General features: G+C 46.9%; 2 protein-coding genes across 7 annotated transcripts; both read right to left on the bottom strand.

The window, feature by feature from the left end:
* Window positions 1-2959: 2959 nt before the first annotated feature.
* Window positions 2960-43340, bottom strand: ACVR2B (activin A receptor type 2B). Its single transcript, XM_044252666.1, has 11 exons — window positions 43068-43340; window positions 19870-20077; window positions 19015-19124; window positions 18703-18854; window positions 18480-18623; window positions 17809-17952; window positions 17324-17472; window positions 15464-15578; window positions 14626-14764; window positions 14404-14534; window positions 2960-12969 (listed from the first exon to the last, which is right to left on the bottom strand). Exons 1-11 carry the CDS (start codon window positions 43117-43119, stop codon window positions 12775-12777), a joined length of 1539 nt encoding a protein of 512 aa, XP_044108601.1. The 5' UTR covers window positions 43120-43340; the 3' UTR covers window positions 2960-12774.
* Window positions 43341-47169: 3829 nt separating this feature from the next.
* On the bottom strand, window positions 47170-113095 carry XYLB (xylulokinase). 6 transcript variants are annotated; one of them, XR_006385078.1, is made up of 20 exons: window positions 112973-113073; window positions 111596-111678; window positions 102392-102461; window positions 100242-100322; window positions 97936-98022; window positions 97208-97336; window positions 96391-96456; window positions 94993-95065; window positions 92673-92791; window positions 89119-89200; window positions 85813-85853; window positions 85107-85222; window positions 84239-84354; window positions 83521-83594; window positions 82070-82166; window positions 74126-74184; window positions 73512-73599; window positions 70812-70906; window positions 65465-65606; window positions 47291-47377 (listed from the first exon to the last, which is right to left on the bottom strand). XR_006385078.1 is itself a non-coding variant. In XM_044252667.1 (19 exons), the coding sequence occupies exons 1-19, from the start codon at window positions 113027-113029 to the stop codon at window positions 47303-47305; spliced, it is 1608 nt and encodes a 535-aa protein (XP_044108602.1). In that variant the 5' UTR covers window positions 113030-113073; the 3' UTR covers window positions 47170-47302. The 6 variants fall into 6 exon arrangements, 4 of the variants coding, with proteins under 4 accessions (XP_044108602.1, XP_044108606.1, XP_044108603.1 ...); XR_006385079.1 differs by lacking the exon at window positions 47291-47377 and adding an exon at window positions 59332-59372; XM_044252667.1 differs by lacking the exon at window positions 65465-65606 and having other exon boundaries at window positions 47170-47377.
* Between the last annotated feature and the right edge of the window lie 18503 nt (window positions 113096-131598).

Consider the following 131598-nt stretch of genomic DNA (forward strand, 5'->3'; position numbering starts at 1 on the left):
ATAACGTCTTGAGGGCGCAGTGGTGTGTACCTTTAGTGCCTCTTGATAGGTGAATAAGCCATTTGACATGGTTAGAATAAGACCTCAGAGCCGCCATTCCAACTCAGGTCCGAGCCCAAAACGTATGCCATATTAGACGTCTTCATGACACTTGGCTTTGAAGTCGCAGTCTAGGAGTCCTAACTTCTAATTGCTTTGTACCTCCTTAGGAGTGTCTTGACAAGACAGTACTCCATGGTGGCTTAGGACCCTCAATCAGAGTGCAGAGGTTTAGATGGCCGCTCACCCACTTTCCTCTTTGGGTGTGTTACTTCACTTTTCAGGGCTTCTTTCTCCTTTTTTTTTAGATGAGAATAATGGTAACGGTATCATATATGAAAAGTATACAATAAATATTATTTATACATTTACATAAATAATGTTACTATGATGAAGATGATTAGACCATAGGTTTCTTGTGAGGATTAAAGGTTACAACGTAAAGCAATTAGAGAAGAATCTGGCGCCATGTCATTAAGTGCTCTGTAGTGTTAGCGATTTTTCCTTCCTCGTATTTTATCTTGATGGAATATAAACTTCGGACTGCTGAATGCCTGCAGACAGAGTAAAGGTATGTTTTAGGCACTCCCACCCAATGGATTTTGTTCGTTTTGCAGCACCCAGGTGGGCTTTAACAGGAGGGTTTTCTAACAGCCGAAGTGTCAGTGTTGTTTTGATTGCTTCATGGGTCCACACCCCTACCCAGGAATACCTATTATAAAGTCATTCTGTATAATCCCCTGCACCTCTGACCCTAACTGGTGGAACTAGGTCAACTGGAATCTTTCCAGGGACTGTGGATCTGGAAGTCTCTCTAGGTGGCAAAGCTGTGACATAGAAAACTCGGCACTATCTGTAGCTTTGTTTCCTGCTAAGTGGACAAAGGACCTGATGCATCTTGCACCGTGGAGGAAGCTGAGACATAAGTGAAGGGCTAGTGCTGCAATGTTGTGATCCCAGCTGCCAAGGCTCCTGAAGCCCCTCCACAGCTTGCCTTTACTCAAAGCTTGGTTGCCCCAGGATCTTTCCAGTAAAACCCCCTTTTTGTTTAAAGGTTTCTGTCATTTGCAACCAAGAGTCCCTATAAATACAACCAGACAACACTGGCACATCTGTAAGTTTCAATTTACAGAATTTACTAATACATTCATCACTTAAGATTTATTTCTCAAGGCCCTCCTAAATGCCGTGTGCTGTGTTAAACACCAGAATGAGGTAAGTGGTAGGTGGCTTTTCCTCATCCAGACCCATACTTGGACACAACATGAACCCCACACTTGGCCCCAAGATGTCAAGAACTGCAAGGGCTGCCTGACTTAGGACAGGGTACCTCCCTCCCGAGTGAAGGAATTGGACCAGTAGTTTCTAAACTGTAATTGGCGGGGGTGGGCATCCATAGTGTTCCACAGGGGCACGTGAGATTTAAGGGCAGGGATGGGAGGGCAGACTTAATGGCCCCTGAACCCTTTTCTACTTGCTCACTTGAGCAAGCCTGTTTTTCTAAAATCAGCTTCTTTCTTTGATGAACCAATTCCTTTGCTGAGGGGAAAGTGTGACCATAATGACCTCTCTGGTCCAACCTTCCAGCATTTCTAGTTCTGAGATCCTCTTTCAATGTTAGCCTTCCTTTCCTTCTCTGCACTTATCATTAGGGGCACTCACTAACAAAAGGTGAAGTCTAAATCTGAGAGAGCAAAATGGGTCATAAGCTGGGACCACTGGTTCCTAAATAAAGGGTCCCTCAGTCAAAAATCATTCTCTAAGAGTTCCAAACAGGTTTGTTTAATTTTCATATTAAAGCATGAAGAAAAAGGCATTAACCGTACCAGAAGGATCCAAAGCTGGTATTTCTCCACTTGGCAGATAAAAGTCACAGGCCAAAAAAATCTGTTACTGCAGGAAGCAGTGACTTCTGGGGCTTTCTGGTTTTGTTAGGCAGTAGAGACTCATTATTTCATTAACAGGGAACCATGTTTTCACCTAGTGAGGTTAAGTCAGGAATTCCTAAACATGAGACTGGGCTTTGTTGATTCAGATCTAGGGTGGTGCCCCATAAACTATTATTTTTTTAAAAAAGATTTTATTTATTTATTTGACAGAGAGAGATCACAAGTAGGCAGAGAGGCAGGCAGAGAGAGAGAGGAGGAAGCAGGCTTCCCGCTGAGCAGAGCCCGATGCAGGACTCGATCCCAGGACCCTGAGATCATGACCTGAGCCGAAGGCAGCAGCTTAACCCACTGAGCCACCCAGGCGCCCCAACTATTATTTTTTTATGGATGACCCTGATACTCAGCCGTGCTTAGAAATGACAGAGCCTGTATTCTGCAGTAGTCCTGAATAAAACTTATTTTCCAGGCTTCTCTACTCCACTTACAAAAATACTACTCAGGGGGCGCCTGGGTGGCTCAAGGGGTTAAGCCTCTGCCTTCGGCTCAGGTCATGATCTCAGGGTCCTGGGGTCATGCTCTGCGTTTCCCCCACCCCCACTGCCTGCCTGTCTGCCTACTTGTGATCTCTGTCTCTGTGTCAAATAAATAAATAAAATCTTTAAAAAAAAAATATTACTCAGGGTTGTCTGCAAAGTATAGGACTGGGGTCGGGGAGGGAGGTGCAAAAATCTTGGAGATTTGGAAAATATACCCCTACCCTGCAGGAACTTACCCCAAGTTCCAGAACAGTCCACTTAGGAGAAACCCCATATTTCCAACTAGGTCCTGAGCTTCTGAAGGGAAGAAATAAAGGCCTGTGCTGAGCTCCAGTCCACAGAACCATGGTGGACTAGGCACTCAACCATTAACAACTCCATGTGTACAAAGCAGGAACTCACAGCCCTGTAAGTGAGAGAGCACCACTGTATTGATTTCTAATTCCCATGAAAAGAAACCTCAATCCCCCACCATGTGATTAAGAGAGACACAGGTTAGTTTTATTATTATTATTTTATTTTCATATACAAAAAGATAAAACTTGAAATAGCTCTAGATTTTTCCTCCTATTCTGTTGGGGTGTGGCTGCTTCTTCACACAGGGGGGAAAAAAACTACATTCACATCGGTTTATTTGAGGACCCAGTGCAGAGTTCAGGCAGCAAAACCCCAACTTAGCAGATCTAATTTCAAACTTGACACTCATTTCTAAAATTACCACAGTAAAAAGGAACAAAGATCCACTGCAAATGAATGAACTATGATACAATGTTCTTTCCAAAATGTCTTCATTTTGCAACTGTAATTACATGGATGTCTGCTTTAGGCCATTTTAGATGTGTGCATGTATATAATATATATAAGTATGTGTGTGTGTGTGGGTGTGCGCGCGCGCGCGTGCGCGAGATCAATCAGTACACTTCAAATCCAGACAGGGTAACAGCAACACGCTTAACTGTGTGTGTGTGTGTGTGTATATATATTTCTTTAACATGATACTTTAGTATAACTTTTGTTAATTCAGTAGTACAAGCTATTTCTGTTCTACAAAATTTTTATTTTATAGCTACAAGGGTGAAAAGCGACCTATTACATTTACATCTCACATATCCTGGTATACAAACAGTACTTACTGAATTTGAGCCAAAAACCAGAAGTCTTTATTTTTAGCACTTGAAGAGCTTCCTCACTTCTACAGCCTTAAGTCATATACTAGTCACATTTCCAGAGTTTGTAATTACTCATTGCTTTAAACCGCAAGAAACAGGTGAATCCAGACTTTTAATTACAATTGTTATATACAAGTTAGATAACACAGCTCAGTAAGACTTCGCTATCCATCCTAAACCCGACACACACATTCTCCACTAAGTTAGACAAGCCTTAGGGGTTTCCTTCTTTTCCTTACACGTAATGTACAAATTTAGAAGTAGCTGGTAAAACTGATACATAAAGATGGCAAATGAGAGGTGACATTTTCTGTTGGTTCCAAAATTGGTCCTGCAAATTTTGTATTCTGCTGTGTTCTTTAACTGTGTGTCTGTTACATGGAGAAGCTCTTCACAAGAATTGACATCAAACTCAATGTATAAGTTAAATTTACAGTACTGTAAAGTTACTCAGATTTAAGGACAAATGTGGAAAAATATTAACAGGTGAAAAATTCGGCCTTTTGACGCTACCACTAAGATCATGTCAAATTCATAAGCAGATTCTTTTGTACAGTTGAAAAATGGCATTGTGTGGATTTGTGGCATGGAACTGAAATCTACAGGTATGCTTCTATTCTGCGGTAACCCTCACCCTCAGTTCTTAAGTACCACTCAATTTTCTTTGCATTTTTACAGAATTCTAGAAAAAAGTGGGGGGAGGGAGCTGCTGGCATTTTAACAATCCCTCCAACTCACAGGAGGTCTTAATACTTCCAGATGAGGTTTCCTAAGAATCTCTATATGATCACTGGCTCTCAGACAGCCTTTGACAGTGACTTGGACACTTTCCAAATCAAAACCCCAGTGTTGCCTAATATTTCCTACTCTCATCTCTGTCGTTGCTGGTAACATTTGAATGAGCGCATTTTTCCCTTAATGGAGAAATTATTTGGCTAAACATACACTTAGCTTGTGGCAGTGCTCTGAGAAAACCCCACTTGGGCTAAAGCACTTGCAGGGACTGCAGTCAACAGTCCACTGATCAGGGCAGAGATCAAACACTTCGAGGGCTGACCAGAACCCACTGGGAACACACTGACCTTAGCATCCCATGGTCAGCAGGACAGCCCAGGCAGGCAGCCTATGCTCATACGGCTGAGTTACCACTTTCAATCTTGGTCTGCCATCTATGCCCCAGAGACAAAAATTCAGATGTGGTGACTGCTGGTTAATTAAACTTTTCGAATTGGTAAAAAAGGCTCTTTAAAAATATATATATATATTTATTTAAAATACATCAAAATGACAAACAGCCATATCCCACAAGGCCTAATTTCACAGCAACATATGCTACAGACATCTTCCCAAAATGCACAGTGGTGAATGGTGGGGTTTTTTTAATCCTGCCATTTAAAGGAATGTTCTACATTTGAGTTTTAATGACTGGAAATGTATTACAAAGAGGTCGTCTTTGGAACTAATTTGTGTGCAAGACCAGCCAATTGAATCACTTTACCTATTCAGACACGTGAATACTGAAAATGGCAGAATTCAAAGAGGAACCCAGGAAGCACCATTCAGATGACACTCTAGACCCATCCCACCACAGTGCAATGAAGAGCTTGCCAGAAGCCCCTTTTTCAGTCCTTGGGAAGAGTTTAACTTTAAAACAAGTGCGTGCCCATACTCAGCAGGGTTCCTACATGTGTATGTTACAAGCCTGCAGTATCAAGAGGACCCAGATGGTGACATGGTTCAACATGAGGTCTGAGGTAACTGGTTCTTCAAATACCTGGAGCACAGAACTGCATCCAGAAATTACAGCTGGGAGTAAGGAAAAAGGTGGGGTTTCGGGCTAGAAAAGACCAGTAGAAAAAAAAGCTTACAGCAGTTGCTTTTGAGGGGAGGCAGGTGACAAAAACAAAGGCACAACAGAATTACATTCCAAGACACGTGGCTGGAGAGCAGAGAAACGTTCTTACACAGGGAGCAGGGAAAGGAACGACGGGTTAGTTCCTGGACTGCTACTAGACCTGCTGAAACTAAATGTACTCCAATTATAAAAGGGGTAAAGTGTAAAACTTCACTATGAACCAGACTGAATAAAAAGCACATCTGGCTTAAAACGACACATCAGGGATTCTCCTGACAAAACCATCCCAACCAGTGTACTTCTGGGCGCAGCAGCCTGGGTTAGGGGACACGTCTTCAGCTGGGCCTCAGGACTGACAATGACGATACAGAGAATGAGCTTCATTATTCACCTTCCCTGTATCCCCACCCAAAAGGCTCACCCAAATAACCATCCACTCTCTACCCCAAAATAAAAAGGCTAACATGAAGACCGCCTCCCATCCCCTGGCGGCCATGCTGACTTTTGCAGGAAGAGCAGGAAGGGCTATGTGATGGCTGGAAGATGCTCTCTGGTATGGGGCTCTGAGCTTCCTCAGAGGGCTCCCAGTTGTGACTTGCTACCTGAAAGCAGGGAGCTGCCCCCAAGCACTCTCATATCCAAGAGGCCCTGACCAGAGCAGACACAAAGTGCCTGACAGCTCGCCATTTCACCTGATCACTGTGTCCACACACACCCTCCTTTTCTGAATAATACGTCAACCAGAAATTCTGTCCTGAAAACTGGAAAATTTGGTCCTAGATAATTCAGTTTTGTGGATTCCTCAAATCACCAATCTCCCAGTTCAAATGTTTATATAGCCTGAATCTTACTCATCCCAACCCGCCCCAATCCACACTCCCGCTTAGTTTCTGTTTCTCAAAACACCCTCAGACAACTACATCCTATGGCAGGAACTCACAAACTCATTTCTAACCTCAGAATCCTTTGTTCAGAAGAAATCTCAGGAGGAAGCACAAATGTAAAACACACCGCAGGCTCTTCCTGCTGCTCCGCAGCCCCTTGCCTCCCAATCTGCAGGGAGCGGAGCTGGAGCATCACTGTCCCACCCAGCCGCAAGTGGAGTTCTGGCCAAACGGGACCCATAAGGGCCTGCAGTCTGCCAGTGTATCACGGGAATCCATATGAGCACTAGGTAAAAGCTCCACACCACTCACACTCCAGTGTACATTGATCCTGAAAGGTAAAGCTCCTTACTCTGATTACAAAATCATTCTCATTAAAACTCACTAGACTTTATAAAAATAATCTGTGGTATAAAACAATCTCCACACTGTGCAGAAGAATCTGTCAGGTGATAAAACTAAATATATATGTAGAGCTATAGATTTTTTTAAAGTAAAATTTCAAGTGTCATATCTCTATTATAGAACCTATTCTTTTATTTACAATGCTACCTAACAACATTCCAATGCAAACGTGATTGGGAGAAACAGACAATGATCCCATGCCCAACCAACAGCAGAAATTCCCAGGACTTAAGACAGAACATATCCATTTGTTAAAACAAAACAAAAAAATAAAAATAAAAATAAAACCCATCCTCATCTGCCTAAAAAGCATTAGCTAATAATGGGTCATACTTTTCATAACTGTGAGCTCAAAAATGTAAACTTTGCAAATAAATGTAACACTTTCCCACAGATGCCCAGAGAGCCCATGTTTGAATAATCCATTGCATACACACGTATGCCCGAGGGTATACTTCTCTGGAGTCCTGTGGTGGGTGTGCAGTGGCTCTCAGAATTGCATAGGCCCCGGACAGTCCAAAGATCCTCCCGGATAGGAACGGCAGCACAGGGCCCATCACCACACACTGGCATTTAGAGACTACGCATTTTAATTCATGAGGAAAAACCACTTGTATGATCTCTACAAGCTGCCATAGGAGCAAATAAAGGATCACTGGTTTTGGCACTACAGGGATACGTGGAGTACCACAATCAAAAAGTCCGGCTTCTTTCACACCCGGAAGATAAAGTCACAAAAATTTAAAAGCTTGGTAAAACTTAAACAGTGATAAATCATTTAAATTCAAAATCTTGTCCAAACCAAAGTTTACAATGGACCCCAAATGAATATAAAATAGAAATATTAAAAATATCCCTCTAGATAATTTGGACTTTTATTTGATGAGTTTATGGATCTCTTGTACCCACTGTTCTTAAAATGTAGCTGAGTCAACTGAATTAATTTCCAAGGGAGGGGCATTTTAAACTTCAATTTCTTTTTGCTACAAAACTAAATCATTACTTTAAAAAACTTGTCCAAGCCTTCTAAAGGTTTGGGATACATTCATAGGTGGACTGCTGGTTACAAATCAACTACCAGGAATCTTATTTAAATAACTATGCATATAACCCTGAATTCATGAAATCTAGACTGAGAAGATAAACAGTTCATCAACTGAATTACTGGGCCTGTTTCTTTACCTAAAACATTACTGTGAACACCTAGAAGCTACTGACTAATCTATTAGTTCAGCTTTTATAAACACCCATTAACTAAAGAATTCATGGCACCCAAATGAGGAGAAAAAACTACCTTGTCCTCTTTCCCTTGTGGCTGCTCACCCTAGATGGGAGGTGGAGAGAGCAGATGAGCCAACTCACTGCACTTCTTAGAAAGCTGTGGTCTAGTGAGCCCCTGAAATGTGAACCGGGCCTGGCCATATCGCCAAAGATAGACCATTAAGAACCCAACAAGCTACTGAAATAGCTGGGACTGACTGACAATCTGAGTTAGCTATAAGAAAATGCTCTCTAATTCAGATACCTATCTAGTGAGCCAAGTTCTGAGGAATGACACTTGGCTGTTCGACTTCTAGTACCAATTCCAAACAATGACACACATTTGCTTACCATATTGCTAAAAACCACCAAACCCTTGTATTACCGGTATGTGCTGGGAACTTTACATGGCACCCTAATAAAGGGCAAAATTCCACTTGCAAGAGGGCCACCCAGTCCTCCCACTCCAGATGGAATAGCCACCTCCCTACCCTCATGGCTCAGAGCATCGGTGCCATATGACAGGCTTTCTGAGCCACACACACATAGGTGTTGGGGTTGCCACCAAAGCAACACCACACACACAGTTCAAGCACTCAGTGCAGAGTGTCAGGGTAGCAGGAAGCAAGAAGGTGGCAACCGGAGAGAAAGGTGACAGACCAGAAAGGTGCTGGGTCACCTGCTTTGCTTTCTAAAGCATGACATGACAAGCCATGACAGGAAGACTGGCCTGGCCCCTAGGGTCAATGAAGAACTAGCTCGGTGGCCTGGAGGAGAAATTTTGAACTGGGCTGAGAACAAGTGAGTGGGGGGCTCAAGCCACTTGAAGATGATCAAAGCTAAACACGATCTCTCTTGTTCTGCACATATGCCCAAGTCCAGACAGGAGGAATTCTGAGTCAGGAGCAGCTGGCATACATGGGGAACCCCACCCCAGGCAGCCCTGATCCCCCTGGGCACCTACACCTATAGAGCCATGTTGAACAATGAAGGACAAGCTGGCCATGTTCAACAGTGAAGGCCAATGATGAGCCAATGATACTCACCACTTCCCTTCACAGCCAGGTCTCCCTTCCTCCTAAGAACACTCCACCTACAGCCCTCACCCTGAGTAACTCACTCAAAGGACTCCTGGGAGGGACCAACAATCCCAGGAGAAAACGTGGCTGATGCAAGCCCCTAAGGACCATGTCCAGGGCCTCCGCTGGCCCATCAAGAGTTCCTTACAGGGCAGTGTGACACAGTGGCCTCTGTACCACTCATTTCCTCCTCTTGTTGCTCATTTCTGTCTTTCTCTGGCTTGGGATGTCTTCCCAGTGATCATGGACATTTTCAAACAGAACACATTCTTTCCCAAAGCCCAGCCCACAGCCAGGAGCCTGTGTGGATGGAAGAACACCAGAAAGGAAGGAGCAAGGATCCTTGGCCACTTCCCTTTCCTGACTTGGCCACCCTCTCACCCTAGGTGGGGCAGCCTCCCCCACAGGCAGGCAAAATGATGTGTCAGATTCCTACAAGTCTTCCACAAGAGCTTGTGGGGGTGGGGGTGGGGGTGGGGAGTAGTTCTCTGAGCTCTCCAGAAGCAGACAATACATGAAATTTTTGTGGAAAAGAGCACAGACAGAGGCCCTATAACCCAAAAAAGCCTACCAGTGCTCTAAATGGTTCACTCCCCAAAGAATACATGACAGCACAAAGACACTTTATCTGAGGGAAAAGACCCACCCAGGCTCCCAAGGGCATGCCCTAGAAAAAGATTACCCACCTTTTTCTGCCATCAACAGCATTCAAGGATACTGCCTGATGGGTGCACTTTACACCACAGCATAAGGGAAAGGCAGCCTGAAGCCCAAAGAACTAGTGCTCCCAGACTCCCCTTTCCTCAGCCACACCACACAGGAACCACCTCCAGACATTCTGGTGCCAAGGCCCCAAGGCCACCACGGCAGCTGAGCACAGGGTTGGCAAAGAGGGAATTCACCCAGATAAAAGGCATGTAGGCCAACGGGAAGGCCTGCCCTGTTGGTACTGATAGCTGACCAGCAAGGCCCACACCAAGGCCACAGCTCAACCCTCCACAGCCAGGCCAAACACGTCAAGCCAAAATTGTTACAACAATCAAGCCAAAAGAAAAATCACCCAGAGGAAATCTAAAACCAGATGGAGAGGCAGGGGTTTAGTGTTCCACACTGGGTAGGATGAGGGATCTGGTCATTCCTATGGTGAATCAGCTACATCTGTTAGTGGTTTATTTGTCGCTGAGGGTGAAAAGCAGAGGCCAGAGAAGTAGAGATGCACTGCCTGAGGTGAAAGCTAAAGAAATTAGATATGGCACTTTTCAATAAATATTTTAAAGCTTCTTAAAGAAACAAGTGGAAAAGAAAAGCAACTGCTGTAAGGCCTGTTTTGCTGTTAAAAATTATTCCGAGGGAAGAAAAATACCACAGCACAAAATAGTTAAAAAAAAAAAAAAAAGACAACACAACTTACAAAACAAACACCACACACACACACACACCTGTCCCTGTAACCACCTTGACCAGCTCAGAGCTTGACCCATGAAGCAAAAACAGAGCTCTGAGAGGGACACACACTCACCTCCCACAGCACCCTGTGCCCAAACACAGAGAAAAAGGGACACAGCCAAGTGGCAGGTCCGATGCACATGGCATGCCAAGTAGGGAGTGTGCGCGCTCAGACTGTGACTCCAGGGCACTCGCCACTCTGGACACACCACTCTATCATAGACTGTCCCAAGTCACGGTGTGGACTCACAGAGACTCTACTGGCCTCCTCCACGACTGCTGCTGCTCAAGGAAAATCACCTCAAGCACACCTAAGGGCCACAGTCTAACCAAGTTAAAGTGGGGTTACCTGTCATTCTGAACACCGACCAACCACGCTGAGGGAAATATCTGAACCTCCATTCAAGTCAAGAGGAGGCACCCCTCTCCCCTTCTCACCCAGGTCAACCTCTCCCCATTGCTCACCAACTCACCTACCCTCAAAATGAAAGAGATCCAGTTTTTAAATAAAAGTCTCAAGAAACCAGAGGGAAATACCTTCACAAACAAGAGTGATGAATGCCCAGACGGCCCAGACAGCCAATCTACAGTTGATGACAATTATTTACAAGGGGACGTTATCAAACAAAAATGGTAGCACTCTCTAGAAGACTCACACTTTTTTTCTTTTTCTCTATTTCTTTTAAACTTTGTCATAAAAGCCAACTTACATTAAAATATACTTACTACAAGACAACACAACTAATAAAATATATAATAAAACTTACACAAGTAGAAAATTCTGAGGTATTTCTGGTTTGAGGTGGTCTGTGGTCGTGAAGTTTTAATTCTTTTACTTTTCAAAATTTAAACCTCGGAAGCCACATCGCAAAGCATGTGTGTATATGTGGATGTGTGTTTCGTTTTTAAAAAAATTTGCATGTTTCATAAATTAAAAAAATTCAAATGTTGAAACAGCAGCATAAGAACATTCACTGACTAGAGCAAGGTTATGGCATAATAGAGAAACAGTTTTTAGAATATGCACCTCTTTGAGGGGTCTGGAGAAAGCCGTGTGCATGAGACACGTGAAGGGACAGCAGTGTCACCACACAAGGCAGAGCCAGCGCCGCAGGATGCTCTGGTCTCCCAGGCAGGCTGCAGCGGCCCCGCCCAGGGAGCCCTCTTGCTCTGGCTGTGCCAGGCGCCCGGTGGGCATTTCCCTGACCTGTGCCAGGAGGAAGCAACGTGTTTGAACTCTTTCCTCCGTTACAGATATTTACAGCATTGTCTTATGAAAAACACAGTCACTAAAACATGATGACTTCTACCCTTGCCTAACCTTAAAATGAGGGCAGAGAAAACATTCTGTCCAATGCCCAAGCCCAAGTCAGTGGGAAGAAACTGGTCAGGGCCAAAAGATGAGTCAGAGCCACACCTGCCTTCAGACTTTCTCCAAACCCCTTCTCGCGTTAATGCTCGGCCTCCACACGGTCCTTCCCCTCGATTCTTGGTTACCTGAGAAGTAGCCTCCTAGCAAAGGATGTTGCTCCGAATGTGCCCGAGTCCAGTGTAGCTCTGTTCCAAACCCCATCCCCAGTTCTGTCCTCCCCTTCCAACTCTGGTCCAAACCATCCTCGTTGTCATCCCCATTTTTCCTCGGTCAGGACAACACCCGTTAATCCGTGAAAGACACATCTGCTGTTTCTTAAACTCACTGTCTAAAAAGGGAGAAAAACAATAAGGGCGAGGATGGGGGGGAGAGGGCAGGGGGAAATTCCTCCTCTGAGGAAGGTATGTTCTTAATGTAACAGTCTTCAAAGGTTTCTCTAGGTAGAGTTTGCAGCATTGAGTTTTCTAAGACAGGAGATGGGTTTCTTTGTGTCACAGATTCTTAGACAACAAACAAAGAGAAAGCGGGAAAAATGAACCCCAAGGGACAGGAGGTGGCTGAGGCTCTTCAGCATGGCGCTGGTTCCGCATTCACAGCTCAGCACCTCAACGCCTGCTGACGCGTCCGCTGTTTGCGATACAGTAGAGCAGTGTGCTGGTAAAAACTGATCCAATCCAAAAAATAATATTAATAATAATAATTATAATAATTATAATAATAATAAAAAGTCAAGGTAAAATAGCAGCTGCATTTCATGTGTTTGTTGGTGTTACGGGATTTCCAAAACAAAACACAACTTTTTTTCCTTTCCTCTTCAGATCCACTCGTGTCCTGGGCTTATTAGATGCTCGACTCCTTAGGGGGCAGGTCCACATTGGTGACGGAGGTCACCAGGGAGACAAGACAGTCCGAGGTAGTGCCATTGACCGACCTCCGAATCAGGGACACCCGCTCCTCCACGCAGCCCGCAGACAGGCGAGCCTCTGCATCGTGGTCCCAGCACTCCTCGATGGTCACGCAGAGCTGGGCCAGGCCCTGCACATTGGTGCAGAGAGGGAAACGGGAAAAGACAGCATGGTCAGTGGCCCTCAGCAGACAAGCATGGGGGACAGGTGAACTTGAGGATGTACCTGAGGATCAGGCAGAGCCCACTGGTCCCAACCCCAGCAGCCCGTCAGCTAGCAGAGGCCTAGGGGACCTTGCAGGAATCAGGACGCCTTCCCTCCCAGCAGTTACCATCCTGAGCCTGCTGGCCTCCCTCCACAGCCTCAGCACAGGAAGGGGACAGGGCAGGTAATGCAGGCCGCTCCAGGGGCAGACCCAGCTGCTTGCCTTGGGGCAGTGACATTCAAACATCTTACGTGAATCTCAAATCATGCAGGGGCCCACTGTGCACAGCTTCAGTTACAGTGGCAACCACAGAGTGCTTCACCCCACCCATCCCACTCCCCACAACCCCCAGGGCCCCTCCCAAGAATCTGGGGCACATGGCCTGACAACCTCCACTGGCACACACACAGTGGAGCCAGGAAAGGCCAATGCCCATATCCAAGGCATCTCTGGCCTGCTCAGCACCAGATCACACCGAGATCTCTCTGCACCTTGCGCTCTCATCAGGGAACTGGCCTGGCCGCCAGTTCTGCCTTGTAAGACTGAGAAGTCTGAGGCATAAGGGACAGACTCTGGCCCAGCCTGTATGTCCCCGTGTCTCAGTTTTCTCCATCAGCAGCCCCAGATTCCAGAGAGCAGCACTGCAACTGAACTTGGCCCCTGATGGCATGTATGGGAGACTGCCAGCCTCCAGTGGCCCCAAGGCTGTCCGGTGTCTGAAAGAACCGGGAGGTGTACGACAGGGAGAGCCTCAATGGAGCTGAAGGCAACTGGTAAACAGTTTACGTGCAGAGGTCTTTTGTATAATATCCCCACACTGGAGAGGACAAGATGCTACATGGCTTGGTCCTTTGCCCAGAAAGAAAAGGAAGGCAGAGAACAGATAATATTTCATAAGAGGTAACCCATACTAAGCATTTATGTGATAGCTGTCCTGCCAAGTAATTTATAATTACCAGTTAAATGTATTACTACCCTGAGGAGACAAAGGCTCAGAGAAATAAAGCAATCTGCCAGAAGCCACACAGCTATCGATGGGAAGATCCAGGATTCAAACCCAGACGGGTCAGGCCCAGGGCCAGTGGGCTCTCATCCACAAATGGTCTACAGAGAGGCCACATGGGCCTTGAATGAACAGACCGACAGGCCCCATCACTCCAGGCCCAACTGCAGAGCCACCTCCCTTCCAAGCCAGAACCTCTCCAGACACACTCCTGATGGAAGGGAGACAATGCACTAAGTGGCCTCTGACCCACAGGAGAGGAGGAAACGGTCCTGCTGCCTGAGGCATCCTCGTCCTCCTAGATGGGCCTCCCTCTCACCTGCCCTACACGGTCCCCTGCCACCCAGGCCGCTCACCGGGTGCTTCAACCAGTGATCCTTAATGGCAGGCCGCATCTTCTTGTGCACGACAACCTCTTGCAGCTCCTCCAGGGACGGGTGCTGGCCGATCTCTTCCTCGAAGGGCAGCATGTACTCATCCACAGGGCCTGGGGGAACAGAGAGCCCAGCAGGGTCACCCCGAGGGCTCGTGGCCCCTGAGCCCACAGCCCGGAAACTCGGGGCTGCCACCTCACTCACCATCCGCAGCCTTGCAGCGGGACACGAGCTCCCACAGCACCAGCCCCATGGCGTACATGTCAATACGCAGGAAGGCGTCTCTCTGGAAGTTGATGGCTCCCTCCAGCACCTCAGGGGCCATGTACCGCCGCGTGCCCACCTACACAAGAACAGGGCAGGGGGCCCATCATAACCACGGCACATGAGAGCCCCGCCCGAGCCCACTAGACGGGGCTAGGACGACAGCACTCAGAGGACACCGCTGGGGACGACAGCCCTTGCCTCAGCACACTCATGGGGAGCTCACGAGAGGTCACAGTGTACATACAACACGCCAAGGAGAACTGAAAAATACCATACACTCAACATGACAGGACTCTCACATGGAACTGCTACCTACTTCCTCGAAACACAAGCACTGTGAGGGGCTACCCACTTGGTGTGCATTTTCCTGAGACTAAGATCAAAAACAGAGGGGCTGAAAAATACTTAAAAATATTGACAATTGTTCTAAGAGGACTTCTTCAGGCTTAACTTTTAGGTACGTTTTCTAGGTTTTTGGTTTGGATTCTTAGTCGAGTTCCTTCTATATTATATTGCTTTACAATTCTGCTGAAAGGGAAAAGAGAGACTGAGTACCGACCCCACTGGGAAAGCTGGTTCTGACTGACTGACCTTCAGGGCTGTGCTACCCTCCAGGGCTGGCCTGCCCCACAGGGAAAACAAGTTTTGCTCTCGGAGTTCCCGGACAGCTCTGAGCTCACAGCAACCCTTGCCCCTGTGTCTTGCCAGTTGGGCCCCAGAAGGGCAGTGTCCACCCCTGTGCCAGCCCGCCTCCTGCACCCCTGCAGCTCATTACCTGCCCATGAGTGTCCCCTGGAGGTTTTCCTGGCTCAAACCGAACAGCCAGACCAAAGTCAGCCAGCACGGCTGTGAGGTCACTCTTGAGCAATACATTCTTGCTTTTGAAGTCCCTGAGGAGACAAGTGGACTGAGATGAAGAGGAATACTATGCTTCCTGCTCCTGGCTTCCCACCTTGACCCTGAGATACTGGAGCCTGTGCCTTCTAGCCCCCAGAGACTCAGACCAGGCCATTGTACCCTATCTGGGAGCAGGGCCTACACCAGGGTGGGGTTCTATGAGGCTGCACAGGTGGGCTGCTTTGGGACACCCTTCCACCCCTCACCCCCCTCAATGTCAGAATCGCTCAATACATTTCTGCCACAGCTGTCAAAGCAACACCGATCACAATGGCTGGGCAGACCCCATTCTAGTCCCCATAGTATCAAAGGCTAGCATCTGCGTTCTCGGAGGGGCTAAGGTCAGGCCTATTGGCCTGGATGAAGGCTTCTGGGGAAAAATGTCCACAAGCTGGGATGGGAGTGACACAAAGAATGAACCTGCCCGGGTTTCTGCACAAGCCTGAGGGGCTCGTGTCAGGGTAGAGCCGGGGGCTGGCAGTGCGCGTTCAGCTCCACCTTGTGCTAACAGGGGTGCGTGCGCTCCTCGGTCTCCCCAGTGCCTATGTCAGTCTTGTTGTGAGGAATGAAGCTCACATGCTCAGGACCACCCAGCTCACTTACTGAGCACTACCATTAGGTCAAACCATATGGAAGAGTCAACATTCAACTATTTTTGACCTACAAAAATCAAAATTTCACACTGTCAGCGTTAAACGTCATTGATGTTATTACCATGAGGGGCCCCTGAGCTTTGAGTCCTGGAACCCAAGACTCTTTTCCCTCCCTCGTAGGCACAGAGCTACCCTATACCAAGTCTGACGGACAACCTCTCAGTTTCTCTGCACTACTGTCCCTGCTCTGTACGATGGAGCTGAGAAACACCCTCATCTCACAGACAACAAGTGTCTGTGAGATACTAAGACAAACCTGGCCTTGTGTTTCTGAGCGTTCAGAGCAGTGCCAGCACTGAGTGAGGACTGTGATGACCAGTCACTACGGCGGTCCTCAAGGGGTAGCCCCAGAACCCCAAAGAGTCCCTGACACTGTTTCAGGGGAACTGCAAGACCAGAATTCTTTTCATTCATAATCCATTCTTTGTCTTTGTAAATTCATTCTCAGGAAAAGAGTGTTCCAGCGGCTACATACATGTGATATCATCACTCTGAGTTAACAGAACGTGAGTACTCTGACACAGCAAATATCCGTAGACATAACCCATGTACACAGAAGCTCTCTTTAAGACTGTAAAGAGATCCTGGGGCTCCTGGGTGGCTTAGTGGGTTAAGCATATGACTTGACTTCCGCTCAGGTCATGATCTCAGGGTGATGACATGTGACCATGCTGGGCATGGAACCTACTTCAGATTCTCTCTCTCTCTCTCTCTCCCCCCCTCCGCCCTTCCCCCCACCACCAAGCACGGGTGTGCACTCTCTCTCTCTCTCTCTCTCAGGAAAAAAAAAAAAAGGAATAAACAGATCCTAACCAAAAAGTTTGAGAACTGCTGAACCAACCCTCCAACTGAAGTAATGGGAGTCAGCACTTCCTCATGTGGCCACCAGAGGGCATGAGAAAACCAGCTTTCGAGAAAAGGGCGGAAGGCAGAGGGAAGGGCCGGATGGCCCCCCCAACACAGAGCAGTTAAGCATCTTTATGAAATGGAAAAGCCCCCTTCCTCCACCCCAGGCCCTGTTCTCACCCTCCAACCCTCTGCAGCTCCACACCAAGCACAAGGAGGGCAACTGCTAAGCCAGGTACCTGTGGGCAATAGACGGCTTGTGGCCCTCTCCACGGCACCAGGGCACGTCCTCATGAAGGTACGAGAGGCCTCTTGACATGGTCTCTGCCACGTGACACAGTTCATTCCACGTGATGATGTTCCCCTTGAGGTAATCCGTGAGGGAGCCCTACAGGAGACAGCACAGAACTTGGGCACAGGCTCTGGGAACAGAACAGGACCCAGCCGGGCCCCAGGAGGATTGTCTCAATGGACAGAGGCAGGCTCCTCTCCTGGGAGACTGATCAACATGGAAGGTATGTGAAGCTAAGAGGGTTGGGACCCTCTAGGGGTCAGAGGGTGTTAATCACAAAGTCACTGCACTTATTCCTAAGAATTTATCCCAGAGTTAGAGGAGTTCTTGTAGGCACTCATGTCCACACTGACGAAGGGTCGCCCTAGGGTGGAAGGCCACCTCGTCTCAGGAGCCCACAGCCCGTCACAGGATGTCCACAACCTGACTCACCTTGTCATGGAAGGCCGTGATGAGCCAGAGCTCCACCTCCAGGCTGGAGCCTCGCTTCTCAGCGGCAATGAACTGCAGCAGGTTCTCGTGCTTCATGCCAGGTGTGCTAAAGATCTCCCGTTCACTCTGCCATGACTGCTTGTCCTAAGGCAGGGATGCGGCTAAGCCCCGGCGCTGCCATGCCACCCTGCAGCAGGACCACCACCCCAGCCATCTGCAATCCCCCCACCCCAGACCAGCCTCAGCTCCATAAGGGAGGCAGGCAGATGACCAGGACTGAGCTGGGCCCCAGAGCAGAGGTCAATGGTAATCCCAGAGATCACTTAGGGCTAGATTTACCTGATTTACAAACAAGGCCACTGAGGCCCAGGGAGGGAAGTGAGGGGCCCACTGCACCCACCAAATGAGATGCAGAGCCAGGCCTGGCTTTGCTAAGTGTTCTGGGCACCTGCTGGGGTAGCCTGGCGTCCGAGGCCTCTAAGCAGAACCTAATGTCAAAAACAAACCCCTGAAAACCAGAGTGGATCAAAGCCCAACCCCAGCCCTACAAGAAAATGCCAGTAGGGCCCGCCTCTCTCTCATCCCACCTGCACAAGCCTGACGGCCCTGGGATGGGACAGCTCCAGCTGGACAGCACAGGTGGATGACCTGGAAGCCCCTTGCTCACTTACCTGAAGTGGGAAGATCTTGACAGCCACGAAGTCATTCATGAGCTGCGCCTTCCAGACACAGCCAAAGCGCCCCCGAGCCTTGATCTCCAGCAGCTGCAGAGGCTTCAGGCCAACCAGAGGGGACGGAGGTGGAGGTCCAGGGTCCTGGGGAAGAGGGAGGGCTTACAAGGGTCTGGCCGGGTCACCCCACCTCTACCCCTGCCCTTCACCAGCCCTGTCTCACCTCGTGGATGTCCACATGGCCGTAGGGAGGCTTGCGATGCCGGTACATCCAGAAGGCCAGCAGGACGATGAGGGAGAGGCCCCCAATGGGCAGCAGCGAATAGGCCAGCACCGTGAGCAGGGTGGGGGCTGTCGGGGGTGGCTCGTACGTGACTAGGGGACACACGGAGCCCTGTGTCACACAGCCCGCCCACCCACACACCTCAGGGGCCAGACCAGAGAGCCCCACAGCCACTCCCCACCCAACTCCAGAGCTGAAAGGAGAGCTCCAGAGCCAAGGAGAGGCCCCAGCCTGCCCTCCCGCGGCCCTCACCTTCTGGGCCCCCAGCCTCTGGCAAGTGGGTGAAGCGCTCGTTGCAGAAGTTGCCTTCACAGCAGCAGAAGTACACCTGGGGGTTCTCCTCGGTGGCCACACACTCCTGCCTGGAGGCACACAGTTTCCCACGGACCCCTCAGCTAAGGGATGCAAGCCTCACAGGGGCCTGCCCAGCTAAGCCCTCCCCAGTGACAGAGAAGCTCAAGAGGAGCCATCAGGGGACAGTGTGAACCCACCTCCCCTAAAGTGGGACCCAAATGTCGGGCAGGAGAGCCATGGTTCCACACAAAGAGCTCTCCTTTGCATTGGGACAGAGCACACACATCTGCGGGACAGCTAGGACCCTGGCACCATCCCTACTTGACCAAGCAGTAAGGAGAGGCCCGTCTCCCCCTACCCTTAAATGCCAGGCTCGCTTTCACATCTTGAGGCCTAGAGGGCCCTATAGCCACAGGCAGGCTCCAGTGGGACTTGGGGGGAAAATGGGAGGGGAGGTCAGGCTCCAGCAGGACTAAATTGGGCGTGGTTGGAGGGTAGGTGCCAGTGGCACTGAGGCAGGGGTGGGACCAGAAGGGAGGACAGACTCCCCCACGGGCTCTAGGAGGGGAGGGGGGGTTCCAGTGGGACTTGGGGGGGGGCAGGTACTCCAGTAGGACTAAAGCAGAGGTGTGCTGGGAGGGGAGGGCAGGCTCGCCCCAGGCTACAGGGCTAGGGGAGTGGAGGGTGGACTCCAGGGTTACTGGGTGGGGCACTCCAGAAGGACTGAGGCAGGAATGGTGCCAGGAGGGGGGACAGACTCCAGCGCACCGAGGGGATGGGGGGCAGTGAGGGCAGGCCCCGGGCACCAGGCACCTGTCATAGCAGTTGAAGTCGTCCAGCCAGCAGCCCTTCTTGACGAGCTCGATGGTGCCGGAGCTGTTGCGCCAGGAGGCGTAGCAGTGCAGCCGCTTGTCCTGCTCGCCTTCGCAGCGCTCCAGGCCGCTCTGGTTGGTGCGCTCCAGCTCCCAGTTGGCGTTGTAATAAATGCACTCCCGAGTCTCGGCCTCCCCGCGCCCGGAACCTGTGCCCGGGAAGCGAGAGAAGGGCTGAGCAGTCCACAAACCCCTGTGCCTGCCTGTCCTGAGTCCCCGGCCACTCTGAGGGGGACTGGGTGTGGGGGAGTGTGTCCAACAGCCAGAGTGACGGCCACAGGCACAGAAAGGGGCTCCACAGATGCCTGAGCCTCCTGTGTGGGGGTGGGGACGGCTCCCTTGCAGCAGCAGGAGTGGGGAGACCTCAAAACCCCCATGCGTAGCAAGATCACTGTGTTGGGGGGAGGGGAGACTGCTGAAAAGTACCTATTCCTGGGCCTTGCCCATATTGGACATTTGAAAGGGGGGCAGACTCTACCACAGTTTTAAACACCACCACCCTCCACCTCCAGGCCCCCGCCCCCAGAACCTCCAGTGGCTCTGATGCAGACCTCAAGGACCATGTCTGGGCAAACTCCCAGAGGCAGCTTCCCGCTGCTGCTGTCCACCTCACCCCGGGAGACTTGTGTGCCCCCAACCCCACCTCAGACCCTCCAGTCCAGTGTCCTTCCTGCCTCCAGCAACAACACCTGGTGCTCAGCAGGGCAGGAGAAGGTCTTAAGAAGCAGGCCAGCATGCTCAGGGCAAGTCTCCCAAAGTTGCCACGCGGAGTATGTGCCCCAAGCAGAAAGAGGGCTGGCTGGTGGCTAGACACGGTTAACAGAATCCTCCCAGCTGGGCTTGGCCCCTGAAGACCCCTGTGAGCACTCCCCACTATTCCTGTGTCCTCTTCCACCCCCTACATGAGTGCCATCCAGGTGGCCAAACACTTCAACTCCCAACTGCCCCCTTCAAATATTCTCCTTCCAAATATATTCCTTTCCAAATATGGCCTCAAACATTCACCAAATCCATCTTTCTCACTAACCCCTCTCAGGCAATCCTGGCCAGCACTCCCATCTGCCCCAATGGCCCCCAGTCCCCCAAAGCCCTGTAATGGGAAGGAGGAAGGAGATGCTAAAGGAGGTTCCCAGGAAACAGTTTATGGCCCCTGCCTGAAGCCTGGGCTGAAGAGCTCTCCAGAACTCAGTGCCCTACTATGGTCCCTTTATAGACACCCATGATCAACCTCACTGCCAAAAACCACACAGACACCCAAAGGGAAACCAACGCCAAGCATCCACCTAACCTCTCTTCCTGGGCCTACTGCAAGCCAGGGACCTGATGCCACCCCAGCTGGTATTCCTGCCCCAGGAAGGAGGAAGAAAGGGTCAGAGTCACCCCACCGATGGACAGTCAGCCAGCCCACCAGCAACCAGGAGAGAAGACCCCATCCTGACCCTGGGGGAGAGCTCAGTGCCCTGAGTCGTAACAGCCCAAAGCCGCCCTCATCCTCCACTCCACAGCCAAGGTTATCACAGTGGCCATTGAGAGTGAAGAACTTGATATGCACAGTACACTCCAGGAGAAGGACAATGACTGGCTGTCAGGAGGGAAGGGCCCCCCCACTGCAGATCATTCTCTAGTCAACCCACCCCTTCTGAGCTCTCTGCAAGGACAAGAGGCTCCCCCAGAGGCCAAAGGCAAACAGCACATGTCAAAGCTCCAGGTAGGAGCACATATGGCTCAGAATGCCATCCTATCAGAATGCCAGTGTCTAGCCATGGCTCTGGCATGCAAGGACACCAGTAAGAAGAAAAAGAGTGGCCTCCCCACCACCCAGGCAGCTGGGACCCAACCTGGTCCACATGAAGGGCATCAGGGTCTACACAAAGGGGCTCATGCAGGGGTGCATGCTGGCTTCTCCCAGCCGGGCCCCTCATGTAGCACAAGGCCTAAGGCTTGAGGGGAGAACCTGAAGGGATGGGCGGAGCCGCAGAGAGGGGGGCTGGCCACTCCTCGATCTTGCTTCCCCCACTGCTGTCATACCATACTGCCAGGCCCCTGAACACACTCTGCTTCTGGACTTAGTACAAGTTACTACCTCTGGCTGCAGGACGCTCTGCACTTTCTCTTTAAATTCCGGCTCTTCTCTCCCCAGAGACCAGGCGAACTATCTACTGCTTCCTCTACGACCTCATTTACCACTCTGGACCAACAGCCTGTTGTTTTTTAAAGGACTGCTTCAGACATTCAAAATGTGTAAAAATAATGTAACCAAAGACAACCTCCAAGAGAAAATAACACAGTGAATACTCATATTAAGAAATAAAACATTGTAAGTGTACTTGAAAGTCCCTTTTGAAATGCCAGCCTTCCCCCCATGAGCCTGCAAGGCTGAGGAAGGCACAAGCCTGACTTATCTTGAGTGCTACAACCAGTTCCAGACACATGACACGTAGACAGAGGGAAGAACGAACGGACAGACAGAAGGCCATGGTCATCACCTGGCGAGGGCAGAACTTCGAAGGGAAGGGACGACAGGAGGCGTGGCCTAAGCCTGCAGCCCAGACTGAGGGTCCCTCAATGGAGTTCCCATCTCCAAGCAGAAAATAAGCAACAAGCCCCCTGTGCAATGCAAGGAGTCCCAACACTGACAGTGGCCACGGCCAGCCCAGCTCCTCTCCTCATGCCACTCACCAAGCAGAGGTTCCTCTGGCCATTACCATGGGCAGGACCCGAGTGGACAGGGCTGACGAGGCCAAAGCTCCAGGTAAGACCCAAGGGCTCAGAATATAAGTGGACCCTCAACCCCGACCAGATCCTCCTGCAGACAACTTCGAGTAAGGCAGCCTCAAGCAGGCTGAGAGTACTTTAATATGTACTATTTATGCTAATTCATTCAAGTCCTAGCTGTAACACTTCCTGGGTGAGTTAATCCATCCTGTGCCTCTGTTTCCTCATGTGTGAAAAAGGGATGATAAAAGCACCTAATTCCTCAGGCTGTTCCCAAGCCAAATGAGTTGATGTGTTTTAAGAGTGGTTATGACAGTGCCTGGCACATTAGCTGTCACATCAAGAGCCACACCCCTCTCTGCTGCCCGTGACAGTCCTTCACATTACAAGCCCCCAGGACGGCTCCCAGCACCTCCAAAAGATTCGCACTCAGAGCCCAGGAGAACCTGCAAACCTGGGAGGCTCCATATCCCTCCCATACCAGGGCCAGGCCCTGCTTGCCAACTGCAAATCCAGGGCCTCCCCCTTTCTCCCTCCTCCTCGTGCTGGCTTCTGCACACACTCAGCTATTTATAGCCTCTGGCAACACTCCAACCTCTGCCTTTTAATAGACACAGGGTTCCTGCCCGTGCTTGTTCGCAAGAGGTTCTCCGACCCCCACCCACTCACTCGCCTATCCCAGCAGGAGAGGAAGCTGCACTCCCAAGATGGGGTGCCAGCAGTACCCCTCCCCCATATTTGCTACCTCAGAGCCCTGAGGGCAGCCTACCTCCCAGATACCTGGGCAGTGGCTCACTCCATCCCTGAGTCACAGCCAACCCAACTGCTGGCCTCCAGACGAACTATGTATACAAGTAGCAGTGTCCCCAATAGGCAGTCCCTAGATTCCAAGGGGCTTAGATTTTGTTGGAAAGAAGACCCCAGTATTTCCCAAGCCCTCAGCCCAGGTGAGCAGAGAAACCCCACTCCTGGACACGTACCACCCCCGAGAGAAATAAAAATACATACTCCACTCTGAACCAACATTCCAGAGCTTGCCCCAAAAAGACCAATTCTGACACTCGAAGACAAGCACAGGGAGGTGTTTCCCAGTCCAGCTGGCCTTGGACACAGCCCACTATGTGCTGGGGAGATGCAGGGGAAAGCCCACCCAGATACTGCCTGGGAGGCACTGGAAGCACAACAGGGAGGGAAGGGAGACAGAGGGATGCAGAAGTTGGGGGGCGATTAAGGCAGACCCCACACAGGAAGATATAGAGCTAGCGTGGCCACACCTCCCCTGGGGCTCCCTGAGCTCTGGGCTTGGAGTACATCCAGCCTGGCCAACATCTCCCAGAGCAGCTTCAGACCCCAGCAACCAGCAACTGGCTGCATTCTACCCTTGGCTCCTGAAGCCCCTCGGCAGTCCCCCTCTCCCTCCACAGGAAGCAGATGCCCAGCCCCAACCACAGGGGCATCGCAGACCAGTGAGAAAGGGATGCTGCCCACCACATCCACCTCAGTCCTCTGCCTGACGTCAGCATGCCAAGGTGCACCCTCCTCCCGGAAGCCTCTAGGCCTCCATACTTGAGTGGGGGCCAGTGCTCTCCCTTACTCCCCAGACTCCTGGTGGAGTGGCACAGACAGAGAGTGGGGCAGAACAGAATCCACAATGCATGTATACTTGCACCTTTGAACTGGCACACAAGAGAAGAGCTCCAGCACGTTCCCAGCAGCCAAACAACCTCTTGACACACTGGCTTGTTTGACTTGACCCATTTATTTGTGAGCCATCCACACTGATACGCATTCATTTAACAAACACACAGCAGGCACTAAACTAAGCATTTTGCAAATAGTAATGTAGGGGTGACTGGGTGGTTAAGCATCCAACTCTTGATTTCAGCTGAGGTCATCATCTCAGGGTTATGAGATGGAGCCCAGGTAGGGCTCCATACCTTAAGACTTTTTCTCTCCCTCTCCCGCTGCCTGCCCCAAATAAACACGTAAGTAAATAAATAAATGTATCCTAAGCTGAGGCACAGTGAGGTGAAGTATCTTCCCCAAGTAACTACCAAGTGTCAAAACCAGGCAGCCCGGTTTTGGAACCCAGGCAGCCCGGCTCTGCAGTCCGAGCTCACAAGGGAAGTGGCCAGCTGGCCCCTGCACTTCTAGGTTATTTACAAGGGGTAAGGATCTGAGCGCGGCCACCAGGAAGCCTCTGGACTCGTCCTGTGCTCACACGCAGGCAGGCAGGGGGTATGTTAGAGATGCTGGGTCCTATCATAAGGTAGGAGCATCTTCAACTCAACCAGAGACTGTCAAACTTTCCTCCCAAGGACCCTTCTGGATGTACCAATTCATGTTCCCAGAAGACTACAGCCCCACTGAGCTACACACTCACCACAGTATTTGCTCACCTGATCAGTATGAAATGGTGTAAGAGAGCTTTGATCCCCATTTCTTAATTATGTGTGAAACTGATCATCCTTTTGTGTTTATTAACCCCTACTTCTAAGAAATGCCTGTTCACATCCTTTCCCATTTTTCTGCTAGGCTGCTTTTCCCAGGACTTGCATGAATTCTTTATATAGTCTTGGTATTAAAACTTTCTAACCATATAGTAACCCCCTTTATTTGTTTATTTGCTCTTCACCAAAAAGGTTAATAATGTAGATATACAACATTTTGTGGTTAGTATTTTCTGAATTTATCTTTTTCTTTTATTTTAAATCTTTATCTTTTTCTTCCAGTTCAACTTAACACTGTCTTTGACCTAGACCTGAATCCCATCATATTCATGATTACTGCTATATTTACATTTTTTTTTTCCTCTCTACTGCTACCACCTTTGAATATCTTTTTTTAATTCCACATTTCAGCCACTCTGGTCTTGAAATAACTCACTCTGTATCTATTCTATTACAAGCTAGCCTTTAAACTTTAATACGTACTATTTATGCTAAAGTTAATCAATATCTCTACCATCCCTCATAGGAACTTAACTGCTTTAGACCCAACTACCTTCTTCCAACAACACGTAATCAATTTGATGTAATATTGGTGTTAAATATTTAATCTGCTACCACTGTTCTTATCTGCCTTCCAAAGCAGATATGATCTCTATTGTATACACTCGGTATTTTCTTATTTGTCCAAACTTTCATCAGTTCATCTCCTCAGCCAACCCTACATCTCTGCTCTTCCTTCTGAGACCACTGTCCTTCTAAAAGAACATCCTCCCTCAGTAAAGATCTTTTGGTAGAAAAGCTTTTATTCGCTTTTCTGAAAATGTTATTTTGCCCTGTTTCCCAACTGACAGTTTAAAAGAACATAAACTTTCAGGCTGAGTTATTTTCTCTGGTCATTTTGAAAATATTATTCCACAGTCTTCTGACTTCTACTGTTGTTGCTGAAAAGTCTGCTATTATTTTAACTTTGTAGATACTCTGTCTTTTCAGCTACTTTCTTAGATCATCTCTTTACAGTTTCACTATGAGCCATGTGTCTAAGTATATGTTTATTTACACTGCTTGGAAAAATATGCTTTTTATTCAATGATTTACTTCTATTATCAATTCTGAACAATTCTTGGCTGCTTCTCCCTCTTCCTCTGCCCTTCCCCCACTGCTTGTGCTCTCTCTCTCACGTGCACTCTCTCAAATATACAAAATCTTCAAACTATAAATAAATAAATAAATAAATAAATGAAGTATATTAGACTTTCTCATTCTATCCAGTATTTTTTTTTAAGATTTTATTTATTTATTTGACAGACAGAGATCATGAGTAGTCAGAGAGGCAGGCAGAGGGAGAGGGGGAAGCAGGCTCCCTGATGAGCACAGAGGCCAACGCAGGGCTCAATCCAGGACCCTGAGATCATGACCTGAGCCGAAGGCAGAGGCTTAACTCACTGAGCCACCCGGATGCCCCTTTATCCAGTATTTTAACTCTGCCTTTATGTTTTCCAATTCTGTCTCTAGGCACCACTACGGATTAATTGTATATGGCCTAACTTCCAACTTATTAATTCTCTCTTTAGCTGTGTCTAATTTGCTGTTTAGCTCTTCTACTTAATTTATAAATTCAATTAACCCATTTTTTCACTTCTAGAAGCTCTGTTTTTAAAAAAAGTTTCTTGATTAATTTTGATACTGATTAATTTTGATACTGATTTGTCATACTCCCAAACCCTTATTTATTAACTCCATAATTTAATTTCTTGAACATTTATCTCTGCCACCTGTTAGTCAGATGATGATTTTTCACTCATGGTATCTTATTTCCTGGTGTGTTTGGAATTTAGGATCCTCAGAATTTTGGATTCTGTTTTTGGATACATATCTTATGTTCATCAGGCCTCTTCTGTGAGAATACTCGAAGGCCAAGTTTGAGGGGGCAATGTTCCAGAGATAATTTATTTTTTTGCTTCTGCCAAACTTTCTAGGATATCATCAATTTGGAATCACTTTAATTTCTCAGCTTCAAGTTTCCCAGAGAACACTAGTTGGTATAAACTTCAACTCCAAGCTCATGTAAGCACAGACCCATGGTTATAAATTCTCAAGGGAAACTACCAGCCTCCCTATCAACCTAGGCCAAGACAATTTCATTATATACTCCCTTTGTCAGCAAAAGAATGTTTCTTCTAGTCCATACTTTCACTGAAGGTATAACCCCACAGAAGTTTTATCATATGAGGGCCTAAGTCTCAATTTCATACCTTATCTCTAAATGCCTTACACACTGTCACTAAACCTACACCTCTAAGTTTAGGGATAGGGACAGAGTCCTAATTAGAACTAATGAAGTTCTAATTTTCAGTCTCCTCTTGCTTCTCCCTTACTTTCCTACATAGCAGCTATGCATATCCATTCTAATTTCTTTAACTTTTTTTAAGATTTTATTTATTTATTTGAGAGAGCAAGAGAGCACACATGCACGCACAAGGGCACACAAGAGAGGGGAGGGGCAGGTGGAAGGAGAAGCAAACTCCCTGTTGTATAGGGAGCCTGATGCAGGACTCCAACCTGGGACTCCAGGATCATGACCTGAGCCACCAGCAGTCTTTAACCAACTGAGCCACCCAGGCACCCGCACATCCATTTCAAAAGGATATTAATTATATCTTATCCAGATTTTATGTGTCTTGCATGAGGACTTTTATCAACTGTTTTACTATTTCACTATTATTGCCGAAATATAAATCCAGAAGCATTTTCCAAGGGTGATAGGAAGAGCTCTATATGCTTTCACAAGCCCAGCCTAGCAACAAGGAAATCAAGCCAGGTCACCTCAATTCACTTCCAGCTTCGACTCTGTAAACAAATCCCAGACACCATGCTCCCATAGAACAAAGTGTGGGTCCAGGGCCTTCTCTGCAATCCTTGCCTTTCTCCAAGCCACACCATTTCTAAAGAATACTAAAAAGAGAGCTTCTGGATAAAGGTTACAGATTATACACAAGTATTACTTTTTCTATCTCCTGTACTTCCATGAAAACCACAGCACAGAGAAGTTTTTAAAACATAAACCCATAGAGGTAAAACAAGAACAACAACAAACAAACAACAGGAAAAAAACACAGAAGCTGGAAAGCAGACACACAAGCAGTCAATAACCACAAAGACTCCTGAATTGGTTGTGGAGAAAGCTGCAACACAATTTCCACCCAGGATCCTCCAAAACTCAGGAATCTATGTAATCAGATGTCTCTGTAAGAGTGGAGGTGAAGATGAATCCAAAGACAGAAAGGCTGGCCAGATTCTCAGAGCTCACTACCACTCACCATGGCTGGGGGCTGCTTCCTCCAACCCAGCAGACAGTAGATTATTTTCTAAAGAAGATAAAATAAAGAGCCTCTGGAAAGGGAGCAGTGGGAAAATTTGAGGGCACAGGTACCATACTGAAACAAGACGTATACAGAACAATATACAAAGTACAGAAACTCCAGCTGTTCTCCCACCGTGGTTCCTAGGATGTTGGCAGCCAGACCTTTACTACCCTCCCCCACCAATCCCCAAAGAGAAAGCAGAAGATACTTTTCAGGAGAGTCTAACTAGCTTCAAAAACAACCCCATCAGATCATCCTACAGTTGGTGGGTTCCACTCAGAAGCTTAGAGCTCTCAATCAGTATTCAGGTCCGTCCTTAAATATTAACAGGTCTAGGAAAGCCACGTACCTGAAAGACAGAGATAAAAACAGGTGGGGGGGGGGCCGGGGGGGCGGGAGCCAACTTGGAGAAAACAGAGATTATGCAGGGAGAAGATAACTTCACTTCACAAAAATTCTACCAATACCTTCAGAGAGCTAAAAAAAGAAAACCAATGCACTCATGAAAAATAAACAGAATGGCATTGTTAAAAGATCAGAGAATGAAAGAGCTTTAAAAAAAATTTAAAAATATATATATATATATACATACGCACATATATATATGGTGGCAGAAATTAAAACCAACAGGAATAAAAGATAACACTGAAGTAATCTCACAAAGTCAAGTAAACACACACAATTACAGAAAATATGAGAGAAAACAGAAAAGGAATCTAGAGGCCCAGTCCAGGAGTTCAAGACCTAAGTAACAGGAGTTGTGGAAGGAGAAAACAAAAGAGAAGAAATCAGAGACCATCACAGTGAATGAAAACAGGCCTCCCAGCAAGGCCTATCACTGTGAAATTTCACCACAGTGGGGACAAGAAAAGAACCCATAACAAATGTCTATCAAGAGAGAAATGTCACCTATAAAAAATTAGGAATCAATGGCTTTATACTTCCTGCAGCCAACTGGGGGGGGGGTGTCCTATTTATAAGCTCATACCCACTCAACTATTAATGAAATGTGAAGGAAGAAGAGAGAAAAGTAAGATCATTAAAATGTACCTCTTATTCACCCTTTCTCAAAAAGGTACTAGAGGATACGCTCCACCAAACAAAAAAAAGAAGATACAACAAGGATACAAAAACCCAAAGATGCAACACAAGAGATAGTGATAGGTATCTTAAAGATGAAAACCAAAGGAGATACAGGGTGACAGCCACACTGGGATGGGAGCCAGAGTCTACATGTAAACTTTGTTCAAACTGCTGGCTGACCTTTAACAAAGGCACCAAACACACTTCAAGCAACCAAGAAAGCATAAAGGAGCTAAAACAGATATTTCAGGAGCTACACACCATGGAAGAGTTTATGAATTCAGCCAATATAACCACCTATTAACACAAAAATAAAAAAAAATTAAAAAAAAAAACCCACCAGCAAAACAAAACAAACTCAAAACAAACAAGGCATTTAAGAGGAACATAACGGAATTCAGAGCCTCTACAATTATCATTCACAATATTTAGATATAATCCAAGATTATATAAAAAACAGGTAATGTATCTCGTATTCAAGAGAATAGATAATTGCTGAGACTAATTCTAAGATGATCAGATGTTGGAATTAGCAAAGATTTTAAAGTAACCATCAGAAGTACACGTTCAAGAAACTAAAGGAAAATACATTTCAATGAAGGCATTGGTAGGACATATCAGCAGAGAAATAAACCTACAAAAAATGGGTGTCTGCATGGCTCAGTTGGTTAAGCATCTGCCTTCAGCTCAGGTCATGACCTCGGGGTCCTGGGATTAAGCCCGCATCCCACCTCCCATCTCCCACCGTGGCTCCCTGCTCAGCAGGGAGTCTGCTCTCCCTCTGCCTCTCCCACTCACTCCTGATCACTCTCTCAAATAAATAAATAAAACCTTTAACAAAAAACCTACCAAAAAAGGAACCAGATGGAAATTCTAACACTGAATAATCTGAAACAAAAAATTCACAAAGACAAGTTGAAAGTAAATGAAGGGAAATAAATATACCATGTCAACATAGCTAGAGTGATTATTAAGATGAAATTTTATAATGCTAAGAGACAAAAATGGGTGATTTATTCCCCTGTTGAAGCCCCATCAACTAGTACCACTTCCCAATACTGAAACAATTACTCATGCCTATGAAATATCACTTCAAAAGAACCGAAATGCTTTGACTCTTATGGGAAAAGTGGTCCATTTTCCAACTTCTGTGTTTCTCCTTTGTCTTAAATTAAGCATCCATATAGGCATGGATATACTTCTGGACTTTCTATTCCATTCCATTGTCTATTTAGCTATCTAGCACCAAAAGCTTCCCATTTTATTTATTTTTTAAAGATATTTTACTTGAGAAAGAGAGAGAGAGAGACAGCATGAGCAGGGGGAGGAGCAGAGGGAGAAGGAGAAGCAAACTCCCTTCCAAGCAGGGACCATGATGTGGGGCTCAATCCCAGGACACCCAGATCACTCCTGAGTCCAAAGCAGACACTTAACCCACTGAGCCACCCAGGCATCCCAAAAGCTTCCCATTTTAATCCTCAAATCCAGTAGGCACAACTTGTTCTTTTTCTTGAAGATAGCCTTGACTCTTTCTAGTCCTTTGCATTTCCAAACTGTTTTACTCCAAGAATTAAAGATTATACCCTACAGGCTTTTTCTGCAGCTATTGAGATAATACTGTTTTGTTTTGTTTTGTTTTGTTGTTTTTTGCTCTGTTAACATGGATGGCAGATTAGATTTTCAATTGTTAAACCAGTTAAAATAGTTGAGACTAAATAGTTGGCCATGATGTTTTGTTTTGTTTTTTACATATTGCTAGATTCTATTTGTGAATGTTTTAAAGACTTTTGCATCTTATATTCATTAAGGATATTAGTTCTATTTACCTTTCCTGCTCTATGTTCCCTTATCTCACTTTTATTGCTTTCTTTTCAATTTGTGAATTCCCTACTATTCCATCTGTCCCTTTTATTAGCTTGAAAGTTATCACCTTTCTATCCTTTAGTGATTACCCCAGAGATGCCTCTTTGAATTATCAAACCTAACATTAACGGGTAGTTTCATCTTCATGGTGGCCAATGTAAGAACTTTTAGAACAATTAAATTATATGTTCACTGCACTCTCCATATAGCATTGTTGTCATGTGATGCTTCTATATGTATTTCAAACTCAGTAACACAATTCTTTCATGTCCAAATGCATATCATTTTCAGTGTTCGTCATTCTTTTCTGCATCTATGACCTCCCATTTAGATCATTTAGCGTCTGCCTGAAGAACACTCTCTTTACTTGATACCCTCACTCTTTTTTTTTTTTTAATTTATGTATTTATTTTAAGGAGAAGAGAAGAAGGGCAGAGACAGAGAGAAGGAGAATCTCAAGCAGACTTCCAGCTGAATGTGGAGCCAGACATGGGGCTCGACCGCACAACCCTAAGGTCATGACCTGAGCAAAAATCACGAGTCAGAAGCTTAAATGACTGAGGCACCCAGGTGCCCTGATACCTTCATTCTTGACAGACAGTTTCACTTAATATAGAAGTTTAGGTTGACAATTATTTCTTTTAGCATTAAAGCTATCATTCCATTGTATTCTGGCTTCCACGGTTACTGAGACGTTAGATGTCAATATAACCATTACTCTTTTGATTGTAAATATGCCTTTTTCCTCTGGCTGCCTTTTAAGATTCTCTCCTTGGTGTTCAGAAGTTTGGCCAGAATAAGATTAGGTGAGTAAATTTTATTTATCTTATCTAGGTTCACAGGGCATCTTGAACCCGTGGCTTGACGCCTTTCATTCATTTTGCAAAGTTCTCAGCTATTATCTCTTCTGCTTCTTTTATTTCTGGTTATTTGTGTGGCTCTGATTACATGGATCTTAGCCCGTTTCACTTTGTCCTCTGTGTATCTTTCCCTCTCTTCTGTATTATCTTTTTCTCTTTCCAGGACTAAGTCTGTTTATTATCCTCTGATCTGTCTTCCTGTTCATTAATATCTCCTCAGTTTTACTTAATCTCTTGATAAAATCATCCACTGAGTTCTTAATTTCTGTCCATATACAACGTAGATCTATAACACAGTTTTCGTTTAGCTCCTATATATTCTTCCAGCTCTCTACTGAAATCCCCACTTTCATTTCCTTGATCGTAGCAAGCATGATTTTTCAATATACCTATGATAACTCCAGTCTGGAGCTCATCCAGGTTTTGCATCAACTGTGATGTTGAAGCTATTTATTTATTTATTTATTTTAAATGGCTACTTATTTTAAATGATCATGATCACCCAGTAATGAATGATATGTGCAAAATTGTCTGTAAAATAACTTGAGGCCGAACATTCCTATAATGTTACATGTATTCCTAGCCGGCAGCTAAGGGCACTAGTAACTCCAGAACATCCTAATCCTGCTTTAGATTTGTCTTCTTTTGGTTCCCCTTTGCCCCAAGTTTTTGGAGTTCCAACTCAAAAGGAGGGGTTCACCATACTTGCCCTCAGTTGAAAACTCCAATCCCTGTCTTCCTAGCCCCACAAGGCCATCAAATGCAAATGCAACCCTCTTGGTTGCCCATATGAAAGGGCTAAAAAGAGACTCAAACATCAAAGTCACCACCCAGGGTCTCACACATATCCTGTCCTGGTAGGTCTTCAGTATCTTCTTAGCTGTAAGTTGCTTTCAGCCAAAGATGTTGTAGCAATCTGTCCATCTTTTCCAGATGCCTTCAGAAAGAGGGCTGGTCTTGGTCATCATAGGAGGAAGCTTCCATATCTACTTTTTACCCAGCTTTTAGGCTATTTTCAGGAGCACATAATACCCAAAGGGGCTCTACCCATACAAAGAAATTGAAATCACCTATGTAGATAATCCCATCCATGGAAGTGTTTAATCAGACCCTGGAGGCATGGAAAAAGTAACTTCTACTCCAAAGTGTAACTCAAGAGGGAAAAAGAATTCCCTTTCAACCAATTTTATTATTTCAAACTGTTGGGGACTGAACTGAGTGTCTCCCCTGCCCCAAAATTCTTAACTCCCAATGTGACTGTACTGAACGTAAAGCCTTTAAAGAGGTAATTAAGGTCAAATTGGGCTGTAAGGGTAGAGCCCTAATCCTACAGGACTGGTATCCTCGGATGAAGAGGAAAGACACCAGAAGTGTATGTACACACAGAGAAAAGACCATGTGAGGACACAGTATGTAGGCAGCTATCTGCAAACCAGAGAAAGTCCTCACCAGAAACCAACCCTGCTGGCTCCCCAAAGAGAACTTCCAGCCTCCAGAACTGTGAGAAAATACATTTCTGTTATTGAAGACACACAGTCTATGGTATTTCAAAGCCACCCATTCTATGGCTGCCCTATCAGTCTAAGGCACAGACAGTGCACATCACCTGCACAAAGTGGGAAAGCTGACCGAGACGTCATTCATCCTAGAAACAGTACTGTAAGTCCACAGTCACCTAAATCCACAAGCAGAGCCTGACAAGTGGGTTTACACAAGGAATCCCAGGGAAAGAGTGGTGAAACAGCGGACAGCATGCTGAAGAAGCAGACTAGGAAAGCAAAGGCTCTGGAAAAAAGTTATCTCAAACTATCTTCCCTAGTTCTGTGGCCATCCGTGGCAGAAAGTTATACAAGGGAACACTGCACACGCTCAGACAGAAGTGAAGCTCACCAGAGCCCCTTCTGTCATAAGAAGCTCCTCACCAAATGCTAAAATAATTCTTCTACAAGTGTCTCCTATATCCCCTGCCACCATTATCCCTACATGTGAAATCAGGGTCCTGCCATGCCACAATCTTGTCAAAGGCACTGGGGTCACTAGTGCTAATGCTCTGTTATGCACAGCTCCTCACAACCTTGAGCAAGTGCCTTCTTCTCTCTGGAGGCTGAAGGCAGTGTAAAGCCTGGTTGGTGAACTCACACAGACACACACATGCATAGCCATCCCAAACCCAGAGCAGCATTTACTGGCAAGTCCATTGCTACCTCTCCTCTATCAACACAGGAGGCTCAGACACAGGAAGGAGCCTCTCTGGCTCTCCTCAGACACTAGACCTTGTCTGGGCACCTTTTACGAAGTGGGCTATTTCCAACCTCTGCAATCTCGCATTTTTGGAGGGGGAGGAGAGGACTACAGATAGCTGCAGGAGGCCACCTGCCATCTCACCCAGCTTCTGTCCCCACTGCCATCACCTGGGTAGCCTCGTGGGGGGAAAAACAGTATAGCCATTTCTCAGTACCTATTAAAATTTAAAATATACATGTCCTGGGGGGCCTGGCTGGCTCAGTCAGTACAGCACGCAACTCTTGATGTTAGGGCTGAGTCTGAGCCCCACATTTGGTGCAGAGATACCTTAAATAAATAAATCTTGATAAAAATAAAATATGCACATCCTATGACCCAGAAATTCCTCATCATCTGTCCTTAAGAACCAACCTGCATAAACTGTATACAATCAGAAAATCCATCAACAGACTAGATAAAATGTAGTCCATATACAAACTTTGAAATTTCACACAGCTATTAAAATGATCAGGTAGATCCATACATACGAGAAAGACTGCCAAAACATACCTCTGAATTTAAAAGCCATGACATGTAACAATACAGATATTAAGTCATAAACATGGTAAGCAAAAGATGGACAAAGAACAATTCACTCTGTTAGATTCCATTCATATAAAGCACAAGAACAGGCAAAACTAATGTGGGCTGTGAGAAGTCAGGACGGTGATTACCCTTAGGGATGTAGGGGTAGAGCAGTCTCTTAGGGAACAAGAAAGGGCTTGGTGGAGATAGGGGCTGATCAATTTCTGATTCTCCACCTAGATGCTGATTCCACAGGCATATTTAGTTTGTGAAAATTCATCAAGCTGTCACTTGGGATAATTACACTGTTCTACATGCATTTTATACCCCAATTAAATGTTTGAAAAGGAACAATACCGTTTTAAGTTAAAAAATCCTATTTCTTGGGGTGCCTGGGTGGTTAAGTGGGTTAAGCCTCTGCCTTCGGCTCAGGTCATGATCTCAGGGTCCTGGGATTGAGCCCGGCATCGAGCTCTCTGCTCAGTGTGGAGACTGCTTCCCCCCTCTCTCTCTGCTTGCTGCTCTGCCTACTTGTGATCTCTCTCTCTCTGACAAATAAACAAATAAAATCTTCAAAAAAAAAAAAAAATCCTATTTCTCTAAGTACTTCCACAGATGCACAGATAAAATGTGTAGAAGGACTCAGATGGGACCAGGTGGGGACTGAGGGTAGTAAAAGGCTCTGGTTTCTGTAGTTGAATGTATGTGTATTATTCATAAAATCAGAAATTAATAAAATTTAAAATGGGAAAAGAAATATGGCCCAAGGGATACCATACCCCCCAGCTATACCCTGGTAGCTAACCAGGAGACCCTTGAGTAAAGGGAGGTTTCAGAGTGATTATTCAGGGCAGAGGAGGCAGAACTGCATTGTCCTAGTTCTCCTTCCCCTGAGTGCCCCTACAGGACCCACTCTCAGGTTGGGGGTTCACAAGAGGGGCCAGCCTGGTGGGAGGGAAAGCAGAATTCACCTCTGTAACTTTTCAGCCCTCTATTTCTTTTTTTTTTTTTTTTTTTATTTATTTATTTGACAGAGAGATCACAAGTAGGCAGAGAGGCAGACAGAGAGAGAGAGGAGGAGCAGGCTCCTGCCGAGCAGAGAGCCCGATGCGGGACTCGATCCCAGGACCCTGAGATCATGACCTGAGCCAAAGGCAGCGGCTTAACCCACTGAGCCACCCAGGCGCCCCTCAGCCCTCTATTTCTAAATCCTAGAGCAGCTGAACCCTGATCCCCAGTTTCTCAGGCAGAAAGGCTAGACCTCCCCCCCAATGAAACATGAGCCACAGGGCTCCTCTTTAACCCACTTCCCACCCAAGCCTGGCTATTGAGCACCTGAAGGGAACATCAAAACTTGAGTGACAAGGAAATTCCCAAAAAGTACATAAAAGTACATGGGTTTATTAACCCATGGCTGTCGGCCCAGGGCTCTGAGAACTCACACATTCTTTCTGAATCAATGGGGGAGGGTGGTGGGAGGTAGAAAGAGGACTGTCAATGACATCAGACATTAAAGGCATTGTCCTCATGCCTGAAAACACTGTGCACCACTACACAAGCCAGAAGAAAAAAAACATCCTGACATCAACACTCAAGAGAGTCAGCTTCCAAGTCAGCCTCCCATTTCCATTGGTTCAGGCTGAGGAGGCCAGCAGGGCCCCACCTCTCCTCAGATGGACAGACAACAGCTGGTCTGGTCACATCTTCCGAAATGCTTGACCACAAACTCCGGGAAGCAGCCTTCTCCATCCTCCAGCCAAGGGCTTGGGTTTCCAATCAGCCTTCCTTTTCCTTCCCAGAACTAATTTTAGCCTCCTTGGTTGTCAGAGTGGAACTGAAATAGTCGGCAGAGGAACATTTGCAAACAAGAACACCAGCTCACCTCATAAAACACCTCTGCTCCAGCCGAGAGGCTGACCAAAGAGAAGTCCCATTGTGTGGCAGGCCCGGCCCCTAGAGAAGGTCCCTTGGGATGAGGGCCACACATCTGCCCAGTGGGCCAGGCTGTCTTTCCAACACCTGCTCCCAATAACCACATGTCCATGAATGAAAACACCCAGCTAGGGCTGCCAGTCCCTGAGTCTGAAAAAGGCACATATATGTGTCCAGCAAGACTCTAATAACCAGGGCAAAGCCTGGGGCTGTTCAAAGGCAGGAAGCTATGACTGATCCTGGGCCAGGAAGCACAGCTCACCCCCAACCCCTATAATCAGCACAGCCAATAAAGACATCACGGAGAAACTTAGAGAGACTCAAAAGAAGGCAGCAACATCTCCTCTCCCCCATTCCCATCCTCACCCCCAACTTGAGCATCCAGGAGCAGGGCCACCAGGTCCTCTGGAAACAGGCCCCTCTGGGCCAGGCCGGGCCCCAGTCTGGTGGAGAAAGACCAAGAAAAAAAAGCCCCAAGGGGGTGGGTGTCTACTGCAGAACAAAGACTGAATGGGTAGGAAGGAAAGAAAATAAAGAATTCTGAGAAGGCAACAAGACGGAACCAGAAGTGTCAACCCCTTCCAATAAACAGGGACACAGCAGTGGTGTGGAGAACCTGGAAATGCAAGCGATGGGCACTGTGTCCTCTCCCTGAAGGGCCCAGTCTGCAATCAGGGTCCCAGTGCAGCAAGCTGTGCCTCACTGAGCTGGAGATTAGAGAGGAGCCCCCAGAAGGCCCTCGCTAGCAGAGGCTGGAATGGAGCACAGACAGGAGGCTGCCACCTGCCAAGCCGGCACACCCGTACACACGCCCAGAGAGACCAACCCCCTGGGTGAGGGCCGCCAGTGCTGGCGCCCGCGCTGCCCAGCCCACCTCCCAGGGCCTACCCGCCAACTCCCAGAGGCCAGGGTGGAGGCCTGCGCCCATACCTCGGGGGAGAGGCTGCCCCCCTACGCTGGCGTCCCCGGGCTCGGCGGGGCGCCAGGCAGCCGGCCTGCTCGAGGGCAGGGGCATGCCCACGTCCTGCTGCAGCCCGGCGCTGCTCTGGCCAGCCTCAGCTCCCAGCCGCAGCTCGGGCGGCTCCCAGGCCGGCAGCCCCGGGGTTCCAGGCGGCGCGGTGGCCTCGGCAACACGCACTGCCTGACATTCTGCGCGAGTGGGAGGGCGAGGCCCCCGTGCAAAGCTCAAGGCGGTGGGCAGAGGCGGGTGGGCGGGTGCGGGCAGGCAGGCAGGCCGCCCAGCCACCTACAGTTGCCACCTCCCTGAAACCTGAACCGCTTCTGGGAAAACTCAAGGACGCCAGGATTCTCCTCGCCGGCTGGCGGAGGGACTCCTGAGCCGCTCATTTCAAATCAAATTCTCAAGACTGAGCAGGCTGAGCAAGCAGGGATCTCCCAGGCTTTGAGGAGACTCCAACCTGCCACCCTGAATCCAGGAAGAGGGGGTGCTGTGGGCATTAGTGATAACCCCACCTCCCACAACTGTCTCTTTGAAGCATGGGAACACTCTAGATTGGCGTTCTCAACCTGAGGTGATTTGCAAGCCCTCTACCCAGGACATTTTTATTGTCACAATGAGAAGTACCACTAGTATTGAGAGAACAGAGGCCAGGGATGCTGCTAAACATCTTACATGGCACAAGACAGGTCTCCCCGCCACCACCTCCAAACACACACACAACAAAGAATCATGGGGTCCAGATTGTCCATAGTGTCAAGACTGAGAAACACTGTCCTAGAATGAGGTCTGCCCAGCCAGGACCCTGAGAACTGTCTACCCAGTGTCATTCTCAAAAGTATTCCCACACCAGCTCCTCCTCACAGCCCCCAAATCTCCATCCACAGTAACAGGCCAGTATCTACAAGGGAATCTTAACTCTTCACTTGATGTCCCTTGGTCTCCAACTACAATACCCTGAGCTGCCAGGAAGGGGCTGAATGCATAGGCCCTCCAGGGAGGGCTGCCTCTAGGAGGAGAAAAAGGAGGGGAGCAGGGCTGGAATGTAAACACTAAGGGATCACAAAAGGCAGAAATAAAAAAGTCCCATCCTGCAGTTAGAAGCAATGTGGGAAGAAATCCAGTGCACCCCCCACCAAGGGCAACAAGTTGCCCCTCAGGCCTGGTACAGTGGCTACGTGTAGGGCAGCCAGGACTTCACGGAGTCCAATGCAGGGGGCTACAGGCTTACTGGTATCAGTGCTAAAGGGAAAGTATGCATGCACAATACCTGTCCTGGCTCTCATGTGCATGTGCTCTCTCTTTATTTGTAGTCACCTGGGGGAAGAGTCCACAGCTTTCATCAGATTCTCAGAGGGGCTCACGATATACAGGTCCACAGTACAGAATGGGCACCCTTCACTGGATTCCCTGAAAATTCGTTAGCTGAAGTGCCAGGAGAGGTCTAGGTGCTATTTGAGGATTCTCCATGCCCAGAAAAACCCTGCAGAGTAGTATACCAGAGGCCCACCCCAAGTTGTGGGAGGCTGTGGGGTCCCAGGACTTGTTTATTCACATAGCTACAGAGCCTGGAAAACTGGGTGAGCTTCTCATATCATTTAGCTCAGAAGAGCCTCTAAGAGATAAGAGTGACCACTCCTCTGGAAGGGCAGCCCAGCCAGCCAGCAAGGAGAACCGAGCAGGTACACCACTACAACAAGCCTGAGGGTCACCTCACTCAACATACACACACACTTCTCTCCTGAGGAAACACACAACATCTGTGGATCAGAGAGTATCCAGCCCCTGAGAAAAACTTGGGGCAAAGCTGGCGGTTCCTGATGGGACAGATAAGAGCCAGGTCCCCCTCCACCAGTGGCTAGTGACACTCCACTCAGAAAGCATACACCCCACCCCCACAGGCCCTAATCTGAACCCCAAATACAGAGACAGATGTCAGAAGTTCTAAGGAGACCCACAGAAGTGTGTCTAGGATGTCCGTTTCAAGGCAAGAACCAAATGACTTATTTCACAAGGATACTGAGCCAGGCACAGACCACAAAAAACTTGAAGAACAAACTAACAGTGGTCCTGTAATAAACACCATGTGCCATTATTACAGCATAAATTCCCCCTTTTCTTCTAGACTTGCACCATACAATATAGTAACCACTAGCCAAATGTGACTACTGAGCACCTGAAATGGGAAAGTCTGAGTTGACATATTCTCTAAGTTTAAAATACAAACTGGAAGGGCACCTGGATGCCTCAGCCATTAAGCATCTGCCTTCGGCTCAGGTCATGATCCCAGAGTCCTGGGATCGAGCCCTGCATCAGGCTCCCTACTCAGAGAGAAGCCTGCTTCTCCATCTCCCACGCCCTCTCTAACTGTGTCTCTCTGTCAAATAGATAAAATCTTTAAAAATAATAATAATAAAATAAAATACAACTGGATTTTGATGATAGTACAAAAAAATGTAAAATGTCCCATTAACCGTTTTAATACTGATTACATGATGAAATGATTACTTGGTATATATTAAGGTAAATAAACATACCATTAAAGTTAATTTCACCTTGTTACAGACTGAATGTTTATTTTTTCTTGTTTTATTTAAATTCAATTAACATGTACGTATTATTAGTCTCAGAGGTATAGACTGAATGTTTCTATGTGTCCCCTCAAAATCGGTATGTTGAAACCCTAACCTCCAATACGATGGTATTTGGAGCTGGAGCCTTTGGGAGGTAATCAGGGTTAGACTTAGCCCTCAGTTTGGGGTCAGTAGAAGAGGAAGAATCATCTTTCTCTACCTAGCGCTCCAAACACAGAGGAAAGGGCATGTGAGGATGCAGTGAGAAGACAGCCATCTGCCAGCCAGAAAGAGGGCCCTGACCGCAACCCTACCATACTGGCACACTGATCTCGGACTTCCAGACACTAGAGCTGTGAGAAACAAATTCTGTTAATGAAGTCACACAGCCTATAGTCTTTATTTATAGCAGCTCAAACAGACTAAGACACCTGTTTCTTTTTCCTTTCATTAACACTACTACAAAATTTTATGTTATATACATGGTTGATGCTGCACTTCTGTTGGACAGTGCTGTCCCTGATCCTCCTCCTGTGTGTGCTGCAGGTGATGGGGTACTTCTGAACAGCAAGTCAAGACTTTGAAGGAAGGTAATCCATGAAATCGAAGGAACAGGAGGGCCAGCTCTCCCCCTCCGTGGGCCTTGGGCAGCTCTTCCCAGCACTCCTCACAGGTGAGGGCAGTGGCCACCAGAGAACTGACTGTTGTGGTCACAAGAAACACCCAGCCACTCCACCTTCCTCTCTGGACAGGAACATAGGTACTTGGATTTCAGTCTAACTCCAGCTGCCTCACTTCGCAGAACACACTGCTCAGCACTGCCCAAGCCACGTGGGGGGGAGTAGTGGGAAAGAGGGAAATAAAGTCCTTCCAGGGGCCCAATCCCCGACCCCCCGCCCTGCCCTGCCTCTTCAGAGAGGGAGATGAGACTGGTAAGACTAGATGGAGACAAATTAGGATGAGGGTTTCAGATCTGAGGCTGCCCTGCCATAGAAGGAGGTCCCCTCTGCAGGCTGGGGCTTGGAAGAACCCAGGACCTTCAAGAGGGATCTAGACAGCCAAGTGGGCTACTGCGTGTCTATTAAGTCGGTTTGCGCGGCCCTATCCTCTGAAGAGCAATGCCTTCCTTTCCCTTCAGAAGCATCTCAAAGCACCACTTAAAAGAGAGAGCAATGAGTTCAACAACACCACTTTGTTTCTACCACACGGGAAACGGCTCCAAAAGAGCCACGACGCTCCCTCCCACACTATGCCCAAGTACCAGTAAGAGGGTCTTCATCCCCTCCTCCCCGCGCTCAGGCTACGCAGCTCCAAACTCCACGCAGACAACTCACTCGTTTTAGCTGTAGACAACTAAGCCACGCTACATTAAAAGGAGGCCTAGAGTGGGAGTGGGATGGGATGAAGATTCCCCCAACGCCACCGGGCAGGAGCGCGGGGATCCCAGCCCCGCCCCTGCACGCCAGGCCCCGCCCTTCACGGGTTTCCCAGACTCCGCGCTGCTGCCAACGCGGGCGGCAGGGGACCCGCGCTGCATGTGTAATGGGGGCTGGGAACAAAGACGCGCAGGACCCAGTGCCCTGGCTTCCGCGCACCAACCGCCCCGACCTCCCTGGTCTTCTCCCTAGAGCCTCAAAGAGCGGCTCCCCACACTTCCCGGGTCTACCTGGAGCCATCCGAACCGGAATGCGGAGCCCAATGCTGCGCGCAACCCGAGTTGGGCGCGCCCCAACACCGCTAGAAGAGGAAAATCACTGCTTCGGCCTTGGGGAAAAGCGCTTTCCCAGCGGGAATTCCGCGTGTATAACACCCGCACCCACACACGCTCAACCACAGGCACGCGAGCTTAACACTAGCCCTGCCGGTCACCCATCTCCGCCACGTGCTTCCCAGAGGCACAAACGGACCTGTTAATTTTCCTTCGCACCCCACCTCCCTTCTCAGAAGCCCTGAACAAAGCAGTCCTTTGGGGTGACCGCATCTCGCGTCCTGGGGCCGCCGCAGAGAAAGCGGGCGTAGGTGGGAGCTGGCGCCAACCGCCCGCCTTGAGGGGAACACAAGGCAGATGCCGGTGGGACGGGGTGGAGGGGACTCCTCCTAGCTGTGTGAAGGCAGCCCCCTTCGCTTCGCAACACCTAGTGGCTCTAAGGGTAGCGCAGTCCTATCCCCAGCCCCTCCTGCACCTACGATCTCGCCACCCGGCTTTAGATCTGGCCACCTTCTCCACGCTTTGGTTTTCCTCTCAATCTCCCTGAGTTCCACGGGCCCAAGTAGCCTGAACCCCAACCCTGAGGTTCTGGATCCCAGCCCCGAACATGCGGTCGCCAGACCGCCGAACGAACAAGATCGTCCCCCCAAGATCGGCAAGCACGGTGCCCAGCGCGCCCCCAGTCCCCGCCCCGGGAGGGGCAAGCTGGGTGCAGGTGGAGCGGCGAGGAGGCCACGGGCCCGCCCTTTGTTGGTAAACACCGCGCGGCGCCCGAGACCGGCCCTGCGCGCCCTCCCCGCGCCCCCCACGCCGCGCCCCGTCCTCACCCGCGCACAGCGATCCCCAGAGGAGGGCGAGGGCCGCCCAGGGCGCCGTCATGTTCCGCGGCGCCGCCCCGCGGACACCCGGAGCCCGCGGGCAGGGCCCAGCGGCGGCTGCGCTCTTCTTCCCGCTTCTTCCTTAGGTCTCGTTCCCCACGCGCTTCCTGCGCCTTCGTCCCCGGACAGCGTGCAGGCTCCAAGGGCCGGGCGGCGGGACCGGGCTCAGGGCCGCTGCGGGCGGCGCAGGCTGCGGCCCGGGCTCCGGGGCAACGCGGGGACCGGGGGGCGGCGGCGGGGCGCGAGCCGGGGCGCGCCCGACTCAGGCATAGCGCGGCGGGGCTGGGCCCGGGCCCCGGGCGCAGGGGCCGAGTCCGGAGGGGCCATGAACGGGGGGGAGGGGTGGGGGGAGGGGAGCTGAACCGAGTCCAAAATGGCTCCTGAGCCGCGGCCGCGGAGCCGAGCCAGCTGGGAAACCCGGATGTTGGATACAAAGAGGCGGGCGAGCTGGGCGGGGAGGGGGAGGGGAGGCGGGCCCTCTGGCCGCGTGGTCCGCGCCCCCCTGAGGGGCGGTGCCCGGGAGAAACAACAACAAGGAGGCCCCGCCCCCAGCCCGCGCCCTCCGCCCTCCGGGAGGTCGCGTACCACCGCTGGACTAGAGGGCGAGGCCCTGGGCGCTGGCAGAGGTGACGGGGGTGGTCGCTGGGACGCGGTGGGCCCGGCACCTGTGATTCTTGCTCCGTGCTAGAGCCCACCCTCCCGAACGCACTGCGCTGCGATGCGGGCGGGAGTGGGTGGACAGTCCCCGGACTCGCCAGGATTCACCTCCGCGTCTCCACTTCCCCACCTTTGAAATGGGGGTCAGTGTCAACCGTGGGAAGGTCGTTGTCTTCCTGCCGAAGTAATCGGCAGAAAAGCCCATCTTTTCTGAAATGACAGGTAGTCCTCCACGTCTGCAACCCTAATACACACACACACTCTCTCTCTCTCAAAGGCATCTGGGCATCCTGGAGTTGGACCCACCTGTGTGAGAGAGGGCACCGAGCCCCTCCCTGCACAGCAGCCACAGATGGAAAAGGACCAATGGCAACTGGTTTCCTCAAACTTACCCTTGTCCTCAGCACTCCCACCGCCCACCCCCACCCCTGCTTCAGTCTGTACCTTCAAAACTGTTCTCAGTTGCCTCCAGTCCACCCTGTTGAAGATCTTGTCTGGCAAATGGTTCTGCTGCCCTCTTCCCCTGCCACGTTCCTCCTCGGGACCCCTTGTTCTTCATCTCAGATTACACTCTCCTTATCATACAACCAGACCTTGGGAAGGTCACGATGGGGCTCCCAGCCAAAGAGGGAAAACCCATCACAACTCAAGGATGATGTGCAGGATCCTTGGATACAGAAATTGTCTCTTGGCTTCTCATGACTTGCCACAGCCTTTCTTGGAGCAAGGTAAGAGCAGGGTAAAGGCAGCCAGGAAGGAGGCAGTGCCTGGAAATCGGAGTTATTTCACTTCTTTAAGCCTGTTTCCTTACGCAGAAAGTGAAAAGATTAGATTACTCTGCTTTACATTTTTCAAAAAGCAGAAACCTTATTGAAACAAGATATTATGTAAAAGTCCACCATACAGAACGAAATTGCCTTAATTGATGTTGAAATGAGGGCCCACCACCCCCCAGTTTCAAAAAGCATCAGGAGCTTCTGGATAGTGGCCCCAAAGTGTGGGATCTTTGGAGTCACCACCCAGGAAGAGTTGAGTCTCTAAAGGTCCCTTCCAGTTCTGGAAAAATCCTGTGGAAAAGGACAGCACATCCTTGCCACAATCTCTGTGTATACGTTTTAACACAGGATTGAGTGCTGCTGTGTGCTGAGCAAGAAGCAGTGTAGTATGGGATCCCCTAGTGGTGTATCTGGTGTTTGGGTAATCCTACAGGAGGCTGTATGGATAGATACATGATGGCAGTTGGAGCAACTCCACATTCAGAATGAGTGGCTTTTCTAGAAAAGATAAATCGCTGCCTTCTCCCTGCTGGAAGATAGCAACTATAAAATCCACTGTGGCAACAATTAGATTGGCTGGTTCCTCTCTTCTATTCCACACCAGGATAGGTATCATAATGACTCAGGGCGGTCCAAGTTGCCAACACATCTGTGTCTTCCACCTTGATGTCTTGATGTCTCTGGGAACTTCAAATTTGTATACCTAACTGCCTACTTGACATCTCTATTTGACAGCCTATCAGCCGTCTCCAACCTGACCTAGCCAAAGCAGAGTTCGCTATTTTCACTGCAAATCTACTTCTCCAGTTGTACCTCTCTGAATCAATGGCATAACCAAACAACCAGTTGCTCAAATCAAAACTTTATGAGCCACCCTTGATTTCTCCCATATTCAGTCCATCCGCAAGTTGGCTTCAAAAACATATCAACCATCAAGCCACGTTCTCCATATATACGATAGACACCCAACCTCTCACATCTGGACCACTGCAACAGCAGTGAACTGGAAGGGACTGTAACTAGTCACCTGCTTTCATTCTTGCCTGTTACATAGTACAACTTCTATACAGAGCCTGAAATTATCTTTTAAACCTGGAACTAGTATCACATTACTCCCTTCCTTAAAAGCCTCCCATGGCTTCCTGTTACAATGCCTAATAAAGCTTTACATAATCAACCCTTCTTCCTCTCCAACTTCCTCTCCACCTCCCCATTATTCCCGGACATACTGGTGTGCTTTCTGCTCCTCAAACACATTAAGGTTGTTTCTACCTCAGAGCCCCTGTGATCCCCACCGCCACTGCTATCTGACTCTCTTGGAGAGCTGAAATCTACGTTGCTGAGCTCATGAGATTAGCCTATAACTCTGCTACCATTTTGTTCATGAACCAATACCAGGCTGATAGGGAAAGATGATGTGGGTATCTGAAAATCAAGTTTGGTTTGGGTTTTCTGTTCTTCTGAACTACAAGAACATTAAATACCTCATTTGGTATCAGAAATGAGGTAACTGGAAGCTGAAAGGCAAAAAAACAACAAATGTGTACTATAAGACTTATGGCAGGGAGTTGTGTCATTCAGGAATTCTGTGTTTAGGACCATTCTTCCCCTACTCCCCGCCCTGCTCAATAGTCAAAGTCAGAGACCAAGGAATTGGGAAGAAACAACTGAGCATGGCTTCCCTCAGTATCAAGCTAATGGAAGAAGATGGACAATTATAGCATTAAAATATGACTTGGTATCTGAATTGTTATAAGGCATTATATGGTGAAGGTTAAATGCATTTATTTGTCGAGATAAACTCTTAAAATAACCACAACTTCTGTAATTTTACTCTGAGAACTCTTCATTAAAAAAAAAAAAAAAAAAAAGGTGAAGGGGCGCCTGGGTGGTTCAGTGCCTTCGGCTCAGGTCATGGTCACAGGGTCCTGGAATTGAGCCCTGCATCCGGCTTTCTGCTTAGCAGGGAGCCTGCTTCCCCCTCTCTCTCTCTGTCTGCCTCCCTGCCTACTTGTGATCTCTCTCTCTGTCAAATAAATAAATAAAATCTTAAAAAAAAAAAAAAAAAAGTAAAGTGGCCCCAGCCTCTCTCAGTTCATTGTTTAAAGATATGCTATGGTGGAGTATTATTATGAGAGATATAGGGTAACATACATATATTAGAATAGTGGGTAATTTAGTTACAGCAGTACCACATTAAATTATTTCGGAGGGTACTATTCACCCTATATAATTGGGGGTGGGTGCATAGTTCTTTGGCAATACAATTCCCCCCAAACTTAGTAAGCTATCCATTTATTTCCAATCTATTCTGTGTGCCATCAATGTTAAAAGTTATTTCCTAGACAATTCTCAAGCTGGTTTATTTCTTTTCTTCCTATCTTCATATTTCTCCTCACACTCTCTCTTAACTTACGGTGACCACATTCAGGTCAACTAAATTTAATTGGGTTGTGTAAAAAGGTCTCTCAAATAGATTAGATTACACTGTGGTAATGGGAAATCCTCAAATCTCAATGGCTTAAAACAACCAAATTTATTTTTCATTCATGCTACCTGTCCATTGTGAGTCACCAAGCAAGTTATATTCATTGTAACAACTCAGTGACACAAGCTAATGGAGGTTACATTTTTTTATTTTTTTTATTTTTTATTTATTTATTTATTTTTTGAGGTTACATTTTGATACATGCTTCTACTATTGCAGTGAGAGAGGGAAAGTAAATTATATTCAGGCTCCTAAAACTTCTATCAGATTCCAGGAAAGCGGTAGCAAGGTTGGTGGCTACATGGTTTTTGAATTCTTCCATAGTTCTCACAGAACAACTGCATGGAAACAAAAACAAAAAACAGAAAACCCATGTACATTTACAAGAAAACTAGGTGACAAGGTTTTCCCCCAAAACACCAAAAATACAAGCAAATGGAGATAAACTATGAACTACCAACAGCAATGCAATGTGCATGGACTAGTAACTGTGCAAGGGGAACCTGAAGAACGCAGCAGCCTAGATAAGGTTCCTGAGAACAACAGAATCCCCAGACGGCTAAGAGAGGTTCATCAGAAAGCATAGTTCAATAACAGTAGTTGAAACTGGGATGGGCTTCCCCAGTCTGAGCACAAGGGAATGCAAGGAGACTCTGGTAAGACTAGAAAGAGCTAGGACAGTTTGTCCCTGTAAACTTTTAAAACTAATTAGCCAGGGACACCTAGGTGGCTCAGTTGGTTAAGTGTCTGCCTTTTGGCTTGGGTCATGATCCCAGGGTCTGGATCGAATCTCGTATCTGGCTCCTTGTACAGTGAGAAGACTGCTTCTCCCTCTGCCTGCTGCTCCCCCTGTTTGTGCTCTCTTTCTCTCTCTCTCTCTCTGATAAACAAATGAAATCTTAAAAAAAAAAAAAAACTGATTAGCCAGGCTTCTGTTTTAGGTCAGATTACTACATTAAGGAGAAACTTCTAGAAATGGAATCAAAATTGAGCTGGATAAGATTTTTCTTCCAGCCATCACACAGTAACTGGAACGGCTTTTGCCCTTCTACCATAACAAGAAAAATGGACAAGATATAGGAGGGAACTATTTTTGGACATTATACAAGCTATAAGACAGCTTTTATAGAGAAGAGGAAAGAGGAAAGAGAGAGAGAGAGAAGAAGAAAAAATGAAGGGAGCCTTTAATTGACCCTACTTTCTGCCTGAAGACAAATTGCAGTCCACAATGGAGGAAGCATATCCCAAGCAGAGCCTAGAAACTTTGCAGAGTTGAGAAGAGAGAATGAGATTGAAGATGGAGAAGGCTGCAGCACATTTAAGAGCAAATTTTACTCTGGCGGAGTACCAGAGAGGAGGGAATTACATAAAGAAAGCTGAACATCTGCAGAGGAGTCTCCTTGTGTCTTTTCCTGAATTCTGAGTTATACATGCATACAATGAAACTCCATGGGGGGAGAGAAAGAAAGACAGAAGCTGAATAGCTCCAAGAATTCACACAGGAAAGGGAAGTTTTTATAGTTCTAACCATCCACAGTGGAAAGTCCTCATTAAACACCCAAGACTGTCAGAGTGGAAACACAAAGGGTCATTCCATAAAAGTAAAGGTAAACTTGCCAAGAATAAAGATTCCCCCTATAAGTCCACAATAGCAAGTCTTGAATTGATCCAGCTGATACATAAGCAATTTAAGTATTTACCAGACAAAAGTTTAACACTTTTAAATGAAATTCAACAAATTCTGACACTATGCAATAAAACATTAACAAAACCCAAAATCTAATAAAAATTTCCTAGACATGAAAAAAAAGAAAAAGGAAAATGTGACCCATTAGCAGGAGAAAAATCAGTCGATAGAAAAAGAAGACAGAGAATGATGGAATTATAAATCAAGGATTTTTTAAAGCTATTATAAATATACCAAAAGATTTAAAGGAAATATGAACACAATGAAGAGAGAATGAAAATATTTCCAAAATGGACTTCTAGAAATAAAAGAAATGTAGTATCTTTTTAAAAAGATTAACTGGATGAAACTGACAGCAGATTAAGACACTACAGAAAAATAAGATCTATGAATTTGAAGACATAGCAATAGGAACTAGCCAAATTAAATATGTGGAGAAAAAAAGACTAGAAAAAAATGAACAGAAACTCTATGCTCTATGGAACAATAACAAATTGTCTAACATATCTAACTGAATTCCCAGAGAATACAGCAAAAGTATTTGAAGAAATAATGGCTAAGCTTTTTTCCAATTTCATGAAAACTAGAATCCCATAGATCCGAAAATCTTGATAAACACCAGGGAGGATAAACACACAACACATCACATCACAACACATCACATCACATCACATCACATCACATCACATCACAACACATCACATCACATCACATCACATCACAACACATCACATCACATCACAACACATCACAACACATCACATCACATCACAACACATCACATCACATCACAACACATCACATCACATCACAACACATCACATCACAACACATCACATCACATCACATCACAACACATCACATCACATCCTGCAGCTAACATGCAGTTTACCATAAAAAAAAAAAGAAAAGAAAAGAAAATCATCTCCTACGATCAAGAATAAGGCAAGGATGATTGCTCTTCCCACCTCTATTCAACATTATACTGGATGTTCTACCCATTGCAACAAGGCAAGAAAAAGAAATAAATATTGGAAAGGAAGAAGTAAGACAGTCTTTTTTTCACAAATGACATACACAGAAAATCTTACATACTCTTTTTTTTTAAAAGATTTTATCTATCTGTCTATGTATCTATCTATTTGTCAGAGAGAGAGAAAGAGAGCACACAAGCAGGCAGAGTGGCAGGCAGAGGCAGAGAGAGAAGCAGGCTCCCTGCCCAGCAAGGAGCCCGATGCGGGACTTGATCCCAGGACCCTGGGATCATGACCTGAGCCAAAGGCAGCGGCTTAACCGACTGAGCCACCCAAGCATCCCAGAAAATCTTACCTATTCTATGAGTGCAAAAATACTATCAGAGCTTATCAGTGAATTTAGCAAAATAGAAAATACAAGATCAAGCAAAAACCCATTTCCGTATGCTAGCAGTGATACCACAGAGCATTTCTATAAGCTAGCAATAAACAATTAAAAAATGAAAAATCCTTACATCAGCATCAGAAAACATTAAGTATATATGAATGGCCAATGAGCACATAAAGATATTTGACATCACTAGTTATTGGGGAAACACAAATCAAAACAATGAATACCACTTCACACCCACTAAGATGGCTATTATCAAAAGCAAAAAACCAAACCAAAACAAAACCAGAAAATAACAAGTGCTGACAAGGATGTGGAGAAATTAGAATCCTCGCACATTGTTGGTGTGAATGTAAAATAGTGCAGCTGCTGTGGAAAATAATATGATGGTTCTTCAAAAAACTAAACACATGGGGTCCCTGGGTGACTCAATGTGTTAAGTGTCTGCCTTCAGCTCATGTCATGATCCCAGGGTCCTGGGATCAAGTCCTTGCTCAAATCGGAGCCTGTCTCTTCCTCTCCCGCTCCCCCTGCTTGTGCTCTCTCTCTCAAACAAATAAATAAAATCTTAAAAAAAAAATTAAACACAGAATTACCATATAATCCAACAATTCCACTTGTAAGTAAATGCCCAAAAGTATTGAAACCAGGGACTTAAACAGAAATTTGTACATCAATATTCACAGCTGCACTATTTGCAGTATCCAAAAGACAGAAATGACTGGACTCAAACATCAAGCAGCCAATGAATGGATAAATGAAATGTGGAGTACACATAAAATTATTCAGCCTCGCTGCATGGATGAACCTTGAAAACCCTTTGCTAAGTGAAACAAACAGGACACAAAAGGACACATGTTGTAGGATTCCACTTACAGGAAGAATCTATTTTAGGTATTCATAGAAGCATTCATAGAAGCAGAAAGTAGAAGAGTGGCTATCAGGAGCTGGGGGAAAGGGAATGGTAGTTGTAGTTTAATGCTAAAAAGAGTTTCTGTTTGGGATGATAAAAAAGTTCTGGAGATGGACAGTGGTGATGGTGGCACAACACTGTGAATGTATTTAATGGCCTTGAATTATATACATAAAATAGTAATTTTATACATATTTTATAAATATGTATAAATATATATAATATACATATTTTATGATATATTATATATAATAATATAAAATACATACCTATTTTATAAATATGTATAAAACTTTATACATATTTCTGCACAATTACAATATAAAATACAATATACAATTACAATATACATAAAATAGTAAACTTTATGTATATTTCTGCACAACTTAAAAAGCACTTGAATAACAATGATTTTAACAAAATCCTTGTAAGACATGAACACTGAAAATTAGAAAACTTTGGGATGCCTGGGTGGCTTAGTCAGTTAAGCATCTGACTCTTGCTTTCAGCTCAGGTCATGATCTCAGGGTGGTGAGACTGAGCCCTGTGTTGGGCTCTGCATGGGGCGTGGATCCTGCTGCTTAAGATTCTCTCTCTCTCCCTCTGTCACCCCCCATTCTCTCTCTCTCTCTCTCTCGCTCCAAAGAAAAGAAAAGAATAGAATAGAAAAGAAAACTTAGCTGAGGGGAATAAAAGCAGTAAATGGGGGCACCTGGGTGGCTCAGTGGGTTAAGCCGCTGCCTTCGGCTCGGGTCATGATCTCAGGGTCCTAGGATCGAGTCCCGCATCAGGCTATCTGCTCAGCAGGGGGCCTGCTTCCCTTCCTCTCTCTGCCTGCCTCTCTGTCTACTGTGATCTCTCTCTGTCAAATAAATAAATAAAATCTTTAAAAAAAAAAAAGGCAGTAAATGGAAGGAAAGAAGTAAATAAAAATGGCCCATGTTTGGGGAATCAGTACACACAGATCTTCCTTAGTCTTTTTTCTTGTGTACCATAATCCATTCAACTGGTCCTATGTTAATCAATACTTGCTTTTTTCCAAATATTTTGCTTTATTAACACCTTCACAATAAATGACCCTGTATAGATGTTTTGTATGTTGGAGTTCTGTCTGTACACAGATTCCTAGCGAAACTGTTAGATCACATTCATACTTAGTTTTGTTAGTTGTACTCATACCAAGCTTCACAGCCTTGGTGACAGAGCATTTTATCAAATTTTTGGATGTTTGTCAATTTTATAGGTGAGAAATGATATCATAGAGGAGATTGAGCATTTTTTAAAAACACTTTAAAAGTATTTGTATTGTTTCTGTGCATATTTTGTTGTTGTTTGTTGCTGACAATTTTTTTTAAAGACTTTATTTATTTATTTGACAGAGAGAGAGATCACAAGTAGGCGGGGTGGGGGGAGGAAGCAGGCTCCCTGCCAAGCAGAGAGCCCAATGCGGTACTCGATCCCAGGACCCTGGGATCATGACCTGAGCCAAAGGCAGAGGCTTAACCCACAGAGCCACCCAGGTGCCCCATTTTCTTTTTTTTAAGATTTTATTTATTCATTTGTCAGAAAGAGAGCGCACAAGCAGAGGGAGCAGCAGGCAGAGGGAGAAGCAGGCTGCCCACAGAGCAGGGAGCCCAATGCAGAACTCGTTCCCAGGACCCTGGGATCACGATCTGAGCTAGAGACAGACACTTAACCGACAGAGCCGCCTAGGCATTCCTTGCTCATCTACTTTTACATGTGTTTTGTACATCTATTTTTATACCTCTATTTTAAGTATTTTAACTTTTTTTCTGCTATTGTAATTGGGCTCTTGTCCTTCACAACCTATCCTTTTTATTGATTACATATGTCAACACTGCTTTTTTTTTTTTTAAAAGATTTTTTCTTTATTTATCTGATAGAGATCACAAGTAGGCAGAGAGGCAGGCAGAGAGAGAGGAGGAAGCAGGCTCCCTGCAGAGCAGAGAGCCCGATGCGGGGCTCGATCCCAGGACACTGCGATCATGACCTGAGCCGAAGGCAGAGGCTTAACCCACTGAGCCACCCAGGCGCCCCCAACACTGCTTTTTATATTAAAAAACGATGTTCTGCTACTTTACCGGATTTTCTTATTCGCATTATTTTTAACATTGATTCTCTTGAGTTTTATCTCTTCCTTTCCTATTCTTATGCTTTGGTTTTGTCTGATCTAATTGCACTGGCTACTACTTTAATACACTATTAAATAGTAGTGGCAGTGGTGGACTTCCTTGACTTATTCCTGATTCTAGGAGGAATGCCTCTAGTGTTTCTTCATTAAGTTGATGCTGCCTTTTACCAGGGGTGGGTGTGTTTTTCCTAATCAGAAATGAGTGTTGAATTTTGTCAAAAGACTTTCAACAGCTATGATCAAATTGTTTGACTTCTTAGGTCTATTAAAATGGGGAACTGTATTCATTGATTTCCTTAATACTGGACCACTCAGGAATAAGCTGCACTTGATCATGACAGATCATCTTCATTGCCCTATTGGTTTCTGTTTATTGATCTTCATTTGGGATTTTCTAACTGATATTAATCCAATAATATTTGATAAATTCATCATTTATAAATAATATTTTTACTAAATCATAGACAGTTTGACAAAATTGCTAATAATTTCATTAATATTAATAAGAGATTGATACTGGCGATGCCTGGGTGGCTCAGTCATTAAGCATCTGCCTTCGGCTCAGGTCATGATCCCAGGATCCTGGAATTGAGCCCCGCTTTGGGCTCCCTGCTTAGTGGGAAGCCTGCTTCTCCCTCTCCCATTCCCCCTGCTTGTGTTCCCTTTCTCACCGTGTCTCTCTCTGTCAAATAAAGAAATATATAACATCCTTAAAAAAAAGAATTCTTTTTAATTATTTAATTCTTTTTTAAAGCATTTTATTTATTTGAGAGAGAGAGCATGAGAGGGGAGAAGGTCAGAGGGAGAAGCAGACTCCCCATGGAGCTGGGAGCCTGATCTGGACTTGACCCTGGGACTCTGGGATTATGACCTGAGCCAAAGGCAGTCACTTAACCAACTGAGCCACCCAGGTACCCCCCCAAAACAGAATTCTTAAAAAAAAAAAAAGAGAGAGAGATTGATATGTAGTTCCTTGTTTTGTGTAATCATTATGAGGTTAGGTATTGTAGTAGTTATCTATCGTTAAAATAATGCTGCCTAACAAGCAACTGGAAAGCTTGAGGCTTACAACAGTAAAAGGCAATAGCTCCTGTGACTGAGGTGATTCTGATATGGGCTGGGCAAGCATACAGATCTGTAGTTCAGCCAGGTGTTGGCTGGAGCACCCGGAACAACCAGGCTCTTTCCATGTGTCTGTCACCTTCTCATGTTATCATAGTAATGCTGTTCTTGCAAGAAACAGAAAACTCACTCTTGCAGGTTATTTCAAGCCTCTGCTTGCATCTCATTTACAAACATGGCCAAAGCCCATCACACAACCAATCCTGAGTCCGAATGGGAGAGCGTGGCAAAGTTGTGCAACAAAGCATATGGACACAATGAGGAATGTGGGGGTGTTTCTGCAACTATCTCAGTTTTCACTCATGGCCAGTTATACACACCATTCCCATATGTAAAATATACACATTCCCATCCCAAAGTGCTGCAAAAATCTCAATCAGGTTTAGGATTTCACAATCTAAGTAAAGTCTGGTTGTACCCACTGTTGTTTTTTGTTTTGTTTTTTTGAGAGGGAGAGAAAGCATGTACTTGTGCACAGTGAGGGCTGATGGAAGAGGGAGAGAGAATCTGAAGCAGACTTTGCACCCAGCACAGAGCCAGATACAGGGCTTGAACTTACGACCTTGAGATCAAGACCTGAGCTGAGATCAAGAATTGGACACTCAAACGAGGAGCCACCCAGGTGCCCCAGTTGTGCCTACTCTTGGTCCAAAGACATATGAACCAAAAAGTCAAGTTACTTGCTTCTCAAATAACCAACATAAGTGGGTACAAACAAGTGCAAGATCATTGCAAAAGCGCTATCATTTGGAAAGTGTAAGGATGAAAGCATATAGCCGTCACTTGCCCATAGCAATTCTAAAGTCCCACCCGGAATGTATATCTAGAGATGGGGAATGGTTTGTGATTAAGGCTTCATTCCTTGGATGTATGAATTATCTAACACTGCATAGTAGTAACTACCGTTATAACCACAAACTTAGTGGATTAGAACAACATCCATGTATTATCTGAGTTTCGGTGGGTCAAGAATCTGTATATGGTTTACCTGGGTACTCTAGTCCTCTGCTTCAGAACCTCTCACAAGGCTATAATCAAGATGTTGGTCAGAGCTGAGGTCTCATCTGAAGCTTGACTAGGGCAGGAATCACTTCCAAAGTCATGCGGATCCAGCTGCTTGTGAATTGCTGGACTTTGGGCCTCAATTGTTTGATGATCATTAGACAGAAGCTGCTCACTTCCCTGCCATATGGGTCTCTCCATAGGGCAGCTTTCTTCATCAAAGGTAGCAAGGAAGACTCATTAGAGCCTGCCAGCAAGATAGCAGTTATAATCATAGGTAACATAATTGCAGAAGTGATTCTCCATCACCTTGGCCATTTTTTATTAGAAGGGAGTTACAGGTCCTGCTCACATTCAGGAGGTGGGAGTAACACAAGGGTGTGAATACATTACGGGCCGTTTTAGAGTTTATCTGCCACACTGAAAGTGGCATCCAGTCCATTGTTCTCCATGGCTCCTGGTTTCACCCTCTATATCTTTCACTTTGCATTGCTCTCCTTGGACACTTCTGAACAAGGCATTAGAAAACATGTCTTCTGAATAACTCCCTCAGTCTGCTTCCTGTCCAAAGAAAGTTGGGGGCCCAGAGTCTTTTTACATTTAGTCCCTTCTAATCTAGGTTGATGTCACTTTTATTAGTATAGCTCCATAAAGATGTTCTGTGGATCTTCTGTATCTGATCTGAATCCACTCTCTACACCAAAAGCCATACCCAATCATTTTGAGATATCACTTGCCCTCTGGGCTTAATCACTGATACTTTAGGTATCAGGCTACTGTGGGACAAGAATCTTATATTTCCTGGAAGTCATTTTAGTCAATTGGAAAAGTCCATTAGACGATGCCTTGATTCTTTCAGAGGTCTTAGCAAAGTGTCTTTCAGCCCTTGATTTTGTTTTCACCTAAAGCTGTATCGTTAAGTCTGATATCTTTGTAAGCTTAAAGGAAGGGAGATGAGAAAGTTGTTGTTCTAGCACCTTTACGTTCCATCTAAATTGTACTTCAAATCTGGTTAGTTCTTTTCTGAGTAATAGTCCGCTGACATTTTCAATATTCTGCCTAGAAATGTCTTTTCTCAAGCCCAAATGTTCAGGAGGTACATTTTCTATCTTCCAAGTTACCACAGGTGCTCAGTTTCTTTGCATTTTTCAGCCCCCCAAATTTTTCTCACCATTTTTCCAAGCCCCACCCAGAGGCCAGCTCCAATGTCACAGATATTAGTTTTTTTATTTGGCACCAATTTGTGTATCAGTTATCTATTACTGTGAATAAATCACTTTAAATCTTAATGCCTTAAAATAATAAACATGTATTTAGGTCATCAATCTGCAGGCTGGGATTTAGGTTGGACCTGGCTGGGTAGTGCTTCTGGTCTCACCTGGACCCATTCACAAGTCTGGGATGTCAGTGATCTTGACTAACCCAGGATGGCTTTGGTCAGGCAAGGTTAGGCACAAATAATTCATAATAAAGGCAGAGAGCAAAATGAGAGAAATCTCAATGGCATAAGGACTTTCCAAGCCAATGCTTGCACCTTGTTTGTGAAAATCCTGTTGACCAGACTTGCATGGCTGAGCCCAGAGTCAGAGAGGGAGGGCACAGCAAAACTTCATGACCAAGTATGTAGACATAGGGATAAGGGGAGAATTGGGGCTATTTTTGCAACCTAATATTAGGGATCAATGTTATATTTGCTTCATAAAACTGGAAGTGTTTCTTCTTTTCCAGCATTCTGGAATACATTACGTAGCAAAGGGATTACCTGAACGATGAAAGTTTGGTAGAATCCTCCTGTGAAACCATCTGAACTAGAGCCTTTTTCATCTTACAGCTCTTTGATTATCTTTTCTAATTCCCTTATGACCTAGAAAGGCTTAAACTTTCTCTACTGGAGTCATTTTAGTACCTAAGGTCATTACCATTTCATCTAGGTTACCAAATTATTTGCAGAGTTGTACAAAATAGTCCTTAAAATTAAAATTTATTTTGTTTTAATGTCAATTTTTCACTAGTATTTTTACTTTTGATATTTCTACTTCCTCCCCCTTTTACTTAAGTTATCTAATGGCTTGTCTCTTCTGATTGTTTTTCTTTTTACCTTTTTAAAGATTTTTTTAAAATTTGAGAGAGAGAGAATGCAATCAGGGGAGGGGGCAGAGGAAGAGGAATGAGCAGACTCCATGCTGAGTGCAGAGCCTGATGCAGGGCTCTATCTGACAACCTGAGATCATGACCTGAGCCAACACCAAGAGTGGGACACTTAACCGACTGAGCCACGCAGGTGTCTCAGTTGTTTTTCAAATAAGCAAAATGCTCTTCATTAATTTTATTTTTCCTGTTTTCCTAATGTGTGATTTTATCATTACTTCTTATATTCTTTTTGGGGTTTTTTTTTGTTTTTGTTTGTTTGTTTGTTTGTTTGTTTTTCTTGCTTTTGAGTTGTATTTTTATTTTGCATTTTTTATCAATGTTACAGTATTTTAAAATTTTTGAGTATAATTGACATGTGTGATAGTATTTTAAAGCTATATTTCACCTATCAGTGCTTTAATTATTTCTCACAGATTTAATTATCAATATTTTTTTAAAAGCTCTGAAACTTTGGTTTATATTTCCCCTTTGCCCCAAGAGTAATTCATAGAAAGTCTTTCCCCAGGTGAGACTTAAAAATATATATTTATTCATTTCTCATTTTATTTTATTTCATTTTTAAGATTTTATTTATTGGGGTGCCTGGGTGGCTCAGTGGTTTAAAACCTCTGCCTTCGGCTCCGGTCGTGATCCTGGGGTCCTGGGATCGGGACCGAGTCGGGCTCTCTGGTTAGCAGGGAGCCTGTTTTCTCTTCTCTCTCTCTCTCTGCGTGCCTCTCTGTCTACTTGTGATCTCTGTCTGTCAAATGGCAAGAGGCAGGCAGAGAGAGAGAGAGGAAGGGAAGCAGGCTCCACGCTGAGTAGAGAGCCCGATGTGGGGCTCGATCCCAGGACCCCGGGATCATGACCTGAGCCAAAGACAGAGGCTTAACCCACTGAGCCACCCAGGCGCCCCTCAAAATAAAATCTTTAAAAAAAAGATTTTATTTATTTATTTGACAGACAGAGATCACAAGTAGGCAGACTGCCTGGACGAGAGAGATGGGGAAGCAGGCTCCCCACTGAGCAGAGAGCCCAATGTGGGGCTTGATCCCAAGATCCTGGGATCATGACCTGAGCTGAAGGCAGAGGCTTTAACCCACTGAGCCACCCAAGTGCACCCATTTCTCATGTTATTGCACTGTGGTTAAAGAAGACTGTATTGTCTCTATTTTGTGGAAATTAGAGGTTTTCTTTGTGATATAATAAATGGCAAATTTCTGTGAGAATAGGCATATTCTTGATTATGTATTAGTATTCCTTATTAAAAGATGCAAAGTGCAATATATATTCAGAAGACATACACATTCTTTTGGAATCTATAGGTGAAATCAAAGAAAATAATTTAAAGTTGAGAAATGAAATAACAGAGCTGTAACTAGTTACCTTCATTGTGAATTGTGGTTTTTAGCATTATAGTGTCCTTCTTTGATTAATTTTCTCCTGAATTTTACCTTTGTCATATATCAATATTGTAATCTTGCTTTTTATGATTTGTATTTGCCTATTATATTTTTGCCCATCTAATGTTTAGCCTTTATGGATCAATTACTTCATAAGTCTCTTGTAAATAACAGATAATAGAATGCTGGTTTGTAAGCAAATCTGAACTTTTTCAAGTTTTAATTTAAATTCCAGTTAGGTAACATACATATACATGTTAGCTTATACATAACTAATACTAGTTTCAGGTGTACAATACAGTGATTCAATACTTCCATACATCACCCTGGGCTCGTCACAAGTGCACTCCTTACTCCCCATAACCTCTTTTCACCCATCCTCCTACCCGCCTCTCCTCTGATAACCTCCCGTTTGTTCTCTGTAGTTAAAGAGTCTGTTTCTTGAGGCACCTGGGTGGCTCAGTCGTCGGTTAAGCTTTTGACTTTTGAGCTCAGCTCAGGTCTTGGTCTCAGAGTCATCAGTTCAAGCCCTGCACTGGGCTCCATGCTGGTGTGGAGCCTGCTCTAAAAAAAAAAAGAGTCATCAAAATCAAAAGCTTCTGCACAGCAAAGGAAACAGTCAAAAAAACAAAGAGGCAACCCACGGAATGGGAGAAGATATTTGCAAATGACAGTACAGATAAAAGGTTGATATCCAGGATCTATAATGAACTCCTCAAGCTCAACACACACGAAACAGGCAACATATCAAAAAATGGGCAGAAGATATGAACAGACACTTCTCCAATCAAGAGATACAAATGGCTATCAGACACATGAAAAAATGTTCATCATCATTAGCCCTCAGGGAGATTCAAATTAAAACCACATTGAGATATCACCATACACCAGTTAGAATGGCCAAAATTAACAAAACAGGAAACAGCATGTGTTGGAGAGGATGTGGAGAAAGGGGAACCCTCTTACACTGTTGGTGGGAATGCAAGTTAGTGCAGCCTCTTTGGAGTACAGTGTGGAGATTCCTCAAGAAATTAAAAATAGAGCTTCCCTATGACCCTGGGAATTTACCCCAAAGATACAGATGTCGTGAAAAGAAGGGCCATCTGTACCCCAATGTTTATAGCAGCAATGGCCATGGTCGCCAAACTATGGAAAGAACCAAGATGCTCTTCAACGGACGAATGGATAAGGAAGATGTGGTCCATATACACTATGGAGTATTATGCCTCCATCAGAAAGGATGAATACTCAACTTTTGTAGCAACATGGACTGGACTGGAAGAGATTATGCTGAATGAAATAAGTCAAGCAGAGAGAGCCAATTATGATATGGTTTCACTTATTTGTGGAGCATAACAAATAGCATGGAGGACAAGGGGTGTTAGAGAGGAGAAGGGAGTTGGGGTAAATTGGATAGGGAGGTGGACCACGAGAGACTATGGACTCTGAAAAACAATCTGAGGGGTTTGAAGTGGTGGGGGGGTGGGAGGTTGAGGTACCAGGTGGTGGGTATTATAGAGGGCACGGATTGCATGGAGCACTGGGTGTGGTGAAAAAATAATGAATACTGTTTTTCTTTTTTCTTTTTTTTTTTTTTTAAGATTTTATTTATTTATTTGTCAGAGAGAGAGGGAGCGAGAGCGAGCACAGGCAGACAGAGAGGCAGGCAGAGGCAGAGGGAGAAGCAGGCTCCCTGCCGAGCAAGGAGCCCGATGTGGGACTCGATCCCAGGACGCTGGGATCATGACCTGAGCCGAAGGCAGCTGCTTAACCAACTGAGCCACCCAGGCGTCCCCTGTTTTTCTAAAAATAAATAAATTGGAAAAAAAAAAAGAGTCAGTCTGTTTCTTGGTTTGCCTTTTTTTTCCTTTGCTCATTTTTGAAGTTTTTTAAAATAGATGAGTTGAGCCTTTTAGTTTAGTAATTTAACTCTATGCTTATTTTTGTTATTTACTGGGTATGATGCTATATTCACTGCATTCTTCACTATGTGATTTATTGCTTTTATTATAGTATCTTTGAGCATTAAGGGAGATTTCTATCTTTATTCTAGTAATTATCTTGTACCTTTTCATAATCCTTTTGTCTCCTTTTTCCTTACTTAAACCCCAGCTGTTCGGTTTGTCAACTTTAAATGATGCTCTTTGCCTTGTACACACTGCCTTTGCAACAAAGACTTCTTTGTCCTGTCCTCCTCCTCTCCCTTCTTTTTCATTCATTTCACTGTGACTTCTACCTTTTCAAAGAATATCATTTGATACTATTCTACCACCCCATCTCCTCTTTCATTTTGGTTTTAGCTCTGAAACTAGATACTCAATGCTTACCACCAGTCCTTTTGCTGAAATTCCCGAATCATCTCCTAGCTGGTTGAAGTTTGTCTTGAAGTAAGATCCTGAGGGGTTATGAGTACAGTATTTTCCTGAGCTCTCACATGATTGAAACTTACACATATCGGGGCACCTGGGTGGCTCAGTGGGTTAAGGCCTCTGCCTTCGGCTCAGGTTATGATCTCAGGGTCCTGGATCGAGCCCTGCATTGGCCTCTCTGCTCAGCAGGGAGCCTGCTTCCTCCTCTCTCTCTGCCTGCCTCTCTGCCTACTTGTGATCTGTCAAATAAATAAATAAATAATCTTAAGAAAAAACTTACACATATCCTTGATATTTAAAGGACAGCTTAGCTTGATACAAAACACTTATTCTTAGTTCCTTTGTTTTTCTTTATATTTCTTGAAAATGTTGCTCCATTGCTACTTGCTTTTTGAGAAGTCCGATGCCAATTTGACCCTTCCTTTGTAAGAAACTAGCTCTTTTGGCCCAGAGGGGTTTTTCTCCTCACCTTCAAAATTTAATAGTTTGCTAGGATATTCATCATTCTGGGTCAATTTTTCTATGAAACAAAGGGGCCCTTTCAAGATAAAGATTTAGGTCTTCTTTGTGCTTTTTCAGAAATTTCTCCTGGGGCAGGTTTTTTGTTTTATTTTGTTTTAAGATTGTATTTATTTATTCGTCAGAGGAAGAAGCAGGCTTCCTGCTGAGCAGGAAGCCTGATATAGGACTTGAACTCAGGACCCTGGGATCATAACCTGAACCACAGGCAGACACTTAACAGACTGAGCCACCCAGGTGTCCCTCTCCTGGAGCAGTTTTTTTTTTTTTTTTAAATTATTTATTTATTTGACAGACAGAGATCACAAGCAGGCAGAGAGGCAGGCAGAGAGGCAGGCAGAGAGAGAGGAGGAAGCAGGCTCCCTGCTGAGCAAAGAGCCCGATGTGGGGCTCGATCCCAGGACCCTGAGATCATGACCTGAGCCGAAGGCAGCGGCTTAACCCACTGAGCCACCCAGGTGCCCTGGAGCAGTTTTAACTATTAACAAATTCCACTGTCTTCTTTTTTGGTAGCTTCTGGGAGCTCCAGTTTTGCCTGTTACTTCTTTACCTATCATTTTCATTCTGTACCTTTTCAGCTCTCCCTCTGTATTTTTTGCTCTCTTAGCTTTTGTCATTCCCAACCTCTATATGCTTTACTATACTTGTAGTCATCTCTATTGATTTTGTCTTCCTATCTATGATGATTTTAATTTTTCACTCAAATTGTTCCCCAAGCTTGGTCATTTCTCTCTTCATATATTCCTGTTGCTTTTTCATTTTTATTCTGAGTTTTAAATTTTCCGAACTGTGGTATCTTTCTTATCCACAACTGTTCCAAAATTTATTTTAGAGTTCATATTGGAGGGTTGTTATGGTTTACTCTCTTCTGTTCTCTTTATTTTGGAGTATTTCCTTGGCTTGAAAAGTTATGATTCTCACTCTGTTTTCTTCCTGTATTTGTATACACAGTGAATTCCTTGTTCTATTTATGTTGACATGCTTGCAATAACATGCAATTCTTTGGGGGCAGAGGTAAAATGGATTGATCGAGTGGCTTTCTCTGTTTCTTGGTCCAAGACAATCTTTTTCAATTGGTTAATGTTGTAAAGTGTCTTTAATAAGTAATGTCTAGGAACTAGGGGTGGGGAAGTTGTCCATTTTCTTCTGAATCTTTGACTTGCTATCGATAGGCTGTTATCTTCAGCTTTTTGCTTTCTTTTTCTTCTTCATCTACCAAGCCTGCTAGGGACACTGCTTCCTTTCAAGACTTCATCTCTCTCAGAAGAGATGCCGCTGGTCCCACTCATTTTCTAAAGCTCTTCCTTTAATGTCCACCTATCCACTGCCTTGATCGACCAGGTCTCAGACCCGGTTTGCAGCACTTTTCCACCCCGGGTGGAAACCATAAGTAGTCTGGTTTAACTGAGGTTCTAATTTAGGCAAGGGCCTGCAGCAAAGGTAAAATTTGGGGGACTCGGCAGGAAGCAGATCACACAGGACTTTATCTGTAAGCTTTTGTGATAATTTGAGCATGGAATAAAGGGGCCCAAAGTAAAACAGGAGGGAAGGAGAGAAAGGGACTGCTTTAGGAGTTAACAAAGGAATAACCAAACTCAGCTTGGTGACTGATCTGACATGGGAAAGGGGGAGGACATCTGCATTTGGGGTTTGGGTTCCTCAATCAATGGATGGATGAACAGTGGTGTCAGTTCACTGAAACAGGAACACAAGAGGAAGAGGTTTGGAGAAGGACAAAGGAAGGTAAGTGGAGTATGAAGTACTCCTCTGAGTGAGAATTCTGGTAGACTCCAAGGAGAGTTCTGGATGGAAGCAAAGGTCAGTGCTCCTGGCCTATAAGTAGTGGAAACCCAAGAAGAGACGAAATCATCCAATAAAAGAGAACAAAATGGGAGAGAAAGAGGGATGAGGATAAAAACTGGGGGCCCAGCAGTCATTAAGGACTACACAGAGCGTTTGTACCAGTAAGTAAGAAACGGCAGATCAGGAAAACAGGAGAAAAGTTGCAGAGAATGACTATCAAAAAGAAGGCAAGGACAGAAATAATTACCATAATGGATTAAAATACACAAAATATATCAAATGTATCCTATTGGCACTAAAAACAAAAACCTATTGGCTGGGCGCCTGGGTGGCTCAGTGGGTTAAGCCGCTGCCTTCGGCTCAGGTCATGATCTCAGGGTCCTGGGATCGAGTCCCGCATCGGGTTCTCTGCTCAGCAGGGAGCCTGCTTCCTCCTCTCTCTCTCTGCCTGCCTCTCTGCCTACTTGTGATCTCTCTCTGTCAAATAAATAAATAAAATCTTAAAAAAAAAAAAAAAACCTATTGGCTGTTAGACGATGCTTGGGAATCAACCCATTATTTTGAAAACTGGTGAACAGAGGAAAAGCCTCTCCTAGCTCTTTTGGGTAAGTCGATAGGAAATGTCTGTCACATAGAAGAATCCCGGGTAAATGAAGAGGAATAACAAGACTGTATCCCTAGTGAACTAATGGAGCTAGGCATGAATCCCTCAAATGAGAGAAAACCAGACACATGTGCCTCCTGATGGAAGAACACACCACCGTCTTAGGAAGCTGTCTGACATAAACAGGGAAATAATCACATGTGCATCAGATCAAGCCTCCAGGTCAGTGGTTATCAACCAGGGGCCATTTTGTCTTCCTCTCCCCACCAGGAGGTAACATGGCAATGCCTAGAGACATTTTGGATTGTCACAACTTGGGGAGGGCGTGCTACCGGCATCCCGGCATCTGGTGGGTCAAGGCCAGTGACCCCGCTGCCCCCACAACGAAAACTTATCTAGCTCCAGGTCAATAGCACAGAGGTTGAAGAGAAAATCACCAATTTATAGGAATTTATAGGAAATACAGAAGATAGAGAATATGTTAAATGACAAAACAGAAACAGAATCAAAGAAATCCAGAATTAGGGAAATTCTTCCTGAAGGAAGGGACGGAGGGAGGGAGGTGCTACCCTGTACCACTTGGGAGAGGGCTCCTGCAAGTGGTCTGGTGTTCTGGGGAGTAAGGCAGCCAGTAGGCAGGGTGGATGGGCGGGGGACAGAAAGCTTGGTCTTTAGGCCTGTCAAGCTTTTTGGGTAAGAGGCAGTGAGTTACAAAAGGTGGGGATGGGGAGGGAGGAGAGATCACAAAGGATGAAGGGGGCAGATGCTGGAAGGTGACAAGGGATGGAAGGTGCAGGGGTGAGCAAGGAAAGACAAGAAAGGAAGCCACTACTAAGCCCTTCAGACTCTGAAATGAGGAGGGAGGCAGCAGCTGAGATCAGTTTGGCATGGTGGGGGGAGGAGGATGGACTGGGGGGAGCAGGGTCACAGTACGGAGGGGGCGGGTGGCTGTGGGCTACAGTTTGAGGAGTTTGAGGAGAAGCCAGAGTGGGAGTTGGGGAAGAGGCTGCTGGGGTCGGGATATGGGGGGACAGCTTTGTCTCCACCATTCACCCAATTTAGGTCCCTGTATTCACTTTACTTCTGCATTTGAAAGGGGGCAAAGTCACAATTTTTACTGGATATATCCCAGACTCACTGCTTTATCTTGTCCCCCGAGATAAAGGGCAGGAGAAGACAGAGGCTTTCCTGCCCCGGGCACAAGGGCACAGAATCAGAAACAGCCCATTTACATTCAGGAAGATGCGCTAAGGTGGGTTTCAGGTAGTCCCAGGCAGCACCACAAGGAGTCAGACGGGCAGGCAGAGTCACTTAGGACAGGGAAGAGGATCCTTGCTGTCTAGGAGGAGCACGTACGTCTCGAAGTGGGATCCGTGAGCCTAGGCAGGCAGGGTTAACGGGCTGCCTGGGCCTGAGGAATTCACTCTGGAGGCCCCGGGGTCTGGGACAGGATTCTCTGCTCAAGCTTGGCGTACCGTGGGAGAAGGGCCTCGTAGACCTAGAGGGGCAGAGAGAGCAGTTTAGAATGGGGAGGGAGAGGTGCCTCTCATCTCTTTGCAATTTACAATTTTAAAATTTAGCATGCCATGTACTTGCAATTTAAGCGTTTGTGCTTGGCAAAAGAAAGGAGGCATCAATTCACAAAAGAGGAAACACTAGTAGTTCCCAAACCTACAGCTTAAGTTTTTAAAAAAATGCAAATCAGGACCAAAAAGTTTGTTACCAAATCTACAAAATGTTTAAAAATTCTGGTGAAGATATCTAGAAATGCCATCTTGTTGCACAACTGGTGAAGTTTGTGGTGCAACCCTTCTGGAAATCAACTTGACCGTACATCGGTATTAAAGGGCTTGAAAATGCCCAGACTTTGGCCCAGTTATTCTACTTCTACAAAGCTCTCCTAAGGAAACCATCCTAAATGTAGTGTGCTATACCACTAACTGTCCAATCTCCTAAGACCACCATGGGCCACACACATTCTGTCCCTCAGGGTACAACCAGTACGGCACACTGGAAAAACAAACTTGAGTCAAAGACGACGTAGTGGTCCTAACAGCAGTTTGCTCAAGTGTCCAGGAAAGGGTCTCCCTGCCTCCTATCCTACAGCTCAGATGCAAAGGAGTGAAATCCACATGGTACAGGTGCAAGAGGCACCCTGGCTTTGAAACCTCATGCCCCATGGGAATATCTCTTATAACAACTCTGCAGGCAAGACACATGTCCATGAGACATCACTGGGCTCAGGGAGGCCCTAAGTATGACTTCCCATCAGGTATATATGGTTTTCCCCCCTCCAGATGCAGGGCCCCACTTAAAGGCCATCTTTACATCGGCGATGTTGCACAGTAATACTGTTGACATTCCAAAGGAAACAGAGCTAGTAGTTGAACCAAAGTTCAAATTCTCATGCAGAATAGGAAAAGGTTTTCTCAACCTTTTACCCACATAATTTCAATACAGTAATTTAAAAACTGGAAGGCACGCCTGGGTGGCTCAATCAGTTAAGCATCTGCCTTCGGCTCAGGTTGTGGTCCCAGGATCCTGGGATTAGATCCTGCGTCGGGCTCCCCTGCTCTGCAGGGAGCCTCTTTCTTCCTCTTCCTCTGCTGCTCCCCCTGCTCGTGTTCTCTCTCTCTCTCAAGTAAATGGGCAAAATCTTTTGTAAAAACAAAAACAGAAAACAAAGAAACTAGAAGCAACTGCTCTAAGACATATAAAATCACAAGTAAATTACAGCCAAACAATATTTTGCAGTCATTAAAAATAATGTATATGTTCACTTTTAAGAATATAAATACTCATGTTGTACTATAGTGTTTTTTTTTTTAAAGATTTTATTTATTTATTTGACAGAGAGAAATCACAAGTAGATGGAGAGGCAGGCAGAGAGAGAGAGAGAAGCAGGCTCCCTGCTGAGCAGAGAGCCCGATGCGGGACTCGATCCCAGGACCCTGAGATCATGACCTGAGCCGAAGGCAGCGGCTTAACCCACTGAGCCACCCAGGCGCCCCATATAGTGTTTTTTTTTTAAAGTGGGCTACAAAATTATATATGCAGTGTGCTAGATAATCAACCCAAACCAAAAACCAATAAGGGAAAAGGATTTTTTAAAAGATCTTATTTTTGAATCATCTCTACACCCAATGTGGGGCTCACACACAGCACCCCGAGATCAAGAGTGCCGTGCTCCACTGACTAAGCCAGCCAGGTGCCCCTCACAACTCCATATTCTTAACCTTCCTTCCCCCCCTCCTTTTTTTTTTTTTTTTTAAAGCTGCTTTCATCCGTGACTCAATAAGCGTTGCCTGAGAAATGTGGGCACTTCCGGTCAGCACATGGGGTCTTATAGACAAGCAACACTTAACCAAGGGACCCAGATTTCCTTGCGACTCACAAATGCCACTACTCGCTCATGCCAATCCCACTCCTTCATTTGGCTTAATTGGCTCCAAAGTCAAGTGCTTTAGTCACTGATTATGTACCCAGGGCCCACTCTGGGCGCATCTGGGGCAGTTTGGTGAAGGTGACAGAGAACAGAGAACTCATCGAGAGCTTGGACCTCCTCTGTTAGGAGGAAACTGCAATATTCAGCTGAGCAGGCAGAAAACACTGGTATGGTTTTGAGTTTCCCATTGAGCACACCAATTGGTGTACGTTCCACAGAAAGAACACAGAGCACAGTCCCCCATTCCCAAGGAGTTTACAGACCAGTCCTCCAATAGGTCATTCCACCAACAGACACAGCCTGCTGCTGCTTGCAACCTGGCATTCCAAAGGATTCTGATGCTGCCCTTGGGTTGAAGGTATGGAGTTCCAGGAGCCCTTAGTGACTCTGGTCATGGGCAAGCCAGGGAAGGAGGTGGTACACACACAGAGTGTTTGCTCCCTGTAAGGAGACACGTGCAGTTGTCTGCCGCCCTAAAGCTTTCTCCAACTATCTTCTCCCTCGTGGGTCTCCTTCTAGAGGACAAAAGAGCCAGAACCTACCCCAGCCTTTCTTACAACCAAGTGTGACTATAGGTCCAAGCGGCAGCCTGGTCCTATTGGGAGTTGAGAGCAGACCAGGATTCTCTCCCTGATGAGCAAGAAGCGTGTGAGGAGGGGCTGCCCAATGCCAGGCTCTCAGTCCTGCCTATGGATACAGTGTGGGGAGGGGAGTGGGATGTCTGGAGCAGCTGCAGACATCCTGGGGTCACCTGGAGCACATTGAGAGCTGGGCTACCCAACACAGGAGCTGTAAGTCATATATGCTTGGAAGCACTTGAACTGGGATGAGTGCTACAAGACTAAATGCCCATCAGATTTCAAAAGCTTCTTACAAAAAAGAGGAATGTAAAATAGCACATTAGCGATTTTTCTTATTGACTGCCTGTTGAAATGGCAGTATTTCAGACATACTGGATTAGATAAAAAATATATTTGAAGTTAGTCATTTATTTATTTTTCCTTTTTTTATTTTTAAATGAGACTTCTAGAAAATTGTAAGTGACATAGGTGGTTATCATGTTGCCATTTTCCGTTGCTGATCTGTAGAACCACAGGGACTGTAACCCAGAGCCTGACATTGTGGAACCACAGAACCAGCCCCCAGACTACAGTCAGACTTCTTGTTACATAATAAAGCCATTTGAGCCAAGGAGTTTTTTTTTTTTTTTTTTTTAAGAGATCAGAAGTAGGCAGAGAGGCAGGCAGAGACAGAGGGGGAATCAGGCTCCCTGCTGAGCAGAGCCCTATGTGGGGCTCGATCGCAGGACCCCAAGATCATGACCTGAGACGAAGGCAGAGGTTTAACCCACTGAGCCACCCAGGTGCCTCCCAAGGAGTCTTTTTAAGCCTCACAGTTAGCGGGTTGAAAGTAGGCAGGACCAGATGTTATCCCCACTTCACAGACGAATAGGCTCAGAGATGAGAAATGCTGCTCAAGGTCACATGAAGGTCACATGCTGTAGGACAGGCAAGGTAAGAATGAAAACCCAACGGTCCTTTATATCACTTGAGATCTTCCTATAGCCTTGAGCTGCCTCTTAAAGGTAAGGACACACAACTTAAGGACAAAGTAATAGAAGCTAGGGCACACCTACATGTGTGGGTTTTGTGGTCACCCGGAAACGGGGAGCTTCTGGACCAAGATAGATTGGGAGACAATTCTCCATGATGTGTTACATATCCAGTGACAGCCTTTGTTGCAGACTATCTTCTCAATGTTTATACAGCAAATAGCACTGGCAGATAGAGATAGAGTCGTCCTCAGGGCAGAGGGAAAATTTACTTGCTGACCAGGCTAGTACAGAAAATGTTTCCATTGAGGGCAAAGGTTGGGCAGATCTGCCTTGCAGGTCCTTTATAATTTGGGAGTTTCCTAAGCTTGGGGTCACTCGGTTGTGACACAGACACAGTGTGTGCACAGTATCTTCCTGGGCCCACTCCATATCGTCCCATGGCACTTAAGGGCCAAGGCAATCTGGGACAAGCATGAAGCCCCTACTGCCTGCTGCATCAGTAATAACGCCCTCTGTCTGCACAGCCCCAGAATGTTTTGCAAACAGGAAGAGAGGTATACTGGATGCGGTGGCCTACCACCCAAAGTGCTCCTTAAGAACAAAGGCCTTATTTGTCCAGCCCTCAGCTGACAGCCCCCTTTGGGGATGGCTTTGGCTAGAGAGTGCTGCCTTACCCCATCCTGGGGTGGCCTGCATACAGAGACCAGCTGACATGAGGTGTAATGGCCCAGCCCCCTCACCCTAGCTAGGTTAGAGTCCAAAGAGTCAGCCCAGCTTCAGAACTTGCCCTAGGGTTGGCTGAGGTCTCCACAGGGATTGCCCCATGGCTCACCTCCTCGCTGTGCCCCGATCTGCCTCCTCATTTCCCCCTCCACGGATGTAGATCCCAAGAGCACCCCCAATAAATGTCCTGCACCCCAATTAGCATCTCAGGGTCTGCTTTCCAGAGAACCCAAGCTGTAACAAGGGGGGGATTTCCTGGCCTGGGGAACTGCACACCTCTGTTGGATCCAGACTTCAGATCTGAGGGCTAGAAATGCAGCACGTCTTACGCTTAAGTGACAGAGTCTTTCTGTGGTTTCTGTAACCCTCGAAGTATAAGGGCTCGTTCTGAGGCATATGGAACACTGAAGACATACCCAGCAATCGATCTGACCCCTGGGGCTATAAAATCAGCAGTATCTGTGAATCTCAGCTGACAACCTGGCTCCTTTTGCTCTGTTTCCCTGACAGTTAAAACCCAAAAAGGATGATTTCCCCATTAGCTGAACACATCAACTTCAATATTAAGTGACAGAGCCAAACTTACCTTTTGGAAAGAAGAACCAAACCTACTGTTGACCTTGAACACCATGGGTTTGAACTGTGTGGGTCTACTTACAGGTGGATTTTTTTTCAATAGAGTAGATGGTAAATGCATTTTGCTTATTATTTTCTTGGCAGTTTCTTTTCTCTAGTTTATTCAGTTATAGTAATATATAGCACATATAATATAGAAAACTTGTGTTAATTGACTAGGTATGTTTTAAGTAAGGCTTCTGGTCAACAGTAGGCTATTAGTAGTTTTGAGGGAGTCAAAAGTTATATGCACATTTTTGTGTCTGCAAGGGGACTGGCATCCATCACTCCTGTGTTGTTCAAGAGTTAACTGTGGCTGATTTTCACAATGCAAAGGCTACGACCAGATTCTGAAGGTCTCTCACCTGAGACGCTCCTGGGCTTGGGGTAGCAGCTAATCTGGGATTTGGGGCTAACTTCACCATCTCTGAAAAGGGCACGTCTGTTCCAGCTGCAAGGCCTAGAAGGGAAAGCTCATTTCACATCAGTGCATGTTGCAAATGAAGACATTAACTAAAAATAGCATCTTATCTCTGGGGTGATAAAATATTCTAAAATGGGATTATGGTGATGGTTGCACAACTCAGTAAATTTACTAAAAAATCACTGAGCTGTACACTTAAAATTGGGTGATTTTTTTGTCATATAAATTGTGCCTCAGTAAAACTGTTAGAGAAGAGAGAGAAATTTAATGTGCGGACCTCTCCCCAGCAGGGCCTACTTTGTCTTGCTCACTGAGACAGCAGCTGTCACCAACCACCCCCCCCCCCGACTCCCCACCACCTCCCCGACCCCACACCTGACAGGAGGAGTTGCCTGCCTCTCCTCCCTCACCTGGCTCCCATGGCTCAGGGCACTGAAGCCACCCCAGACTTCTTAGGATTCCTTCTACCTCAGAGCCTTTTCACTGTGTGGAGAGTCTCCGTTTCCTCTCTTCATGGACCTATGCTCTTCTCAGACAACCTGTGGTTTACAATGTCACCTGTTCCAAGGCTCCCTAACCCTCCACCCCTAAGTACCATCTGCTGTCCCCAGAGACTTCGTACAATTTCTGGCCCCAGATTTAAGGTCCTGCCCTTGCTGAGCCCAAAGCTCTGTGAAGCCAGGCACTGGGTCTCCAGAAGAGCCCTGGGGCCTCACACAGCACCTGCATACCTGAGACACTCAATAAACACTCCCAAGCAAATGAGCACAGGGCTGGGAAGGAGGGAAGTCTACCATCAGTGGGCAGAAAAGTGAGGAATTTCTAGACAGTTTTTAAGGAGTGCTCTCAGATTGGCAGGGAAACACAAGACCACCGTGAGTGAGGCAGGGCCTGGGGAAGACATGAGGCCCAGTTTCCAAGAAAATGCTGGGATATCTCGGCTTAGAGCTGCCTGGGAACAGGGTGGGGTGGGGGGCAGCAGAGACACCACTCAAAAGACACTGGTCCCTTGTCCATTCATTCAGAGACTGCCTATGTGTGAGGTTCAGCCTGGACACAGCTGGGAGAACAGACGTGAAGTGGCTGAGACACCTCAGGGTGAGGGCCGGTGTGCTTGGACTTTGCATGGGCTGCAGTTTTGAAGGGCAGAGTGGGGTATTGCCCCAGGTAACCTCTGGCAACACAATAGGCATAGAAAGGGAAAAATAAAAAAGAAATGCAGTGCCACATAGCAGTGGAGGTCCTAAAGGGCAGTGCTTTTCCTACTTTAGCAGGAGGAAGAGTGAGAAGTGGGCCCTGAGCTTCTCATGGGCAACACTAAGGGCCAGAAGATTATGGAAACAGTATTTTCAAGGTGCTGAGAGAAAGTATTTTGAAGTTAGGGTCCTTTGCCCAAAAAAGGTAGCATTTTTAAAAAAAATATTATTTATTTATTCATTTGAGAGAAAGAGGGAGGAAGAGCACAAGTGGGGGGAAGAGCAGAGGGAAAGAGAGAAGGAGACTCCTCGCTGAGCAGGGAGCCTGACTCAGGGCTCAATCCCAGGACCCAAGCCAAAGTCAGATGTTTAACCAACTGAGCCACCCAGGTGCCCCAGAAGGTAGCATTCTTTTAGAGGGTAAAACAAAGTCCACGCAGGGTATGTAACGCCTCCAAAATTATCACCTACTAAATTCCCTCTTAAACTTATCTAGGTTGTAGAGTCCAACAAAACTACCATGGAAAACAAAAAGGAGAAAGAAATGCACAGATTTAGAAAGAGAGAGAGATTCATAAGGTAATACAAATAAAAGCCAATATGATGTAAAGTTTAATTAAAAACACAATCTGGAAATAAATTACCCAGTGATCTTGACACAGGAGGTGGCATGAGGTGGGGTGAGGTAGACAGGGTAAGGAGGGAGGGGAGTCAAAGAGTAAGGGGTTAATTATTAAGAGAAGGATCTGGTCCCTGATTAATTCTCAATGTTGATAGAAACATGTAAGTTTAAATTGGTGTGTTAAAAAGCGAAGAGTAAATGCATGAATAGAACTGCCAGAGGGAAGAGAGCCCTTGAGATAAATGGGCAGCTGGAGGAGCAGTCGGAGCCAGCAGAGCACAGGGCAGATTGACTAAATGGGCCCCTTGTGGGCAGGGGCAGCTCCCAGGAGAACCTGCCTAGAAGGGGGAGATCCAAGTTTCAGCAAGGTTTCCATCAGAGCGATGGGCCCTCGTGGAGCTGTCCAGAGTGCTGGACTGTTTGGCTCTGAAGCCTTCAGCTTTGTCTTCACTTCCTGCATTTGCTGAAATGATGGCCCTGGACTTCATCCACTTCTCCTGCCCACCAGTTGTCCAGACCCACCCCCATGTTCCCTCCAGCATGTCCCACATCCTTTCCCAATGTCCCTGTGCTGAGCCTGAGTGTGACCAAGCCTCATTCAGTTAGGAACCTACTTTTCTTTCCCCACTTTAAATACAGAATAAAAGAACAGAAGATTTGAAGTTGGTTCTTGCCTGCTAGGAGGGAGAAAAATGAAACCGAAGCCCAAGACTCCAATGTCCCTAAAGACTGGGAACATTCCACTCTCCCCTTTTCTATCCCCCTTAGCCCAGCCAGTGCCCCAACTCTTCCAGAAGGCTCTGCTCTCCAACCCTCGACCTACCATGGAAAGCTCGGTATGCGGAGCCCACACAGGCTGAGTTGGCAGTGTCTGTGACATATACTGGGGCGCCAAACACATCTGCAAGCACCTGAAAAGGAGGGAGGTTCTTACTGGGGTAAGCCGTTCCTCGGAGGGAACACAGACATTTGGCACACATTTTCTATGCTCTCTTTCCTCATGTGTCTTCTGATGCCCTCCATTCCACCTCTACTGCCTTATAGTAAGTATACTCGGCCATGCCACCCTAATAATAATAGAGTCAGGGTGGCCTGGGGGCCTTAGCATCTCCCCTGGCCCTACCTGCCCCCCCTCACTGTCTCCTGGGAGCACTTTCTCAACAATCCACTTATAGAAGAATTCCCAACTTGGGCTCTTCTTTTAGAGAATTTTTATCTAAGACAGGTATATTATAAGTCAATAGTGACACAGCCTCAGGCTACATCCAAAACTGCTCAGTGTCCAAGTAAGACACTGACAGCCCCATGATGTGATAGTCTGGTGTTCAGACATCCGCAACAGTAGGAACAGAGGCAGTCCAATAAGGACAGTGTCTGGCTCTTAGAAGTAATAGACACGGAAGAGGCCCTACTGCTTGGCCTGCTATCATCACATACCTGTAAGATGTCTCTGTTGTGAGATGCCCCTCCAGTGGCCAGAATCTTTGTCTTGGGCACTGCAAGGAAGAAGAAAACATTGATGGCTGTACCAATCTCTCCAAGACAAAAAAGACTTTTGCAGAGTTCTTCAGCCACAGAGGGCTTGTACTGAGCCAATGCCTCTTGCTTATCACACAGGGCTCAAGTCTTCTTGAGAAGAAGACCTCAGCCAGAATGACTGAGTTATATTAATCCAAAATTACTGACCCACAGAAACCACGTAAGATAATACATGTTCACTGTTATTTTAAGCTACTAGGTCTTGAAGAAATTTGTTACATAGCAATAGATAATAAATAGTAGGAACAAAACAAAGACTTAATATCATCCACTACTCTGTCACATAGTACTAGTTATACTAGCCATGCCTATAAGGCAAGAAAAATAAATAAATGTATCAGGATTTAAAGAAAATAAATAGGGCGCCTGGGTGGCTCAGTGGGTTAAGCTGCTGCCTTCGGCTCAGGTCATGATCTCAGGGTCCTGGGATCGAGTCCCGCATCCGGCTCTCTGCTCGGCAGGGAGCCTGCTTCCTCCTCTCTCTCTCTGCCTGCCTCTCTGCCTACTTGTGATCTGTCTCTGTCAAATAAATAAATAAATAAAAATCTTTAAAAAAAAAAAAAGAAAATAAATAAAACTACCATTATTTTACAGATAACAAACTACTTACTTAGAAAATTAAAAATAAGCAAACTAATTAAAGTTTAATAAGGTAGCCAGATACAAAAACCAACTTATAACAAACAATGGCATTTCTAGCAAAAATCAATTACCAAATGTGATAGTTGCCATTCACAATGGCAACCAGAAATACAATGTAGCCAGGAAATACCTTAGCAAAGAATTCAGAAGTATCTACGTGGGAAAAAAATGGAAACTTAATAAAGTACAAAAAGGAATATCTAAGTAAATTAAAAGATGTCCCATGGTTTTGGATGGATTTGAACTAACATTATAAAAGTGTCAACTTTTTCAAATGAATTTATAAATTCAAGGCAACCTAAACATATATTCCAACTGTATTTTTTTTATAAAAGAACTGAATCAACTTAGTATATTTATGGAAAAATAAAGACCCATAAATGGCTAAAACAACAATGAAAAAAGAAAAGTGAGGGATGAATTGCTATATTAGATATTAAGACATGTTTGGGGCTGAACTATGTCCTCTCAAAATTTGTATGTTGGAGTTCTAACTCCTAGTACCTCAGAATGTGACCGTATTTGGAGATAAAGACAGATACATGTTTTAAAAGGTAGTTAATTGAAATGAGGCCATTAGGGTGAGCTCTGATCCAATATGGTTGCTGCCCTTATAAGACAAGTCTATTAGGACACACAGTGGGAAAACCACGTGAAGACAGAGGCATCTACGGGTCAGGGAGAGAGACCGTGGGAAAAACCAACCCTGCTGATACCTTGATCTCAGACTTTTAGCCTCCAGGACTGTGAGAAAATAAATATCTGTTGTTTGATCCATCCAGTCTGTGGTACTGTGTCATGCAGACCTGGCCAACTAGTACATACTACAAAGCTGTAATGATGGTTTGTCCCAAGAACAGATGAATAAACCAATGGAATGGCAAAGGGGATGTGGAGAGAGACCCACATATATATATATAAAAACTTGATAAATGAGTAAGAGGGCACTACAAGTAGTGAAGGAAAAGGGAATGGGGTCATCATGTGGAAAAAAATTAAACCGGATCCTGATTTACACCATTCACAAAGGTGAACTCCAGAAGGTCTAAACGTGGAAGTTACACGAACAGTACAAAATGTAAAAAAAATTTCTGTGGCACTGGAAGAGGGGAAAAACCTCTTCAACAGCATCTCAACAGCATAAAATTTAAAAAGAAGTATTGGCAGATTTAATTTAATCAAAATTCTGTTCAGTTGCCAACACTATAAATAAGGATAACAGACAAATGACAGAAGATGCTTGTGACACAGAAAGCTGACAAGGATCTAGTACTATTTGAAGTATATGACAAACTCCTGCAAATGGTTAAGAAAAAGATGGGAAATCCAATGTGGGGAAAATGGTAAAAGATACAAACAGCCAATTCATGGAGGAAAAAACCCAAAGTTATAAAGAGCTGTTCAAAATCATTATTAATGAAAAAAAAAAAAGCAAATGAAAGTAACACTGAGATACTAGTTTACATCCCTCAGATTAGCAAAAGGTTCAAAGGTGCTTAATGCTAAGTGTTGGTGGGGACTCGGAAGCCCTCATGCACTGACAGTAGACCAGTGATTTCAGAAACTCAAGACTCTCAGCCTCTGTCTCTATCCACTTCCACTGATCAGCAGCAGCATCTGACCCTCAGATAAAAAAAAAACTGCCCTCTGGGGTGCCTTTGTGGCTCAGTGGGTTAAGCCTCTGCCTTTGGCTCAGGCCATGATCTCAGAGTCCTGGGATTGAGCCCTACATCGGGCTCTCTGCTCAGTGGGGAGCCTGCTTCCTCCTCTCTCTCTCTTCCTGCCTCTCTGCCTACTTGTGATCTCTGTTTGTCAAATAAATAAATAAAATCTTTAAAAAAAAAAAGAAAAAAGAACTGCCCTCCAGCCAAAATGAGCTGCTGCCTGGGGAGGGGGCCTGGAGGTCTTGAGGGGTGAAGTAATACTGAGCTAAGGGGGCAGACATGGAAAGGGACAGGCAATCACCCATCAGAGAAATAGGATGCATTCATCTTCCAATCAGAATGAAATGCTGCTGATTTTAGCATGTGGAGAGCCTTTGTAGGGAGGACTCCAGCTTTAAAGCTTATCCAATGCTCACAAGTTTCAACTTAAATCTGCCTGTTGTCACGCCATCTACTTCAGCAGCTTGGAGAGGGCAGGTGGGTGGGACACTGGGAGGAGGGGCCTCGTACGTGAACAGCAACCTAGGCTTGCTGTCTACACTGAGACCCAGTTACTCATTCAGTACTATCAACCCACAGCCAAAGTGATTGAGAAAAACCAACGGTGTGAAAGAGAAGGATCACTGTGAACAGACTACCTCAGAAGGAAAAGAACCCAGGCAACAAAAGGCAAATTTGAAAAAATCCCAATATTTTATCATCTCGTGTACTTGAACAGGTATAGAATCCATTAAAAAGAATAAACCACTACGAAGAAGAACTGGGACACAAGACAGAGTTCTAAAAATTAAAAAATGATATATAGGGGTGCCTATGGTCATGATCCCAGGGTCCTGGGATCGAGTCCCACATCAGACTCCTTGCTCAGTGGATAGTCTGCTTCTCCCTCTGCCTCTGGCCCCTCTCCTACTTGTGTTCGCTCTCTCTCTCTCAAATAGATAAGTAAAATCTTTAAAAAATAAAAATAAAAAACGATACATGATGACAAACACATTTAGGTGGAAAAACTAAATAGTAGAATAAACACGGCCATATCTAATACAATAAACTGAAAGATGCAGTCCAGGAAATTCCCTATGATTTAAAATGACAAGTGACAGAATGAAGTCAGAAGACACAGAATTCATTTATCCTCTAGAGCTGTTCAGTCTACAAATACTTAGGGGGAGCCCAGTTACCACCTGGCAGTGGTTTATTAAGTGGGAATAGATGGTTCCACAAGATGGATGAGATTCTCCTTCTCAAAGAGCCTATTTCCTAGTTGAGAAAGGACAGTCCATAAAGAAATGAATTTAAAAACAGAGTATGATAGTGACAAGTTCATTTTTTAACAATTTTATTTACTTATTTATGTCATCTCTAAAGCCAACAGGGTCGAACTCACGACCTCAAGATGACGAGTCGCATGGTCTTCTGACTGAGCCTGGGGCCCCCAATAATGACAAGTCTATGATGAAATAAAGCAACATGCAGTTAGGGCCAGAGAGCCCACACCAGGCCTGTATTAGACAAGTTTCTCAAGCTGGGCACAGCTGACACTTGGGCTGGATAATCATTGGCTGCGCAGGGGAGGGGGGAAGGGGAGGCTGTCGCGCACACTGCAGAATGTGCAGCGGCATCCAGGCTGGTGGATGCCGGAGGGCTCCCCGTTTGTGACCCCAGAATGTCTCCAGATATTGTCAAATATCCTCTGGGGGGCAAAACCACCTCAGTCGGAAACCACCGGTCTAATATAAATCTTAGTAAAAAGAACGGCGGAAATGAAGGAAAGAAATCATTGGAGAAATGATGTAATAAATTTTCCCAAGCTAGAAAAAGTCATATATATTCAGGCAAAAGGGGCCAGCAGGTGCTCAGCACAATGAAGGCATAAGGCCTGATATCTAGACTTTAGTTGAGAAATTTCAAAATCCTAAGAAAGAAGATTCTAGAAGATTCTGTAGAGGAAACAATATCATTCAGATGGGCTTCTCACTGGCAACACTCTAAGTCAGAAGACTACAGAATGTTATTTTTAAAGTTGCAAAATAATATGATGTTTGAATTCAGAATTCCACATATTATAAAAAGTAGCATTTAAGTGTGAAGGCAAAATTAACCTATTTTCATACAGAGACCATCCCCCATACCTCTACCTCTACATGAAAGAATTAATCAAGGATGTCCTGAAGCAAAGATGAAAGATACAAAACCACTTAGATGCGTGATATAATAAATAGTGGTAATCAAGGAAAGCCACCAAGTGTACAATTTAAATAGTTATTGATGCATAATGCACACTGAACAGTAGCATTCTGGAACTGGAAAATGGGAGGTAAAGAAAAGAGAGAAGAGGGGGCGCCTGGGTGGCTCAGGAGGTTAAGCCTCTGCCTTCAGCTTAGGTCATAATCCCAGGGTCCTGGGACTGAGCCCTGCGTCTGGGCTCCTTGCTCAGTGGAGAGTCACTTCTCCCTCTCCATCTAACCCTCCCCCTACTTGTGCTCACTCTCTCTCTCTCTCACATAAATAAATAAAATCTTTAAATAAGAAAGAAAAAAGAGAAAAGAGGGAACATAATATAATGTCTTTTAGTGGGGGATATAATTACTAAAGAGAATATAAATTCCAAACAGTGATCCAAAGCAGTTAAGTGTTGGTATCTAGGTTGAAATCTTAAGTCATTACTAGAAAAAAAACAAGAGGGCACCTGTGTGGCTCAGTTGGCGAAACGTCTGCCTTCGGCTCAGGTCATGACCCCGGGGTCCTGGGATGGAGTCCCAACATGGGCTCCTTGCTCATCGAGGAGCCTGCTTCTCCCTTTGCTCCTCCTACCTGCTCGTGCTGTCTCTCTCTCAAATAAATAAATAAAATCTAATTTAAAAAAAGAAGAAGCAGGAGCTGTAGGCTCAGGTGCCAACAACAGGACTGTCTGCGGGGCCAGGAGAAGGGAGTAACTGAGGGGACTGGCTAGGGAATGGCTGCACCTGTGCCACACTGGCACCGGAGTGAGCAGGCCCAGCCCAAAGGTATCTGATTAGCAAAGTAAACATTATGTTAGCCAAACATGACAAGTTCTAGAAAAAAAAATTTGTACACTCAGGTGGTCAATTTACTGATCCCTGTCACACAGAACGGATGAAGTAAAGAAAAATCAGCCAAGGGCATGCACTGTTCACGGCACAGTTCATGACACTGAGCTAGGAAGTGCAAACATCCGTCAGAGAACAGTGGATCAGTCGATCCCGGTACAAGCCCGCGATGGATCGCCACACCACTGGGAGAGCCGACAATGAGCGAGGTATTCACACGGATGAATTCATAAACATAATGTCGAGTTATAGAAGCAAGTCCCCTAAGAACATGGGTCAGTCCACACAGCAGCTGGGAGAATGATGCCTCACGTTCGTGTAGCCCTGCTTGGTTCCAGGCATGTTCATTTATGTAATCTTACTGGAGAGGAACCCAGCAGAGCTGGCAGGACAGGTTTGACACTGCCTTTAAGCTTGCTAAGAGGATAAAGAACTTTATGTGGGTTTGCACAAAAATGCTTTAAAGGCTGGGAATGGTGTCATAATCCCATCCCCTCTCCAGTGCCGAGGAGGACTTCTCTACTCTCACCGCCTCTTCCTGCACACTGCTTGGGGCCAGCTCCCGACAAAGTGCCACCTTCTGCTGGCCGGAGAACCCTTCATGCCAGACACTGGGCACCAACCTCAGCCCCATCCCTGCCCTGCTCACCGTCTCACTTTTCAGGAGATTCTGAAATCTTTGGAGATCTTTGGAGAATGTATTTCTTTCTTTCTTTTTTTTTTTTTTAAAGATTTTATTTATTTATTTGAGAGAGAGAGACAGTGAGAGAGAGCATGAGCGAGGAGAAGGTCAGAGAGCAAAGCAGACTCCCTATGGAGCTGGGAGCCCGATGTGGGACTCGATCCCGGGACTCCAGGATCACGCCCTGAGCCGAAGGCAGTCGTCCAACCAACTGAGCCACCCAGGCGTCCCTATTTCTTTCTTTCTTTTTTAAGATTTTATTTATTTATTTGAGAGACGCAGAGAGAGGGTGTGGGAGAGAGAGCACGTGGAGGGAGATGAGGAGAGAGAGAGGGAGAAGCAGACTCCCCGCTAAGCAGGGAGCCCAACATGGGGCTCGACCCCAGGACCCTGGGGATCATGATGTGAGCCAGGGGCAGATGCTTAACCGACTGAGCCACCCAGGTGCCCCAGGGAATTTCTTTTCAGACTTTGAGTGACGGAATGGAGAGAAATGGAAATGTTTATCATGCTCATTTTATTTACTTTCAAATTTGTGGTGAACTCATACCCCAAAAAACATGCAGAACGCCTCATAAGCTGACCGCTTGACAAATTCTCACAAACTCCAGGCTCGCGTGTAACTTAGAGAACACCAACAGCACCACAGAGGCCCTCTACCTCTGAAAGGTAGCAGGCTCGCCACCCTGGCTTCCAGTGACAGCAAATCGTTTCGTCCGGTTTTGAACTTGACGGACATGGGATCCCACCCCGCATACTGTTGTGCCTGGCTTCTTTCGCACTGAGTGACATGTGAGAGATTCATCCATTTCGTTGCCCAGGGTGGAGGCTGGTTTATTTTCATTTCTGTGTCGCGTCACATTGCATGAATAGCCCACAATGCACCTGTCCTGCCTACCACCCGCTGGCGCCGGGCTGCAGCATGGGGCCAGTGGGCACAAGCCACAATGACGCTCTCCTGTAAGTCTCTAGAGCTCACGGGTACACATCTCCGTTAGGCCTTCACGGAGAGGCGCGACTGCCGGGGTGGGTGTGCATGTGTGGCTTCCCGGAAAGGCTTACCTAGTGCTGACTTCCAGAGCACACTTGCACTTGGTTGGCTCAAAGGCAGAAAACATACTACACAGAGCTCAGGTTGTCCACAAAAGTATCATGAGGACTCCACCCTTAGGGCAGAAGCCTGTGCCCCAGACCATTCCAGGGCCAGCAGTAAGGAGAACTGGTTGCCCCCTGAGGCTGCCCATTCCATAGCTCAAGTTCTTAGAAATCCCTTTCTTCCCGTGGGTGCCCACCCCAACCCATCCTGCCCTGCCTTTCCATTCCAGATCTCTCGGTGGGGACAGTGGTTCTGTATCCCCACTCTTCTCTGTCCAAATTGAAGTGCTTAGGCTGTGCCCCAGAGGCAGGTGGCCCCAGCATAGACCTCTCCCACTGGCATTGCCCATGTCCTCAGGGTCCAGGGCTTGGGATATCATGTTGTCTCAGGTCTGGGCTACAGAAAGGTCTCTAAGTGCTACAGCTACTTGCTAGGAGGTCAGGCTACTGGGGACAGAGCAGAGAAGCAGGAACAAGTGCCCCCTCGTCCCTGCCTGCCTGCATATCTCTGCCCACTGACTCACCTTCTCCCTAGCCACCTGGGGCTGGGCTCCCTCTCCCCCCGCCCCTGGAGTGAAGCCTCAACAGACAGTGCCCTGCGAGGCCTGGCCTCAAGGCCAGGAAGGGTCACAAGCACCTCAGGGTGTGAGGGTCCCCGCCCCAGAACACAGCCCGGCAGCCGCTCACTTACTGACTCGGTAACCCAAGCCCTCAGCATGGATCCTCTTGGCCATGAACTGCCCTTCAATCAGTGCCCGGATCTCCACAGCCCCCGGGAATGCTGAGACCTGTCCCCAAGAGAAAGTAGGCACCGTGAAAACCTTTGCTGTCCCTTCACTGTGTGTGCACACGTCTGTGCGTGCATGTGCATATGTGGCCCGGATTCGGAACTCAGGACTCGGGTCTCCTGGGCAGCTCACACACAGCTGGAGCTCTTGACCCACTAAGTACCTGCCATATGTGTGCACACAAGCATGTCCCCCACACATACGTGACCCCAGCCTCAGGTGTGCTCACTTCAGGGAGCCAGAGCATTGGGGAGCTTGGTCTCAGGCCACCCAGGGCTCAGCTCTGCCACCTCGAATAAGTTATGTAAATCTCGTTGGGATTCTCATTTTCTTTCTTAACAAAACCAAGGCGATAATGGTACTTGAGTTTCACGGTGGTTCTAAAGATCAAGTAACACAACAGGGCCGGATCTTGGTGTTTGGTCCCAAGTGAGAACCCAGAGCTTATGCTGAGAACCCATAGAACACTGTGGAGTGTCGCGCAGGCTACTGCTGCTAGGCGGCAACCCCAGCTTCACTGAGACCAGTGACAGACCCTGCCTTCTCCCTGACAGACCTTGATGGGTTTATGCAAAAGGGAACAGGCACGTCTTCTCTGTTGGAACAACAGAAACCAAAGAGACCCTTCCTCAGAAGACTGAGGTGAGCCCCTCCCCGCTACAGTTTGCATAAGGCTTTCCACTTACAACCCAACATACAGTGACTTCATCAGCCACCAAGCTGATGCCAACTCTAACTGTAACAGTTACTAGACAGAGGGAATTACTCAGGCCCACGCAGGAAAGGCAGCACGGTGGAGGGGAAAGGAAATAACGCTTCAGGGCCAGGGAGGATAGGGTCTGGAGGCCCCCTCCCTCCACCTCCTAGGTCCTGGTGACTTGGGCACATGATTCAGCATCTCTGGACCTCAAGATGCTCTAAGCAGTCAATGGAGGATGCGGGAAGCCACCAGCATGGTGTGCTTGGAGGGAAACAGTGCTCAGTAAATGTTCATGCATCCTGTCCCAGAGGCTTTCGATCAGGAAGGAATTCCTGATCTGGAGAAAGTGTGAGTCTTTGGGGGTGCAGGGTTGAGCCTGCCGAGGGAACAGGCTCTACAGCTCTCAGTGGCGGTCAGCGTGGACATGTGTTAGCTCAGGGGAAAGCCCCCAGGTGTTTGTACTCCTCTTTGTGAGAGACAACAGCGTCTTAGATCCTGTGGGTTCCCCAGGATGGAAATGCACTCTGGCCCATCCAAATGTTTGCTCAAGCAATAGTGGAGTACAGGAAGTCCCTCAAGTAGCAGAACCTGGGAGGCAATTGCTGAATTCAACACTCAGAACTGGAGCCAATTTCCCTCCCATACCACACATACCTGGCGGTTTTCTGCACTAAACCGGTGGCGCCCAGTAATTTCAGGGGTGATCTCCATTACATCAAAATAAAAACCTGAAACCAGACCAGGAAGAGATTTACTGTCAGTAATCAAAAGCAAAATATAAGCTTCTCAAAGACTTAGGACGGAATAGGGTGACGTGACCCCACATCTCTGGCCCCAGTAGAGACGGGAATACTCCCTGTCTTGCTCTCTAGCAGGAAAGACAGGAACTGGAAGTGCTGGGGCTATATCTTCTTAGAGACAGTTCAGCCAACTCTCACCCAACAGCCCGGACCAGAGGCAGCTGCCCCAATGCCCCGAAAACACCAGCTCAGGTTTGGCCGAGGGTGGCGCGTCCCCTCCCTGCTCAGGAGGCCTGGCCCAAGGTTGGGCCCTCTTCTGAACAGAACCCTGCAGCTGGGGCAGAAAGCTATGGATGGGTACACACCAGAGTGGAGCAAGAGCCATGGCTGCCATCCCTGAGGTAGTCACCAGGGGCTCTGAAGCGGACAGAGCCCTCCACTCAAAGCACGGAGAATGGCCCTACTAACTCACATCATTGGGTCTCATGCTAGCTTGGAAGGCCCACGGAGCAGAAGGACCGACAGCTGGGGCTCCCCTGGCTTGCTCCAAGGCCCTCTCTCTCCCTTCCCCTGGGGCCCTCCTGCCAGCAGCTGCTGCCTTTCACAGGCCAGGGCATCACCAAACAGCCTACCCAGGTTCCCGCCGTTGCCCATCTCCGTGGACTGCAGCGCCTCAGAGAAATCACTCCAGGAACAGGAAGCGGACTCATCGCGGATCTTCTCTCTCATGAGGGAGCCGTTTTTAAAGCTGCAGAAGTGCACAGAACCCTGAGGGGGGGGGCACCCAGTGCTTGTTGGCTGGACCCATGTGTTTTGGGGAAGAGTCCCAGGTTAAAGGGCTACAGGTCGGGCTGGACCACAACCCCAGGCAGTGGACAGCAGAGATCTGAGGCTCTCCTTCAGGTATCAGCGAAGGTCCCTGGGAGTAAGTGGGGAAGGCCTATCTTAGGGTCGGTCTGTTTACAGAGGCTGCCACGAAGACACCCCAGGGAAATATGGGAAACGTGGCTTCTACACGTTACACCACCTGGACAATGGAACAGAGCCAGCTTTATTCACTAGACCTACATATTCTCCAATGGTTCCTAGAGCTTAGAGGCTCAGGAACCTCCCTAGGTGCCTCTGGTGGTTTCCAAAGGCCTGTGATCAGGGTGCAGAGTACACCTCCTCCATGACAACCATCAGGGGCAGAGCGTGCTTCCTACTATTTACTGAACGTCTACCATGTGCTACGCGTGTCCTAACAACACATTTCATGAGCCGAGACTGTGGCTCAGACACGCTCTGGGGTCTGCCCCCGGGCCACACAGGATATGGGTGTTGAGGATGGGATTCGAATCTGGATTTGGGGAACACTCCATGTCCTGGGTTCCTCCCCACCCAGCTCTGCTGTCAGAAAAACCCAGTGAGTCCCAGGGTCTTGGCTGCCACGAAAGCCTGCTAAGAAGAGCTCAAGGGCTCCAGATAATGCCAGACGTGCCCACTGCCCACCAAGCTTACCACAGGAGCGCCATATAGTGCTGGGCATCAACCGGGTTGCAGAAGATGTGCCCTTCCAGGGCGGCCATGGGCTCCTGGAGCCAGAGAAATAGGGTGTCGCTGGTGCCCAGGCTGACCTGGGAAGAAATGGCCAGAGATGAGGCACCTCTGCCCCACCTCCACCACCCCCGAAGCTCCATCATTTCACTCCTCATGCCGCAGACCTCAGAGTACACGCCACTTCCTCAGAGAAACCTCTGCTGACCCTCCCACACCAGATGAACCAATTAGCAACCAGATTTAGGCTCTCATGGAAACTGTGGGCTCATTTTCTAGAACTTAACCACAGTTGTATCTAACTAACTGTTTGGGTGACAACTGGTTCCCAGATGACTTTCCCATTAGACCCAGAAGGGCACAGGTTCTGTTTTCTTTATTCATCCGGAGAGCTCACAGTCTTCCACTCCAATGCCTGACCTCTCTGCCACTGTATCCACCAAGACTGGCCAACAAGGGGACCTGCCTACTGGGCAAAGGCCATGACCTTCTAAGAGAGGAGATATGAGCAGGTCCTGGGGCCTGAGTCTTCCTATCCCCTCCCTCAGCTGCCTTTTGGGACTGCCAGACCCTCTAATAGGCAGCAAAGATGCTGCTGGGGCCCTTGTCCCCCAGGGCAGAGAGAGAGCGGGCTTTGCTTATGGGTGAGAGATGTGAGAAGTCGCCTTACCGCAATGTCACCTTCCTCCAGCTTCATGCCTGCCAGCGATGCTGAGAATTGGAGGGGAACCTCTGGTTAGCGGGAGGTCACACAGAGCCACAAAGCAAACCACAGTCACCCCCAGGTGGGAGCCAGCTCCGAACCTCCCGCCCCAAGCCACATGCCAGGGTAGAGGTAGGAAAGGATGAGCTGAGGGTTTGGGAGAGCCCAAGGGGAGGTCCCCAGTGTGAAAGGGTAGAGTCCCTGTAGTCAGGGCCTCTGATCTGAGCTGGGAAGCCTCTTCTAAAAGGGTCCAACTCCCCACCATCAGGTGCTCCCAAGAGTGCAGAGAACCAAGGGAACCGAGTCAAGACATCAGACACATGGCAGGGAAAGACAAAGGTGAGGCAGGAGTGTGAAGGGGCAGAATGTAAAGAGCGGTCTGTACCCGAGACAGGAGGCCCAGAATAGCAGTCCGCATCTGCCGGGCTCACTGATGCACTCTGGAACTAAAAGAAGGTCTAGCATGGACCGGGCCGGGGGCGGGGCGGGGATGGGGGTGCTCACTAAATGTGACTGAGCGAGTGAAGGAGAAATGTGGGAGGGACAGGTGTCCTCCACCACTGCTGCCGTGTGTGTCAGAGCCTTGGATCCAAGAGCCCCATCTCGGAAAACTTAGCCTGTAGGGATGAGGGACAGGACAGCGTGTGCGCATCATCACTGTTTGCACTGCCAGTGCACAGAAGCCCCACCGACCTCCACCACAGGGGACCAGGGGGATAAATGTGGGACCACTGGGCCCCAGGAAACCGTTGAAATGATGCTGCCCACTAAAACTAAATATGTTTATTTATGAGCACAGAAAGAAATGTGGAAGGATGGCCATCAAAATTTTAACTGTGATTATCTCTGGGTTAAGAGATTATGGATGATTTTTACATCCTTCCTTTGGTTTGTCAGTGTTTAATTTTTTTTTTTTTCCCTGCAGTGAAGAGGTATCCCTTGTGAGTAAGACAAAGACCATGAGCTTGGTTAGTCTGCTTGCTCATCACTGCTGTTGTTTTAATGAAGAAGCAACTAATGCATCATTTAAAACAGCCGCACACTCAAGGTCACACTTTGGGAGGGACTGACTGAGGGCTACCTGCCTGGCGTTGCCAACCTTCAGCCTGAAACCGAGGTCCGAGAGGTAGGATGGGAAAGCTGCTTCTCTGTCATTCCTGCTCAGACAAACCCAGGCGCTCACTTCTGTGGTTATAAAGGCCCATTCTTCCCCCTGACATTCTTCTAGTTGACAGAGGGGGTACAAGATTATACATTGACTAATGAGACTCAACAAAGTTATTTTCATTCTGAAAGGAAAACAGATGTGGCCCACAGAAGTGGAGAACTTTCCTAAGTTGGTGTTCCTACACCAACTGTTCTTCTTTGAGGGAGGCTGGACCTCCCAGCTCTTAGGGATATGGAAATGGGGGCCAGGAGCACCAGAACCCACACACTGCAGCCTGGAGCCTCCTCTCAACCCCAGGGACAGCCTGGGGCTTCATGCCCTGCCACTGTGGAAATCTGGCTTCCAACCACCAGCCTCCGCCTTCCCTCCACCTTCCTACCAGGAACACTGGGATCACTTCTCCCAAACCCACTCTATTAGTTTCTGTGCTTGGCCAACAGGTACCGCATGACCGTCTCCAGAAATGGCTCAGGGATGGAAAGGCCCTTGTCTGGCTCCTGGGGTTCCCTCCAGATGCCAGAGCCAAGGCTGTCCCAGGAGGGAGGGGTCACACCCAGGACACTGAGGTGGCCTCAAGTGCGGCAGGGACGAGCTCGCCGTGCCCTCAGCTCCAGGCTGGAAGGAGACCGAGGAATGCCATGAGCATTATTCTCAGTGACACATATAACAACAGTAGCGACTTCAGTGCTTTTTCCTGATCACAAAAATATACAGAAACACTGAAGAAAATAGGGACTCTAATAATAATACTGATAAAGTAACTCTCGCTGTTACGAATGAATTTTAACAAGGACCATCCGCTCTATTTTGAGGCATACAACTCGCAGACATATGCATCTCTCTCTATTTATTTTGGATGCCCCTGTCCTGCTTGTCTACACAGCCAACAGGAGGAGAGTACAGGGAGGCTGTTGGGTGCTGAAACCAGAAGGAGGGCTGAAGGCAGAAAAAAAAAAAAACTTAAAAGAAATGTGTTTAAAAGGAGAGCAAAGCATAAGAAATAGGGAGCCACACTCCCTGACCACAGAGAGAAGCAGGAGAGGCTCTAAGAAGGAAGTGAGCCTCCCTAGGACAGCAAACCCTGGCCCCACCTGTGCAGCAGCCCAGGTCCTCTACTATGTACTTTACATTGACCTTCTAAGAGCAGGAGCTGAGGATGCTGATTTGGGGTAGAGTTGCCAGAAAAAATGGAGGACGTTCAGTTAAATTTGAACTTCAGAGAGACATACTTTGGGCCATACTTAAACTAAGACATCATTTCTTATGTGAAATTCAAATATTGCATGCGATGCACTTATTACACTGATTATTCATAATTCCTCTGAAATTCAAGGCACACTGGGTATCCTTGTATCTGTATTTGCATTTGCCTGGCAACCTGAATTTGGTGGCTCTCTAGGAAAAGGGCTGCAGGGGTGGGGCTGAGGCACCACCACATATGGCACAGTGCGGCCACCTGCCCTTTCTTCAGAGACCTGATGACTCTTCCTGGAGCAGCTAGGGGAAGGACAAGGTGTTTGGATGGAGAGTAATTCACACCTATAGATCAAATGACGGGAAGGAGATACAAAACCAAGTCCTAGAGGAAGGCCTGGAGAACTGAGAAGATTAGCTTGGAACAGAAAAGGCAGTTAGCGGGCACCTGGGTGGCCCAGTGGGTTAGGCCGCTGCCTTGGGCTCAGGTCATGGTCTCAGGGTCCTGGGATCGAGTCCCGCATCTGGTTCCCTGCTCAGCGGGGAACCTGCTTCTCTCTCTCTCTCTCTCTCTCTGCCTGTCTCTCCGTCTACTTGTGATCTCTCTCTGTCAAATAAATAAATAAAATCTTTAAAAAAAAAAAAGAAAAGAAAAGAAAAGGCAGTTAGGGAGGGGTGGGCATGACCGCCTGCCTTAACTGCTGATCATTCACACCAGAAGGGGGAGGCAGAGGACAGAGTCGGAGCCAAGATAGGGCAGTACAGGGAGTCAGATTTCAGGCCAGCAGTGTGGCAGGCGGCCAGGGAGGAAGGGGCCTGCCACAGAAGGGTTTCCAGAGGCTGGCATTCTCAAATGTCCAGCATGGACCAAGTCAGGCTACTTGGAGAGTGAAATCCTTCAAGGTACTCACCAGGGTTGTCCCCAGTGAAGGCCACCACTTTGCATCCTGGAGGAAATCCATAGCGCTGGACAAAGTAGGAGGAAATGGCTCCCTGAGGAAGAAAAGCAAGCATGCCCTCCTGAGGTAAATCTGACCTACTCTGCATAGCCCTCCAAGCCTCAGGTCACCAGGCCTGCAGGCATATCAGTCCCTGTCCTAAACCAGGGATGTCCCTCCCGTTCACGAGAAGCCAGAGGAGCCCAGCCCAGGCTTGGAACCACAAATATTAGGTCACCCCGCCTTGAACACCATTGGATTTTGAGAGGCAGCTAGAACAAACCAATCCCCAATGTGTACTTATTTTGTAAGTTCCAAATTCTGAGACAGCATTAGTGGTAAATAAGCAAGGGGAGGGTGCTTGGGTGGCTCAGTAGGTTAAGCGTCTGCCTCCGGCTCAGGTGGTCCTGGAATGGAATCCCGCATTGGGCTACCCACTCCCCCAACACCTCCTTCCAGTAGGAAGTCTGCTTCTCCCTCCACCCCTCCCCCCTGCTCATGATCTCTCAAATAAATAAATAAAATTAATTTTAAAAATTTTTAAATAAATAACAAGAGGACACACAGGAAGAAAATTCATGGAAGAAGAGAAGGCCCCACACCCTTGCTCTATCAGCCCAGCAATCTGATTAACCAAACACACAAGTGCACAGGTCAAGTTTCTAAGGAAAATAAACCAAAAACAGCAGCGTGGGGAGGGAACACCCCTGGGGAAACATGGCCTCCAGGTCTCCTCCTAGGGGAGCTGTGGGACCAGACAGCAGTGACCCCTCTGGACAGACTATAGTCTTTAGAGAGCATAGCTATAAAAGAAAAACATTTTTCCCCTTTCCCTGACTTTACCAAAGCTCCAAAAGTTTAAAACGAATGATGGGCCATCCTGGTGTCTGGAAAGAAAATTTTGCTCCATTGTAGGGGAGGTATGTGATATGGTGAGTGCTGTGAACTGTGTAAGCCTGATGATTCACAGACAAAATAATACATTATACATTAATAAAAATAATTAATTAAAAAAAAAAAAGAAGAGAAAATCTTGCTCCTTCCAGGAAAAAAATCGGATTTACATCAGAATAAACCGTCTCCCAGGAGAGAAATGTGTTGGACCGGGTTGCCTGAGGAAACAGAGCCGGACACAGGGTTCGTGTGCAGGTGGCTTATTTGGGGGAAGCAATCCCAAGAAACAAGAGGGGAACTGGGGAGGCGGGAGAGCCCACCTCAAGGTACACTGTCAAGCTGGTCCTCACTGTGGGCAATGTCCAAGGAGCTGTGCGTGAAGGATGCAGGGACTGTCCCCCTGGACTGTTAACTCCCTGGATCTCCAGGGTTGCAGGGCACAAACATGGAGTCACAGAAGTCCCGGGCAGAAGGTGAGAGAAATGAATGCAGCTGGGGCAGGGTGCTGCCGGGTGACACCTGCACAAAGCCACGGCTGCTGGCAAAATAACTGAGTGAGGAGGCCGCAAACTGCGGCTGGAGAAGTCGGATACCATATATCCCAAACCCGTTCCTGCTGGAAATGAGAAAGCTGTATGGGCACTGCCTGCAGAAGAAGGGATGCTGGGAAACATGGATTCGGCTTGTTTCCCCCCATCACGTGGGTACATATGTACAAATGAAAAGACCCTTTCAGAGTCAGTTCTTTTCCATTCCTCAAGCTGCCAGTCTGTGCACAGGCCCCCTCCTGGAGGTATGTGTTCCTGGCATAAGGCAAACACAAAGCCCGCTGCCATGGACCAAACACTGCTCTCTGTCTCACACAAAACCAAAAGCCATGCATGGAATACCAATCCCAGAGGCTTGGCCAGTTCCTGCTGGCCCTTCCTTATCTCTCCACTGGGCTTCAGCAGGCCTGGGTCCTGAACTGTCCCCTTCCAAGGCAGGGGACATTCCTCCCTCAGCTCCGTACATCGGAGTCAATCTCAAAGAGTGGCTGGGACTTGGAACAGGCAGCACCAGTGGGCTTCAGGGACCTTCTGCTTGCTTCCCACTGATACTCAGAAACACCGAGAATTCTCGCTTTTCTGAATGTGTGGTGTGTGCTCCCACCAAAGGGCCTCTGAAGGCAGGGCCCAGTCTCCCTCTACTCCATTCTCCCCACAGAAGAGCCACGAATGTAGTTAACTAGATGTCTATGCTGAATGGGGATTCCGTGCTAATGGTTAAATGTTCTAAATCACACTATCTTACCTTTTTGCTGTGGAGCAGAATTCTTTATATACTTTGGATACTAACTCCTTGTCACATATATGATTTTTAAGTATTTTCTCCCATTCCATAGGTTGCCTTTTTGTTTTATTGATGGTTTCCCTTGCTGTGCAGAAGCTTTTAAGTTTGATGAGGTCCACTTAATTTTTGCTTTTCTCGCCTTTGCTTTTGGTGTCAAATCCAAAAAATTGTCACTAACACCTGTTTTCTTCTAGGAGTTTTTATGGTTTCAGATCTTACATTCAAGTCTTTAATCCATTTTCAGTTAATTTTTGTGTATGGTGTAAGGCAGGGGTCCAATTTCATCCTTTTGCTTGCAGCTGCCGTAAATGTTTTTAATATTACCCTTGGGACCAGACACTATCTTAAACACTTTATTTGTTTTTATTCTTTTTTAAATTTATAAAAAGATTTTATTATTTGACAGAGAGAGAGAGATCACAACTAGGCAGAGAGGCAGGAAAAAAGGAGGGGAAGCAGACTCTCTGCTGAGCAGAGAGCCCGATGTGGAGCTCGATCCCAGGACCATAGCGGAGGCTTAATTCACTGAGCCACCCAGGCACACATATAAATAAAGATTTTATTTGTAAGTGATCTCTACACCCAGAGTGGGGCTCAAACTCACAACCCCGAGATCAAGAGATGCATGCTCTAACTGAGCTAGGCAGATACCCCATCTTAAGCGCTTTAAATGCACTAACTCGTTTATTCTGCACAAGTCTGCATGACACAGAGAATATCATTATTCCCACTGTTTCAGGAATTATGGAAATGATGGGGAAACTGAGGTACAGAAGAAAGTCACAGAACTGGTGAGCAGCCGAGGCAGGAATCCAGCCTGGGCAGTCTGACACACAGCCTGCGTTCTCCCTCAGCTTGTTCATATTTCTATTTTCTCCAGACTGCCCGTTTTAAGCTTCAGAGGTGGTATCTAGCCCTAGAATGTCAGCATTCTGTGTACTTTTTCCTAAAGTGCGTAATCACCCACCACTTATACCTTCTACTTTTCTTCCTGTTCTAATAAATTTCTAGTGGAATTTTCCCAGGTCCCCTTCCCCACACCTTGCTGCCACGAGGCAGTCATCTGTATGTGCACTTGAGTCCCTGCTAAATGCAAGGCACTGATCCAGACATTTGGCTTTGCTGTACATCAAATACTTCCCTTACACTAGCCTGAAAATCCCGCGTGTGTATGCTTGTGTGTAAAGAAATGAATGAGGGTGACTCTGTGTGCGTGTGTGTATGTGTGTGTGTATTCTGCATTGCTTGCCCCAGTAGCTGCCCGCTTGGAAATGAGCCATGTCACCTGCACGGGGACCTACCACCACAGAGCATGATGGTACAGGTGAGCCAAGCTTCTCCTCTAAATGAGGTGCACAGGCACGAAGGCAGACCTGCGACCAGACTTTGTCCTGGATCTGCAACAAATTCATTCCAGAACCTAAGGAATGAAGGAAATGAGAAACAGAAACATCTTTGCAAAGGACCTGTGGTGAACACGCGCCCATCTGGTGGAAAGCTGATCCAGTTCTTGCCACAAAATCATACCTGGAGCTCTTTCCCAACGGAATGCATTCAGTGTGCCTGGGTCATTAGGCAACTAGAGAGCCGGAGAATCAGAGGTCAGCAGGGAACTTGGAAACACACAGCCCCACCACCTCCTCCAAATATTCCTCATGTCAGCCTAGGAATCTGTGGTCCTAAGACCCGGCACTACACTGATGAGGAACTGTTCTCCGTGTTCCCTGGGGCTCGAGGGGTCTGTGCAGAGGTGGCCCCATGCCGATGTGGGTCAGCCCTCAGGCTTCCCTAGTCACCTCTAACTTTTCAAGAACATCATGGGGATCAGCTCCCAAAGTCTGTCTGAAAACAATCTACGTCTCCCAATGCTTTCCTGAGGACAGCAAAGGGGAAAGAAACCAGAGCAGAGAAGGGCTCTTTTCTTCCTCCTCCACTGGGCCCAGGTGGAGGCAGACAGCCATCGGCAGGGACCCAAGCAAGGAAGTGAGACGCCTGGTAAATCAGGGAGTGACTTCTCAGGGGAGTGAGGAGAGTGGAGCCGAGGGCCCAGCGAGGCTATAGAACCCGAATTTTGGAACACCAACGGGAGTAGGGCTGTGACTTTTCCCAGCAGCACATAACAGCCCCAGGGTGGGTATGGCGAAGACGGGTGGATGTGGGCTATTCCAGGTTCAAGGTCCTGCTGGCCTGACTTGTGTGCAGCTACCTGTGGGAACCCTGTCTTCCCCAGATTGTGAGTGAAGCTCGGGGACCACCTCTCTGACACCTTACTTTCTCTCCCTGAATGCTAGAATAGTATGTGGCCAACGACAGCACTCAGACAACTCCAGCTGGATTCCAGGGGGCTATGAGCCTTCCGAGACTCCTCTGAGGTCACAAGCATCGGTCTGGGCTCTCGCCTTGCACTCTGCTTCCTTCTACTGTTTGGCCTTTAGCATGGCCTCACGCAAAACTACCTTCCGCAGCCTCCTCCCCGTTCTCCTTCCTCTCTGGTATCGCTTACATTAATTTTTGGCAAGGCACTGACTCCAGAAACTCACCATTCCCTTGAGTTCCCCACATGTGAACACAACTTCAAGAAACAACACCTTGTGGGAACCAGGCTCCAAGCGGCCTAGGCCCACCCCGAGCCCTGTTGTTCCCACCTAGTGAGGTCCCTGCCTTCCCACACCTGGGGTAGGTCTGTGCGACCAGCAGGGTGAGCCAGAAGGGATGGCACATCATTTCCAATGTTAAGGTGTAGAGATTCTGCGGCTTCTGCTTGGCTGCCCTTTTGTCTCATCCCTCGCTCGGGCGGCGGGGGGGGGGCGGGAGGGAGGGCGGGGATCCATCCACTGTCACTGGTGTCCTATGGGAGGCCCATGTGGTGAGGAAGTGAGGCCTCTGGCTAAGAAGTTTGGGGCTCTGGAAATGGATCCTCCAGCCCTAGTCATGCCTTTCAATGGCTGGTCCTGGCTGCCAGCTTGACCACCTCATGAGAGCTCCTGACCAGGCCCACCCAGCTCACCGGCTCCCAGACTATGGACCTGCAGAAATCCTGTGAGATAATAAACTTGCAATCAGGGGGCCTGGGTGGCTTGGTCGGTGAAGCATCTGCCTTCAGCTCAGGTCATGATCTCAGGGTCCCAGGATCAAATCTGGCAACAGGTTCCCTGCTCAGTGGGGAGCCTGCTTCTCCCTCTGCTTGTGCTCTCCCTCCCTCCCTCTCTCCCTCTCTCTCTCAAATAAATAAAATATTAAAAAATAAAGTTCCTACTTGGGGCGCCTGGGTGGCTCAGTGGGTTAAAGCCTCTGCCTTTAGCTTGGGTCATGATCCCAGGGTCCTGGGATGGAGCCCCGTATCGGGCTCTCTGCTCAGCAGGGAGCCTGCTTCCCTTCTCTCTGCCTGCCTCTCTGCCTAATTGTGATCTCTCTGTCAAATAAATAAATAAAATCTTTTAAAAAAAAGTTCCTACTCTGCTAAGCATTGGGGCATTCATTACACAGCAAAAGATAACTAACACACTCCCTTCATAGCAAAAGATGACAGGGCTAAAAGTTTGCCCTGCCCACGCTGCCCACAGGCGCACCCGTCCACCCACATACTGAACAGGCACCCCCGCCAGGACTCTGAAGGCTTACCATCACTGTAGTCAATAGGGGCGTAAGACCCAAGGAACAGGGAAGCAGCAAAACTACTAACCAAAGAAATTCTCTGTGAAAGAGAGAGAGGCAGTGAGATAGGCCATACCATAAGCAACTTAATACTCTGATACCCACCACCTGAGAAGAGTTTTAAATCAGGGATGGAAGCGGAGACGTGGAGCTAGAGGGCCCACTAATGGCGGTGAGAGAGTATCCTGGAGACAGGACTGTTGGCATATGTATCTGGAATACCAAGAACCGAGTCCTTGGGGAAGCGCCTCACTCTGCAGTTTCTGACCAGCCAGAGAACCATCAAGTCCAGCAAAGAGGAAGAGCAACAAGGCCTGTAGAAAAGCCGTGCTCAGGGAAGTGGCCCTTCTGCCGGGCGTCCAAGGAGCCTGATTTCCTTTCTCTGTTTCTGTGGTCTTTATATCTAGTCACAAGGTAAGTGGGATGCGTGGCCACAGGATTCAGAACCAACATAGTCACTCTTGGGGGTTCAGAATAAGTGTGAGTGGAAGTCAGTCCCTCAGAAGCCACAAACCCCAGGCATGAGCTGGAGGAATGGATAACGGACTTCAAATGTCCCCGAGGGTCTGTGCTTCCAGGCAGGAATCACAGCAGAGAATGCCAACACCTCCTGTCCCCCCTCAGGCCACCTTTGTTCTACACAGAGAATGTGGAGAGGGTTTTTCATCTCTGCCCTCTCCTCCCCAGGAATCTACACAGCTAATGCTGCAGAGAGATCTGGAACCTTGAGTCGTCACATAATAAATGGGATGTTGTTAACTTCCAATATTAAAAAAGCACTTTGGTTTAATATACACTGATCATTTTCTAATGATGCAGAGATGAAAATCACTAGCCAAGGTATGGAACTACTTCCCAGGCAGCATTAAGTGCTGCCTTCCACCGCCTGTGGATCAAAGAATGAATCTGAGCTCCTGGGACACAGGCTCTGGCAGAAGGGCCACAGCTGCAGCCACATGGGTCCAGCTTTCCCCATTTCCAAAGAAAACACTGAACCGGCACCAATCGAGTGCCTGGTAGCCATCCTGCACTAAGCAGGCAGGAAACTGAGGAGCACCTGGATCTCCTACTCAGGAGGCCCCAGGAAGACACCAGTCCCCAGGGCTCCCACCCTCTCCTTGACCTCTGCCCCTGACCACCCCACTAGTCGGGAAAGGCCCTGATTTTTCTTTCCCATGATTCCCTTTTCCCCTCCTCTTTGGAGATGGCTTACCAGTGAGAAATAAGTAAACCGAACATACACCATTTCTAATGTCTGCTAATCAATATTTTTGGCCAATGAACATGAGATCTACTTATGCTAAAGGTAGTATTATAAAAGAAATTCAACTATGACTTAAATCAAATTAAGAATATTTAACCAACCTCTGTGTGTGCATAGGCCTCGGGATTCTGCTGGTAAATCTTTGCAATCTGGTTTCCTGTAAAACGCTGGAGAAAGAGCGCAAATTCTTAAAAACCAAAATCCTATGTGCAGTGATCATCTCCACAAAGTGAGGTCACCGTAGCATGCTCTGGATGTGAGTTAGTATCATGAACGCTTTACAAAGGCCTCAAACCTAGAAATGTTTGCTGCACACCCTTACTGGAAAAGCCTTGCTCCACCCCACTCCACCCCCCACCGCAGGGACTGTGCTCACGAAGGGCACCTGTGCAGGAGATGAGGCTATGCTCCCTACCCCCAATCATGAGCCAAACTGGGCTAGTCAGAGCCAGCTCCAGAACAGGGGCTGAAGCCAGCAGGAAAGAGGCATTCCTTTTATTTACTCATTCCTCTTTTACTTTTCCAGGAGCTGTACTAAATGCCTTGCATACATTGACTCCCTTGGGCTTCAAAACTGTCCCAAGCATGAGTGCTATTTTTATCCCCAGGTCAGAGGCTGAAGTGGAAGTGCCATCATCACCCTGCAGAGAGCACAACCATGAGCCCACCTCGGTCTCCTGCTGGGCAACAGGAGACCTGTCCTTGCTTGTGGGCAGCAGAGGGAGGCAGGACAGCCTTGGGCAGAACCAGGGGCCAGAGTGCCCAATCCTGGCTTTGCAGGGTCAATACCCACAGGGCCTCATGGGATCCCCACTGGGGCACGTCATCAGACACCCAGGGACAAGGGGCCAGAACCAGCAACAGGACCCTCCTCCCAGGACCAACCCTGGCCCCCAGCCCCAGGCAGGCACTGCTTACCTCATAGGCTCGGGAGCCGGTGAGGCAGCTGAGAGCCTGCGCCCCACCCACGGCGGCCTCCAGCCGGCGGCATTGGACTGTGGTGCTGGAGTCCATCCATACTGGGCTGTCCCTGATAGAGAAACACGCCTGGAAAGGAGGAACAAAGGCACAGGCTTGAACTCTGCCTGCTGACACTGGAAGCCGCCCTGGCACTGGTGGTTCCACCACCTATCACAGCAGGTACGGTCACCTCCCCACTGGACGTGACCTTGGGAGACCCGTGGTTAAGCCCTTCCCACCCAAACCTCGGCTTGGCCCACTGGTGTCTCTCCCCGGAAAGCTCAAGGTAGAAGGTTCTGAGGAGGACACCTGAGCACTACTGGCGATACTGGAGATAAGCAGAGGAGGACTAGAGCTGCCGCAAAGTGCCATTTCCCAGGGGCATTTGCTGCGGGGAACCATGGAGAAAACGGAGCCTGCCTTCCCAGCACCACCCAGAGGCATCACACGCCAAGGCAAGCTCTCTGAGGGGGAAGCTAGCCAGAGCCATGCCTAGCAGGAAGGGACCCAAGATGAGGGCTGTCAGCACCTGACCCTCTATCCAGACACCAGCTGTACCCAGCAGGAGGCAGGGCAGACCCTGTTTACCGCACTACTGCCTAAGCCAAGTTCCCAAACCCTTGACAATGCACAAAAGCCCCAGACTTCAGGGCCCACAGGGCTTGGGCCCTTCTTCCCACGGTTACCTGCAGCTGCTTATGTAACAGGAGGTCTGGTGACAGGCTTGTCAGCACGTGGCTGGCCCCAGCCTTCCAGTATACACTTCCATGTTGCTGTCAAGGGAAAACCCAAGCACATGCTCACATGGCCACACACTGGGATCACCTCCCAGAGTCCAGACCACACCCCAAAGAACTGGCTCCAAGCCTGGCCCCGCCACTTCTTACAGAACTCACCCTTTCTGAGACTTGGTTATCAGCTCTAGAAAATGAGAACTCTGCCCTGACCCCCTCAAAGCTTAAAGGAACGGTCCAAGAAAGAATTAGTGGTTTGGATCTTGGTATCCTTGTAAAACTGTACTGTAAAAACATATCACTCACAATAGTACCTGAAATTCATTCCTTTATTCAGTTACCCATTCGTTCACTCAACGAACATTTTCGGAGCACCTAGGTCATGCCGGGCAACGGGGTGGATGAAGAGAATAGTACTGTCCTTATTCTCTACGATGTGGTCGGTGAGTCAGGGAGGAAGACACAATTACAAAACCCTGTGGATGTGCCGTGGCAGGGCAGTGGGGACACAGAGGAGGGCCATTGAACGCGCTGGCAGAAGGGGCCCTGTTTAGTAGGAAAGGAGCTGGAGCTGAGCGCGTGGGTGCTCTATGCAGAGAGCAGGCATGGCTGAGAGAGGCTGGCAGGTGCAGGGAGCGGTGGCACCTGACACAGTGGGCTGAGTCTTGGGCAGGAGGGGGTGGTGGGGGCTTGAGGGGGGAGGTGGCAGCCTGAGCACCAGGGCCTGGAGGTGGGAGCTTATCTTGGAGGTGTGGGAACTCTGGGTTAGCAAGGGAGTGCCATGGCCAGGGCTGAGTGTATGAAAGGGTTTAGGAGTCACAGAGAAGGTACCTGGGAGTCAGGGAGGCCCAAGCAGAGGCCCAGAGAAAAATCGTAGATATTCAGCTTGGGGCAAGAGAGGCAGGATTGGAGAGGAGGTGGGAAATTCAAGAGACATGTAACAAATCAACAGGGCACAGAGACCCCTTAGACAGTCAAAGATGACAGGTGGGTTGTGGCCCTGGGGTAAGCTGGACGTGTTCTTGGGGACACCTGGCATGGGATCAGGGGATGCCCAGGAGGGACAGGGTATCCCAACCTGTGGTTCAGATGAGAGAGGTGGGCAAGATCTCCCGGGCAATCTGTCGAACAGGACAGGAGCGTTAAATTCCTGTTAGGCTGGAGGACAGAGGAGAAGAGGTGGCTCAGAAAAATCTGTAAGCACTCTCTCACAAGGATGTGAAAGCAGGCTAATCCACCACGGACCAAAGTGATTCAGAGGGTAAGACTCAGCTTGGGTCCTGATTCCTCCACCAGGCAGCTGTGTGACCTTGGGTAAGTGGCATCGCCCCTCTGCGCCTCAGTGTCCTCAGGTAAAAGGCAATGATACTAAAGGTAGTAGCTAAAACTTACATGAAGTTTTTATGCACTAAGTATTTCACATTCACATTGAACCTCAGGCAGAGGAGGATAGGAGGCCCCAGAAAGTTCGATGACATGCCCCAGTCACTACTTTTAAATGGCGAGCCTGGGGACAGAGCCGGGCAGCAGACCCAGTGCTCCTGTGCTAACCACACCCTGACACCGCCTCCTAAAACACTGTACCGATTAGGTTAAATCGTCTAAGTAAGGGGCGCCTAGGTGGCTCCTCGGTTAAGCAGTGGACTCTTGGTTTCAGCTTAGGTCATGACCTCAGGGTTGTGAGCCCCACATCGGGCTCCACGCTGAGCACCGAGTCTGCTTGAAATTCTCTCTCCCTCTCTCTCTACTGCTCCCCCCCTATACTGCTCTCTCTCTCTTTCTTAAAAAGACAAAAAGACAGTCTATGTAAAACTCTCAGCGCGGCACCTGGCCTGCACTAAGTGCTCAGTCGGTGTGTTTTGTTATTATTTTTACAAATATTGCTACTACTAAAACTGCTCTCATTAGAAGTCGAATGTTTGACTTTGCCTCTACTTCCAGGAAACAGAAAAGCAATGCCAGTGCTCCCAGGCAGGCATCATCAACGCACGCCAAATGCTTCCTCTACCCCAATCGACACCCTCTATCCTGTTCTTCCTCACCCGGGGTCCTGTTCTGGATAATGCTGCACATTTCCAGCCACCTCCAATCCTTTGCAAGAAGGCACGCTCTACATTCTCCGATGTAGCAGAGCGGCAGGGCTCTACCAACAATAGAAAGTGTGCAGCGACTCTCGGGGGCAGCATTCCCTCCAGGGGAGCCCCGCACCCCTTCCCAACGGCTGCCCACACGCCGCAGGGGGGCTGCTACAGACAAACCTGGCCCGCCCCAGACAGGGCGAGGACTTGAGAGAAATCGAAGCCTGACGCTTTCATCCTCTCCAAGATGATATCCAGAGCCTGAAAGACAAACAGAGCCCACCGTGACTGTCCAGAACCACTGAGTCACGCAAACCCATGGGCCTCAGCCCTGAAACCCCAGTGCTTGCCGTTATTCTGAAGACGCAAGAGAGCTGATTGCTTAGGATGGATAAGACCTGGAATAATTCGGGTGCCTGGGTGGCTCAGTGGTTAAGCCGCTGCCTTCGGCTCAGGTCATGATCTCAGGGTCCTGGGATCGAGTCCCGCATCGGGCTCTCTGCTCAGCAGGGAGCCTGCTTCCCTCTCTCTCTCTGCCTGCCTCTCCATCTACTTGTGATTTCTCTCTGTCAAATAAATAAATAAAATCTTTAAAAAAATAAAAATAAATAAAAATAAAAAGACCTGGAATAATTCATTAAAGTTGGCACCAATCAAATAAAAAGATGAACCACAGTAAAAAATAGCTTAAATATATGGAGTCAGAAACCATGGGTCCCTCAAATTCTGCTTCTCCAATCTGGGACTCCTAAGCACTCAGGAGGAGCAAAAATAAAGTGTATCAAATTGTGGTTTCTTGGGATGCCTGAGTGGCTCAGTTGGTTAAGCGGCTGCCTTTGGTTTAGGTCATGATCCCAACTTCCTGGGATCGAGTCCCACATCGGGCTCCTTGCTCAGCAGGGAGCCTGCTTCTCCCTCTGCCTCTGCCTGCCACTCTGTCTGCCTGTGCTCACTCTTTCTGACAAATAAATAAATAAAATCTTTTTTAAAAATTGTGATTTCTTTTATTTGCATTCTCAACCTCTGAACTACTGGTGTGATTTCACTGCAAGAGAGAGGTGAAGAGCAAAGTAGACAGCCCCCATCGGAGGGAGAGGGAACCAGGCCTAGACTCTGTGTCCAGGAGGACCAGGCTGGAAAGGGTAGGCAGAGATGGCCATCTGTCCCAATCCCCATTCCACCCCCAACCATCTGGGTGCAATCTTCTTTCTTGCAAGACCCCAACTGTGGGATCGATGATGCTGCCCAGCACAGCCTAATGCTCCCTAAGACTTCAGTCAGGGCAGGAATCAGAGAGTCACCCCAGGCTGTGTTTCCCTCGAGGGTAGAACAGCCACTGGAGCTTTGACCTGACTCTACCATCCCTACGCTCTGCTGGGAGGGCTCCTCTCACAGCCCAGATTGTGCCAACTGGGCCCTCCTGGCCAAACCTTGAGCAGGGGATGGGGCATAGCTGGACAGGGGACTGGCAAAGCTAGAACAGGTCCAATCCTGGGGCGCTGCTCACAATGAGAAATCATGGGGCCCCACCCCCAAGTCTGGCTCTCTACCTATTGCTCATCACCTCAAGTTAAGGCCCCGATCTATCAAAGTCCCTGACATTATCACTGGGACCTCTAGACACAGACTCTTGCCTGTCACCCCAGCACCCCTTGGTCTGGCTTAGCCTTGGGAAGTCCATTCTAGCTGGCCTGGCTGGTAGGAAGTTGTCTTTTACCCTAATCCTCCAGTATGAGTCAGGATTAAGTTGATTAAAAAAAAATTTTTTTTTTTAAAAATTACACTAGTTATCTTAACAGAAAGAATTCAGGAGAGGGAACTGCTTAACCAGGTACCGGAGGACTGGACCAGCTTTGGCAGACACACTGAGCATTGCCTTTGGCTGGCTTCCAGTTTCAGGGTCTCAGGACCCCCGAGGCAGACCCAGCCCTATCATGCTGCTCTGTACTGGCCATACCCCTGGTCCCACGGCTCCATGGGTCACCCGTGTTCGGCAACAGGCAACTTCCTTTCCTGTCGGTCCTGAGCAAGCAGGCCTGGCCTGGGGTCCATCTGAGCCCGAAACCTAAAACGCCAGTGCTGTGTCTGCATCTCAGGGTTTGAGGGTTGGCCAGAGGGCCTCCCGCAGTGTCTGGCAAAGGTTTGGGAAAGGTGGTATTATCAGGATGGCTACTTCCCGGCAGGGCCTGCCAGTGCTCTAGCACCAGATCTGCTAGACCTTTCTGTGCCCTCTCGGCTCGGAAGTACTTATACCAGCCGAGGAGCCAGGCTGACTCCTTCACCCAATGAGGACCTGGTCTCAACAAAGAGTCTGGGTTCCCTGTGCTTACCTGGACCCACATCAGGACTGGAGAGGTCACTGTCAGTCCGTCCTCATGAACGTGAACTCCACCCTGAGTCCTACAAGAACAAGACAGAGTGCTGGGCAGGGCCTTGGGCAGGGACCCGGTGGGGACAGAAACGCCCCTTCCCCAACGTCGGTGGGAATACTCTAAACTGAACGAGGCTGAACAACGCTGGCAGGAGGGAAAGAGGAGACCTAGGAGGAGACCTCGCTCAGGGGTGGTGATTCTCAGACGACACCAGCAAAACTAAGCCTTCTAAATATGAGGGGCTCGCCCTGGAAGGCAGGCATGGCGCCACTTGGCACTGTGGCCATGAGGGAACTAGGGGGTGCAGGGTTGGATTAAAACCCTCCCAAGCCCACTGGGTTTGGAGAGGTAGAAAGGATGTGCCACACAGAGGTGCTGCGTCTGCAGGAAATGTTCTTGGCCATCAGACCAGGGAGTCCTTGAATTGCAAGCCTGGAAAGTTGCCTGGACTCCTCTCCCTACCCTCGTCCCCCCATAAGGCCCTCGTGCAAATAACTGATTTGACAAAATCCAACTCTTTCATTGATGCGTTTATCTTTATTTTTAAAATTTTGTTTATTTACTGGAGAGAGAGAGAGCACAGAGGTATAGGGAGAAGCAGAAGCCCACTGAGCAAGGAGCCTGATGCAGGGCTCGATCCCAGGACCCTGAGATCATGACCTGATTTACTGGGAGTCAGCTTCCCCTCTTGCCTTGCCACTCATTCTCTCAATCTCTCTCAATCAAATAAATAAATAAAATCTTTAACAAACAAACAGCTCAGAATCCATAGCTAGATGCTATGAGATTACCATGGGACCCAGAGATTCTATTCCTAATTTTCCAGCCAGGAGAAATGAAAGTAAAAGTTCCAAGGCAGGTTTGTACACAAGTTTCCACAGCAGCCTTATCTGTGGCAACTGGGGGGCTCAGTCATTAAGTCTCTGCCTTTGGCTCAGATTGTGATCCCAGGGTCCTGGGACTGAGCTCTGCATCAGGCTCCTTGCTCAGCCGGAAGTCTGCTTTTCCCTCTCCCACTCCCTCTGCTTGTGTTCCCTCTCTCACTGAGTCTCTCTCTGTCAAATAAATAAAATCTTAAAAAAAAATCTGGAGTCAACTCAGGTGTCCCCAAGCAGATGAATGGATAAATTGTGATATGTATGTGTGTGTGTGGTGGAGTACTACATGATGATGATAATAGTAATAATAATAAAGTGAACTACTGGGGCACCTGCGTGGCTCAGTGGATTAAGGATCTGCCTTCTACTCAGGTCACGATCCCGGGGTCCTGAGATCGAGTCCCACATTGGGCTCCTTGCTCGGTGGGGAGCCTGCTTCTCCCTCTGCCTGCTCTGCCAGTTCTGCCTGTAGCTCTCCGTGCTTCTGCTCTCTCTCTGACAAATAAATAAATAAAAATCCTAAAAAAAAAAAAAAAAGTGAACTACTGATACACACACTGACAGAGATGAATCTCCAATGATCATGCTGAATGAAGGAGGCCAGGCCCACAAGAGTCCATATTATATGACGCCATGTGATCAAATGCCAGAAAGCACAAATCCACCTGTTGTGAAAAAGGAGGTCAGTGGTTTTCCAAGTCCAGCGGGGAGGAAAGGATGGAATGCAAAAGGGCACAAAGAATCTTTTCGGAGCGATGTAGATAGTCTGTATATCATAATTTTGGTGGCACTTTTCCAGCTATAGGTCTGCCTCTATCAAAATGCACTAGAGTGTACATTTTAATGGATGTCCTTTTTTTATACACAAATTATACTAAATAATACTGACATTTTTGAAAAGATACTATTAGGGAAAAGGTGAAAAAGAGCAGCAAACTTTCCAGAGACAATAAGAACCATCAGAAAAAAACATTGCCTTTACAAAACACATGATAATTGCAACTAAACAGTCCGCATGTATTTAACAACTTAAAATTGGCAATTTCTGCTAGGAGGGAAAACTGGAGCTCCCCACACCTGCCAAAGCACCAGGCCCAAATGGTTTCACAGAAAAGTGTTCTGAAACCTTTAAAAAACAAGTATTTCTAATAGTATTTAAATTGTTCCAGGGCACCTTGGAAATTTCCAATTTTTTGTGTGTGAAACAAATACAAAATCAACACCAAAACCTAACAAATGCTGTACCAAAGTACAGGCAGCAAAGAAAAAAAATAGATTAAATAGACAATTAAAATTTAAAACTTTTGTTTCAAAGGATCATCGAGAAAGTGAAAAGACAACACACAGAAATGGGAAAAAAGTTTTGAAATCCTGTTGTCTGTTAAGAGACTTGTCTCCAGACTATCCAAAGAACTTTCAGAACTCAATAATAAAAAGACAACTAAGGCAGTTGAAAAATGGGCAAAGGATCCAAATGGACATTTCTCCAAAAAGGATACACAAATGGCCAAACATATTCAACATCATTGGTCATTAGAAAGATGCAAATCACCATCACCATGAACCATCATTTCATGCCCACTAATACAGCTATAATCTGTAATTGGAAGAATAGTAAAAAACCAATGTGGGCAAAAACTTGGGAGAAATTGCAATCCTCCTATACCACTCATGGGAATATAAAATGGTACTGCTGCTTCAGAAAGTCTGTTCATTCCACTCTTAGGTATATACCCAGTGGAAATGAGAACACATGTCCACACAAAAACTCATATACTAGATTAGTCAGCTCCGGCTGCCGTAACAATTACCACAGATGGAGTGGTCTAAACAGGCATTTATCTTGTCACAGTTCTGGAGGCAAGAAGCCCAGGATCAAGGTGCTGGCAACTTGGGTTTCTGGTGAAAGTGTTCTTCCTATGTGCAGAGGGCCATGTTCTGACCGTGTCCTCACATGGCCTTTCCTCTGTGCAGACTTGGGGAGGAGAAAGAGATCTTCCTCTTACCAGAACACCAGTCCTGTTGGATTAGAGCCCTATCCTTACCACCTCATTTCCCTGAGTTACCTCCCTACAGGCCCTATCACCAAATACCAAATACAGCCACACTGGAGGTTAGGGCTTCAACAGGATTTCTCAGAGGACAAGAAGGGGGCACAACGTAGTCTATAACATCCATGAATGTTCACAGCAGGGTTGTTGATAAGAGCTCGAAGATATCTGGATATCTTTGCTGGATATCTGGCAACTGATGTATGGATAAACAAAATGTAATAACTATACAATGGAACGTTACTGAGTACATTATAGAAAGGAATGAAGTACTCATAGCATACAACAGAAACTCTGAAAACATTATGGTAAGTGAAAGAAACTTGCCAAAAATTACCAGCGATTGCCAGCCATTGCACAAATTCATTGATAGGAAATGTTCAGAATAGTCAAATCCGTTAAGACTGCTTGCCAGGGCTGGAGGAGGGGGCCGTAAGCAGTGACTGCTAGTGGATACAGGGTTTCTTTTTTTGTGGAGATGAAAATGTTCTAAAACCCAAATAGTGGAGACTAGGACCCAGTTCTATGAGTATATTAAAAACCATGCAACTGTACATTTTAAAAGAGTGAATTTTTTGGTACATGAATTCTATCTCAATAGAGCATTTAAAAAAAAAGTGATGGGAAGAGATGACCCTGTATTAGTTAATTTCCCTGGTTTGACACAGTTGAAGTTAGTTCCCACTCATGCAAAGTATCATCAGTGGAGTGCTGGGGACCAGGAATGTGGAGTGCGGGGGTGGGGGCGGGGGCAGCTCTCTGTTCCCTGCGGTTAATCAGGGACCCAGGAGGACAGGGGCTCTTCTCATCTTCTAAGCGGTTTCCAAGGTGCCCTGGACACTCGCATCCAGCCATAGGACCCAGAAAGACACAGGGCAGAGGATCACAGCCAGGGTTGTATGTTCTGATAGAGAGCCCTGTTCACTTTCTCCCACATTCTGCTGGTTAGGACTTAAGTCACATAACCGACCAAAACTGCAAGGTGGGGGTATGCCCAGGAGGAGAAGGAAAGAAGCCTGGTAGATCGCTACTCAATCGCTACAGAAAAGTCCCCATTTACATTAGTAAAAAGATACAACAGTCAGAAAGAAGTTTAAAATGAATTAGAGGTACCACGTGGTTTTGCCTTGTTACAAACCACCTCATGGCTAAGTAACTTGAACCTACTAAGCTTGTTTAGCTCACAATTCTATGGGTCACTGGGCTGAGCTTGGCTGGGCTCCTTCTGTGTGTCGGCTAGCAGTAGCGAGAGGGCGAGAGGGCTCTGCCTCTGGGGGCCAGCTGCTGCTTCTCTTGGCCGGGGATACCGGGGTAACTTAGCCATGTGCCTCTCATTCTCCAGCAGGCTGGCCCAAGCTTGGTCACGTGGTGGCTGGGCAGGGTTCCAAGGATGAGAGCAGAAGTCAGCAAGGCCTTCTTGAGGCTTAGGTCTAGAACTGCACGATGTTACTTTCCTCACGTTCTACTGGTTAAAAATCTGCAGGTCAGGAAATGACTCCCATCTCTCCATGGAAGGAGCTACAAAGTCACTTTGCAAAGGGGCTGGGTATAGGGAAAGGTGGGATAGAATGGTCCTTTCTGCAACATATCCATATGTCAAACCCGGGCACCTGGGTGGCTCAGTTGGTTAAGCAACTGCCTTCGGCTCCTGTCAGGATCCTGGACTCCCAGGATCTAGTCCCGCATAGGGCTCCCTGCCTGTTGGGGAGTCTACGTCTCTCTCTGCCCCTCACCACTCTGATGCTCTTTCTCTCTCATTCTCTCTCTCTCAAATAAACAAAATCTTTAAAAAAATAAATAAAATTTCCAGTAATTAAAAAAAACAACATATCCAGACCATGTGAAGTATTCAAAAGAAGCTTGAACAAACGGAACAAACACATGCTTTGACAGGAAAACTCAATCTCATAAATTTGCTAACTCTCTGCAACTGTTAATTTATAAAGGTAATATGATTTCAATAAAAATACTAGTAATTTTGCTTTCTGGAACTTTAAAAGCTGATTCAAAAGTATATATCAAAAAAGAACAAGAGGGCACCTGGGTGGCTCAGTCGTTAAGCATCTGCCTTAGACTCAGGTCATGATCCCAGGGTCCTGGGGGAAAAAACAAAACAAAACAAAACCCTGCTCAGCGGGGGGCCTGATTCTCCCTGTGCCTGCCACTTCCCTTGCCTGTGCTCTCTTTCTCTGACAAATAAATAAAATCTTTAAATAATAAAAAAAAAAAAGAACAAGAATGTCCATGGGCACTGTACAACAGTCAGAGGGGACCAACAATGCTATATATTAAATCATATTATAAAGCTGGAATATTAAAACACGTTACTGGCTCATGAACAGACCCAACTAATAGAACAAAAGAAAAGACCCAGAAATCGACCTAACCATACACAGAAATTAGCAAATAAAGCTGGCATCTCAAATCAGTGAGGTAAAGACGAGCTTCTAAAATATGGTAGCAAGACAATTGGAGAGTCATCAGTAAAAAATTGGAGCTGGATACAAATGTCATGCCATACATCTAGATAAACTTCAAATATTTTTATGTAAGAAAATAGAAACCTTGCAAGAACTAGAAAAAAATGCAGGCAAATTGCTTCACAATCTCAGAATGGGGAAGGCCTTTCAAACTGTGACTCAAAATCTGAAAGCAATAGGAAAAGGCTGAGAAGTGCAGTAGCACAGGAAACACCCCCACCTCTAACCCCGTGTTAGAAGAAAAGAAATACTAAAAATGAGAACACAGGGATGCCTGGGTGGCTCAGTGGGTTAAGCTGCTGCCTTCGGCTCAGGTCATGATCCCAGAGTCCTGGGATCGAGTCCCACATCTGGCTCCTTGCTCAGTGGGGAGCCTGCTTCTCTCTCTCTGCCTCTGCCTGCCACTCTGCCTGCTTGTGTTCTCCTGTGCACATGCTCTCTCTCTCTGACAAATAAATAAATAAAATCTTAAAAAAAAAAAGTCTTTAAAAATGAGAACAGAGATCAATGAGAAATGAAAAGAGGAAAGCAGTAGAGAAAAATCAACAAAACTGAAAGCTGACATTTCAAAAAGATCATTAAACTGATAAACCTCTAGCCAGGCTAACCAAGGCAATAAGCAAGAAGACACAAATGATGAATATCAGAAATGACAGAAGGGCCATCACCACTGATCCCACAGACACAAAAGGAAAATAAAGGAATATTATGAACAATTCTGTAGCCACAAATTTAAAAGCTTAAATAAAATGGACCAACCCTGGGCATCTGCGTGGCTCAGTCATTAAGTGTCTGCCTTTGGCTCAGGTCATGATCTTGGGGTCCTAGGATGGAGCCCTGCATTGGGCTACCTGCTCCACAGGAAGCCTGTTTCCCTCTTCCACTCCCCTTGCTTGTGCTCCCTCTCTTGCTGTGCCTGTCTCTGTCAAATAAATAAAATCTTAAAAAAAAAAAATGGACCAATCCCTGAAAGACACAACTACCAAAACTGTAACACTTAGTCTACAGTAATACAAACTACAAATGCAAGATGGTTTCCAATGTTGGCTCAAAGCAAGTCTACGACATGAGCAGCAGTGATTCATGCCAAAGAGCCAACAGGGAAGTGATATCTCTTTTTTTTTTTTTTTTTTTTAAGATTTTATTTTTAGGGACACCTGGGTGGCTCAGTTGGTTAAGCGGCTGCCTTCGGCTCAGGTCATGATCCCAGCGTCCTGGGATCGAGTCCCACATCGGGCTCCTTGCTTGGCAGGGAGCCTGCTTCTCCCTCTGCCTCTGCCTGCCACTCTGTCTGCCTATGCTTGCTCTCGCTTCTCTCTCTATGACAAATAAATAAATAAAATCTTTAAAAAAAAAAAAAGATTTTATTTTTAAGTAATATCCACACCCAACAAGGGGCTCAAACTCACAACACTGAGATCAAGAGGGGCATGCTCTACCACCTGAGCCTGCCAGGTGTCCCACTTCTGGGGCATCTAAAACAGTTGTGGAGGGACACTTCCAACACAACCCCCTCTCAGAGACACCTCAGAATCAACAAGTCCAAAGCTATTATGGACTGAATTATATCCCCCAAAATTCAGAGGTTGAAGTCCTAATCCCTAGTACCTGTGAATGTGACTGTGTTTGGAGAAAGAGCCTTGAGAAAGGCAATTAACTTACAATGATGTTATCAGGGTACACCCTAATCCTGTATGACTGGTGGCGCTTATAAAAGTAGACGGGGACACAACACAGTGGAGGCACCAGGGATGCAGGGGCAGAGGATGACAGTGTGACAGGCAGCAAGAAGGTAGCCATCTGCAAATGAAGGAGAGAGGCCTCTCAGAGGAAACTGACCCTATGAGCACCTTGATCTAGGACTTCCAGTCTCCAGAACTATAGCAAAATAAGTTTCTGTTGTTTGAGACATCCAGTCTGTGGTATTTTTTTCTGGCAAACTAATACAACAGCTAAACTCATGATCTTTCTCCCTAAAACAAAATCTTTTCAGTCTACCATCCGTCCAGAAGGCCACCCAGAAACCTCTCCTTCATATCTCAAATTCAGTTCTTCCCCAGGACTTGTCAATTTTACCACCAGCTCTCTCTTCCAAGATGCTATCATTTTCCATTCAGATGATCTTGACACACTTCCATGGTCTCCCAACATGCATACTGACCAACCCCCAACTGATTTCCCACTGCACCCAGAGAGATCTGTTCAAAATACAAATACAACTGTGTCACAACTTACTCCCATCTGTATGGTCCTTCGGGGGCTGTTTATAGGTATTAGGATATAGAGAAACTAGTACCCAGCCCAGCCTCCACCTCCCTCTGCTCTCCAGCCACACTGGCCTTCTTCAATTCACTGAATAAGCAGTGCTCTTTCTTGCCACAGGGCCTTTGCACACACTGCTTCTTCTGCCTAGAACGCTCTCTCCTTTCCATCACCAGGCAAACTCCACTTACTCAGACCTTGGCTAAAGCACTACTTCCTTCGGGATGCTTCCTGACCACTCCCCAAGTCTGGGTCACATTCCTTTCTAATAAACATTTGGAAAAGTGAGTTCCTTTCCTTCAATGGCCTTCTCTGAGTCTATAATCAAATATTTTGTCAGAGTCCTTCATTGGTATCAGTCTCCCCTACTTAACAGGAAGCTCTGGGAAAGTAAGGACCATGTCCCTGGTTCACCATCAAATCCTGATACCCTCATGGTGCCTGACACAAAGCAAGTCTCAACTGATACCTACTGCAAGTATGGATGAACGACTGCATGGAACTGGGAAGGAATGGAAAACACATTCAGGGCATAGGAAAAAAAGGATGCTGAGAGGTCTACCCAGACCAACACGCCTGCAGTTTGATAAAAATGGATCTATAGATATGTCAAATCTCAGATTCTTGGACGCAACTCTAATATGGTGGGGGATGGATAGGGATGGTGGTCCTCTACACACACCACCAAGCAATTCTTGGACACCAGAAGATGATCTGACATTATCTACCCAGAGACAGCATCAAATCCCAGTGTAGGGGTCAGTCCTACAACATTGCCCACCCAACCCACTTCAGATGCCTGGCACCAGCCCTAAGCTTTTCCCTGTGCTTCTGACCAACCAGTCACAGATTATTGGTTCCAATGACCTTAGGTTCTTTTAATTTGCTTGAGCAGCTCACAGAACTCAGGGAAACTCATACTTAGGTTTACCAATTTATTAAAGGACATGATAAAGGACAGGAATCCACAGCCAGATGAAGAGGTACACGGAGTGAGGTATGGGGAAAGTGCAGGGAGCTTCCATATCCTTTCCAGGCATGCCACTCTGCCCAAATCAACCCAGAAGCTCTCCAAACCCAGTCCTTTTGAGTTCTTGTGAAGGCTTCATTACACAGTCAGGACTTAGTCATTGGCCATTGACCTTTCAATCTCCAGTTGAAAATTCCAACCCTCTAATCACATGGCTGGTCTTCTGGGCAACCAGCCCCTACCCCCAGGTGGGGTCCAAAAGTCACCTCCATTAATATAACAAAAGACACCTTTCTAACTCTCAACTCTTAGTAAGTTCCAAGGGTTTGGGGAACCGTGAGGAAGGAACTATGGATGAAGACCAAATGCATGTGAGAAATATATTTTGGCCATCTGAATGACCAAATATGTATTTCTTCTAAATCACAATATCACACCAGAATAGTGTGGTTAATGAATGTAAAAGGTTAAGGGACAACCCCAAAACCAACCCCCCCAACACACATATACTATGTACATACCCAAATTCTAGAAGGTCTTTGTCAAAATTCACACTGTCCTCATAGAACACATTCAGCTCTGCATCAACAGCAACAACTTTCACCTGCAAGGCATTTTTTAAAATGGTGTATAGAATTTTCCTCAGCTTCTATACTGGTCCAGGGATAGGAATATCACCAGGTGAAGCCCCACACCCCAGTGAGTGGCTCAGCCTGGACCTCCCAGAAGGCTGGGGGTACATCATTGTAACCACAAGTAACAGAGGCCTCCTCTGGGAACATACCCAAAGAGTAGGTAAAATGAAGAGGCTGAGGCAAAGTAGAAACACCCATACAGCTCAAGGCATCTTTGCCCCCTAAACAACCAAAGCCAAGATCGTCTTAGAACCAGATGTTCATAGATGAGCTGATTCCAGAGCCTGGCAAGGATGCCTGATTAAGTCTTGCAGGGGAAAGAATGAGAGGCAGGATTTGGAGATGTCTCTGGGGAACCCGTCTGCAGGGACGTGAGAGACCAGACGAGGTCCTTGGGCTGTTCCCACAGGCCATGATCATGGTCCAGAGACATACAGGTCCGGATGGAGCAGACCTCCAAACTCTGGGGTACAGCTCCTTTCTCCGACAGATGGGCACTGAGACCCAGCAAGGCAACCTCACTGCCCAGTCCCACAGGAATTTCTGGTCAAAACTGGTCTAACCCGGCCCTCCCAGACCCATCGCGGAGACCGAGGGGTTTGACTGCACCCGTGCTGATTTCCCAAGTTAAGGAAAAGGAGCCCCTTGGCACCCCACACCCAGTTTGAAGGCATTTTGGCTCTGCTCTCCGTCCGCAGAGCCCCGGGAGCAGCACAGCCCGTCCTGGGGCCAGCAGTGCCGGGCACGTTGACCTGGGCATGCTGGTGCCAATCACGGGTGGAACAAAGTTCATGCGTACATCGTGCCCATTCCACCTAAAAAGTTTCAAGCAGTGATCTGGTTCCAGGTTACTGGTTATGCCCGCGTGCACGTCTACCGTCTGTCTGTTGCCGAGTCTGAGGCGGCCAACTTCCTTCGGGTCCCTGTAGCTCAGCGCCCACGAGGGGCGAGCGCTTCGGGAACCTGGCCGCTCCGGGCACTTCCCGCTACGTGCAGGCGGGATCTACTGCGGCTGGGGGCGGGGGCGCCCACCGTTTCCGGGAGGGCTGGAGTCCAGGCCGGGTCGCGGCCGCATCTGGCCGGCAGGCGGCACGGGCTAGACATCAGGGGGCAGGGGTCGCCGGCAACCCCAGGAAGCCCGGGAGGGAGGCTCGCCCGCGGCTCGGCCCAGGGTTCCCCGCGCCCGGGTCCCGCCAGCCAGCCCGCAGTCCCGGAGGAGGCAGCCCGCCCCGCCCAGCCCGGACCCGGGGCCCGCGACGGTACCTGCTGCGTGCTGAAGTCCCAGCCCAGGCAGCATGGGCGAGCGGCTTGCTCGGCCATGGCCGCGGACGGTCCGGCGGCGCGTCCGTCCGTCCTTCCCGGGGCCGCAGTGTCGCCGCGCTCCAGCGCCCAGAGACGCCGGGCCCGCCCTTCGCTCCGCCCGGCTGGACTCCTGGACCCGTGTCACTCTCGGGCTTGCGCTCTGGCGCCGCCTGCCGGGGGACGGGGCGGGGACACGCGTCCCGCCGGCCCTGGCGCGCTTCGCACCGGTGCAAGACAGGTATCTCCTCCCCTGACCTCCCCCTCATCCACCTGTGCCTGTGCTCTCTTGCACATCTCTTGCCCTAACGCGGCCTCGCTACCCTAGGAGGACGTCTGGGCCAGAGGTTCCACCTTTAACCTAGTTTATCCCTACTTGTCTTTCTGGTGGCCCTGACCCTGGAGGCTTCCATGGCTGTCTCTTAGGTGCTAAGGCAGCTGTCCCCTCATGCTGGTGACACGGAGGTCACAGGCAAATGTACCCTGGAGCTGCAGGCGCTGGGCTTTAGTGGGCCCTGTCAGGTCCTAGCAAATCTGAATGGTTACCCAGGTCTGACATGGGCCACATCCCACCTCTGTATTTAAAATCAGAGCTTCCCATGTTCTGGACAGGGAGGCTCATTGGTTTCTGGGGTCAGCAAGTATTGGTAGTCTAATGTGTGCCAAACATGTGGCGGGCGCATGAGAAACAAAATCAGACCCACTCCCTTCTCTCCTGGAACCGAGAACACCGTCTCTTTCCCACATTCTACCTGGCTGTGTCATTCTTGTTCCTAGGACTGACTTCTGGGAAGATCTGCCAGGTGAGATGCTTCTCCCAGGGCCTTCCCAGCCCATCAGAGCCTCTCTCATACTTTTGCAAAGGTCTGATTACCTTGCTGTCCCTCTTGCTGAACTTGAACTGCTTAGAGCCTAGATTCTCCCTTTTGCCAGAGGTTCTTAGATCAGTGGCAGAACTGGGCTCAAACACCAGTGAGTTTGATTCCAGAATCTGCGTGTTTAACCATGAAACAAGACAATTTTCTGGGCAGTCTTGTGAGAACGCCCATGGCAAAATACAAATCTCTTTGAAGGACAAGGCTGCTGGCTCGGTCTCAAGTTGTCTCACAGGGAGGCCTTCTCTTGTTCAGGGGTGCTTTTCTCTGTGGGCTGTGGCACCCACCCCATTCTGGTGACTCATCCTTTCTTTTGGTGTAACATCCCTTTCACTGTGGCCAGAGAAGGCTGGAAGTCTGAGGGCCCGTTTGCCTACATGAGAAAGCACCCATCTGCGACTTAGCCCATTAGCAAGGAATGAGGACAGAAAGTGTAATTCCAAGTCGTTGCTGTCTCTCAGGTTGTCCTCTCTTCTGATGCCCTGAGAAAGCACACCGAGCAGTAGAGGTGTTTCTGGGGGACTCTGCTGAAGAGCTGCTGTGGCCTGAGTGAAGACAGTCTTTTGCTTATTTTACTCCAAGCTTGAACCTGTCTCCCTGCGCAGAACCCATTAAAGAGCCCCTGCACTGACTTGGGAACAAAGCAGAAACTGCCCTTGTGAGGTCTCTTCTCAGTGACCAAGATACCAACAATCCCCAGTGAGGCTCCTTCCCTCATCTGGGGCTCTAACTGATACTCCAGCCTCCGGGCAAAGCCAACCCCTAAGAAGTCAATGGTCGGATTTGCATAGTCGGAAGATGCTGTGTGGAGAATAGGGGCAAAAGGCAGGAAGGAAAAATGGGTTAAAATGGGGCCGCAGAAGGCCCGAGGTAAGGCAGAGGTGCCCAGAATGGAGACAGTAAATGGAGTTGAGAGATATTTGGGAAGCTCTGGGAATCATGTGGACTGAGTGGGGGAGGAGTCAAAGGCAATGTCCTGGTTTCTAGTCTAGGTGGGCTGGTTGGTTAACTGTTGGGTGCATAACAAAGCACCCTCAAACTTGGTGGCTTACAACAGTAATCTTGTAGTGTCCCTCACTTGTCAGCAGGGGGTTGAAGGGGGTGTCAGCTGATTTAGGTTAGGCTCAGGTGGAGTGGCTCTGTTCCACAAGTCTCTCATCCTTCTTGTTCTGGACCAGTAGAGTACCCTAGCCATGCTCTTCTCACAGAGGCAGAAGAGCAAAAGAGGGCAAGGGCAAACACGCAAGGCCTCCGAAGGTCTAAGTTTGGAACTGGCATGCCACACTCCTTCCTCTGTGCCATCAGCCAGAGTCTTGCGAACAGCCCAAAGCCAAGTGATGGGGATGAGGCCAGGGCAAGGCTGTGGATGTAGGGAAGGTGAAGAACTGGGGCCATGGATACAATCTGCTGCAGGCCACTGCCAGATGGAGAATCCTTCCGTTTTCTGAGCTAGAAAACATGAGAGGAGAAGCAGCTGGGTGAGTGGGGAAGGTGGGGAGCTTACTTGGGATGTGGTAAATCTCAGGTACCTGTGGGATGTCTGAGTGGAGACACTGAACAGCCAGTTGGAGATGTGGCCCCCAGCTCAGGAAGGATTCTGGGCCAAAGGCAATGAGTTGTGAATTATTAGTCCCAGTTGGAATGGGCTCGCTTGTGCAGAAAGGGCTCAGAGTGGGACAGATGGAGACCACTAAAGGGAACTGCAAAGGAAAAGTCAAAGACCAGAGAGAGATCATGAGAGAGGGGTGGAGTGGAAGCCAGTGGATGAACATTTCTGGAAGGAGAAGGGCTCAACAAGGCTAAATGCTGCATGGGAACCTGTCCCTTGGTTTAGCAGTAAGGTCATTGAAACCTCAGCAAAAACAGACTCAGTGGGACTCCTTGGGTCTTGGTTTTCCAGTACTTTTTAAAATTTGGTGCTGGTTTTATGGTTTCTTCATACTGTGATAGGTATGCCTAACTCTGTAGTTCCCAAACGGTGCCCCGTGAACTGGTAATCTGAGGTAGTCTACTTCTCCAATATTAGATTGGGTTACATTCCTTTCTACAATATAACCTCATATATCTTTGCAGAGCTGTGCCTTCAGCAGTTGTGGTGAGAAGCAAGTACTGCAGGGAAATCGGGGAAACAGAAAGTAAGGACAGCAGTGTTTAATCCGATGCCAACATTTGAGAAGCTGGGTAGGCACACACATCCTCTTAGGAAATTATTCTGGTTATTTAAGAATGCAGTGAAATATTATTTTCTCCTCCAATTTATGTGCATTGTTTTCTTCAAATACTACTGGGTTGTTAGAACATAAATATATATTCACCTATTTGGATGTAGCTACTTAATACACAGAATTCTTAGCCATTGCTTTTGGCCTAGGAGTTGCATGAAAAATTTGTTGAGATTCTAAGGGTGCTGTAAAGTGAGAACGTTTGGGAACCCCTGATCTCGTTGTTTGCTTCTAACTGCTTCATCATACTCAATAGTATGCCAACTCCGCATTTTACTGTATTTTCATTGTACCGCATTTTTGTGCCACCCCATGAGTGACACCTGGGTGGACGTCAGCTCCCCATTAATGCAAACAGCACTGCACACAACGTCCTCATCCATGGCTCTATGGATCCGTGTGGGGGAATTTTTCAGGGTTATATATCCAAGAGTAAGATTTCTACTGTGTGTGCATAATTAGTTTGATTGAAGTGCTGGATTACTCCTAATCTCTGCCAGTCTACACTCCCGGCTACAGTGCACAAAGGTATCTCTAACCCCACATCTTACACAAAGTCCTTGGTATTTCCACTGTGAACAATGATGAAAGCAAACTTCATTTCGAATAAAGAACAGAGGCCAGCAGGGGGAGCTCTCACACCCTACCACTAGTCAATTGCAGACTCCATAGGAAGACAAGGACCTTACCCTAGGCTACTTTAGCTACTACTTTACTATCCCAGCAGAAGGAAGGAAGGCCTCTTCATCTCCATCCCCCCATCAAGAGCCCCGCCAATGAGAGACAATCACAAGTTAGCCAATCAAAATCCACCATACTTCAAACTCCTAGTTTCCACCAACGGACTTTTTGTTTACATCATAGGCCCCCCACCTCCCCCATTTCCTGTATAAAAGAGTGGTTCTCTCCTGTGTTCCGCAAAGTTGCCTACGATTTCGTGGTAGTGCGGTTGTACGTGATTACACTTCTCTGCTGTTCCCAAATAAACCAGCTTTTGCTGATGAGATGATAGGCACTTTTTTTTTTATTTTAAGGATAACACTATCCTTCTAATATTTGCCAATCTAATAAGTGAGGAGTAACTTCTCATTATTGTTTTAATTCGCATTTCCCACATTACTGATGAATTTGAGCAATTCTTCATATATACCTATTAGACATTTGGGATTTCCCATTCAGTGACTTAATGCTTATGTCCTTTGCCCATTTTTCAGTTGGGCAAAGGACATTAAGACGTTTTTGCTTTTTTGTGTGAATTTGCAGGAGTTCCTGACATTTCAAGATATAAATCCCCTGTCTCTTTCAGATGTTGCAAATCTTTTCTCCCAGTATGTAATTTATCTTCTGACTTTCTCCATTTTGACCTTTGTTGGTTGGAAATCTTTAACTGAAATATAAAATCTATCGATTTTTCTCCTTAGTGTCAAAGCTATTTGATCTTGTTTAAACAGTATTACTGACAGACCACAGAGCTATTATCTGACTTTTTCTACAGAGATATCAGCCTACATTTTCTTCTAGTAGGAAGGTCTTTGATTTTTGAATTATGGTGTTTTCTTTGAATGTAGGTGCATGTCAGCTGGATAAATTACATCATAATACAGAAATCAGTGAAAACTAATCAGTCTGAGGTAAACACTAGATACAAGTGTTTCAGAGAAAGAAAAAACTTTTCATTTAGTACATACAATAATGAAATTCATTGTAACATAGGAAAATGGAGACAAGCCTAAATTCAAATCTGGTCTCCAATGAAGCAACACCAGAGTATCTGTTCATTTTTTGAAGCTGGCAGACACAACATGGATTTTTCTCTATGTAAACATGGATTTTTCTCAAAATAATCCTTTTTTCTTTGCAAAAGTCCTGAAGAAAATATGCTTTCTTTCTAAAGATGCAGTGTGTAGAAATTCCAAAATGTCTTATTTCATTCATGTAAAAATAGAAAACTAGTTGTTTTCTTTTTTTATTCCACCCAGGCTGAATTAACAGTTCTAACAGTTCGTTAGAACTGAACTGTTGAAATCATCCAGGCTTATAAATATTTTTTTCTAAATAAGTAGTCTTAAGAGTGAAAAGTTAGGAACAGTCGATAGCTTTAATTCCTACTCCTTTCACTTCTAAGACAAAGATAAAAATAAAAAAATAAAAAAAAAAATAATCAGGGGGTGCCGAGGTGGCTCAGTTAGTTAAGGATCTGCCCTCAGGTCAGGTCATGATCCTGGAGTCCTGGGATCCAGCCAAGTTTAAAAAAATAATCAGAAATTAGGGAATGAAATAGACAATTATAATTCAGATTCACTAATTTATTATATCTCTCTGAAATTCTATAGATTTCATCTTGGGATATGTTACAAATTAAATAATTCTTCCATCTATTCTATATCAAAGGTAGTACAAATTCTTTGTAAAATGAGTGGGAAGCTGTTATGAGGGAAAAGAAATATTTTGAACTATAATCCCTAACAGGGCAGATGTCACAGAGATTTGTTTGTCTAAGTTTGAGGGTAAAGAGTGGTCCAGCCTCCAGTTAAATCAGTAACTTATTTAGCTGAGATCAAGATTTTTTGAAGCTGATTTTTGTGTTTATATCTGGAGAAAAGTTTGATGGACTTTAATGTTTAAGCAAATGGATTCTCAAGAGCCGCGAGGAGGAAAGTGCTTATTTTCATCAGAGTGTGGATACACCTGCTGTGTATGTGTTTGTACTCCCCTCAGAAACAAACTTGATTTAGGAAAATTAAATGTTGGTGTGGGTATCTTGCATTTTTCTGGTTTTATTGCATTTGTGCCTTGGTATCTGCCCTTCCGCCCTCCATGAGCATTTGAGGCAGATAATTAAACATGTATATGTGAAAGAAAGGTCTGGAAAGATTAACTCCAAGTAATTAACAATTATCTGTGTGAATGGGATTTAGAAACTGGTGGTTAGTGGGTAACTTTGCCATTTTAATTAATTCAGTATTGTGGGGATTTTTTTTTTAAACCATGGTTGATAAATTATTGAACTTTCAAGTTTTGGACTAAAAGAACTTTTTAAAAGATTTAATTTATTTATTCGACATAGAGAGAGAAAGCATGAGCAGGGGGGAGGAGCAAGAGAAGAGGGAGAAACAGACTCTCCCCTGAGCAGGGAGCCAGATGTGGGCCTCCATCCCAGGACCTCGGGATATGACCCGAGCTGAAGGCAGACATTTAACTGACTGAGCCACCCAGGCACCGTAAAATAATTTTTTAAAAAAGAGAACAAGCAAACAAAACAGCAATAATGGGATATCTCAAGGTGCTTAGGACTTTTAACTCATTCTCTTAAATAATTGTGGGTCAAAAAAAAAAAAAAAATCCGGGTTGAAAAGGAAATCAAAATCTAACATGCTCTCTAGGAAGCAAGAAAATAAAAACATCTTTAGCAGAATCTTTGGGATTAACTCAGAGGTGAGTCATATTCTTGAATGCAGATTCTTGAGTGTTTTCATTAACGAGTGAAAAGAAATTAACTCTATGTAGTAAGCATCATTGTGCTCCCCCCCCCAAAATATAGTAGTTTTAACTCATAGTACCTGCAAGTGTGACCTTCTATGGAAATAAGGTCTTTGTGGATGTAGTCAGGTTAAGATGAGGTACATACCAGATTAGGGTGGGTCTGAATCAAATGACTGGTGTCTTTTTGTTGTTTTGGTTTTTTTAAAGCTTTTATTTATTTGACAGAGAGACAGAGAGCACGGAGAAGGAACACTATGGGTGGGGGGGAGTGGGAGAGGGAGCTGGAAGCCTGATGCAGGGCTTGATACCGGGACCCTGGGCTCATGATCTGAGCCAAGGGCAGATACGTAACAACTGAGCCCCCCGGGCGCCCTCCAGTGACGGGTGTTTTTATAAGAGGAGGGAAATTTAAAGATTTTATTTATTTATTTGACAGAGAGAGATTACAAGTAGGCAGAGAGGCAGGTAGAGAGAGAAGGAGGAGGAAGCAGGCTCCCCGCTGAGCAGAGAGCCCGATGCGGGACTCGATCCCAGGACCCCGAGATCATGACCCGAGCCGAAGGCAGCGGCCCAACCCACTGAGCCACCCAGGCGCAAACATGGACACACACACAGGGGAGAAGGCCATGTGAAGATAGGCAGAGATTGGAGCGAGGCATCCGCAAGTCACAAAGCCCCAAGGATTGCCAGCAACCACCAGAAGCCTAGAAGGGGCAAGGAAGAATTCTTTCCTAGGTCCTTTGGAAGGAGTGTGGCTCTACCAAAATTTTAATTTCGGATTTCGAGCCTATAAAACTGTGAAAGATTGTTTCCCTTTCAGCCAACTAGTTTATGGTACTTTTTTTTTTTAAGCAGCCTTAAGAAACTAATACACCCCATAATTCAGGAGGTTAGGAAACAAAAACAAAAACATGAGCCTGAAGGAAAACAGAACAAAGGTGGACAAGGCAAAAACAATAAGAATATAGCACATTCACAAAAAAGATAAATAATCCAGGAGCTAGTCTTTGACTCCAGAGAAAAAGATCAACCTCTTGAAAAAAAAAAATCAGAAAAGAGAAAAAAGAACCCAAAAACTTCCTAAGGTTAAAAACCACAATGTTGAGCCAGGCCCTGTTATCACAGCACTCAGGCCTGGTCACCAGCTCAGTCCTCAAAGGGTACAGGAAACTGCTGGTCTCCAGTCTAAAGAGAGGCTGACCGCAGGCATCCAGAACCCAGCTCTCCCGGCTCTGATGAAGCCCGGGGCATGGTCCTTCCCTGAATGCTCTCCATTGGGCCCTGGGTCCCATGCCCTGTGAGTCTCTGTGCTCCCCTTCTTCTTCATCCAGGTGAATGAGGGAGGTGAGCAGCAGAGACAGTGGCCTTTCCTCAGTGGTGAGTCAGGGGCTGAGGACAACCAGATGCTACTGGAAGACGGGAACAGGACAAAGACGTGGTCAGGGTGTGCTTCTGTTTAAACTGGGGTCTTGTTTTGAAAAATGAAATTGTGAAACTATATTAATTTTGAGACATTGGCAATATAGAATCATATCTATATGTGAGTCAAGTGTTAATTTGCTGGCATAACCTTTTGACAAACCATAGTCTAGGAAATACTTTACATTTTAAGTACTTGTACATGCTTAGAGGGTTTGGCAAAAAATATTCATGTTTTCCCAAAAGCATGCTTAGTCTTGCTCAAACCAATTTCTCTTTTTTATATCACTAAAATTTTAAAGGCTTTTTAGTGGAGATTTCTTTGAAAATCCATGAAAGTAGATAGAATGATATAATGAACCCCTCCGGACCCATCAAGCAGCCCCCAAATCCACCACCCATGGCCCATATCGCCCAACCCCCACCCAGCCACACGTCTCCACCCATCATTTCCCGTACTTTATTATTATTTTGAAGCCATTCCAGATGCTACATCATTTCATAACAATGTAATTTTTAAAAATAACCTTTTTTAAAAAAAAAGATTTTTATTTATTTATTGAGAGAGTCAGAGAGAGGAAGAGTGGAGGGAGCAGCAAAGGGAGAGGGACAAGCAGATTCCCCACTGAGCCAGAGCCAGACACAGGGCTCGATCTCACAACCCTGAGATTATGATCTGAACTGAAACCAAGGGTTGGACACTCAACTGACTGAGCCACTTAGGCATCCCGAAAAAACCACCTTTTTAAAAAACAACCACAACCCCATTATGAAACCTAAAGGAAAACTTTAAAGAATGTCTTAGTATAGTCAATGCTCAAATTTCCAATTGTCTCATGAATGCCATAAATATTTATTTGAATCTGGACGCCCAAACATGCACACACTGTGATCAGCTGATTGCCCTTTTATGCCTCCCTCCATCTGCGGGTTCTCCTTCCATCTTTTTTTTTTTTTTTTTTTTTCCTCACAGATGATTCATTGCAGAAGATGGGTTGTTTGTTCCATAGGGTTTCTTAGGATGTGAATTTTGTTGAATGCACTCTGGGGTGTCACCTACAATGTTCTCCTGCTCACTGTTTTCCTGCAAGTTGATAATTTTTTTTCTAGATGCTTGCTCACGCGGAGGCGGCAACAAGAAAGGAAGAACAGGTCAGAACCCGGTGACATTCGGGAGGATGAGTCCGCGGGTCTTGGAGACCTAAGTGGAAACATGAGGGCAAGAAAGATGTTAAACTGAGTATCACTCACCACCCCCACACCCCCACTTAGCGGCAGGGGTAAGGCTGTCCTGTGCTTTGGAGATGCTCCATCAAAGATCTTTCCTGTCTTTTCAAAAACTTTATATAATGTTGAACTTTTAAACACACCTCAACAAAGTTTTGTAACCCTTCCTGAGGTCACTGTCTTGGTGAAATTTAAAGTTTGAAGTCCTCTTCTCATACTCCACGATCTTCCAGAAGTTGCCTAATAAGGGCACTGCTTGGTGCTATCCTCTGGTGATTGGACAGGTTCCCCATCTGGGTACCACTCTGGGCCTGGACTTGGAAAGGAGGCTTGCTCCTTGGCTAACATGCTCCCAAGATCTTCACAGACGGTGTGTGGATTTGGACTGGAAATCTGCATGGAGAACAGCTAGTGGTATCTTTCATTTCATTTGTTCTTTTTATTTTATTTTTTCTTTCTTTCTTTTTATTTGATTTTTTATTTTATTTATATTTATTTTATTTTTTCTTTATTCTTTATCCTTTTATTTTTATTATTTTTAAAGGTTTTATTTATTTATTGGTCAGAAAGAGAGAGAGAGTGAGAGTGCATGCATAAGTGGGAATGGGGGAGCAGCAGCCAGAGGGAGAGGAAGAAGCAGGCTCTCTGCTGAGCAGGTAGCGGAATGCAGGGCTCAATCCCAGGCCCCTGGCAGATGCTTAACCGACTGAGTCACCCAGGCGTCCCTCATTTACTCACAGAATTTTAAACTCTTCCTGCAGGGACCCTCATATCATCTGCAACTATAATGATGACATTTCAACATGCTCGTCCTGTTACTTGTCTTGCCACACTGCCTCAGATGTTGAGTAGCTGCAGAAGAGAAGCAGTGAGAGCACAGATGTTCCTCTGTCTGATCTCAAAGAAAACACTTTCAACATTTTACCAATGAGTACAATCTCTGTTGCACAGTATTATATAGACACTGTAACATCCAGGGCTCTCCAGAGGAACAGAACCAATAGGATGCATAGAGAGCTAGATAAGAGATTTCTTATAGGACTCGGCTCCTATGGCTACGGGGGCCGGGAAGCCCCGCCGTCACCCACCTGCGAGCTGGAGAACCCTGTAAGCTGGTGGTGTAATCCAGTCAAATCTGAAGGCTGGAAGGCTGGAAGGTTGAGGAGCTGTGATGTAAATCCCTGTGCGGTCTGAAGGCCAGAGAACCCAGTGTGCCTATGTCAGAGGGCTCATTGGACTGGAGGTGGGGAGGGCCCTCTTCTTCACTCCCCGACATGCTAATCTTATCTGGAAACCCCTTCACAGACACACCCAGAAATAATGTTTTCAGCAGCTCCCCAGGCATCCCTTAACACAGGTTAACACAGAACATCATCACAGATGCCCTTCATTAGGTAAACAACTTCTCTCACCTTCTTGAGTTTATGCTAAGAGTTGTTTTGAAATTAATGGATGTTAGATTTGTAAATGATGGTTTTAATTCTATTAATGCAGTCAAATATATTCATCTATTTTTAAAGATTTTATTTCTTTATTTATTCATTTATTTAGTTGAGAGAGAGAGAGCATGAGAGGGGAGAGGTTCAGAGGGAGAAGCAGACTCCCCACTAAGCAGGGAGTCCAATGCCGGCGGGACTCAATCTAAGGACTCCAGGATCATGGCCTGAGCCGAAGACAGTGGCTTAACCAACTAAGCCACCGAGGCGCCCCTATTAATCTATTTTTCTAAGGATTTATTTGTTTATGTATTTGAGAGAGAGAGAAAGAAAGAGAGTGCACGAGCATGGGGGAGGGGCAGAGAGAGTGGGAGAAGCAGACTTCCTGCTGAGCAGGGAGTCCAATGGGGGGCTTGATGCCAGGACCCTGGGGTCATAACCTGAGCTGAAAACGAGTCAGCCATTTATCCAACTGAGCCACTCAGGCGCCCAAAGTATATTAACTATTTTATAAAGTTAAGTCAATCTTGAATTTCAGAAATAAATTCAACCTAGTCAGAATGTATTTTCATTTTTTATATTTTCCTGGATTTTGTTTGTAATCTATTGCTTAAAATTATACATCTTTGTTCATGAATGAGAATGAGATGTACTCTTCCATTTCTAAATAATCCCAAGCTGTTCCCTTGTAGTTATCAAGACTTTACAAGCCTCATAAACATTTCACAACTATTTTGTCTTTCACTGTCTTCTGGAGAAATTTGTGTAAGGTTGGACTGTATATTCCTTGATGAGTGGAACTTACCTTTTTATCTTCTTTCCTTAAAAAGCTTTTTTTTAATGTTTCTCTTCTTTGGGAATAGCTTTAACATCTTATAGCATCATGCATATATATTTTTAAAATTTCCAATATTATGGGGGTGGCTGGGTGGCTCAGTCAGTTAAGTGTCTGCCTTTGGCTCAGATCATGATTCCAGGGTCCTGGGCTCAAGTTCCACATCAGCCTTCCCACTCAGCTGGGAGTCTGCTTCTTCTACTTCCTCTGCCCCTTCCCCCTGGTCCTTCTCTCCCTCTCTCTCTCTCAAACAAATAAAATGTTTAAAAAATTTTTCCAGCATAATAGAAAAATATAAATAAAAATTTTTCAAAAGTATTTCCTTAAAATCTTTTATCCAGTGGAAATCACTCAACATTTTGAAAATTCTTCTATGTATAAATATATGTCTAAATTTTATATTACTGGATGTATTACATGTCGTTCTGTAAACTGCTTACCTCCCACAACATTATGCCTCTGACACCGTTCATGCCAGGAAATATAGAGTGTTATCGTAAATTGTATCAGTTACTTTGTTGGAATTAAATTGTATCAATTACTTCCTCAGAACTGTAGTGGCTCCTGGTGATGACTTAAAGGTTGTTTTTACAAAAAGTGTGTTTTTAACATAACAAAGATGCAGTGAACATCCTTGTGTCCATGTACGTTCATACTGGGGTAATGATCCCCTTGGAGTAAATCCTAGAAGGGGGATTTCAGGTCCAAAGGTATACACATTTTAAATGTTTGCAAGTATTGCCCAACTGCCCTCCAGAAATGTTGCACAATTTGCTCTCCTGCCCAGGAGAGTCCCTTACTCTCTGCTTCTTCATGGTTCTGCCTTCTGCTAATCTTTTTTTTTTTTTTTAAACTAACTCTCCTCTTGATACGTAATCATATTCCACCCAATTAACCTATTTAGAGTACGTAGTTCCATGGTTTGCAGTGTCTTCACAGAGTCGTGCAATTAGTTTAGCTTAGTTGTTTTTTAATTTTATTTATTTATTTGACACAGAAAGAGAGAGATCACAAATAGGCAGAGAGGCAGGTAGAGGAGGAGAGGGAAGCAGGCTCCCCGCCCAGCAGAGAGCCTGATGTGGGCCTCGATGCGGGGCTCTGTCCCAGGACCCTGAGATCATGACCTGAGCTGAAGGCAGAGGCTTAACCCACTGAGCCACCCAGGCACCCCAGTTTAGCTTAGTTTTTATTTAAATTCCAGTTAGGTGAGGGCGCCTGGGTGGCTGTCGTTAAGCGGCTGCCCTTGGCTCAGGTCACCATCTCAGGGTCCCGGAGTAGAGTCCAGAGTTGGGCTCCCTCTGCTTCTCCCTCTCCAGCGCCCCCTGGCTTATGTTCCCTCTCCTGCTATCTCTCTCTGTCAAAAATAAATAAAATCTTTTAAAAGAAAAAGACCCCAATGTTTATAGCAGCAATGGCCACGGTCGCCAAACTATGGAAAGAACCAAGATGCCCTTCAACGGATGAATGGATAAGGAAGATGTGGTCCATATACACTATGGAGTATTATGCCTCCACCAGAAAGGATGAATACCCAACTTTTGTAGCAATATGGACGGGACTGGAAAGAGATTATGCTGAGTGAAATAAGTCAAGCAGAGAGAGTCAATTATCATATGGTTTCACTTATTTGTGGAACATAACAAATAGCATGGAGGACATGGGAAGTTAGAGAGGAGAAGGCAGTTGGGGGAAATTGGAAGGGGAGGTGAACCATGAGAGACTATGGACTCTGAAAAACAACCTGAGGGTTTTGAAGGGGCGGGGGGGTGGGTGGGAGGTTGGGGTACCAGGTGGTGGGTATTATAGAGGGCACAGATTGCATGGAGCACTGGGTGTGGTGCAAAAATAATGAATACTGTTATGCTGAAAATAAATAAATTTAATTAAAAAAAAAAAGAAAGAAATTCCAGTTAGGTAACATGTAGCCTAATACTAGTTTCAAGTGTAGAATTTGATGATTCCACACTCCATACAGCACCAGTGCTCATCACAAGTGCCCTCCTTCATCTTCATCACCATAACCAGTTAGAGCATTTTCATCCCCTGCCAAAAGAAATCCCATGGTCCACCCTTTCCCATTTTCCCCCAGCACCTATCCCTAGCGAGCACTATTTCTACTTTCTGTCTTTGAGGATCTGCCTGTTCTAGCCATTTAAAATACATAGAATCACACAACATGTGGCCTTTTAGGACTGATTTATTTCATTTAGCATACAGTTCTCAAAAATGCGTCCATGTTGTAGCAGAGTGAGTATTTATTCCTTTTTTTTTTTAAGCCCCAAAATATTTTATCACATGTATATACCACACTTTATTTATGCAGATAATGGACATTGGGTTGTTTCTGCTTTTAGGCTCTTATTAAAATGCTGCTATGGGGATACCTGGGTCGGTTAAGCGGCTGCCTTCAGCTCAGGTCATGCTCCCAGAGTCCTGGGATCGAGCCCCCCATTGGGGTCCTTGCTCAGTGGGGGGTTTGCTTCTCCCTCTGCCGGCTCCCCTGCTTGTGTTCCCTCTCTCACGGTGTCTCTCTCTGTCAAATAAATAAAATCTTAAAACAAACAAACAAACAAACAAAAAAAAACCAGGGGCGCCTGGGTGGCTCAGTGGGTTAAGCCTCTGCCTTCGACTCAGGTCGTGATCTCACGGTCCTGGGATTGAGCCCTGCATCTGGCTCTCTGCTCAGTATGGAACCTGCTTCCCCCTCTCTCTGCCTGCTGGTCTGCCTACTTTTTTTTTCTTCTTCTTCTTTTAAGATTTTATTTATTTATTTATTTATTTGACAGACAGAGATCACAAGTAGGGAGAGAGGCAGGCAGAGAGAGAGAGAGGAGGAAGCAGGCTCCCTGCCAAGCAGAAAGCCCGATTCGGGGCTCAATCCCAGGACCCTAGGATCAAAGCCAAAGGCAGAGGCTTTAACCCACTGAGCCACCCAGGTGCCCCTGCTCTGCCTACTGGTGATCTCTCTCTGTCAAATAAATAAATAAAATCTTTAAAAAACAAAACAAAAACACAAAGTGCCGCTGCAGACACTCGCACACAGGTTTTTGTGTGAGTGGATGCTTCATTTCTCTTGGGTATATACCCAGCTGGGTATATATCCAGCTGTGCTGGACCACACAGTATATCCAAATGTCGGACCGTGTCTGACCTCTTGAGGAGGTTCTTTCCCTTTTAATTTTTTAAAGGTTTTTAAAAGTTATTATTTATTTGAGACAGAGACAGAAACAGAGAGAGCACAAGCAGGCGGAGCAGCAGAGGGAGAGGGAGAAGCAGACTCCCCTCCGAGCAGGAAGCCTGATGCGGAAATCAGTCTCAGCACCTCAAGATAATGACCTGAGCTGAAGGCAGATGCTTTACTGACTGAGCCAACCCGGTGCCCTTTCTTTCACTTTTAATTCTTAATATTGTTTTTTTGTTTGTTGGTTGGTTTTTGTCCCCCGCCCCTCTCTCCTCCCTCTGTTTAAAGAATTCTTATTGGCAGAGGTTTTTCCATGTCTCCATAACTAATCTTCTTAAATAACAAACTTTCAGCCTTATTTGCTTTTGTATTTCATTACTCTCTGCTCTTTATCATTTCATTCTTTGTGTATTTGATGGACATGTTTATCCTATTTCTAACTTCTTACATTGAAATACCTAACTCATTTGTTTTCGGCCTTTCCTGTTTCTTGGAAAGTTTTAAGACTCTAGCTATATTTGGCTAGTGGCTACTGTTTTGAACCTCACACATATAGAACATTGCCTAGAAGCTTCTACTAAACCAGCTGGGATGGGGTGCCTGGGTAGCTCAATGGGTTAAAGTCTCTGCCTTTGGCTCAGGTCATGATCCCAAGGTCCTGAGATTAAGCCCCACATCAGGCTCTCGCCTCAGCAGGGAGCCTGTTTCCCTTCCTCTCTCTCTGCCTACTTGAGATCTCTGTCTTTCAAATAAATAAATAAAACTTAAAAAAATAAAAGATAAACCAGCTGGGAGAGTGGAGTTGGACCCATTTCCACCCTCTTGGGTCTGGTTGAAAGGGTCTAGGAGGCATAGCCTTAAATCTTTCAAAGTCGTAATAAAGGGTCTTACAGTTGGTTGTACTTTTGACTTGCTCTTGACCGCATGGCCCAGGAATCTGTATTTTAACAGATATATTAGGTACATTTGTTGAGCTCAATCCACTGATCGGTGTGGAAGTCCCACATCCGAGCCCCATCCTGTTGGATCAAGTTACACCTTGGCCCCTTGACTCCTGTGTCCCCTGGCCCACCTCCCCACAGCAGCCAGAGTGACCTCCGAGGAAGGCAAAGCTGATTTTGATGTCCCCCTGACTACAACCCATCAGAGGGTCTCCTTGCTGTCCTCAGATTAAAGACACAGGCAGTAGCTAGCTGACAGACCTGCCCGAAGCCCTGGTCATGCCAAGGGGTAAAGGGCGGTTTGTCTGTAGTCATCACTAGCGATTCTCATCTCCTGAGGGCAGGCAGGGCCCTGTCCCCTGGACTACCAGGAGCCGGGCACAGAGCAGGGCACCATGTCTGTGGACTGAATGCCCGAGACAGTGACACTGGGCTGCTGGCCGGGCAGGGCTGGCTCAGTCTGGGTCGGCCCCGTGGGCTGGGTGTGGGCAGGTGCCGAACTGGGGCCTTGCTGGGCAGTGGGGGCCATGGAGGGAAGGAAGCTAGAGCTCCTGGGCGAGGGGAAGCTGCCTCCTGCCTCCGGCAGCCTCGGGTGACCGGCTGGCTCATGTGTCCTTCTCGCTGTCCCTGGAGCTGCTCTCCTATCAGAAGCTGCCGGCTGACCAGATGCTGCCTGGGGTGGACATTCAGCAGCGCGCCAGCGGGGAGAAGGAGATGGTGTTCACTCAGAACCTGCTTCTGGAGTATGCCAACCAGACCACTCAGGTCAGTCCCGGCGCCCCATGTCCGAGAGGACAGAAATGGGCCCGACTCCACTCTCTTGGGTCAGGGGGACAGACCCCACTGGGTCTTCAGAAGTGAGGAGCCCCAGCCCTTGCCCCGAGGGCCTGGTCTGCCCAGGAAGAGGACTTTCCCTGGAGAGAGGCGGGTCATCCTTCCTTACCTGTCTCAGCACAGAACCAGGTGAGGTGCTGGAGGGTGGTAAATAAGGAAGGCTTCTTGGAGGAAGTATGTGGCCTATGAAGCCTCCCAGCGGGAAGGTCCAGGCGGGAAACAGAAAGGAATAGCCTAAGGGGTGGATTCTAGGGAGGCCGAGCGGAGGAAGAATCCGTTTGTGACCAGGGAGGCCCTCCAGCCTGGTCCTAGGGTGGCTGCTGGGGCTGCTGGGGGTGGGGAAGGCTGAGGTGATGAGGTATATATGGCAGTGCCTGAGGCAGATGTGGGGGGACCCCCGGCAGCTTGGGCAGGTGAGCGCACAGGTGGGGCCCAAGGCCAAGGGAAGAGGTGAGATGGCCCAAAGCCCAGGAGGAGCAGAGGGCTGGGCCTTGGGCCCCCAGGGGATGGGGGCAGAGGGGGAGGGCGGCCTAACCAGGGAGCAGAAACCACCGGGCTTGATCAGGGCAGGGGCCGGGGGGGGGGGTGGGGGTGGAGGGAGAGCAGATAGCATCTTCTGGACCCCTTATCGGTGCAGACCTCCACCAGCCCTGGTTTTAGATCCTGGTGCCATCCCCCTTCCTGCCTGTGTGCTCCTCTGAAGCGTCAGAACTTGGGGTCAGCAGGGCCTGGCATCCCTGAGACTCTGGCCCAGAGCCCAGATGGAGGGGATGAAGCCCCACATTCCAAATTCTGTCCCCCATGTGGCCGTGCCCGAGCTGCAGCTTTCCACCAGCTGGGTGGACTTCGGGACCTGCTTTGTGAACCAGGGACAGGTCCAGGAGGTCTACCTCATGAAAATGAGTAGCTGTCAGAGCTACTGGGCTGTGCTGATGGGTAGGCTGTACCTGTCCCCCATGTCCCCTATAGGCTGGCACCACCCAGGGGGTCCTGCCCATGGCCGGTTCCCAGACCCCAAGTGATCCCCGGGTAGCCTCGCCCCGTGGCACTCGGCTGGACCAGAGAGGCACGCCTGAGCTGTGGGGCGGGGGGCTCTCTGGGGCTGCACATGGAGCTGCCTATGCTCTTGTGTGCTCCCTTCCCTTGGGGCAAGCCAGCAGGAGCCAGACAAGGACCCTACGACCTTCAGGGTATCTCCAAACAGCAGGCTGCTGGAGGCACGACTGGTCAACAGGTCCCCAAATACCATCACCCTTGGGTCCCAGGCCCCCTCCCTAACCTCAGCCCCCCCACTCCCCATAGGAGCAGTGAGCTACGGGAGTCCAGGCTGGTGGTGGAAATTGTGCTCGGTGAGAAGGCCTGCACCCTGCACCTCTGGGACCAAAGCTCCACCAGCTCTGAGGCTCTTGCCTGCACCCCAGCCCTAGTCTCCCAGAATTAGAAATAAAACACTGCCCAGAGCTCAGAAGTAGCTCTGCTGAGCAGGTGGCTGGAGCAGACCACAAACTAGGGAATGAATTAGCTGGTATCTCAGACCTCCACCTTCTCTGAATAGCTCCCAGGATGGAGGGGCATCTTTCCAAAAGGGCAATATTTGGTAGAACTTAAGATCCAGAGAAGGAAAAAAAAAAAAAAGCCCAACTTCTAGAAAAAGAAAAATTGTAAAGCACTTCTTTAATCTGATTGAGGCTATCTACAATAAATTGACAACAAACATCATACTAAATGTTAAAATGTTTGTTGAATGTCTTCTCAGAAATCAGGAGTAAGACAAGGATGCCTGCTCACACCACTTCTGTTCCATTTATAATGGAAGAACCAGTGAGAGTCTAGTAAGGGGAGAAAAGGAAATATAAAACATAAATATTGGAAATGAAGAGATAGTTTCTTTAGTAAGACTATGGATATAAAATTCATATACAAAAGTCAATGGCATGGCCATCTACCAGCAAATAATAGAAAATGAAATTAAAAACAAAACCCAAAGGTAGTATTTACGATAGCTTCAAAAAATTAAGTACCCAAGGAAAAATAAAAAGCATACAGGGCCCCATAAAGAAAACCATAAAACTATCAAACTTTGCTGAAGAGCTTTCAAGAAGGCCTAAATAAATGGAGAGATAATCTAGGATGTTCT

This window comes from Neovison vison, chromosome 6, assembly GCF_020171115.1.
Source record: "Neovison vison isolate M4711 chromosome 6, ASM_NN_V1, whole genome shotgun sequence".
Lineage (NCBI taxonomy): Eukaryota > Metazoa > Chordata > Mammalia > Carnivora > Mustelidae > Neogale > Neogale vison.

Excerpts from the sequence above, each read along its gene's own strand:
- ACVR2B (XM_044252666.1), bottom strand. The coding sequence starts at position 43,119 with ATGACGGCGCCCTGGGCGGCCCTCGCCCTCCTCTGGGGATCGCTGTGC. Across the intron at positions 17,953-18,479 it reads TCAAGATCTTCCCACTTCAG|GACAAGCAGTCATGGCAGAG; the intron begins GTAAGTGAGCAA and ends TCCCTGCCTTAG. Across the intron at positions 14,765-15,463 it reads CAGGGGACACTCATGGGCAG|GTGGGCACGCGGCGGTACAT; the intron begins GTAATGAGCTGC and ends GTTCTTGTGTAG.
- XYLB (XM_044252671.1), bottom strand. The coding sequence starts at position 113,029 with ATGGCCGAGCAAGCCGCTCGCCCATGCTGCCTGGGCTGGGACTTCAGC. Across the intron at positions 102,462-111,595 it reads AAAGACCTTCTAGAATTTGG|GACTCAGGGTGGAGTTCACG; the intron begins GTATGTACATAG and ends TTGTTCTTGTAG. Across the intron at positions 70,907-73,511 it reads CGCATACCGAGCTTTCCATG|GCCTTGCAGCTGGAACAGAC; the intron begins GTAGGTCGAGGG and ends TTTCCCTTCTAG.